This window comes from Zalophus californianus, chromosome 14 (assembly GCF_009762305.2).
Source record: "Zalophus californianus isolate mZalCal1 chromosome 14, mZalCal1.pri.v2, whole genome shotgun sequence".
In the NCBI taxonomy this organism is placed as follows: Eukaryota; Metazoa; Chordata; class Mammalia; order Carnivora; family Otariidae; genus Zalophus; species Zalophus californianus.
In genome coordinates, this window is record NC_045608.1 from 29,439,599 (window position 1) to 29,583,777 (window position 144,179).

The 144,179-nt window shown below is 45.4% G+C and overlaps 2 protein-coding genes, 1 pseudogene and 2 gene segments (V, D, J or C); 4 read left to right on the forward strand and 1 right to left on the reverse strand.

Annotated features, from left to right (window-relative positions):
* Positions 1-15,415: 15,415 nt before the first annotated feature.
* On the forward strand, positions 15,416-114,497 carry LOC118356294 (vegetative cell wall protein gp1-like). 5 transcript variants are annotated; one of them, XR_004819620.1, is made up of 5 exons: positions 15,416-15,523; positions 16,406-16,562; positions 93,212-93,361; positions 109,794-109,858; positions 111,944-112,683. XR_004819620.1 is itself a non-coding variant. In XM_035724059.1 (4 exons), the coding sequence occupies exons 1-2, from the start codon at positions 75,293-75,295 to the stop codon at positions 93,264-93,266; spliced, it is 1,050 nt and encodes a 349-aa protein (XP_035579952.1). In that variant the 5' UTR covers positions 75,273-75,292; the 3' UTR covers positions 93,267-93,361; positions 109,794-109,858; positions 113,930-114,497. The 5 variants fall into 5 exon arrangements, 3 of the variants coding, with proteins under 3 accessions (XP_035579952.1, XP_035579950.1, XP_035579951.1); XM_035724059.1 differs by lacking the exons at positions 15,416-15,523; positions 16,406-16,562; positions 111,944-112,683 and adding exons at positions 75,273-76,287; positions 113,930-114,497; XM_035724057.1 differs by lacking the exons at positions 15,416-15,523; positions 16,406-16,562 and adding an exon at positions 75,273-76,287.
* LOC113913056 lies at positions 46,652-75,133 on the reverse strand. Of its 6 annotated transcripts, none has more exons than XM_035724063.1 (18): positions 75,006-75,133; positions 74,561-74,643; positions 73,530-73,685; positions 60,604-60,735; positions 59,273-59,343; positions 58,784-58,808; positions 58,131-58,198; positions 57,258-57,471; positions 55,947-56,020; positions 55,497-55,521; positions 54,934-55,001; positions 54,474-54,498; positions 53,907-53,980; positions 53,423-53,447; positions 52,030-52,106; positions 51,563-51,648; positions 50,065-50,367; positions 46,652-47,007 (listed from the first exon to the last, which is right to left on the reverse strand). In XM_035724063.1, the coding sequence occupies exons 4-16, from the start codon at positions 60,608-60,610 to the stop codon at positions 51,568-51,570; spliced, it is 834 nt and encodes a 277-aa protein (XP_035579956.1). In that variant the 5' UTR covers positions 60,611-60,735; positions 73,530-73,685; positions 74,561-74,643; positions 75,006-75,133; the 3' UTR covers positions 46,652-47,007; positions 50,065-50,367; positions 51,563-51,567. The 6 variants fall into 6 exon arrangements, with proteins under 6 accessions (XP_035579956.1, XP_035579954.1, XP_035579959.1 ...); XM_035724061.1 differs by having other exon boundaries at positions 74,561-74,691; positions 75,006-75,105; XM_035724066.1 differs by lacking the exon at positions 74,561-74,643 and having other exon boundaries at positions 57,447-57,471; positions 75,006-75,117.
* Positions 114,498-116,341: 1,844 nt separating the features above from the next.
* LOC118356240 lies at positions 116,342-116,907 on the forward strand. The segment is given in 2 exon segments: positions 116,342-116,387; positions 116,507-116,907. Coding segments are annotated over 2 exon segments (447 nt in total).
* Positions 116,908-125,129: 8,222 nt separating this feature from the next.
* Positions 125,130-125,727, forward strand: LOC113912342 (annotated as a pseudogene).
* An 11,949-nt stretch (positions 125,728-137,676) lies between these two features.
* Positions 137,677-138,223, forward strand: LOC113933927. The segment is given in 2 exon segments: positions 137,677-137,722; positions 137,832-138,223. Coding segments are annotated over 2 exon segments (438 nt in total).
* Positions 138,224-144,179: the final 5,956 nt, after the last annotated feature.

Consider the following 144,179-nt stretch of genomic DNA (forward strand, 5'->3'; position numbering starts at 1 on the left):
TTGGGTCAGAGCTTTCTTGGGGTTGACACCAGTTTTCCTCTCCTCTGCCATGACCATCTCGGCTCTGTAGATGGGCCTGTCTGAGTTGGGAGAGGGAGCACATTCTGCCTTTAAAACTGGCCCGACACCAGAGTGGAAGCATTGCTAGGGGCAGTCAGGCACTGTTCACCCTGACCCACCCCTGGAGGCAGGTGGACAGACAGCTGTCCCTATGTCCCTGGGCAGGCGCCAGGCCGAGGACCTCTCATTCTTCAGTCTCATGGAATCTTCACTGTGACCTAGGACAGAGGCGCCTGGGCCTGCTGCCTCAGGAAATCAAACCCCAATTCACCAAGGCCCCAGGGTGCAAGAGGAGCATGCACCCCACCTCAGGGCCAGGCCCCTGGCTGCAGCCTCCGTGGCCCCCCCTTCCCAGCTGGATGCAGCATCAGCTCAGCGCTGCTGGAAAAGACCCATGCACCAGTGTTCACAGCAGCTCTCTTCACAGAACCCGGATGGCCAGGACAAGCCATGTAACCACAACAGACAGGGAGAAACACAATGTGTATGTGCACACAGTGGAATATTCCCCAGCTGAGAGAAGGAACAAGGAGCTGACACGTGCTATGAACCTAAAAAACGTTTCTGGTGAAAGAAGCTTCACCAGAAAAGGGCTTCTCTCTGGGAAGGGGGGTTCTGCCCATGCAGGGGTGATGGCCGTGCCAGAGCGTGAGTGCGCCCCGTGCCACACCGTCTGCTTCCAGGCAGTGGGGGCAGCACACTTCACACTGTGCGCATTTTGCCCCGATACACGCCAACTGACCAACGCGGCAGAGAGCACAGGGCTGGCCTGCAGGACCCTGGTGACCTGGCCGACCGACACGGCTCCCTGTGCCTGCCTGCCTCCCTCCCTGGCTCCAGTCCTTTCCTCTAAGCATCTGCCCTGGCCCCTGTGACTCAGGCTGTGCCTCCAGTGGCCCGGGTACGGGCTGCAGCCCACCCACGGGCAGTTCAGGTGCTGCGGATGGAAGCTGGCCAGCCATGCGCTCCCCTCACCTCAGCCCCCGTGGGGACCAACGTGGGCCCAGGTGCCAGATAGGACTGGAGCCCCCGCCTTCCAGACGGCGCGAGGCACTTCCCCTCCCTGCCCATGCTCCTCCTCGGGCTCGGGGGGCTCCTCTGAAATGAGTCCCATCTGCCCCAAACACTGGCTTCCCGGACCCCACCCCACCAGCCAGACTAACCCCTGGCGACAGACCTACAGAGAAGCCAACAGAACCTACACTCCAGGCATCATACTTCACTCATTCACACTTGCTGCAGAGGTTGCTTGACCATTCCAGAAAAATCCTGCTAAGTTAGGCCCCCAGTGCTATCCTTTGGTCTCTAACAGTAAGCTCTCCAAATTTTGAAAGGTCACCGGACACGATTCTGTGGGCTGGCCCAGGGGCCGAACCACCTTCTGCTGCAAGCCTGGGGCTCTGTTCTCAGAAGGAATGCCTGTTGTTCCCGGCCAGAAGCTCGGCCCTCTACCTGCCCCAGCTGACCTGTAGCCCCAGCAGAGGAAGGCGAGAGTGGACAGGGCCCTCGGGTCAGAAAGGAGCCCAATTTGCTCTCAACGCGACATGGCCTCACTCTGGGAGCTTCCACAGAAGGGACAGCCCTGGGAACAAACTCAGGGGCTCCATCTTATCTAAAAGAGGTACAAACAATGATCCACATCGCTTTCTGAGACCTGAGAAGGGGCCATGACCAGGAGGTCAGGCTGATGTGCCGGGGTCCGCCAGGACCATGGGCAACTGAGCACAGACTTCCTGGCAGAGGCCAAGGACCCACAGGCCTGGATTCCCATGGAGGCAGCAGCGTCACTCCAGGAGCACAACCTGGGATGCACGAGGAGGGCTCCGGGTGTGAAATGAACCCTCAGGTCTGAAAGCAAGACTGGACGGGTCTCTCGGGCCGCTGGGCCCGCCCAGCCCTGGCAGGTCCCGTCTCTCCCAGCAGGGACCTGGAACCTCCCGGCCGCACACCAGCACCATGTTCCTCATCACGGGCACACTGCTCGGCTCCTGAGAGCACCAGGCCAGGCCTCCCAGAAGGCGGGGGCCCCCAGAGCTTACCGGCCTCACTGACAAACTCCTCCTTGGGCACGCTGCCGGGCTCTCGCCAATGATGTTGTAGGCCGTCAGGATGACCTCAATATGCCGCTACTTCTTGAGACCTACAGGTGGAAGGAGACAGGGGTCAGCTGGCCTGGGAACACCTCCCTGCCTTGCAACCACACCCAGGGGCTGGCGGCAGGCCATGGGCATCCCCAAGGGTCTGTGGAGCGGCCTCCTCCTCCTTCCCTGGCCCTGGCACAACAGCCACCGTGCGTGTCAGCAGACCCGTCCACTCTGCGCTCAGGGTAAAGGGAGCATCAGGCCCTCTCCCAGAGGGGAGAGTGGAGGAGGCAGAACGTGAAGTGGGCTTGCCTTTGGTCCAGAATCTCTCTGTAAGAACAGATGGAGAAAGACCCCGGCGTTTAAGGGGAACATGTACTGTTTTTATATACTATTGAATATTTTAATTTTGCAATTTTCCAATTGCTTATACTTTGCTTTTCTCCTTGTAGTACTACTGAAAATGTCAAAATAATTGTTGCTCAAAGAATAGAAGTCATTCACTAGACCTACCCAGAAACGAGACCCTAAGTAACATCTAGACGTGATTTCCTCAAATCTTCCTCTTACTGAGATGCGGTCACCTAGCACGGATTATCAATAAACTAGGTAACTCCCACCTCCCAGGGGCATGATGGACTGAAGCAGGTTGCCAACCACCCAGGCAATGAAATGGGATGGCAGGAAAATACAATTTGATCATTGATGTTTTCCTGTCAGAAAGGTGTCAGAAAAAAGATGGGCTGGAATTGTGAAAGAAGATTCAAAATGAAGTAAGCTTTGCTAAGAGAGCCACTCAAACTAGAATGGAAAGGACAGTAACGAAGTAAAGCAAATGCACGTCTCCTATTTCAATTTTAAGAACACCAGGCACTTTTGACTTCTGGCACCTGTAACTGCTCAGTTGCCACTGGACCACCTCCTCCAACACATCCTTCTCCTTTGGACTGAAATAGAGACAATGTAATAACTGTTAGCTGCCTGCAATCACCATAATTCTTTCAAAACCAGTGCCTGTGCTTTTCCTTCATAAACCCGCACTCCCTGCTCAAAATTAGGGGCACATCTGATTTCTCTCCATGCTATGTCTCCCAGATGACTGTCCCTAATACCCCAAACTGAAGTTTCAGGTGTTTTCCACCATCTACTTCTTGACTGACGGGAATTATGGACAAATGCAAAGCCCACTTTAGGGTGTCTATGCATCATTGGGTTCCGGACAAACATCAGAGGAAACCTGAAAATGACAAAGTACACTTAAATTCAGATTCCTGAAATTGATTTGTTTACCATTAAATCTTTTTGGAAAATTTGTTTCACAAGAATCAGCTCTGGATGCTGTAAATAAAATTTTTATTTTGACATATGAGAAATCCATCCAGTGTCATCCATCATAGCCTATAAGGTACTCTAAACAGCTATACTAGGAATCACACCGCCAACAACAAAAAATCCTCTCAAAATCATAAATTAAAATTAGTTATCTGACATTTGCCAAAGTGACGGAGATTACTTGATATTACTCAAAAACTAAGTTCTTAAAAGTGTACATGAAATGACATAATAAAGCTTTCTAAAACTGTGCCAGAAAAATGATCTCTTTAGATATCAATTGGATAAAATGGTATGACTGTGAGGTACTTAAAGATGGCGGAGGAGTAGGAGACCTAGATTTCGTCTGGTCTCAGGAATTCAGCTGAATAGGGATCAAACCATTCTGAACACCTACGAACTCAACAGGAGACCAAACAGGAGAGTAGCAACAACTCTCTGAACAGAGAAGTGACCACTTACTGGAAGGTAGGACGTGCGGAGAAGTGAATCCGAGGCGATATTCGGGAGGATAGACGGCGGGGGAGGGGCCTCCGCCAGCCGCTTCTGGCAAGTGCTAGAGCCGCGGAGCACGAAATCGGACCTTGTAGAAGTCGGATCCGCTGAGGGACGTCGCTCCAGTGGCTAAGCGGGGGTGGAACCCTCGCGGGACAGTGGGGTCTCAGGACCCTTGGGGTCACAGAAAGACTGGGGGAGCCTGAGTGCGCCAGAGCTCCCAGGTATCGGAGCCGGGAAGCCAGCTGCAGAGACGGATCTGAGGCGCGGGCTCTCAGCTTGGGGTTGCCATAAACTGTGATCCGCGGCCCAGTCGGGCCACTGCTCCTGCAGCAGGGACCCAACAGGCGGCAGATCCGGGGAGACTCCCCTTCCTTCCCGGGGAGGAGCGGCGCGGGAACGCACCGCAGGGATCTGCTGGGTTTGGAGACTCCACACGGGGTCGGGTGCCAGAGATACAAACGCTCGGTCACGGGCCGGGTGAGCACGGAGTGCGGCCGGAGACCAGGGACAAGGGAGTGACTGCTTTTCTCTGGGGGCGCACTGAGGAGCGGGACCCCGAGTTCTCAGCTCCTCCGGGTGGAGATTGGGAGGCCATCATTTTGGCCCTGGTCCTCCAAGGCTGTACGGAGAGCTTGCAGGGAGCAAAAGCTCCTGAGATCAAACCCGAGCAGCTTGCTTAGCCCGGACCGACAAGGGCGGGGCAATTCAGCCTCCGGCAAAGACATTTGGAAACCACAGCAACAGGCCCCTCCCCAGAAGATCAGCATGAACAGCCAGCAAGCCAAGACCAAGTTTACTGATCAAGGAGAACGGGAGAACTCCAGCGCTAGGGGAATACTGCAATAGATTTCATGGCTTTTTTTTACCATGATTCATTAGTTCATCAAAGCTAATTTTTGTTAACTGTTTTTTCTTTTTCTTTTTCCCTTTTTCAACCAACATCTTATCAATCTCTTTTTTAAAAAAAAAATTTTTTTTTTATTTTTCATTTTTAGAGTCATATTTTATCCCTTCATAGTAGTTACCCTTATTTTTGGCATATATATATAAGTTGTTCTCTCTTTAAAATTTTGAGATACAGTTTCTTCTAACAGATAAAAATATACCCTAAATCACTAATGTATGGTTCTGTTCTAGTCTCCTGCCTGATCACATTCTCTCCTTTTCTTTTTTTTTTAAATCTTCTTTCTTTTTTCAAACAACTTCTTATCTTATCAAGTCCTTTTATAAAATCTTTTATAATTTTCATCTTTACAGTCATCTTCTATCCCTTCATTGTATCAACCCTTATTTTGTACATATATGTCTTTCTTCCTTTAAAATTTTAGGAGGCACTTTTTTCTAACAGACCAAAATACGCCCAAAATCTAGTGTGTGGCACTGATCTATGCACTAGCCTGATCATATTTGATCACATTCTGCTTTTTTTGTATTGTTCTGTTTTTGTTTTTATCTTTCTTTTCTTTTCTTTTTTTTTTTTCTCTTTCTTTTTTATTTCTTTCCCTTTCTTTTCCCCTGGTGTCAGGTCTTTTCTGATTTGTATACAGTATATTTGCTGGGGACGTTGTAAACCTGTTAGCATTTTGTTCTCTCATTCATCTATTCTCCTCTGGACAAAATGACAAGACGAAAAAAATCACCTCAGCGAAAAGAACAAGAGGTAGTACTGTCAGCCAGGGACCTACTCAATACAGACATTAGTACGATGTCGGACCTAGAGTTCAGAATCATGACTTTAAAGATACTAGCTGGGCTTGAAAAAAGCGTGGAAGTTATTAGAGAAACCCTTTCTGGAGAAATAAAAGAACTAAAATCTAACCAAGTCGAAATCAAAAAGGCTATTGATGAGGTGCAATCAAAAATGGGGGCACTAACTGCTAGGATAAATGAGGCAGAAGAGAGAATCAGTGATATAGAAGACCAAATGATGGAAAGTAAAGAGGCTGAGAAAAAGAGGGAGAAACAACTACAGGATAACGAGGGCAGAATTCGAGAGATAAGTGATTCGATAAGACGAAACAACATTAGAATAATTGGGATCCCAGAAGAAGAAGAAAGAGAGAGAGGGGCAGAAGGTATATTGGAGCAAATAATAGCAGAGAACTTCCCTAATGTGAGGAAGGAAACAGGCATCAAAATCCAGGAGGCACAGAGAACCCCTCTCAAAATCAATAAAAATAGGTCAACACCCCGACATCTAATAGTAAAACTTACGAGTCTCAGAGACAAAGAAAAAATCCTGAAAGCAGCTTGGGAGAAGAGATATGTAACCTACAATGGTAAAAATATTAGGTTGGCAACAGACCTATCCACAGAGACCTGGTAGGCCAGAAAGGACTGGCAAGATATCTTCAGAGCACTAAACGAGAAAAATATGCAGCCAAGAATACTATATCCAGCTAGGCTGTTATTGAAAATAGAAGGAGAGATAAAAAGCTTCCAGAACAAACAAAAACTAAAGGAATGTGCAAACATGAAACCAGCCCTCCAAGAAATATTGAAAGGGGTCCTCTAAGCAAAGAGAGAGCCTAAAAGCAGCAAAGATCAGAAAGGAACACAGACAACATACAGTAACAGTCACCTTACAGGCAATACAATGGCACTAAATTCATACCTTTCAATAGTTACCCTGAATGTAAATGGGCTAAATGCCCCAATCAAAAGACACAGGCTATCAGATTGGATTAAAAAACAAGACCCATCCATATGCTGTCTGCAAGAGACTCATTTTAGACCCAAAGACACCCCCAGATTGAAAGTGAGGAGGTGGAAAACCATTTACCATGCTAATGGACACCAAAAGAAAGCTGGGGTGGCAATCCTTATATCAGACAAACTAGATTGTAAAATAAAGACTGTAATAAGAGATGAGGAAGGACACTATATCCTACTTAAAGGGTCTATCCAACAAGAAGATCTAACAATTGTAAATATCTATGCCCCGAACATGAGAGCAGCCAATTATATAAGGCAATTAATAACAAAAGCAAAGAAACACATTGACAACAATACAGTAATAGTGGGGGACTTTAACACCCCCCTGACTGAAATGGACAGATCATCTAAGCAAAAGATCAACAAGGAAATAAAGACTTTAAATGACACACTGGACCAAATGGACTTCACAGACATATTCAGAACATTCCATCCCAAAGCAACGGAATACACATTCTTCTCTAGTGCCCATGGAACATTCTCCAGAATTGATCACATCTTAGGTCACAAATCAGGTCTCAACCGGTACCAAAAGATTGGGATCATTCCCTGCATATTTTCAGACCACAATGCTTTGAAACTAGAACTCAATCACAAGAGGAACGTCGGAAAGAACTCAAATACATGGAGGCTAAAGAGCATCCTACTAAAGAATGAATGGGTCAACCAGGAAATTAAAGAAGAATTAAAAAAATTCATGGAAACCAATGAAAATGAAAACACAACTGTCCAAAATCTTTGGGATACAGCAAAGGCAGTCCTGAGAGGAAAGTATATAGCAATACAAGCCTTTCTCAAGAAACAAGAAAGGTCTCAAATATACAACCTAACCCTACACCTAAAGGAGCTGGAGAAAGAACAGCAAATAAAGCCTAAACCCAGCAGGAGAAGAGAAATAATAAAGATCAGAGCAGAAATCAATGAAATAGAAACCAAAAGAACAGTAGAACAGATCAATGAAACTAGGAGCTGGTTCTTTGAAAGAATTAACAAGATTGATAAACCCCTGGCCAGACTGATCAAAAAGAAAAGAGAAATGACCCAAATCAACAAAATCATGAATGAGAGAGGAGAGATCACAACCAACACCAAAGAAATAGAAACAATTCTAAGAACATATTATGAGCAACTCTATGCCAGCAAATTAGATAACCTGGAAGAAATGGGTGCATTCGTAGAGATGTATCAACTACCAAAACTGAACCAGGAAGAAATAGAAAATCTGAACAGACCTATAACCACTAAGGAAATTGAAGCAGTCATCAAAAATCTCCCAAGAAACAAAAGCTCAGGGCCAGATGACTTCCCAGGGGAATTCTATCAGACATTTAAAGAAGAATTAATACCTATTCTCCTGAAACTGTTCCAAAAAATAGAAATGGAAGGAAAACTTCCAAATTCATTTTATGAGGCCACCATTACCTTGATCCCAAAACCAGACAAAGACCCCATCAAAAAGGAGAATTACACACCAATATCCTTGATGAACATGGATGCAAAAATTCTCACCAAAATACTAGCCAATAGGATCCAACAGTACATTAAAAGGATTTTTCACCACGACCAAGTGGGATTTATCCCTGGGCTGCAAGGCTGGTTCAACATCCGCAAATCAGTCAATGTGATACAATACATTAACAAAAGAAAGAACAAGAATCATATGATCCTCTCAATAGATGCAGAAAAAGCATTTGACAAAGTACAGCATCCTTTCTTGATCAAAACTCTTCAGAGTATAGGGATAGAGGGTACATACCTCAATATCATAAAAGCCATCTACGAAAAACCTACAGCGAATATCATTCTCAATGGGGAAAAGCTGAGAGCTTTTCCCCTAAGGTCAGGAACGCGGCAGGGATGTCCACTCTCACCACTGCTATTCAACATAGTATTAGAAGTCCTAGCCACAGCAATCAGACAACAAAAAGAAATCAAAGGCATCCAAATTGGCAAAGAGGAAGTCAAACTCTCACTCTTTGCAGATGATATGATACTTTATGTGGAAAACCCAAAAGACTCCACCCCAAAACTGCTAGAACTCATACAGGAATTCAGTCCAGTAGCAGGCTATAAAATCAATGCACAGAAATCAGTGGCATTCCTATACACCAACAACAAGACAGAAGAGAGACAAATCAAGGAGTCTATCCCATTCACAACTGCACCCAAAACCATAAGATACCTAGGAATAAATTTAACCAAAGAGGCAAAGGATCTGTACTCAGAAAACTATAAAATACTCAGGAAAGAAATTGAAGAAGACACAAAGAAATGGAAAAACGTTCCATGCTCATGGATTGGAAGAACAAACATTGTGAAGATGTCAATGCTACCTAGAGCAATCTACACATTCAATGCAATCCCCATCAAAATACCATCCACTTTTTTCAAAGAAATGGAACAAACAATCCTAAAATTTTTATGGAACCAGAAGAGACCCCGAATAGCCAGAGGAATATTGAAAAAGAAAAGCAAAGTTGGCGGCATCACAATTCCGGACTTCCAGCTCTATTACAAAGCTGTCATCATCAAGACAGTATGGTACTGGCACAAAAACAGACACATAGATCAATGGAACAGAATCGAGAGCCCAGAAATGGACCCTCAACTCTATGGTCAACTTATCTTCGACAAAGCAGGAAAGAATGTCCAGTGGAAAAAAGACAGTCTCTTCAACAAATGGTGTTGGGAAAATTGGACAGCCACATGCAGAAGAATGAAACTGGACCATTTCCTTACACCACACACAAAAATAGCCTCCAAATGGTTGAAAGACCTAAACGTGAGACAGGAGTCCATCCAAATCCTAAAGGAGAACACAGGTAGCAACCTCTTCGACCTCAGCCGCAGCAACTTCTTCCTAGAAACATCACCAAAGGCACAGGAAGCCAGGGCAAAAATGAACTATTGGGATTTCATCAAGATAAAAACTTTTGCACAGCAAAAGAAACAGTCCACAAAACCAAAAGACAACCGACAGAATGGGAGAAAATATTTGCAAATGACATATCAGATAAAGGGCTAGTATCCAAAATCTATAAAGAACTTATCAAACTGAACACCCAAAGAACAAATAATCCAATCAAGAAATGGGCAGAAGACATGAACAGACATTTTTCCAAAGAAGACATCCAAATGGCCAACAGGCACATGAAAAAGTGCTCAACATCACTCGGCATCAGGGAAATCCAAATCAAAACCTCCATGAGATACCACCTCACACCCGTCAGAATGGCTAAAATTAACAAGTCAGGGAACGACAGATGTTGGTGGAGATGTGGAGAAAGGGGAACCCTCGTACACTGTTGGTGGGAATGCAAGGTGGTGCAACCCCTCTGGAAAACAGTATGGAGGTTCCTCAAACAGTTGAAATTAGAGCTACCATTCGATCCAGCAATTGCACTACTGGGTATTTACCCCAAAGATACAAACGTAGGGACCCGAAGGGGTACTTGCACCCCAATGTTTATAGCAGCAATGTCCACAATAGCCAAACTGTGGAAAGAGCCAAGATGTCCATCGACAGATGAATGGATAAAGAAGAGGTGGTATATATACACAATGGAATATTATGCAGCCATCAAAAGGAATGAGATCTTGCCATTTGCAACGACGTGGATGGAACTGGAGGGTGTTATGCTGAGTGAAATAAGTCAATCAGAGAAAGACATGTATCACATGACCTCACTGATATGAGGAATTCTTAATCTCAGGAAAGAAACTGAGTGTTACTGGAATGGTTGGGGGTGGGAGGGATGGGGTGGCTGGGTGATAGACATTGGGGAGGGTATGTGCTACGGTGAGCGCTGTGAATTGTGCAAGACTGTTGAATCACAGAGCTGTACTTCCGAAACAAATAACTCAACATATTTTAAGAAAAAAGAAAAAGAAGAAGATAACAGGAGAGGAAGAAAAGGGGAGTATGTCAGAGGGGGAGACGAACCATGAGAGATGATGGACTCTGAAAAACAAACTGAGGGTTCTAGAGGGGAGGAGGGTAGGGGGATGGGTTAGCCTGGTGATGGGTATTGAGGAGGGCACGTTCTGCATGGGGCACTGGGTGTTATGAACAAACAATGAATCATGGAACACTGCACCAAAAACTAATGATGTAATATATGGTGATTAACAGAACAATAAAAAAATTAAAAAAAATCCAACTTAGCCATGTCTGAGCTTGTGCAAGCAGACACAGCTCAATTTCCTCATCTCTATAATCGGCATAAAACGAGATAATGCATACACAGTTCTCAGAAAAGGTCCTGGCCAATAGTAACTCATTATTAAATAATAGCTGTTAAATTAGAACAATAGTAATAAATTCTAAGATTCTTTCAGCTCTGAGTGTCTCTACTTGTCTTAAACATGACAAGATTCTGACACTGAGAGAGGTCAAGCCCAGACTCAGGTCACGGGAAAAGTAGCAGTGAAGGGAGACCAGTAAGGAAGAAGGGTCAGGTGCTCCTCTCTCATTTGCTCTTAGCAAAGCCTCTCGCCTGCCTGGGAAACAGAGGTGGTTGCATCCCCTTTACACAAAAGGAAATGCCGTGAGTTTAAGTGATCTGCCTACTACCACAGACTGCAACCGTGTGATCCAAAGAGCATGCACTGAGTGCCCTTTGTAGACAAGTGAGGCATGGCGGGGTAGGGCTGAGGTCCTGAGTCCTGCTGAGACCTGGGTCAACTGGCTCCATCGTCATGGGCTGTGCCCTCTTGGGCAGGATACTCTCAGTCTCAGTGCCCTCTTTGGGGCTGTGAGGATGGTGATAGCCTCATAGCATTGTTGTGTCGTAGAGATAACACTTACCAAGCCCTAAACTCTCTGCCTGCCTTTCTTGCTTTCTTTTTAAAACATGGCACTATGCTCTGTCTCAATGGTAAAGGCTTTTTTCCATTCTTGTTACAACTTCCCCAGCTATAAAACGAGAGTGTGGGCTTTGAGGTCTCTTCCATAAGACCCTCTGTGGACTATGCTGACTTCTTGGAAATAAGCTGTTCCTTCTCTTTCCACGTCCCCTCTTCATATCAACTTTAAATAGAACGTGGCCTCTCAGCCCAGGTGCTGCCAAAACATAAGGCATGCTATGCTGGTTCCAAAGTGTCCCAGAATCCTCTTCACATCACTGGATTCTGGGCGAAGGGGACGTTTCCAGGGACGAGTAGTCACATTTCCCGAGACCCTTCCTTCGACCTCATTCGGCAGCCTATGTGGACTTGGAAGAGCAGGGCGATCCTGGCAGACCAAACAGGCCACCTCTAGTGGGGTGGGCACTGCAGGGGACATGGAGGCAGGATCCCAACCTTGTTAGCATCTGCTTACCGTGTAGTGAAGTCCAGTATGGGTTTCATCTTGTTAAAAGCAAATCATACTAAAAAGAAATAATGGAGGACAACTTAAAGTAGCATAGTATCCAAACCAGATACAGAAGAAAAGATCGGACTCCCGGGTGCTTTTGTTACAACAGCAACCACATTTCCATGTTCCCTCCCTCCCATTGCCTTCCCCGCCCCACCTGTACTCTATCTGTCCTTAAATGACATCAGTGAAAAACCACCACCATTGGTTTTTGCAGTCACAAAAGCAATAGAACTAGGAGGAACTTTTGCAAGTCCATAGGCTGTCTTTAGATGGGGAAGTGACATTTATCCAATTTCAGCATAGAGGCAGCTGAGGTCCAGAGAATTCAAGGGCCTGCCCTCAGGTCTATAAGGAGGGAGCTAGCTGCCCCTCAGTCAGGACTCTCTAGGTCCACTTCTCTGTGCTGGTTTGTCCGAAAGCAGTTCACACCTGCTCAGCCTGGCTCTCCAGACTTGACTTCCTGTGCTCAGTGCCACCACATCTACAGTACCACCCCTCTGCTCTCAGCTAGCTGTATCAACACTCCAACGAATGAGGGCATGCTGCCACCCCACCCAAAGCCCCCCTCCATGACAGGTGGGCAAGGGCTGCCAGCGCACTAAATGTTGCCTATGCGGAGGATGGCTCCGAGGGCAGCTCTCATGCTGTGGTGCTCCATGGCCATGAAGACCTCGAGGGTTCTAGAGGGGAGGGGGTGGGGGATGGGTTAGCCTGGTGATGGGTATTAAAGAGGGCCGTACTGGGTGGAGTACTGGGTGTTATACGCAAACGATGGGTCATGGAACACTACATCAAAAACTAGTGATTTAATGTATGGTGATTAACGTAACAACAACAACAAAAGACTGTGGTCACCACAACGCACAATGTGATGGTGAGCTCTGCAAAGGGGTCCATCACAATCCCAAAGAGAAGCATCTTGAGCTTCACTCACATGGGGCAGCACTCCCAGATCAGATACTTCTGAGCCAAGCTGGTCAAGCAGGGCGGGCACCTCCATTCGGACTCCTCGAATTCTGTATCACAGGTGTGGTCGATGACAGCTGTCTGCCACGTATCCCCTCAGACTCCCATCCCCAGCCCATCCCCTAGACCTTGTCAATACTAATACCACTTGCAGTCTCCACCCCAGCACCCTGCTCTAATGACCATTTCCTACTTTCTGAGCTCCTTCAGTCCAGCAAGCGCAGTCCAATCTCTGTCCCCATTTAGTCCCCCAAAGCATGGACCCTACACTTTTAAATTGCCCATCACCTATGGCATGTTCTTAGTTCTCAGTTTACCTGACTTAGATTTCATGTCCGCCCCTCTGTATACCCCCTTGCAGACACCCTCAGGTCCCTTGACCTTCTCGGCTCCTCTCCTCCCCTGATGTGTCTGCACCTACACCCAATCAGGTGAATCTGGTTGTAGAAAAACTATACAACCATGCTGACTGGTCCCACTAGCAATTCACGAGTCCCAGCTTGTCACAATCCAGAAATCCTGCCATTTCCCAGACAGGCGGGGGCGGTAGGCGATCGCAGGCGGCAATGGCGGGAAGCGGCGGCAGCCAGGCGGCTGTAAGCAGCGGCTGGCAGGCTACCTGCCGCAGTGAGTGTAGGCAGCAGCGGCACATGGCAACAGGCGGTGGCGGCAGGAAGCCGCAGAAGGCAGGTTGCGGGGGCAGGTGGTGGCAGCAGGCAGCAGCGTTAGGCAGGCCGGAGTTGCAGCTGTTGGCAAGGAGCAGCAGTAGGCATGCAGTGGCCGCAGGCTCCGGTGGCGGGCAGTGGTAAGTGGCAGCAGGCGGGGGCAGGCGGCGGCGGTAAGTAAGGGGCAGCTGCCGTGGCGGGCAGTGGGCAGTGGGGGCAGGCAGGCGGTGGCAGGCAAGGGTGGCAGCGGGCTGCAGGCGGCAGCGGTAGGTAGGTGGTGGCGGCGGCGGCAGGTGGCGGTGGCAGGCAGAGGCAAGCGGCAGCAGGGGGCGGTGGCGGCAGTGGCAGTATCGATTGGCGGCGGCAGCGGGCAGTGTCAGGCAGGCGGTGTCAGGCGGTGGTGGCAGCGGGGGTAGGCAGTGGCGGCAGCAGGCAGGCGGTGGAAGGTGGCAGCGGACAGCAGCAGACGTGGCAGCGGTGACAGTACCCTTGGGTGGCATCTGCGGCTGCAGCGGCTGCAAGGGCGACAAGGGCTGCAGGGTCCCTGGCGTTGGGCAGCCCCGGGTCATTGGGCGGCAGTGTGTGGCAGCCTCAGCAGCAGGCGCCATTGGCTTCACCGAGTCACCCAGGGCGGAAGCGGCCCCCGCGGTAGGGGCGGGGTCAGCAGTAGTCGAGTCAGCGGCTGCAGCGTGGGTCAGCGCGGGGAGGGGCGCCGGGAGCGTCAGCCAGCGTCTGCGGAGTACGCGGCGGCGTCAGTCAGGGTCAGTGTTCGTCAGCCACGGAAGCCGGCGGCAACAGCAGGACCCTTAGCGGTGGGCGGCGGCAGCGGTAGGTGCCGGGTTAGTGGGCGTAAGCGTGTGGCAGCGGGTGGCAGCGGGACGTGGTGTAGGCAGGTGGCGGGCGGTAAGCGGTCGGGGCAGGGAGGTAGAGGTCGGTGGCGGCAGGCAAGGGTGATGGGCCGCGGCAGGCAGGGTTGGCCGACAGGCGCCCGGGCGGTAGGCGATTGCAGGCGGGGGCGGCGGCAGGAAACGGCTGCGGGCTGTGGTAAGCAGCGGGAGGCGGCGGCAGCAGGCAGGCAAGGGCGGCGGGCGGTGGAAGGAGGTAGCAGGCAGCTGCGTCAGGAAGCGGCGGCAGACAGCTGCAGGCAGGCTGCAGCAGTGGCGTAGGCAGCAACGGCAGATGGCGACAGGTGGTGGCGGCAAGAATCGGCGGCAGGCAGGTGGGGTCAGGGGGTGGCGGCAGGCGGTGGGGGCAGCGGGCTTCAGGGGGGCAGGGGCAGCAGGTGGCGGCAGTAGGCAGGCAGCATTGTTAGGCATCGTCAATAGGTAGCTGAGGGTGGTGGCAGCAGAGGAGGTGGCAGGCGGTAGGCTGCCGATGGCGGCGGCATGCAGCAGTAAGCAGCAGCAGGGGGTGCGGGCAGGCAGGCAGAGGCAGGGGACGCAGGCAAGGGCGGCAGGTGGCAGGCAGGTGGCTGGGGCAGCAGGCAGCGGTAACTAGCAGCAGCTGGCGGGGACAGCGGGCCCGGTGGTGGTAGGGGCAGTGTCAGCGCTGGGCAGCTAGCGCCAGCAAGCAGCGGGGGCAGAGGGTGGCAGCGTGGCGCGGCAGCAGAGGGCGGCAGCGGCGTCTGCAATGGGCAATGGGTGTCAGTGGCGGCAGCCAGGGGCAGTGACGGTAGGGCTGGGTGCAGGGGGACATGGGGGCAGCGGCGTCGTTAGAACCCTAGCATGCTGCAGTTCCGAGGAAAAGGTGCCCCTCATCCTGGTATCCACGGGGGACAGAAGGGGCAGCCCAGGACCTGGAGGCCGAGCCGACTGCCAAGTCCTGCTTCCTCCCATTGGGGAGGCCAGGTGAGTTCGGCCTCTGCCCTGGGCCTGAGCTTCAGTCTCTCAATCTGTCAAGTGGGGAGATCAGCAAACCCTTAGGGTTATGGCGCAGATTTAACGTTGGTAACGGGCCTCTTCTAGACTGGTTCAGAGTACAGGGTGTCATTCCTCTTATTGCACTTCCAGCTGCGTGACCTTGAGCAAGAGAGGTCATCGCCATGCCTCAGAATTCTCATCTGAGAGATGGACCTGCAAATAGGACCTATATAGGCTTGTTTTGGGGATTTAGTGAATTAGTCAATGGAACCCATTTCCAATGTCAATGTAAACCATGGTTCCTGGCATGGAATACGTGCAGTACGAGTCTTTGGGATTAATATCATAAAAGTATTGGTTATTGTTATTGCTAGTGCTGGGGAAGGAACACCAACGCGATTGTCATCCTCATGATTATCATCAGGAGTTGATTGAGGCGCTGCTCTGTGCCTGCTACTGGCATAAGCATTAGAGTATTCTACACCCTTTATCAGTTTGAACATCTCAGTGGACTAGGATCCTGATAGGGCTCTGAGTCTTAGAGACACAGATAATGTTTGGAACCAGATTTCAAGGCCTTGTCTTTGCGGCTCCAAAACCTGTGCTTCCAAGCTCTCCGTGATTGGGGCGTATCCGAAACCCTCATGCCTCCATGCTGGCTCTGCAACTTACAGCTCAGAACAGGGCCTAACACAGAGGAATACAGAAGAATAAGTATTCTCTATCTCTGTTACCATTGTTACCTTCATTCACTTGCAGTGCTTTACGGGCACAGATGTTACGGCGGTGGTTAGTGATTCAGATCAACAGCTGAAGGACCATCCCACCTGAGAGAAATGAGACCAATTTTCTGTGCTCCTCTCCCCCTAGAATGACGGTCAAGAGACAGTGATGACTGAGAGGTTGCCAGTGAATTAAAGAAGTTACTGCCCAGCCGAAAGAGCCTGAGTAGACAGCAGCAGCGACCTTTTGTAGGCTCTCAAAAGACACCTACGCGAAGGAACATGCCCAGGGATTTGGAAAACCGGTAAGGCACTTTCCATACACCCTGCCTTGTTCTTCTTCCTCCACTTCTTCAGTATCCTCAGGAACTCCCTGCTTCTTCCTGTACCCCTAAGTGGGATGCAGTGCCCACTGCTCTGGGTAGAGGGGAGCCCAACACTTCACATGCTGTTCTGTGCATGCACTCACCAGTGTACAAAGCTCTCCTGTGGCCTCTGTGAGGAACAGGAGGGCAGCTTCCCACACCGAATTTGGCAGTTCTGTGCACTTCCTGAGTCCCCTGAACAATGGTGTGTGGCTTATCTGTTTAAATCCAGTTTTGTCTTGGTTTGTTTTACAAAACCTTTTCCTTGGGATAACTTGTAAGATCACTCCCTTTACAACTTCCAGGCTTGCTATACCAGTGTTACTAACTATAGTCACCGTGTTGTACATTACATCCTGTGACTTACTTATTTTATACCTGTCAGTTTGAACCTTTGACCCCTTTCACCCCTTTCACACCCATCCCCCTGTCTGTCAACCACCAATCTGATTGCTGTATCTTTAAGCTCAGTTTTTTGGTGTTTTAGATTCAGTATAAAAGTGATGTCATAGAGTATTTGTCTCTGACTTCTTTCAGTTAGCATCATGCCCTCGCGGTCCATCCGTGTTGTTGCGAAAAAAAAAAAAAGATTTCGTTTTTTGTTACGGCTGAAGAGTATTGCAGTGTCTACATACACCACATCTTCTTTATCTCTTCATCCCTCCACGGACACGTAGGGTGTCCTCCTATCTTAGCTGTTATAAATAATGCTGCAGTGAACATGGGGGTTCAGATATCTTTTCAAATAGGTGTTTTTGTTTTCTTTGGCTAAATGGCCAGAAGAGAAATTGCTGGACTGTAGGGTCGTTCTAGTTTTAATGATTTGAGGAGTCCGCCTACTGTTTTCCACAGTGGATGCACCTCCCTACGTTCCCACCAACAGTGCACTGGGGTCCCCTTTCTGCCACATCCTTGCTAACATTTGTTATTTCTCATCCTTTTGATACTAAATACTCTAACCAGTGTGAGGTGCTATCCCATTGTTGTTTTGATTTGCATTTCCCTGATGATTAATGATGTTGAGCCTCTTTTCACGTACCTGTTGGCTCTCTGGATAATGTCCGTTTGGATAATCCTCCCGCTTTTTAACGACTTTGTTTTTTGTTGTAGTTATTGAGTTGTAGGAGTTCTTTATGTGTGCGGGATATTAATCTTTTAGGAGATCTTTGGATCTGCAAATCTTTTCTTCCAGGCAGTAGGTTGCCTATTTATTTTGTTGGTGATTTTCGTTGCTGGGCAGGAGCTTTTGAGTTTGATGTAGATGTGCTTATTTATTTTTGCTTTTGTTGCCTTTGCTTTTGGAGTGTGAGCCACAAAAATGACTACCAGGACCTATGTCAAGCAGCCTTCCCCTATGTTTTCTGCCCTTTGTTTTAGGGTTTCAAGTCCTACATTCAAGTCTTGAATCCATTTTGAGTTAATTTTTATGTATTTTATACGATACACAGAGTAAGTTTCATTCTTTTGCGAGGTGCTGTCCAGTTTTCCCAGCACCCTTGATTAAAGAGACTGTTCTTTCCTCCTTTTATATTCTTGGCTCCTTGGTCATAAGGTACTGCACCATAGAAGTGTGGGTATCCTCCTGGGCTCTCTCTTCTGTGCTGGTGATTTGTGTGTCTGTGTTTAAGCCAGTATGCCAGCCATCACTAGAGGTTTGTAATAGAGTTTGAGACCAGGGAGCCTGATGCCTCTAGCTTTGTTCTTTCTTAAGATTGTTTTGGTTATTTGGAGTCTTTTGTGGTTCCATACAAATTTTAAAGAGTCTTTGCCTTATGTCTGTAAAACCTGTTTCGAATTGTGATAAGAATTGCAACTGAATCTCTAGATGGTTTTGGATAGTATAGACATTTCAACACTTAATTCTTCTAATCCACGAGCATGGAATGTCTATTTACTTGTGTTGCCTTCGGTTTCTTTCCTTAACGTCTTACAGTTTTCAGTAGATAGGGTTTCACCTCCTTGGTTAAATTTATCTCAAAGTGTTTTTTGGCTTTCTTGATGCAGTTTTTAAATATGATTGTGTTTTAAATTTATTTTCCTGTTAGTTCATTATCAGTGTATAAAAATGGAACATATTTTTATGTACTTCTTATCCTGCAACTTTATTGAATTTGTTTATTTTCATAGTTTTTTTCATGTTGTTTTTAGGGTTTTTTACATATAAAATGTCATTTGAATAGAGTGACCTTAATTCTTCCTTTCCAATTTGGATGCCTTTTATTTATCTAATTTTCTTGTGTAATTGCTCTGGCTAGGATTTCCAGTAGTACAGTTGACCCTTGTTCAACGTGGGTTTGAATTGTGTGGTGCACTTAATACATTTTTTTTTCAGTAAATACAGACAGTGCTTCTAAATGTATTGTCCTTTCAGATTTTTTTTTCTTTTCAAATTTTTATTTAAATTCTAGTTACTTAACATACAGTGCAATATTGGTTTCAGGACAATTCAGTGATTCATCACTTGCTTCCAACCCCCAGTGCTCATCAAAACATGTGCCCTCCTTAATCCCATCACCCAGCTAGACCATCCCCAACCACCTCCCTTCTATCAAATCTCAGTTTGTTTTCCAGCATCAGGAGCTTTTTTTGTTTCCCTCTCTTTTCTTTGTATTCCCCGTGCCATTTGCTGATCTGTTTTGTTTCTTAAATTCCATAGGTGTGAAATCACATGGTATTTCTCTTTCTCTGACTGACTTATTTTACTTAGCATAATACACTCTAGCTTCATCAGGATTTTCTTTTTTTTTTTTTTAAAGATTTTATTTATTTTTTGACAGAGACACAGCAAGGGAGGGAACACAGGCAGGGGGAGTCAGCAAGGAAGAAGGAGGCTCCCCACAGACTTTGGAGACAATGTGGGGCTCGATCCCAGGACCCTGGGATTGTGCCTTCAACTCAGAAGGCAGACGCTGATTGACTGAGCCACCCAGGCGCCCCAAGGTGCATCAGGATTTTCTTTTTTTTTTCTTTTTATTGTTATGTTAATCACCATACATTACATCATTAGTTGTTGATGTAGTGTTCCATGATTCTTGTGCATAACACCCAGTGCTCCACGCAGAATATGCCCTCTTTAATACCCATCACCAGACTAACCCATCCCCCTACCCTCCTCCCCTCTAGAACCCTCAGTTTGTTTTTCAGGGTCCATCGTCTCTCATGGTTTGTCTCCCCCTCTGACTTACTGCCCTTCATTCTTCTCAACCTGCTATCTTCCTTTTCTTTTTTCTTAACATATGTTGCATTATTTGTTTCAGAAGTACAGATCTGTGATTCAACAGTCTTGCACAATGCACAGCGCTCACCATAGCACATACCCTCCCCAGTGTCTATCACCCAGCGACCCCATCCCTCCCACCCCCCACCACTCCAGCAACACTCAGTTTGTTTCCTGAGATTAAGAATTCCTCATATCAGTGAGGTCATATGATACATGTCTTTCTCTGATTGACTTATTTCACTCAGCATAACACCCTCCAGTTCCATTCATGTCGTTGCAAATGGCAAGATCTCATTCCTTTTGATGGCTCCATAATATTCCATTGTATATATATACCACTCTTCTTTATCCATTCATCTGTCGATGGACATCTTGGCTCTTTCCACAGTTTGGCTATTGTGGACATTGCTGCTATAAACATTGGGGTGCATGTACCCCTTCGGATCCCTACATTTGTATCTTTGGGGTAAATATCCAGTAGTGCAATTGCTGGATCGTATGGTAGCTCTATTTTCAACTGTTTGAGGAACTCCATACTGTTTTCCACAGTGGCTGCACCAGCTTGCATTCCCACCAACAGCGTAGGAGGGTTCCCCTTTCTCCGCATCCCCGCCAACATCTGTCGTTTCCTGACTTGTTAATTTTAGCCATTCTGACGGGTGTGAGGTGGTATCTCATGGAGGTTTTGATTTGGATTTCCCGGATGCCAAGCAATGTTGAGCACTTTTTCATGTGTCTGTTGGCCATTTGGATGTCGATGTCTTCTTTGGAAAAATGTCTGTTCATGTCTTCTGCCCATTTCTTCATTGGATTATTTGTTCTTTGGGTGTTGAGTTTCATAAGTTCTTTATAGATTTTGGATACTAGCCCTTTATCTGATATGTCACTTGCAAATATTTTCTCTCATTCTGTCGGTTGTCTTTTGGTTTTGTGGACTGTTTCTTTTGCTGTGCAAAAGCTTTTTATCTTGATGAAATCCCAATAGTTCATTTTTGCCCTGGCTTCCTTTGCCTTTGGGGATGTTTCTAGGAAGAATTTGCTGCGGCTGAGGTCGAAGAGGTTCCTGCCTGTGTTTTCCTTTAGGATTATTCTCTCCTCTTTCATTCATGATTTTGTTGATTTGGGTCCTTTCTCTTTTCTTTTTGATAGGTCTGGCCAGGCGTTTATCAGTCTTGTTAATTCTTTCAAAGAACCAGCTCCTAGTTTCGTTGATCTGATCTACTGTTCTTTTGGTGTCTATTTCATTGATTTCTCCTCTAATCTTTATTATTTCTCTTCTCCTGCTGGGTTTAGGCTTTATTTGCTGTTCTTTCTCCACCTCCTTTAGGTGTAGGGTTAGGTTGTATATTTGAGACCGTTTTTGTTTCTTGAGAAAGGCTTTTAGTGCCATGTACTTTCCTCTCAGGATTTCCTTTGCTGTATTCCAAAGATTTTGAACTGTTGTGTTTTCATTTTCATTGGTTTCCATGAATTTTTTTAATTCTTCTTTAATTTCCTGGTTGACCCATTCATTCTTTAGTAGGATGCTCTTTAGCCTCCATGTATTTGAGTTCTTTCCGACTTTCCTCTTGTGATTGAGTTCTAGTTTCAAAGCATTGTGGTCTGAATATATGCAGGGAATAATCCCAATCTTACGGTACCGGTTGAGACCTGATTTGTGACCTAGGATGTGATCAATTCTGGAGAATTGGGCACTAGGGAAGAATGTGTATTCCGTTGCTTTGGGATGGAATGTTCTGAATATGTCTGTGAAGCCCATTTGGTCCAGTGTGTCATTTAAAGTCTTTATTTTCTTGTTGATCTTTTGCTTAGATGATCTGTCCATTTCAGTCAGGGGGGTGTTAAAGTCCCCCACTATTATTGTATTGTTGTCAATGTGTTTCTTTGCTTTTGTTTTTAATTGCCTTATATAATTGGCTGCTCCCATGTTAAGGGCAGAGACATTTACAGTTGTTAGATCTTCTCGTTGGATAGATCCTTTAAGTAGGATATACTGTCCTTCTTCGTCTCTTATTGCAGTCTTTGCTTTAAAATCTAATTTGTCTCATATAAGAATTGTCACCCCAGCTTTCTTTTGGTGTCCATTAGCATGGTAAATGGTTTTCCACCCCGTCACTTTCAATCTGGGGGTGTCTTTGGGCCTAAAATGAGTCTCTTGCAGACAGCATATTGATGGGTCTTGTTTTTTAATCCAATCTGATAGCCTTTGTCTTTTTATTGGGGCATTTAGCCCATTTACATTCAGGGTAACTATTGAAAGGTATGAATTTAGTGCTGTTGTATTGCCTGTAAGGTGACTGTTACTGTATATTGTGTCTGTTCCTTTCTGATCTGTGCTGCTTTTAGGCTCTCTCTTTGCTTAAGGGACCCCTTTCAATATTTCTTGGAGGGCTGGATTCGTGTTTGCAAAGTCCTTTAGTTTTTGTTTGTCCTGGAAGCTTTTTATCTCTCCTTCAAATTTCAATGAGAGCCTAGCTGGATATAGTATTCTTGGCTGCATATTTTTCTCATTTAGTGGCCTGAAGATCTCATGCCAGTCCTTTCTGGCTTGCCAGGTCTCTGCGATAGGTCTCTTGCCAATCTAATATTTCTACCATTGTAGGTTACATATCTCTTCTCCTGAGCTGCTTTCAGGATTTTCTCTTCGTCTCTGAGACGTGTAAGTTTTACTATTAGATGTCGGGGTGTTGACCTATTTTTATTGATTTTGAGAGGGGTTCTCTGTGCCTCCTGGATTTTGATGCCTGTTTCCTTCCTCACATTAGGGATGTTCTCTGCTATTATTTGCTCCAATATACCTTCTGCCTCTCTCTCTCTTTCTTCTTCTTCTGGGATTCCAATTATTATAATTTTGTTTCATCTTCATATCGCTTATCTCTCGAATTCTGCCCTCGTGATCCTGTAGTTGTTTCTCCCTCTTTTTCTCAGCCTCTTTATTTTCCATCATTTGTCTTCTATATCGCTGATTCTCTCTTCTGCCTCGTTTATCCTAGCAGTTAGTGCCCCCATTTTTGATTGCACCTCATTAATAGCCTTTTTGATTTTGACTTGGTTAGATTTTAGTTCTTTTATTTCTCCAGAAAGGGTTTCTCTAATAACTTCCACGCTTTTTTCAATCCCAGCTAGTATCTTAAAAGTCGTGATTCTGAACTCTAGGTCTGACATTGTACTAATCTCCGTATCGAGTGGGTCCCTGGCTGACGGTACTACCTCTTGTTCTTTTTGCTGAGGTGATTTTTTTTTGACTTGTCATTTTGTCCAGAGGAGAACAGATGATTGAGAGAACAAAATGCTGACAGGTTAACAACGTCCCCAGCAAATATACTCTATACAAATCAGAAAAGACCTGAAATCAGGGGGAAAGAAAGGGAAAGAAAGAAAAAAGAAAGAGAAAAGAAGGAAAAAAAAAACAAAAAGAAAAAGGTAAATACAGAAACAGAACAATACGAAAAAAACCGAATATGATCAAATATGATCAGGCTATTGCATAGATCAGTGCCACACACTAGATTTTGGGCGTATTTTGGTCTGTTAGAAAAAGGTGCCTCCTAAAATTTTAAAGGAAGAAAGTCGTATATGTACAAAATAATGGTTGATACAATGAAGGGATGGAAGATGAGTGTAAAGATGAAAATTATAAAAGATTCTATAAAAATTGATATGAGAATTTGTTTGAAAAAATAAAAAAAAAAGGGAGAGAATGTGATCAGGCAGGAGAATAGAACAAAGCCATACACTAGTGATTTAGGGTATATTTTGATCTGCCAGAAGAAACTGTATCTCAAAATTTTAAACAGAGAACAACTTATATATATATGCCAAAAATAAGGGTAACTACTATAAAGGGATAGAGTATGACTCTAAAAATGAAAAATAAAAAATGTTTTTTTTTTTTAAAAGGGATTGATAAGATGTTGGTTGGAAAAGGGAAAAAGTAAAATTAAAAAGAAGTTTAAAAAATTAACTTTGAAAAACTAATGAATCATGGTAAAAAAAAAGCCATGAATTCTATGTGTAGTATTCCTCTAGTGCTGGAGTTCTCCTGTTCTCCTTGATCGGTAAACTTGGTCTTGGCTTGCTGGCTGTTCGTGCTGATATTCTGGGGGAGGGCCCTGTTGCCGTGGTTCCCAAATGTCTTGCCGGCATCGGAATTACCCCGCTCTTGTTGGTCCAGGCTAAGCAAGTTGCTCGGGTATGCTCTCAGGAGCTTTTGTTCTCTGCAAGCTCTGGTACAGCTTTGGAGGACCAGGGTGAAAATGGTGGCCTCCCATTCTCCACTCGGAGGAGCTGAGAACTCGGGGCCCTGCTCCTCACTGCATCCCCCAGAGAAAAGCAGTCACTCCCGTGTCCCCCGTCTCTGGCCGCACTGCTTGCTCACCCGGCCTGTGACCGAGTGTTTCTATCTCTGGCACCCGACCCCATGTGGAGCCTCCAAACCCAGCAGATCCCTGCGGTGCATTCCCGTGGCGCTCCTCCCCGGGGGAGGGAGGGGAGTCTCCCCGACTCTGCTGCTTTTTGGGTCCTTGCTGGAGGAGCAGTGGCCCGACTGGGCCACAGATCACAGTTTATGGCAACCCCGACCTGAGAGCTCCATCTCTGCAGCCGGCTTCCTGGCTTTGATACCTGGGAACTCTGCTGCACTCAGGCACCCCTGTTCTTTCTGTGACCGCCGAGGGTCCTGAGACCACACTGTCTTGCGACAGTTCCACCCTCCGTAGCCCCCCACCCCCACTTAGCCACTGGAGCGACGTCCCTCAGCGGAGCCGACTTCTAAAAGTTCCGATTTTGTGCTCCATGGCTCTATCACTTGCCAGAAGCGGCCAACAGAGGCCCCCTCCCCCGCCGTCTATCCTCCCGAATATCGCCTCGGATTCACTTCTCCGCACGTCCTACCTTCCAGTAAGTGTTCGCTTCTCTGTTCAGAGAGTTGTTGCTACTCTCCTATTCTGTCTCCTGTTGAGTTCGTAGGTGTTCAGAATGGTTTGATCCCTATTCAGCTGAATTCCTGAGACCAGACGAAATCCAGGTCCCCTACTCCTCTGCCATCTTGCTCTGCCTCGGATGGCCCTTCATTTTGACTTTCAGCTCCCTCCCAGCCTTTCCAAGGTCTGCAATCAACAGTCACGTGGCTCCAGGTCCTCTATCTGGGAGAAATGTGGAGACCTTGGCAGTACTTTCTTCTCAGACTTCAGAATCCAGGGTTTATGTAGGGATTAAAAGGACTTTATTCTCCTTCCCTTGCCAGTGATGCATTCTCAATCTCTTATTTTAAAATTGTCCTCCCTTTTCTCTAGAATTCTGCTGGATTTCTCTCACCGATCTTCTCGGGAATTAATATGGTTTATCTTAGGGAAAGATAGCTGTGCCCCCAGGTGACCAAATTAAAATCAAATTTCAAGCAAATAATTCAAAAAAATTTTCTCCAAGAGCAACTCTTTTGTTGTCCAATTCAGAATGTAAAATGTTGCCCGATGCCACCTTGCCAGAAGTGAAGGTGCTCCTTCCACACCCCAGTGTGTGGCTCTTGAGCTCGTGGCCCTATAAACATGAAGACTTCCGAGCCTCTCGCTGGCACAAACTCTATTCTCTAGTAACATCATTGATATAAAATCAAGTAGGCTCACCTATTGCCAAAAATGCTGATATTGGGACTGAACTATGTGGCCAGAAAATGACGTTATCATCTCTGTTGACCAAAACGATGGACAAGCACGGGTGGAGGAGGTCCGCACACATGCAGATGACTGTCTTCACTCCGTGGCTCCACGTTGCCTTCCCTCTGTGTGTGTCTGCATCCTGATGTCCTGTTCTTATAACACCGGTCAGCCTGGATTAGGGCCCAACCTGGTGACCTCGGTTTACCTTAATGACCTCTCTCACGGCCCCACCTGCAGATACAGTGCCTTCTGAGGCTACAAAGTGTCACTTCGGTGAGGGCGCCATTCAGCCCATAGGAGTTCCATCCCTCAAGCCCCTGCTAAGCCAGCCGGATTTACCATCTCCGTTCAGGATATTTCAGGATCTTAAATATTTCCTCCCTCGGAGCCACCGTGTTGAATTTATGTGTGAGTAGATAGGGCTTTCTTCTAATGAGAGCTGGGATCAGGCTACCTGGTTTGGGCCCATGATGAAGAAGAAGATACAGAGCAGAGCACATAGAGCCAACCTTCCAACAAGGTGTTGGTCACCCTGTCCCATGACTATCAGTTACTCAGGGGCTGTGGTGGGATTGGAAAATGGCTCACGCCGGTAGGAACCCTGGACCCTGAGTGTTTGGGGGCCCTGCAGGGGACTGCTGGTCAGCCTGCCGCTGCTGACCTTTATTAGCTTGATTTCCTCCCAGGAGCTTCATAACTGCGGGCAGGGGTAGGGAATGCTGTCAGCCCAGGGCAGGGACTCCGCCTGCGTAAGGCCTCTGACCATGGAGGAACAGAGGAACACACATGCTCAGGGAATGAAGTACGACTTCTGCCTTGCACTCTTGCTCCCAAATTCAACTGCCAATGGAACACCAGCTTTATGGGTTGAATTGAGCCCCTTGCCCCCAAAAGGTGCTAAAGCCCTAAACCCCAGTATATGTGACGTGACCTTACGTGGAAGTAGGGTCTTTCCAGATGATCAAGTGAAGATGAGGCCATCAGGACAGGTCCTAATCCAATATATAATATAGTATATCACATGGATTGATTTGTAGCTGTTGAACCAACCTTGCAGCCAAGTTATAAATCCCACATGGGTGTGGTACATAATCCTCTTAATGTACTGTTGGATCCTATTGACTAGTATTTTGGTAAAAATGTTTACATCCATATTCATCGGGGATATTGGTCTGTAATTCTTTTTGATAGGGTCTTTGGTTTGGGGATCAAGGTAATGCTGGCCACACAAAATGAGTTTGGAAGTTTTCCTTCCATTTCTCTTTTTTTTGGAACAGTTCTGGAAGAATAGGTATTAATTCTTCTTTACATGTTTGGTAGAATTCCCCTGGGAAGCTGTCTGGTCTGGGTCTCTTGTTAGGAGATTTTTGACTACTGCTTCCATTTACTTACTGGTTATGGGTCTGTGCAGGTTCTCTATTTCTTCCTGGTTCAGTTTTGGTAGTTTATACATCTCTAGGAATGCATCCATTTCTTCCAGATTGTCGAATTTGTTGGCCTATAGTTGCTCATAATATGTTCTCATAATTGTATTTCTTTGGGGTTGGTTGTGACCTCTTCTCTTTCATTCATGATTTTATTTATTTGGGTCCTTTCTCTTTTCTTTCTGATAAGTCTGGCCAAGGGTTTGTCAGTCTTACTAATTCTTTCAGATAACCAGCTCCTAGTTTCGTTGTTCTGTTCTCCTGTTCTTTTGGTTTCTATGTCATGGATTTCTGCTCTGATCTTTATTATTTCCCTTCTCCTGCTGGGTTTAGGCTTTATTTGCTGTTCTTTCTCCAGCTCCTTGAGGCGAAGGGTTAGGTTGTGTATTTTAGAGCTTCCTTGTTTCTTGAGAAAGGCTTGTATTCCTATATACTTTCCCATTAGGACTGCCTTAGTTACATCCCTATGATTTTGGACAGTTGTGTTTTCGTTTCCATTTGTTTCCATGAAGTTTTGTTTTGAATTCTTCTTTATTTTCCTGGTTGACCCATTGATTCTTTAGGAGGATGCTCTTTAGCCTTCATGTATTTGAGTTCTTTCCAACTCTCCTATTGTGTTTGAGTTTGAGTTTCAAAGCCTTGTGGTCCAAAAATATGCAGGGAATGTTCCCAATCCTTTGGAACCGGTTGAGACTTGATTTGTGACCCAGGATGTGATCAATTCTGGAGAATGTTCCATGGATACTAGAGAAGAATGTGTGTTCTGTTGCTTTGGGATGAAACTTTCTGAATAGATCTGTGAAGTCCCATCTGGTCCAGTGTGTCCGTTAAAGCCCTTATTTCCTTGTGGATCTTTTGCTTAGATGATCTTTCCATTTCATTGAGGCGCTGTTAAAGTCCCCTACTATCCTTGTATTGTTGGTGAGGTGTTTCTTTGATTTTGTTGTTAATTGGCTTACATAATTGGCTGCTCCCATATTCGGGGCATAACTATTTACAATTGTTAGATCTTGTTGTTGGATAGACCCTTTAAGCATGATTAGTGTCCTTCCTCATCTCTTATTACAGTCTTCGGTTTAAAATCTAATTTCCCTGATAGAAGGATTGCCACCCCAGCTTTCTTTTGAGGTCCATTAGCATGGTATATGGTTTTCCACCCCCTCACTTTATATCTGGAAGTGTCTTTGGGTCTAAAATGAGTCTTCTTGCAGACAGCATATTGAATGGTCTTGTTGATTTGTTTGTTCTTTTTTTTTTTTATCCAATCTGATAGCCTCTGTCTTTTGATTGGTGCATTTAGTCCATTTACATTCAGGGTAACTATTGAAAGATATGAATTTAGTGCCATTGTATTGCTTGTAAAGTGACTGTTACTGAATATTGTCTCTATTCCTTTCTGGGCTATGTTACTTTTAGGCTCTCTCTTTGCTTAGAGTTCCCTTTCAATATTTTTTGTAGGCCTGGCATGGTGATCACAAATTCTTTTAGTTTCTGTTTGTCCTGGAAGCTTTTGATCTCCCCTTCTATTTCCAGTGACAGCCTAGCTGGATAGAGTATTCCTGGCTGCATTTTTTTTTTTCTCATTTAGTACCCTTCCCCAAGCCTTTTTATCATTTTGGTTTCCATGAAAACACCACCCGTTCCAAGAGACCTCCCTGACAAGCACATCTAAGACAGTCACTCCCCAATCCCCAAACCTGTTCCAGCCCCTATCCTGTTTCATTTCTTGCACAGAACTACGTGTGATCTGAGATTATCTTGGGGATAAAAGACCTGAAAGGAAACAGGTTGGAATGTCATCAGTGGTTCTATCTTGGGTGAGATGATGGACAACATGATTTTAACTTTTTTAAGTTAAAAAACTTTAACTGCTGCTTTACAGAGCTTCCACAATTAGCACGTATTATTTTCTGATCAGAAAAGAGAGAACGGGTGCTCAAAATCATGGTCTACCATTTCTGGGCATCTCTGCTTTCATCACAGTGCTGTTGGCTAACAGAACATTTCCCTTCTAGATGGTTCTCCAGCAGAATCTCCTTCTGGATGATTGTGCTTGGTTGTAAAAACACTTGCTTAGAATTCTCTGACTCTGTGTCCCTCCAGCTAGAGGGAGCATGACCTTATTAGTGAGTTGTCTGTGACCAATGGGAAGAATTGGAAGTGATGCTGTGTGACTTCCAAGGTCAGATCAGAAAAAGCCCTTTCTCTTTGGGTGCTTGGACTGGAGGCTTTTGGAGAAACCAGGTACCATGTTAGAAATACATCAGCTCTGAGATCTGCATGCTGGAGAGGCCACCTGCAGGTGCTCCAGCCCCCAGCTCCAGCAACCTCCACCCTCACAAGTGAGGCTGCTCGGTATTCCATCCTGGATGCCCATCACCGCCTAGTCCTCGGACCGCTGAACATCAGCCATCATCTGGTGGCAACAGCATGAGTGACTCAAGTGAGAATTGCCTTGCCAAAACCTCCCCACTTTCTTGTCTCCCCGAATCGTGAGCAAAACAAAATGAGTGCTGTTTTCCACCCTGGAGTTTTGGGGTAGTTTGCTTTTGCAGAAACTGAAACTATTTCTCCACAGAGAAAGAGTGATTTCCTAGTCTTTTCAGAGAGCCTGGTAATGACCGGTGCTGCCGGAAGAGCAGGGTGGCACACCCAGTGGTCCCTAGACCTACCCGAACACCAGGTAGGGTAGGTCCTGCTAGATTCCCTGCCTCAGTCGAAGGTACATTCCCCACCCTCCCACGCACTTCAGACCTCCCTCACTCATGGGCAGGCTTGGACTGAATCCAGACGACTTGGGGCTGAGTGAGGCAGGAAGCACTTAGGTGACTGTCACCCAGCAAGGGGAGACTCAGCATCGTGTGTGTGGGTCTTTCAACCCAACCTTGCTGCGTGACATTGTTGCCGTGTCCCATTGGATTCTGAGAACCTACTGAGGACTCTTTTGCCAAGTAGCTAACATGGCAGAGTGGAAACCAAGAAGACAGTGGTGTCAGGCAGCCCTGAAGACAGTCCAGCTCTGCTCTGATACTTTACTAGGTGTGCATTTGGCTGCCATTACGAGAGAATGTGAACAACATGTGTTCTTAAAAGAGGATTATTTAACTCACAGAAATCTGGCGTAGGCAGTTGCTGGCATTTGTTTAGCTGCTTTAATAATGACATCAGGGACCCAGGCTGGGTTACCTCTGAGGCTTATGATTTTCCTTTTTACCTTCCTCCCTCCCTCCCTCCCTCCCTCCCTTCTTCCCTCCCTCCCTCCCTCCCTCCCTTCCTTCCTTCCTTCCTTCCTTCCTTCCTTCCTTCCTTCCTTCCTTCCTCTCTCTCCTCATGGACACAAGATGGCTGCAGCAGCACCAGATATTATATCTGCTTACAAGTCAATGAGAAGAATTGTGAGAAGTCACGTGAGCCACATTTCCTGCTCCCCCTTTTTTTCCCCAAAAAACAAAAGGCTTTTCAGAGTCACATGGAGCAGTGTTTTCATTGTTTTATGGGTCATAACTGGATCACAGGGCTCCCTCTAACTGCAGGAAAGGCTGAGGAATTGGGAAACAGCTTTGTCATAATTGTGTCTTTTTTTAAGATTTTATTATTTATTAAGAGAGGGAGAGCACATGCAGGGAGAGAGGCAGAGGGAGAGGGAGAAGCAGACTCCCCACTAATCAGGAAGCCCGAGCTGGGGACCTTGAACCCAAGACCATCCCAGGCCCCCAGGATCAGGACCTGGGCCAAAGGTGGATGCTTAACTGACTGAGCCACCCAGGTGCCCCTGTCATGATTGTCTTCATCTTAAGTCATCACTTGTGGCTGGGCACTTTGTGGCCTTAAATTCGAGTCACTGTCCGCAAGGAAAGGAAGATGAGGAGTTTTAGAGACAATGAGCCGTATCTACCCAAGCCACATGACCACTTTCATGTATTAGTGACTCTGAACAAGACGCTCAAGGCCTGTGAGTCTCAGTTATTTACCTGTAAAACGGAACTCCCACAGTCCTCAGCATCCAGCAGGGCGCCTGGCTTACTGAGGATGTCCTGAATGGAGGCATTCCTGGAATGAAGCCATGCTGCCTCATCTAAATGCATCACAAAATGTCTAGAGTTAGCCTGGCGTGGTTTACATCGTGGCAACAGAAGTGATCACAGTTTTGGCCCTGAGAGCAGCAGTCTGCTTCAGAAGGGAAACAGGACACATCTACATGCTGCGGAATAAATTTTGTGCTGCAAGCCACAGTCACGCGGAGCTGGAGTGGGCTGAAGACATCAGACTGGTGTCATTGCAGCCACGACAGTGCATCTCCCAGACCTTTGCTCTCTGCACCTCTAAGTCCCTGAGTTGCTGAGCCAAGAATGGGTCACTGAGGCCCTGGAGACCTCTCTGCATTTCCTCAGTGCTACTTACACATTCCCTTCCTGGAGCTTTTTTGTTTTTTTGTTGTTTTGTTTTGTTTTGTTGTGTTGTGTTTTTACTTTTTTTATAGGATCATTGCATATGATTCTACAAAAGGTACACCCAGACCAATTTCTGTGCTGGAAAACCAGCTCACATTTTGCCCAGAGCAATGTTACCAAGGTTGTTCTGCTTCCAACATTAACTGAGATACATTCTCCCCTCCTTGTTGGATCTTGTTGTCCTTAATCAAGTGGCTTTTCTTCCATCAGCCTAGATTGCTACTTGCTGCAGTGTCTTGGCCCCACAGAGAAATCCTTTTTACCACTGTCTCCCAAAAGGCTAAGTCCTTGACTCCTAACCAGAATAAAGTGACTCATTCAACTGGTCCATTGCCTTTCAGAATGAACATGGCAGCATGGCTTGGAATATTCTTCCTAAAATATGTCCCCTATAATACATATGCCCCCAAAATAGGGAGCAGCAGGAAGGAAAAGGCACATTGGAGTCATTCCATGATGTGCTAAACAGGTGGTTCAAATTGTCTCTAGAGTAGCTAATTATGGGGCTCTTGGTTGTAAAATCAGCATGATGAGCAGGTAAGCATGAGATTTTAGGAAGCTGTCATGGGGGGTGGGGAGATGAACCAGCAGACATAAGATCATCTAAGTTACCAGAGTTAAAAACAGTAATGAGAACAAGAACAGGGCTGGTCCTGAATCATGAGGTTAGCTTTTTACTCAGTTGTCTTCTGCTTCTCATCCTCGTTTGAAGGTCAATGTCATCCTGGGAAGAGCCAGGTGTCAGTCGTAGGAGTTGAAGTCCATTCATTTGGTTGATTCCCTCTAATTTGGTGTCCCAGGAAGTGGTTAACAGGGCCTGGTGAGGTCCCTTCCGTCCTGGTTGTGGAGAGTCTTTAATTTGTTGTCTCTTCTGATAGACAGAATCACCTGGCATCAGTCCATGCTCTTTGTTCTTCTTCAGTTGTGCTTTTGTTGAAGAAGGAGTTGGGAATTGTTACTCAGCACAGTGTTCGTGGTTCTGACAGACAGACGTCCACTCAGTAGTGCTGCCATGTTTGGAAGTACTGATCTATTGAAGTGAGATGGCTACTTTCTTGGTTACCTGTTCCTGAATGTCGCATTCAACAATTCTCAGAACACTTCATCATTATGTCTATTTGGAGTGTACAATTTGCCAGTGTCTGAGCTCCCGTCTCAATTGCACAATAAAAGGAAAATTCTTTGTGAAATATGTTCCCGGTTAGAGTTTTCTGATGTGAATGTCAGGGGAAGGATTTTCCTCCTTGCTTTGGAATCGGTGTTTCCTCAGTGTGAGGACGTCCTTGTTCCCTAAGGAAAATGGGATAAGTGAGGACTTTCCCTTCCTCATCCCACTGAGAGGATTTTATTCTGTGTGAGTCCTCCCAGGTCCTTGATGTGTTGGCTCCACGTGTAATGGGATTCCCACATTGGATTGGATTTCATTGGATTTCAGCAGCAGCAACGATCCAGGGTGTCCCCGGAGGGTTCCTGCACCTTTGCTACTCTGTCAGGGATGATGCGCACCCTGAGTTCTTGGTGTAAGCTCAGGCTGGAGCTCCACCTGAAGCTTCTCGCACTATGATCGAGCTCTAGTGTTTTCCCCCACATGAGCTTACGTGAGTTCATCACGGAGTGATGGGTATTGAGGAGGGCACGTGCTGTGATGAGCATTGGGTGTAAAATGTAACTAATGAGTCATGGAACACTACATCAAAAGTGATTGATGTACTGTACAGTGGCTAACTGAGCATCATAAAAAATAAACATAAAGTGCCTGAAAAAAAAAAGGGAGAAGAGAAAGAGGTAGAGAGGCATGAGGGGAAGGAAAATGTTGTGACAGCTGCGAGGCAAACATGAGAGGGTTAAATTTTGACCTTGATCAGAAAGAAATGAAATGAAATTGTCTACCAAGGAGCAGAAACACGTTATAGGACATTGGTGATTAGAAACTATTGACAAGGTAAAATGTGAACGAGAAAAAGTACATGAGGATGGGATGCTGGGGCGATTAAGATGGGGAAAATCAACAAAACCGAGGGCCTGAAAGAGGTGCCATTCAACAGTTTCCCACCAAGACTAACAGAAATCTCCTGTTCTCCGAGGTTATGGAAGATTAGAAATTGTTGACAAGGTAAAATGTGAGTGAGAAAAAGTACATGAGGATGGGATGCTGGGGAGATTAAGATGGGGAAAATCAACAAAAGCGAGGGACCGAAAGAGGTGCCATGTCACAGTTTCAGTCCAAGACTAACTGAAATCTCCTGTTCTCCGAGGCTACGGAATGAGCCGCAGGTTAGGTGGTTAGAGACAAATGTGTTGAAAGAAATGTGACAGTATTGCAGGGGTGTTTCCACATGAGCCTTACAAGAGGTGAGGACTGATGTAGGAAAGACGTTAGGGTTCGAGGCCAACAGGCAAGAAAGAGTTCTTGAGACGTTAGTTGCAAAAAGGTGATGCTATTACAGCACAGGGACAGCCAGGAGTGCCTGAGGATTGTCACACAAATCACATGGGAGGCGGGGCGGTATTCGGTGCCAGCTTCTGGTGAACAGTTTTGACCCTTTAATCTTGAATGTTGTTGAAGGTGGAAGGTCCCATCTTCTGTAACTTCTTCCTGCTAAAGAGGGGCATAGAGATGTTCCTACCTATGGGTCACTGTTGGTCAGTTGGGGCCTCTATATATAGTAGTTGTGAAAGAGTGAGTCCAGGGGAGAACGTTTGTGTGACTCTTCCTGAGTGGAAGGGGCCATCTGTCGTCTGGAAGTTATTGCCATGAAGGATTCTGGGCACCAAGTGGAGAGACACTGGAGAAAACAACAAAACATGTTTAGAATAACCGAAAGAAAGGGAAGCCCAATTAAGAGTCTCTTGATAGTGGATGAGAATCCTCCCCCAGCCCAAGAGTTTAGCCAATCTTTAAAGGAAAGAGAAGGATCCTTTGAAGCCCCAATTTGAGCATTCATGTCTGTCAGCCACCCAGAAATCTTTCTGTGATAATCTGGAATGGACACCCAGCATTCTGTCTTTGTAGTAGCACACGTTCCACCTTTTGCAGCAGGTAAAACATCGAATGCCATTCTATTGTGTAGAACTGCTTTACGCATTTGAGTTATTTCAGTATTTATTAGAGAAATACTGATTTGGGTATCATCTAGGGCCTTGACTGTGTACTTCTTAAGGGCTTCCACATGCCACACGACATCCTCCAGTCCCAAAGAGGGAACAGAGATGGGTGCCAGGTGGCCATCACCGTGGAACACAGAATGTGTCCACGGTTGCTTTAAATTTGGAAGGTGGCTGGGTTGGTGATGGTTTTCATAATGCGCCCATGCATCCAGGCAAAACCCAAGAGTACAGGGGCCTGTCCAGCCTGGGGGAAGCCGTGGCCACAGGTTAGAGCTGCATAGCCACTGGGTCTCAGCCGGGAGCCAGCCATCTAATACGGGGCCTCCTTGAACTGCAGTCAGGATTTCAAGGGCTACTCGGTTTTGGAGCCCTTCTTTGAATGTGCAGTCATTTCAGGCCCATATTAGATTGGGGGGTCATGGCTTGATCATAATCCCCTTTTCTTTTTTTTTTAATTTTTTTATTGTTATGTTAATCACCATATATTACATAATTTGTTTTGGTGTAGTGTTCCATGATTCATTGTTTGTTCATAACACCCAGTGCTCCATGCAGAATGTGCCCTCTTTAATACCCATCACCAGGCTAACCCATCCCCCTACCCTCCTCCCCTCTAGAAAACTCAGTTTGTTTTTCAGAGTCCATCATCTCTCCTGGTTTGTCTCCCCCTCTGACTTACTCCCCTTCATTCTTCCTCTCCTGCTATCTTCTTCTTTTTCTTTTTTCTTAAAATATGTTGCGTTATTTGTTTCAGAAGTACAGATCTGTGATTCAACAGTCTTACACAATTCACAGCGCTCACCGTAGCACATATCTTCACCAATGTCTATCACCCACCCACCCCATCCCTCCCACCCCCGACCACTCCAGCAACCCTCAGTTTGTTCCTGAGATTAAGAATTCCCCATATCAGTGAGGTCATATGATACATGTCTTTCCCTGATTGACTTATTTCACTCAGCATAACACCCTCCAGTTGCATCCACATTGTTGCAAATGGCAAGATCTCATTCCTTTTGATGGCTGCATAATATTCCATTGTGTATATATACCACCTCTTCTTTATCCATTCATCTGTCGATGGACATCTTGGCTCTTTCCACAGTTTGGTTATTGTGGACATTGCTACTATAAACATTGGGGTGCACGTACCCCTTCGGGTCCCTACATTTGTATCTTTGGGGTAAATACCCAGTAGTGCAATTGCTGGATCGAATGGTAGCTCTAATTTCAACAGTTTGAGGAACATCCATACTGTTTTCCAGAGGGGTTGCACCAGCTTGCATTCCCACCAACAGTGTAGGGGGGCTCCCCTTTCTCCACATCCCCGCCAGCATCTGTCGTTCCCTGACTTGTTCATTTTAGCTATTCTGACGGGTGTGAGGTGGTATCTCATTGAGGTTTTGATTTGGATTTCTTTGATGCCGAGCGATGTTGAGCACTTTTTCATGTGCCTGTTGGCCATTTGGATGTCTTCTTTGGAAAAATGTCTGTTCATGTCTTCTGCCCATTTCTTGTTGGGATTATTTGTTCTTTGGGTGTTGAGTTTGATAAGTTCTTTATAGATTTTGGATACTAGCCCTTTATCTGATCTGTCATTTGCAAATATTTTCTCCCATTCTGTCGGTTGTCTTTTGGTTTTGTGGACTGTTTCTTTTGCTGTGCAAAAGCTTTTTATCTTGATGAAATCCCAATAGTTCATTTTTGCCCTGGCTTCCTGTGCCTTTGGTGATGTTTCTAGGAAGAAGTTGCTGCGGCTGAGGTCAAAGAGGTTGCTACCTGTGTTCTCCTTTAGGATTTGGATGGACTCCTGTCTCACGTTTAGGTCTTTCAACCATTTGGAGTCTATTTTTGTGTGTGGTGTAAGGAAATGGTCCAGTTTCATTCTTCTGCATGTGGCTGTCCAATTTTCCCAACACCATTTTTTGAAGAGGCTGTCTTTATTCCACTGGACATTCTTTCCTGCTTTATCAAAGATGAGTTGACCATAGAGTTGAGGGTCCATTTCTGGGCTCTCGATTCTGTTCCATTGATCTATGGGTCTGTTTTTGTGCCAGTACCATACTGTCTTGATGATGACAGCTTTGTAATAGAGCTGGAAGTCCGGAATTGTGATTCCGCCAGCTTTGCTTTTCTTTTTCAATATTCCTCTGGCTATTCTGGGTCTCTTCTGATTCCATACAAATTTTAGGATTATTTGTTCCATTTCTTTGAAAAAAGTGGATGGTATTTTGATGGGGATTGCTTTGAATGTGTAGATTGCTCTAGGTAGCATTGACATCTTCACAATGTTGGTTCTCCCAATCCATGAGCATGGAAGGTTTTTCCATTTCTTTGTGTCTTCTTCAATTTCTTTCCTGAGTATTTTATAGTTTTCTGAGTACAGATCTTTTGCCTCTTTGGTTAAATTTATTCCTAGGTATCTTATGGTTTGGGGTGCAATTGTGAATGGGATCGACTCCTTGATTTGTCTCTCTTCTGTCTTGTTGTTGGTGTCTAGGAATGCCACTGATTTCTGTGCATTGATTTTATAGCCTGCTACTTGACTGAATTCCTGTATGAGTTCTAGCAGTTTTGGGGTGGAGTGTTTTGGGTTTTCCACATAAAGTACCATATCATCTGCAAAGAGTGAGAGTTTGACTTCCTCTTTGCCAATTTGGATGCCTTTGATTTCTTTTTGTTGTCTGATTGCTGTGGCTAGGACTTCTAATACTATGTTGAATAGCAGTGGTGAGAGTGGACATCCCTGCCCCATTCCTGACCTTATGGGGAAAGCTCTCAGCTTTTCCCCATTGAGAATGATATTTGCTGTAAGTTTTTCATAGATGGCTTTTATGATATTGAGGTATGTACCCTCTATCCCTATACTCTGAAGAGTTTTGATCAAGAAAGGATGCTGTACTTTGTCAAATGCTTTTTCTGCATCTATTGAGAGGATCATATGATTCTTGTTCTTTCTTTTTTAATGTATTTTATCACGTTGATTGATTTGCGGATGTTGAACCAGCCTTGCAGCCCAGGGATAAATCCCACTTGGTCGTGGTGAATAATCCTTTTAATGTACTGTTGGATCCTATTGGCTAGTATTTTGGTGAGAATTTTTGCATCCATGTTCATCAAGGATATTGGTGTGTAATTCTCCTTTTTGATGGGATCTTTGTCTGGTTTTGGGATCAAGGTAATGGTGGCCTCATAAAATGAATTTGGAAGTTTTCCTTCCATTTCTATTTTTTGGAACAGTTTCAGGAGAATAGGTATTAATTCTTCTTGAAATGTCTGATAGAATTCCCCTGGGAAGCCATCTGGCCCTGGGCTTTTGTTTCTTGGGAGATTTTTGATCACTGCTTCAATTTCCTTAGTGGTTATAGGTCTGTTCAGGCTTTCTATTTCTTCCTGGTTCAGTTTTGGTAGTTGATACATCTCTAGGAATGCACCCATTTCATCCAGGTTATCTAATTTGCTGGCATAGAGTTGCTCATAATATGTTCTTATAATTGTTTGTATTTCTTTGGTGTTGGTTGTGATCTCTCCTCTTTCATTCATGATTTTGTGGATTTGGGTCATTTCTCTTTTCTTTTTGATCAGTCTGGCCAGGGATTTATCAATCTTGTTAATTCTTTCAAAGAACCAGCTCCTAGTTTCGTTGATCTGTTCTGCTGTTCTTTTGGTTTCTAGTTCATTGATTTCTGCTCTGATCTTTATTATTTCTCTTCTCCTGCTGGGTTTAGGCTTTATTTGCTGTTCTTTCTCCACCTCCTTTAGGTGTAATGTTAGATTGTGTATTTGAGACCTTTCTTGTTTCTTGAGAAAGGCTTGTATTGCTATATACTTTCCTCTCAGGACTGCCTTTGCTGTATCCCAAAGATTTTGGACAATTGTGTTTTCATTTTCATTGGTTTCCATGAATTTTTTTAATTCTTCTTTAATTTCCTGGTTGACCCATTCATTCTTTAGTAGGATGCTCTTTAGCCTCCATGTATTTGAGTTCTTTCCGACTTTCCTCTTGTGATTGAGTTCTAGTTTCGAAGCATTGTGGTCTGAAAATATGCAGGGAATGATCCCAATCTTTTGGTACCGGTTGAAACCTGATTTGTGACCTAGGATGTGATCGATTCTGGAGAATGTTCCATGGGCACTAGAGAAGAATGTGTATTCCGTTGCTTTGGGATGGAATGTTCTGAATATGTCTGTGAAGTCCATTTGGTCCAGTGTGTCATTTAAAGTCTATATTTCCTTGTTGATCTTTTGCTTAGATGATCTATCCATTTCAGTCGGGGCGGTGTTAAAGTCCCCTGCTATTATTGTATTGTTGTCAATGTGTTTCTTTGCTTTTGTTATTAATTGCCTTATATAATTGGCTGCTCCTATGTTCGGGGCATAGATATTTACAATTGTTAGATCTTCTTGTTGGATAGACCCTTTAAGTAGGATATAGTGTCCTTCCTCATCTCTTATTACTGTCTTTGTTTTACAATCTAGTTTGTCTGATATAAGGATTGCCACCCCAGCTTTCTTTTGGTGTCCATTAGCATGGTAAATGGTTTTCCACCCCGTCACTTTTAATCTGGGGGTGTCTTTGGGTCTAAAATGAGTCTCTTGCAGACAGCATATGGATGGGTCTTGTTTTTTAATCCTATCTGATAGCCTGGGTCTTTTGATTGGGGCATTTAGCCCATTTACATTCAGGGTAACTATTGAAAGGTATGAATTTAGTGCTGTTGTATTGCCTGTAAGGTGACTGTTACTGTATGTTGTCTGTGTTCCTTTCTGATCTTTGCTGCTTTTAGGCTCTCTCTTTGCTTAGAGGACCCCTTTCAATATTTCTTGGAGGGCTGGTTTCGTGTTTGCAAATTCCTTTAGTTTTTGTTTGTTCTGGAAGCTTTTTATCTCTCCTTCTATTTTCAATGACAGCCTAGCTGGATATAGTATTCTTGGCTGCATATTTTTCTCGTTTAGTGCTCTGAAGATATCTTGCCAGTCCTTTCTGGCCTGCCAGGTCTCTGTGGATAGGTCTGTTGCCAATCTAATATTTTTACCATTGTAGGTTACATTTCTCTTCTCCCGAGCTGCTTTTAGGATTTTCTCTTTGTCTCTGAGACTCGTAAGTTTTACTATTAGATGTCGGGGTGTTGACCTATTTTTATTGATTTTGAGAGGGGTTCTCTGTGCCTCCTGGATTTTGATGCCTGTTTCCTTCCTCACATTAGGGAAGTTCTCTGCTATAATTTGCTCCAATATACCTTCTGCCCCTCTCTCTCTTTCTTCTTCTTCTGGGATCCCAATTATTCTAATGTTGTTTCGTCTTATTGAATCACTTATCTCTCGAATCCTGCCCTCGTGGTCCTGTAGTTGTTTCTCCCTCTTTTTCTCAGCCTCTTTACTTTCCATCATTTGGTCTTCTATGTCACTGATTCTCTCTTCTGCTTCATTTATCCTAGCAGTTAGTGCCCCCATTTTTGATTGCACCTCATCAATAGCCTTTTTGATTTCGACTTGGTTAGATTTTAGTTCTTTTATTTCTCCAGAAAGGGTTTCTCTAATAACTTCCACACTTTTTTCAAGCCCAGCTAGTATCTTTAAAGTCACGATTCTGAACTCTAGGTTCCACATCGTACTAATGTCCGTATTGAGTAGGTCCCTGGCTGACGGTACTACCTCTTGTTCTTTTTGCTGAGGTGATTTTTTTCGTCTTGTCATTTTGTCCAGAGGAGAATAGATGAATGAGAGAACAAAATGCTAACAGGTTTACAACGTCCCCAGCAAATATACTGTATACAAATCAGAAAAGACCTGAAACCAGGGGAAAAGAAAGGGAAAGAAAAGAAAAGAGAAAAAAAAGAAAAAAGAAAAGAAAAAAAAGATAAAAACAAAAACAGAAAAATACAAAAAAAGCAGAATGTGATCAAATATGATCAGGCTAGTGCATAGATCAGTGCCACACACTAGATTTTGGGCGTATTTTGGTCTGTTAGAAAAAAGTGCCTCCTAAAATTTTAAAGGAAGAAAGACATATATGTACAAAATAAGGGTTGATACAATGAAGGGATAGAAGATGACTGTAAAGATGAAAATTATAAAAGATTTTATAAAAGGACTTGATAAGATAAGTAGTTGTTTGAAAAAAGAAAGAAGGTTTAAAAAAAAAAAAGGGAGAGAATGTGATCAGGCAGGAGACTAGAATAGAACCATACACTAGTGATTTAGGGTATATTTTAATCTTTAGAAGAAACTGTATCTCAAAATTTTAAAGAGAGAACAACTTATACATATATATGCCAAAAGTAAGGGTAACTACTATGAAGGGATAAAATATGACTCTTAAGATGAAAAATAAAAAATGTTTTGTTTTTTTTTTAAAAAGAGATTGATAAGATGTTGGTTGAAAAAGGGAAAAAGAATAAGAAAAAAAAACAGTTAACAAAAATTAACTTTGATGAACTAATGAATCATGGTAAAAAAAAAAGCCATGAATTCTATGTGCAGTATTCCCCTACCGCTGGAGTTCTACCGTTCTCCTTGATCGGTAAACTTGGTCTTGGCTTGCTGGCTGTTCGTGCTGATCTTCTGGGGGAGGGGCCTGTTGCTGTGGTTTCCAAATGTCTTTGCCGGAGGCTGAATTGCCCCGCCCTTGTCGGTCCGGGCTAAGCAAGCTGCTCGGGTTTGATCTCAGGAGCTTTTGTTCCCTGCAAGCTCTCCGTACAGCCTTGGAGGACCAGGGCAAAAATGGTGGCCTCCCAATCTCCGCCCGGAGGAGCTGAGAACTCGGGGCCCCGCTCCTCAGTGTGCCCCCAGAGAAAAGCAGTCACTCCCTTGTCCCTGGTCTCCGGCCGCTCTCCATGCTCACCCGGCCTGTGACCGAGCGTTTGTATCTCTGGCACCCGACCCCGTGTGGAGTCTCCAAACCCAGCAGATCCCTGCGGTGCGTTCTCGCACCGCTCCTCCCCGGGAAGGAAGGGGAGTCTCCCCGGATTTGCCGCTTGCTGGGTCCCTGCTGCAGGAGCAGTGGCCTGACTGGGCTGCGGATCACAGTTTGTGGCGACCCTGAGCTGAGAGCCCGCGCCTTGGCTCCGTCTCTGCATCCGGTTTCCCCGCTCCGATACCTGGGTGCTCTGGCGCACTCAAGCTCCCCCGGTCTTTCTGTGACCCCAAGGGTCCTGAGGCCCCACTGTCCCGCGAGGGTTCCACCCCCGCTTAGCCACTGGAGCGAGTCCCTCAGCAGAGCCGACTTCTAAATGTTCCGATTTCGTGCTCCGCGGCTCTAGCACTTGCCAGAAGCGGCCGGCGGAGGCCCCTCCCCCGCTGTCTATCCTCCCGAATATCACCTCGGATTCACTTCTCCGCACGTCCTACCTTCCAGTAAGTGGTCGCTTCTCTGTTCAGAGAGTTGTTGCTACTCTCCTCTTTGATCTCCTGTTGAGTTCGTAGGTGTTCAGAATGGTTTGATCCCTATTCAGCTGAATTCCTGAGACCAGACGAAATCTAGGTCTCCTACTCCTCCGCCATCTTGCTCCGGCCCCCCAATCCCCTTTTCTTTAAATATGATTTTTTTAAATTTATTTTCCTTTTAGTTCATTATTAGAGTATAAAAATGGAACATATTCTTATATACTTTTTATCCTGCAATTTTGCTGAATTTCTTTATTTTGATAGTTTTCTTCGTGTTTTTAGGGTTTTTATTTATTTATTTATTTTTCTTGTGTAATTGCTCTGGCTGTGATTTCAAGTAATACGGTTGACCCTTGTCCAATGTGGGTTTGAATTATGTGGTCCACTTAATACATTTTTTTTCAGTAAATACAGACATGGCTGTAAATGTATTGTCCTTTAGGATTTTCTTTTCTTTTCAAATTTTTATTTAAATTCTAGTTACTTAACATGCAGTGCAATACTGGTTTCAGGAGAATTCGGTGATTCATCACTTACGTACAACACCCAGTGCTCACCATAACCTGTGTCCTCCATAATCCCCACCACCCAGCGAGTCCATCCCCCAAACACCTCCACTCCGTTGAACCGCAGTTTTTTTTCCAGCATCTAGAGTTTCTTTTATTTTCTTTCCCTCTCTGTTCTTTGTATTCCCCGTCCCATTTGTTGATCTGTTTTGTTTCTTAAATTCCACAGGAGTGAAATTTCGTGGTATTTGTCTTTCTCTGACTGACTTATTTTGCTTACTATAATACACTCTAGTTTGATCAGGATTTTCTTTTTTTTTTTTTTAAGATTTTATTAATTCACAGAGAGAGACACAGCAAGGGAGGGAACACAAGCTGGGGAAGGGGGAAAGGGAGAAGGAGGCTTCCTGCAGTGCTGGGAGCATGATGCAGGGCTCGATCCCAGGACCCTGGGATCATGACCTGAGCCAGAGGCAGACCCTTAATGACTGAGCCATGCAAGTGCCCCAAGCTCCATCAGGATTTTCTTAATCACATTCTTCTTCTCTAGCTTACTTGTTGTAGCAATACAATCTATAATACATATAACATTCAAAATATGTGTGAATCAACTCGCTGTGTTATTGATATCTTTTCTGGTCAACAGTAGGGTATTTCAGTTTTGGGGGAGTCAGAAGTATACTCTGATTTTCCACTGCACATGGGTTTGGCACCCCTAATGCCTGCTTTGTTCAAGGGCCAACTGTATGTTGAATAAAAGTGGCAAGAGTGGGCATCCTTGTCTTGTTCCTGACCTTAGGGGAGAAGCTTTCAGCTTTCACCATTGCATAGGATGTGGCTTCTCAGGTATGGCCTTTATTATGTTGAGTTACGTTCTCTGTACACCTGCTTTGTGGAGAGCTTTTATCAAAATGGGTGTTGCATTTTGTTGGATGCTTTTTCTGCATCAGTTGAGATGATCATATGATTTTTACCCTTTGTTTTCTTAATGCGGCCTATTTCTTTGATTAATTTGTGGATTTGGAACGCCCTTTGCATCCCTGAAATAAATCTGACTTGTTCGTACCTCTTCCTGTATTGTTGAATTTGGTTTGTTGTTATTTTGTTGAGGATTTTTGTATCTATGTTCATCACAGGTATTGGTCTGTTATTTTATTTTCTTGTGGTAGCTTGGTAGGGTTTGATAAGGGGAATGCTGGCCTCCTAAAAGGAGTTTGGAAGCATTCCTTCCTCCTGTTTTTGTGGAGAAGTTTGAGAAGGATTGGTATTCATTTTCTTTGAATATTGGTAGAATTCAGCAGGAAAGCCATCTGGACACCTGTTTGTTGAGAGGTTTTTAATTACTCATTTAATCTCCCTACTGGTAAGTGGTCTGTTCAGAATTTCTGTCTCTTTGTGATTCAGTCTTGGAAGGTTGTGTTTTTCTTGGAATTTATCCTTTTCTTTTGGATTGTCAAACTTGTTGGGGTGTAATTTTTCATAGTAGTCTCTTATGGGTCTTTGTCTATGGTATCAGTGGGAACATCTCTTTCATTTCTGATTATGTGTCCTCAATTTTTTTTACCTTGAGTCTAGCTGAAAATTTGTCAGCTTTTTTCTTTTCCAAGAGCCAGCTCTTTTGTTGATCTTTCTATTGTCTTTTTTTATCTTTCTATTGTCTTCAGAGTCTGTATTTGATTTATTTCTGTTCTGATATGTTACTTCCTTTCTTCAAATAAGTTTGGGCTTCCTTTGTTCTTTTTCTGTTTCTTTGAGTTGGAAAATTAGGTCACTTATTCGAGACATTTCTTGTTTCTTGATTTACGCCTGTATCACTGTAAACTTCCCTCTTAGGACCACTTTTTTTTTTTTTTTTTTTTTTTTTTTTTAAGTAAACTCCAAGGGATGCCTGAGCGGCTCATTTGGTTCAGCATCTACCTTCGGCTCAAGTCATGATGTTAGGTCCTTGGGATCCAGCCCTGCATAGGGCTCCCTGCTCAGTGGGTAGAGCATGATTCTACCTCTCCCACTGCTTGCAGCTCCCCATGCTTGTGCTCAGTCTCTATCTTTCTCTTTCTGTCAAATAAATAAATGAAATATTTAAAAAGAAATACATTGAACTCTATGCCCATTGTGGCACTCAAACTCACAAACCAGAGATCAAGAGTCACAAGGCTCCACTGTCTAAGCCAAGTGTTGCATTCTTGGAACCCCTTTGCTACATTCTGTAAATTTTGCTATGTTGTATTCTATTTTCATTTGTCTCGAAGTATTTCTTGGTTTCTCTTGTGGTTTGCTCATGGACCCACTGGTTGTTCAGTAGCATGTTATTAAATTGGCGCCTGGGTGGCTCAGTTGGTTAAGCAACTGCCTTCGGCTCAGGTCGTGATCCTGGAGTCCCGGGATCGAGTCCCACATCAGGCTCCCTGCTCAGCGGGGAGTCTGCTTCTCCCTGACCCTTCCCCCTCTCGTGCTCTCTCTCTCCCTCTCTCTCTCATTCTCTCTTTCTCAAATAAATAAATAAAATCTGTTAATAAAAAAAAAAATTGTCTCTTTAGAGTAGGTAATTATGATGCTGTTGGTGTAAAATCAGCCTGATGAGCGGGTAAGCATGAAATTTTAGGAGGCTGTCATAGGAGAGGGGGTGGAGATGAACCAGCAGACAAAGGTCATCTAAATTATCAGAGTTAAAAAGAGTAATGAGAACTAGAACAGGCCTGGTCCTGAATCATGAGGTTAGCTTTCTACTCAGTTGTCATCTGCTTCTCATCCTGGGTTGAAGGTGAATGTCATCCTGGGAAGAGCCGGGTGTCAGTCGTAGGAGTTGAAGTCCATATATTTGGTTGATTCCTTCTAATTTGGTGTCCCGGGAAGTGCCTGGTGAGGTTCCTTCTGTCCTGTTTGTGGAGAGTCTTTAATTTGGTGTCTCTTCTGATAGACAGAATCACCTGGTGTCAGTCCATACTCTTTGTTCTTCTTCATTTGGGCTTTTGTTGAAGAAGGAGTTGGGAATTCTTACTCAGCACAGTTTCGTTGTTCTGACAGACAGACGTCCACTCAGTAGCGCTGCCATGTTTGGAAGTACTGATCTATTGAAGTGAGATGGCTCCTTTCTTGGTTACCTGTTCCTGAATGTCACATTCAACAATTCTCAGAACACTTCACCATTATGTCTATTTGGAGTGTACAATTGCCAGTGTTTGAGCTCCCGTCTCAATTGCACAATAAAAGGAAAAATTCTTTGTGAATATGTTCCCGGTTAGAGTTTTTGATGTGAATGTCAGAGGAAGGATTTTCCTCCTTGCTTTGGAATCGGTGTTTCCTCAGTGTGAGGACGTCCTTGTTCCCTAAGGAAAATGGGATAAGTGAGGACTTTCCCTTCCTCATCCCACTGAGAGGATTTTATTCTGCGTGAGTCCTCCCAGGTCCTTGATGTGTTGGCTCCACGTGTAATGGGATTCCCACATTGGATTGGATTTCATTGGATTTCAACAGCAGCAACGATCCAGGGTGTCCCCGGAGGGTTCCTGCACCTTTGCTACCCTCAGTTCTTGGTGTAAGCTTAGGCTGGAGCTCCACCTGAAGCTTGTCCCACCACGATACAGCTCTAGTGTTTCCTCCCACAGGAGTTCATGTGAGTTCATCACCGAGTGATGGGTACTGAGGAGGGCACGTGCTATGACGAGCACTGGGTGTTATACGTAACTCATGAATCATTGAACACTCCATCAAACACTACTGATGTGCTGTTCAGTGGCAAACTGAGCATAAGAAAAAAAAATTTTAAAGCGCCTGAATAAAAAGGGAGAAGGGAAAGAGGTAGAGAGGCATGAGGGGAAGGAGAATGTTGTGACGGCTGTGAGGCAAACATCAGAATGTTAAAATTTCACCTCATCACAAATGAAATGGAGTTGTCTACCAATGAGCAGAAACATGTTATAGGGCATTGGTGATTAGAAATTGTTGACAAGGTAAAATGTGAGTGAGAAAAAGTACATGAGGATGGGATGCTGGGGAGATTAAGATGGGGAAAATCAACAAAAGCGAGGGACCGAAAGAGGTGCCATGTCACAGTTTCAGTCCAAGACTAACTGAAATCTCCTGTTCTCCGAGGCTACGGAATGAGCCGCAGGTTAGGTGGTTAGAGACGAATGTGTTGAAAGAAATGTGACAGAATTGCAGGGGTGTTTCCACATGGGCCTTACAAGAGGTGAGGACTGATGTAGGAAAGACGTTAGGGTTTGAGGCCGACAGTCAAGAAAGAGTTCTTGAGACGTTGGTTGCAAAAAGGTGATTTTATTACAGCACAGGGACAGCCAGGAGTGCCTGAGGATTGTCACACAAATCACGTGGGAGGCGGGGCGGTATTCGGTGCCAGCTTCTGGTGAACAGTTTTGACCCTTTAATCTTGAAGGTTGTTGAAGGTGGAAGGTCTCATCTTCTGTAACTTCTTCCTGTTGAAGAGGGGCATAGAGATGTCCCTACCTATGGGTCACTGTTGGTCAGCTGGGGGCCTATATATGTAGGAGTTGAGAACGGCAGAGGCCACTGAGTCCAGGGGAGGCCGTTTGTGTGGATCTTCCTGAGTGGTAGGGACCATCTCCCATCTGGAAGTTATTGCCATGAAGGATTCTGGGCACCAAGTGGAGAGACACTGGAGAAAACAAAACATGATTTGAATAACCAAAAGAAATGGAAGCCCAATTAAGAGTCTCTTGATAGTGGATGAGAATCCTCCCCCAGCCCAAGAGCTTAGCCAATTTTTAAAGGAAAGAGAGGGATCCTTTGAAGCACCAATTTGAGCATTCATGTCTGACAGACACCCCGAAATCTTTCTGTGATAATCTGGAATGGACACCCAGCATTCTGTCTTTGTAATAGCACACGTTCCACCTTTTGCAGCAGGTAAAACATCGAATGCCATTCTATTGTGTAGAACTGATTTACGCATTTGAGACATTTCTGTATTTGATAGAGAAATACTGTTTTGGATATCATCTAGGGCCTTGACTGTGTATTTCTTAAGGGCTTCCACGTGCCACACGACATCCTCCAGTCCCAAAGAGGGAACAGAGATGGGTGCTAGGTGGCCATAACAATGGAACACAGAATGTGTCCACGGTTGCTTTAAATTTGGAAGGTTGGCTGGGTTGGTGATGGTTTTCATAATGCACCCATGCATCCAGGCAAAACCCAAGAGTACAGTGGCCTGTCCAGCCTGGGGGAAGCCGTGGCCACAGGTTAGAGCTGCATAGCCACTGGGTCTCAGCCAGGAGCCAGCCATCTAATACGGGGCCTCCTTGAACTGCAGTCAGGATTTCAAGGGCTACTCGGTTTTGGAGGGCCCTTCTTTGAACCTGCAATCATTTCAGGCCCATATTGGATTGGGGAGTCATGGCTTGATCATAATCCCCTTTTCTTTAAATTGCTCCATGGGTATATAGGGCTAGGAAGGCATATTTGGCGTCAGCATAAATACTTTTAAGGCTTTAGCCAACTGCAGTGAACAGGTGGGCACTCTTAATTCTGCTTTGGGGGCAGACGTGTTTGCTGACAGGGCTTTGGCCTTAACAGTCTGATGTAGACTGATTAGAGCACACCCAGTTTTTCTTACCGTCTTTCCATGAAAATATTGCCATTGGTAAACCAACTGTCCTCTGCATTTTCATAGGGGCATGTTAAATCTGGTTGATTCAAAAACCTCTGAACAGCTATGCTCTGGAGAGGTATAATGGTCAGGTCCAGGCATAAGTGTAGCCGGGTTTAAAGTTGGACAGGTTTTACGTATTATTTCGGGTATATCTATAAGCATAGCCTGGTACTTAATAAGTCGGCTTCCTATCATCTGTTGGTGGTCCTTGGTCTGTAAGACACTCTAACCTGACGTGAAGCCATTCCAGTCAGGGACGGTGCCAACTTGAACTTTGAGGCTCCTTTTACCAGGAGGACTGTTGTATGCTTAGCTAAAGCCTCTGTTTGCAATTGTACCTCAATAGGGGTGGCTTCTAGCATCAGTATGACTATGAGGGGTGAAACCATGAAGAAGCGCTTTTTGTTGGAGGTCCAGCCTTAGTATGATAATTACAAGGAATCACTGGCAAGTGGGAGAAAACTAGTCCGGAGACCAGGCCATTCCCAAATGCATCATCCAGCCCAATCTTAATGAAAGTGGGGTCATCCATTATCTCCGTAAGTCCACAATTAACCCTATGGAGTGGGGTATGCTCTGGCTTTTAGCGAATGATTTCATCATCCCAGCCACATAGAATGAGTCAAGGTCTTCACTGAGTTATACAGTCGTTGGGGAATGAACCCGATTTTCCAGTTGTTCAAATAATCCTATGCCCATGGTGGTCCTGTTATTATCCCCACAGAATAGCAAGCAAGGAGATTGCCTATACATGAGATGCTATGGTAATTTTTCTGAAGTTTACCTCAAGTTGTCTAGCTTAGGTAAACAACAAATATTTAAAGACAACCAGAGTTAGAATTTAACGTCCGCAAAGGTGGGTTATTGAAACATAATTTTTCTCTCTAAAATAACCCTCATTTCCAGAGGTAGCCAAATCAGGAGTCATTTATTTGAAAAACAAGTGCAGCTTTAACAAACTTGGCCTAATAATTTACATAAGCCCAGCAAGAATAGTGATTGATCGTGCAGATCTTTTAGAATCTGCTTTGCTGGAACTTTTCTAAGGAATCTCCAGGTTGAACTTTGAGTAGTCTCTCTAGGCCAGAAGCCAAGCCAAGGGCTTGCCATCAGACATGCCTGCAACAGCTGTAGATTTGGGCCGATTCCTCTTGCTGAGGTCCCCAGTATATCCCGAGGTTCCTGCACCTGCCAGGAAGTGACATTCTTTACTCACCTGGTGAGGCCGCTGGAAACTCTGTAAGCAAGGTATCAGGCCAACATTCCCAAAGGGCTTTATGGCTCCAGGTTTCCTAAAGTCAACCTTAGTTCCTTAAAGCTGTTTGGTTAGATCTGAGTCTGTGCATGCCTCTCTCAAATAGGACATTCCAGCCAAAACCTTGGTAAAAGAACCAGTGTTTCCACAATGTCCTCTTACAAGAACAGATTCCTATTGAGCATATGCAAATGCTTACGATTGCCATGGAAGAAAGAGTTCTTACTGAGACCTTTTGAGTTTGAGGGTTCAAGGAGAGAGAAAAGTTAAATGCTTTCATTTGCTTACAAATGAATAATTTACCCCATTTCTGCAAGTCATAGATACGTGGCATCCCAGTAATTCAGGCCCAGGTTTTCCCCAAGTTGCAGGGTGATGCTTGGGGCCCCACTGTCTCTGCTGTGGTGTCTGAGTGCTCCAGAGGTAGAGCTCAGATCTGGGGCAGGCCCTCCTCCCTAAACCTGTCGCTGCTCCAGAAACACACACAGGCTGAGGTGGGCCACTGTGTTCTGTGGTGCCACTGCCAGTGTTGCGCCCAGCATCGGTGACAGACCTGTGCGTGGAAGCGACGGGGGCATTTCAGGGGCTGTGCGGCAGGGGAAGACGGCTGGGATGGCCGCTGCCCATCCAGTAGGTTCCAGGGTGGCCACGGGACCCGGGCAGTCCCGCTTCCTCCTGCATCTCTCATGCTCTGCATTGTTGCCGGGAACTGGGCAGACAGGGGGAGGGCAGCAGCCCCTGCAGCCGACGGGGGAAAAGCCTGGAAGGCTGCTGGGCCCCACAGTCCCAGGTGGGCCCATTCTCACCGGACAATGCACTGTTGAAGGCCCAGAGCGTCGCCGCCTCCTCAGAGTGTCAGTCATCAGCTCTTCGTACGGTGACCGACTCGGACAGCCTCCTTGTTTCGTCCTCAGGGGTCCCGGTGCCGTCCTCTGGTCGGCCGCACAAGTCTTTTTGGCCTGCAAAGGTCAGGTGTAGGAGAGCAGTTCCTGCAGGTATGTTTCTTCTCAAGCTGCAGATGGAGCCAGAAGTCATTCCTGGTTCCCTTTCTCTTGGACGTCTGGAGGGTCTGGAGCATCTGGGTCGTGCTCAGACTGTCCTGCTGTGCACTTGTGGGAAACAGCAGGTGGAGAGGTATGAGATCGTGAGTGGCATGTGGTTTGGGGCAGCTCTTACAAGAGGCCTACGGTTTATTGTGGGACATGTCTTCTGAGGTCTTGTGGTGCAGGGATTCCTGCAGGATCCATCTGTGGCATGAAGAAAGTGAAGCTTCCATGGGCCCCCTGGGGCTGAATGAAGGCTACATTCCCAGTGTCACGGGGGCCCTTTCCCTGACCACCCTCCTCTGTGACTGCCGGGTCCTCCTCATGCTTGCGTGTCCCTTCCTCAGCCTCTCCAAGAGCCCTCAACATGCCGTTCTCTGTGGAGGAGGCTTTGCACCCATGCGTGTTGCAGGTGGCCTGGCAGAGAGTACGTGCTCCTGACCCGCATGCGAAGTGACTGCACAGTCCACACACTGTGGGCAGGCCATGGGTGAATTGGGAAAAGCCAGGGTGGGCGTCCCCTGAGGGTCTTGTCTACAGACTGAGCAGAATCAATGGGTCCTCAAACTCACATGGAGAAATGGTGCCAAGAGGTGACTCCCTACCTCCCACAAGGCTTCTTGGAGGCTCAGGGGGCCCAAGGCATGGGGCAGCTCCCATGTGAGTGGCAGTCCTAAATGTGTCAGATGCCGGGGCCTACTATGTGCCCACAGGGATGCACCACTGGGTGAGGTGAGCTGTTCTGCTCACATTAGCTCGGGGGCTGGTCTTGTTCATTCATTCCTCAGGTGCGTGAAGTGGTGATTGGGCCACCCCACCACTATTTCATCCCATTTAATGATGTTCTGAAGGAAGCTCTCTGCTGAGTTTTGCAGGTTGGGAGGGCAGGCCTGTGTCCTGCAGAGTGAGGGGATCAAGAACTGCCAGGGCCCTTTTCCAGAAGAGCACAGTGCGTATACCTTCTGGGCTCCAGTCCTTACAGGTACCCACTGCCCTCCCTCCAAGGTCAGCAGCTGCTGGAGGGTAAAGCCCGACCAGCACAGGAAGTTGTACGGATCAGGGTCAGGTTCCCTGTGGGATGTGCTCGGGGCATCCTAGAGCCTGCAGGTACTAGGACCTTCCTCTTGTCTCCTCTTTGTGCTTAGGCGCTAGGGCAGCGTCCAGGGTTTCGTGTGGTTTCCTGAGGTGCTAACAAGTGAGTCAGGGAAGCGATGGAGAACATGTGTGCATGTGTGCCTTCCCCATTTCCTGCCAAACTCACCCCATTCATAAGTCCTTCTCTTCTGATTGAGAGATGGCTTCCTTTGTTTTTTCTTCCACGTTGATTGAAGGGAAGCATCCTGAGGGCTGCAAGGAAGAGCAGAATCAGGCATAACCCTCTTTCCAGTCAGGAAACACCCAAGTGGGGCGTTCCAGTCCCCGTCTCCCTTTCCTGAAGCCCCTCCAGCAGGGTGAGCTCTGCCCTGCGGACTCCCAGCCCAGCTCCCTACTCAGCTGTTCAGGGCTGCTTCCCAGACTCTGTGGTGAGGGGTCAGGGTGATGCTAAGAAAGGCTGAGGAGGGCTGCAGAGTGATTCCCTAGCACTGCAGATGCAAAGCCTCAGTGCCTGCAGGAGACCAGGTCCTCCAGGTGGGCCTCGTCAAACCAGGGAATGGGGAGGAGCCAGGAAGAGGAGCTCATGGACTGCAGAGAGAGGAAGGGCAAGACCTGGAGGAGGAAATGAATTACAGGCACAATGTTGCTCCTTCCATCGGAATCTTCTTCATCCGTGGAGTCCTCTTCGCGTGCGGAGAGCAGTGGTGATGCTGGGGGTGCCGTGGGAGAGGACAAAGGAGAGTTAGTGGAAGGGACAGCCTATGGCCTGTTGCTCTGGGATGCTGGGCTCTGACCTCAGTTTGATGGGTCCTCGGCTCTGCGTCCTCCCTGGCCTTGGTGCTTTTCTCTGCACAGGGTGGAAGTGGGTCACTGAGCTCCCACCTGCTTTGCCCACCTCCGGTTCTCTCCTTGACCAGGAATGAAGTCTGCGTCATCCCGTCCCTGCTGTAGGCACTCACTGTCCCCATGACTGTCTGTGCAGGACTATGCCTTCCTCCCTGCCTGCTCCTCTCCCTCCCTGCTCCCCTTCCTCCTCCTTTCCTGAGGATGCTCCTTTCCCTTCCCACCGGTTGGCCTGACTGGGGAGTGGGGAGCATGACCAGTGCTGTGAGCCCAGGGAGGGGGGGTTGGGAGAGGAGCCGTGACTCCCTGGCCCTGCTGCCCAGAGGCTCTGTCCTATGCCTAGATGACACCTGGTGACAGGTCAGCGCCGCCATGACAGCGAGTTTGTGCCGCGGGCCCAGCCGCACCTTCACACAGGCCTCTAGGCCTGGGTGTGGCACGAGGCTGCCCCAGAAGCCACCTGCAGGAGGAAGGCGTCTGTCCCCGTACTCAGTGCTTCAGATTGGGGTGGGAAGACTCACTGTGGGGCCTCCAGAGAAGAGCGTTGTGTGTGAGTGAAGTGGCAGGAGTGGGGGACCATGACCATTCATGCCATGCGGCCTGCCATGAGGTGAGAGTCACATGGAGGAACAGGGATTGTCAAACAGGAATCTGTGGTTATCCTCTTCCTAGTTGGTGATGAGATTTGTTTTCCAGGTGAATTGATGTGTATTTGCAAGTAAGGAACACATATTTAAATTGTGCATGTTGAAGTGTTTTCACGTGCATATACATTCATGATGTGACAGTGATGGGAAATTTCACTGAGAAATTGGGCACCATTAATTGCAGTGTTTAAGGAAACATACACCTAGGGAAATGCACCATTCACCAAACTAACACACACACTCACACACACACACCCTGAGAATCAAAGCACTTGGATTCACATGTAGACACACCTACTACCCCGCACACAAACCTACACCACCTAAGGGCAACACCGTAGCTTCCAGGGACAGTGCCATGTGGCCACAGGTCTTGACCCAGAAAATCCCTTTCTATTTCCATACCACCCATACTCATTCCAGCAGGACCTGGAATCAGGGTGGCTCTCAACTTTGAGCCTGCAATAAAGCCCCACCTTTCCCATTTTCCAGATTGTTCTGAACGAGTGAGTGACTCTAGAGTACAGAATACTTACCACTGTCAGGTTCCAGCAGGGCTACCTACGATTTCAGAGAAGAAAACATTATGAGCATCGAATCATGCCTTGTCCTGTTTGCACAGCTCTTTTGTTATCTTGGTGATAGAGAAAACTAGGTGGGAAAGGATGACAGAGGCCAGTGAACCCCAAAACATGAACACAGCAAACTTAGGCATGGACACAGGCATCAGATCTTCCTACGGGATGCACGTCCCGGGTCCATTTGACAAAATCATTGGTGAGGAGAAGTACTGCTACCCATGGAAAGCTTGCTAGCCTGCAGACTGTAACTAACCCTGCTGTTTTTTAAATGACTTTGGAATCAGGTATCCGTCGATAATAGACTCTCACTAAACATTTTCTGCATTGGGTAACGTGTATATAACAAGTGGGAAGTACACGCTGAGTTTTTTTGTATCTGACTTCGATTGATAGAGGAAAAAAAGAATGTTGGACCTCACACAAAGAAAGGCCGGCTTACCACCTTGGGGACTGATGGGGCCTCTCCCTCTACGCTGTCCACGGGTAGGTCCTCCAACACGGTCTCCAGGGAATCTAGGTAGATATACACAGAAACCGTCAGGACACTGGGGGGACCCCTCAGGAAGAGCTCCCGGAGCTTTTCTTGCTGTGCACACACGTACAAGTGTATGGAGACGGGCGGTGAATCAGTATGGACTGAGCTGCTGTTGGCCTTTGCTTGGTGGATGAAGATAGGTCAAGGAGAAGAGCAGCAAAGAAACACTGCCTCTGAATTTGAGCTACAGGGAATTGAGTAAGTGAAATAGTGGAGCTGAAAGGCACACCTACTGGCCCGCACACAAACCTGCACCACCTAAGGACAGCACAGTAGCTTCTGGGGACAGTGCCATGTGGACCCAGGTCTTTACCTGGAAAATCCCTTTCTATTTCCATATCACCTGTTCTCATTCCAGCAGGCCCTGGAATCAGGGTAGCTCTCAACATTGAGCCTGCCATAAAGCCCCACCCCTCCCATTTTCCAGTTGGTTCCAAACAAGTGAGTGACTCTAGAATGCAGAATACGTACCTGTCTTACTTTTCAGGAGGGCCACCTACGATTTCAGAGAAGAAAACAGTATGAGCATCGAATCATGCCTTGTCCTGTTTGCACAGCTCTTTTCTTATCTTGGTGATGGGAGAAAACCAGGTGGGAAAGGGTGACAGAGGCCAGCAAACCCCAAAACGCAAACAGAGCAAACTTAGTCATGGACAGAGGCATCAGATCTTCCTACAGGATGCACGTCCCGGGTCCACTAAGTGAGCTTTTAGTGGAAAAGCTCACTACCCTGCAGACTGTAGCTGATGCTCCTGTTTTTTTAAATGTCTTTCTTACTAGGTATCAGTGGGTAATAGACTCTCACTGAACATTTTCCCCGCCAAGTAAAGTGTATATATCAAGTGGGATGTACACGCTGAGATTTTTGCATCTGACTTTGATTGAAAGAGAAAAAAAGAATGTTGGATCTCACACAAAGAAAGGTTACCACCTTGGTGAAAAATGGGCCCTCTCCATCCATGCTGTCCAAGGAAAGGTCACATGTGCTATCCAGCGAATCTAGGTTGATTGACACAGAAACAGTCAGGACACTGGTGGGACTCCTCAGGAATTGCTCAGGGGCTTTGCTTGCTGTGCACATATGTACAACTGAATGGAGACAGGTGGTTAATCAGTATGGACTGAGCTGCCGTTGGCCTTCGTGGATGGAGAAGGTCATGGAGAGGCGCAGCAAAGTAAATAGGAATGCTGCCTCTGAATTTGAGCTACAGGGAATTGAAGAAGTGTGAAATAGTCAATCTGAAGGACACAGCTACTGCCCCGCACACAAACCTACACCACCTAAGGGCATGACAGTAGCTTCCGGGGACAGTATCATGTGGCCATAGGTCTTTACCCAGAAAATCCCTTTCTGGTACTTGGACGCTTATTCTCATTCCAGCAGGACCTGGAATTAGGGTGGCTCTCAACACTGAGCCTGCAATAAAGCCCCACCTTTCCCATTTTCCACCTTGTTCCAAACAAGGGCGTGGCTCTAGAGTCCAGAATACTTACCACTGTCAGGTTCCAGCAGGGCCACCTGCGATTTCAGAGAAGAAAACATTATGAGCATCAAATCATGCCTTGTCCTGTTTGCACAGCACTTGTGTGATCTTGGTGATGGGAAAAAACCAGGTGGGAAAGGGTGTCAGACACCAGCGAACCCCAAAGCATGAACAGAGCAAACTTAGTCATGGGCACAGGCATCAGATCTTCCTACAGGATGCATGTGCCAAATCATTGGCAAGGAGGAATACTGCTGCCCGCGGAAAAGCTCACTAGCCTGAAGACTAACTGATCCTGCTTTTTTTTCTCAGTGTCTTTGGAATCAAGTATCAGTTGAAAATAGACTGTCACTAAACATTCTCCCCACCACATAAATTGTACTTGCTGAGATTTTTGCATCTGACCTCGACTGAAAGAGAAAATATGAATGTTGTATCACACAAAGAAAGGCCAGCTTACCACTTTGGTGAAAAATGGGCCTTTTGCCTCTTCACTCTCCAAGGAAAGGTCATCCATCAGGCCATCCGGGGAAGCTAGGTAGAAACACACAGAAACTGTCAGGACACTGGTGAAGTGGCTCAGGAATTGCTTTGGGAGCTTTGCTTGGCGTGGACATGCGCACAAGAGTATGGCAAGGGTGGTTCATGAGTATGGACTGATCTGCCGCTGGATCAAGAAAGGTCAGGGAGAGGAGCAGGAAAGTAAAGAGAAACACTGCCTCTGAATTTTAGCTACAGGGAATTGAATCAGGGTGAATCCATCAATCTGAAAGAGGGTAAACACTAATATGCATGCTACGTTTTACTGACAGAATCCTATGAACCCTACTGACTCTTTGAAGTTCAGCAAAACTGAGCTTGTATTGTGGCCATTTTCAAGACTGATTCTTTGCCAGGATAAACCTACGCTGCTCCTACGCAGATATCATCTCTTCTAGAAGATTGGAATTCATTTAGAGAACACTGTGTTGCAGGGCTGCATTCAATCCTACCAAAACTACCCTCCAGTTTTATATTTGTTCACTAATCATTTATCGTGAGGAAAATCAAAGATACAAGCTTTCAACCTACTGACATGCCTGCATTTCAAAATAGCCACCATGAACGACATGCTGTTTCTTTCCAGTCTTCCATTTCTGTGCAATGTGTGTGTCCTAGAGTCAGTGGGACCCATTCTCTCCAGGAATCCGCCCCCCCCCCCCCCGCCCCAGGAAGTGGCAAGTTCATTACAGAGGAGAGGCCTGGTGAGAGCACGGACACTCTCTCACCTGGCCATGCAGGAGATTTGCAGTAAGTTTGGTCAGGCACCAACCGAATGATGAAGGTTTACTGGGAGTCCCCATTTGCCACTTACCCTTCAGCATGTGCTTTCAAGCTGTGAGCATTTTTGAAGGCTAGTGATGATTTTTTGATAGACCAAAATGTCTTCCTGATTCTTCTCTGCTTTGGTCATGGATGGGAATTATCCCCAACTATGACAGATGTTGGGCCCTTCATTTCTGCCCCATTCCCATCTGAGGAAAGGGAGCCCTAAGCAAACCTCCAGGTGTAGCTGCGGTCAGAGAGGAATGTGGTGTCCTAGGTGGTGTGCACTGTGCGGATGAGGTTTACCTTTGGAAATTTGCCACTTGTATTGATCTGTGTATGTGGGAAATGTCTTCCGGTGAAACACATGCAATCAACACACCCACATGCACAATCCCATCCCATCGACTCACAGAAACAACCCCCAACCCTCATACACACCAGCCACACCACCTAAATGACTTACTTGCTTCCAGGGACTGTAGAACAGGGTCATAAGTTTCTACAGGACAGTTTTTCTCACTCAACCCCAGCCTCCATTCCCAGCAGGAGCCCAGAATCAGCGAAGCTCTCCAGACCAAAGAGGAGGAGAAAGCCCCACTTTGTGCATCAGCTAGATTTGTCCTCAAGAAGTGACTGATCTTAGAATACGTACTTGGACCATTTCCGGTTGCCTCCTCCTACAGTTAGAAGAAAGGAAACACTGTGAGGATCACATCATCCTGTGCACACCGTTGGCACACAACTTTTGTTCTCTTGGTGATGTGAGCAAGCTAGATGGGATACATCATTGAGTTTATGATCAAAAAACTAATAAAATCACCGGCAAAAAAGGCTCCACCTTTGAATGTCAGAACTCACAAGTCCATTTTAATCAGCAAATACAAAGTTATTTTCCACAGACAAGATTGTCTCCTGGAAAATGCCCGCTAGCATACATTGTGTAACTAATTGGTGGTGAGGTTTGTTTTAATGCCCCTCTAAATACGGGTCAGTTAGTAGTATAAACTCACAGGAAACTCTCAATGCTGAGGACACTGTATATATCCTCTGGAATGTACATGCTCAGTTGTTCAAGGAAATAGAAATAAAACAATGGTTGTACTTCAGACACAGAAAATGACTTTACCATAGCACCTGAGTGTCTCAGTTGTTTAAGCGTGTGCCTTCAACTCAGGTCATGATCCCAGGGACCAGGGATGGAGCCCCAGAGACGTGGGATGGATCCCCGTGCTCAACGGGGAGCCAGCTTCTCCCTCTCCCTCTGCTACTCACCCTGCCTCCTCTCTCTCTCTCGTTCTCTCTCATAAAAATACAAACTTAAAAAAAATGACTTTACCTGAGGGAGAGTCGCAGTTTCTTCCTCTGCCTTCGAACTGGGTCTTTCCATCACGCCCTCGGGAGCAGCTAGGAGGATACAGAGGCACTGTGAGGACACTGGTGTGGCTGCTCAAGAACTAGTAAGGGAGTGTGGGTGGATGGGGACAGGAGGCGAGTGTGTGCGTGTGGTTCCCAGCTTGGCTCTCCATGGAGGAGGTCAAGGGTTTGGATCATTCATCTCCGTACCATCCCCATCTCAGGAAAGGAAATGGAAACCTCCTCTAGGTACAGCTGTGGTGACGGAGGGAATGAGTATGTAAAGTGTGCCACGGTGTTTTGAGTGTTTCAGAAGGGTGACAGTTTTATTATGATGGAAGTGTGAGAAATACCTCCTGAAATTGCACACATCTACATTAACAATCATAACACATAGACACACACACCCACAGACACACACATGCGCGTGTGCGCCCTTCAACGCACATGCACACAAGTCATACCTTCTGTATGCCATAGTTCTTCCAGGCCCTGTACAACGCGATCACAGTGCTTTATTGGACAGTCGCTCTCAATCTACCCCAACCCTCATTCCCTGGGGGATCCCCAAATCAGGTTGCAACCTTCTTTTTACCCTAGACTTCACCACAAAGAGTGATACTCTTAAATACGTACAGTTTTTGTTTCTCGCCGCATCCACCTGTGATTGGAGAAAATAAAACACTATGAGGATCACACCATCCCGTACACTGTTCTCACAGCTCTTTTGTTTGGTGCAAGGACTTCAGGTAATTGGATGGGGTACAATGGTTGAGCCAGTGTCCCCCCCCCCAAGTGAAAGAGGACATATATAGTGATGCTTGAGCTCTTCATGGCAGACCTCTGAAGTCCATTCTGGTCAACAGAGAGAAAATTCTTTTCCAAGGCAAACCATTTTCAACTGAAAAGGTGTTTAATCCCATACAGTTTGTAACAGGCTGTCCTCCTTTGTCACCCGTTTTGTGTCCACTGTCAGTTCATAACAGACTTTCACTCAGCATTCCTCCAACAAAGGAGACTGCTTTATCATCTCTAAGGTGTAGTGCCGGATTTTCATCCTGCACTGATGGAAGAGGAAATCAAGGAAGGGACGTTTCTAGCTCAGAGAAAGAGAGGTGAGCTTACATCAGGGACAGGTGTGGCCCCTTCCTCTGTCCTGTCGCTGGGAAGGTCATCGGTCTGGCACTCCTCAGGATCTAGGAGAACACAGAGTAGCTGTCAGGGTATTGGTTACACTACACAGGAATGACTCAGGGAGTTTTCCCTGATGTGGACACGGGGCCACAGTGAATGTATGTGATTGGTGACCAAGCCAGGCACATTCCCACTTCTTCCCCCGTCACGGGACCACTTCAGCTTTCATCCCGGCATTTATGCTGTGACGGGATCTGTCCTCTATTGCCTCGGAGTATTAGTTTTTTATGGGATGGAATCTATATAGTGTTTATGCTTTTATTAATAAGTGTTACTCAACAACACTATTTACATGCGTAAGGCTTTGAAGTCAGCACTACCATCTATATCCAAAGCATTTCCATCCGAAGTAACATCTGTACCCATGAAAAATGGCTGCACCCCACCCGTTCCCCCCTCTGTCCTACTTTCTACGTTCTGGGTTTACTAATTTCCCTACTATCGTTTCCTCAAAGAGTGGGATCGTGTAACACATGTCTTTCTGTGCATGCCTTCTTTCAAAAAGCATCTTAATTCTTCAAGGTCCATCCATTTCGTAGAATATTGAATACTTTAGTTTTTTCATATGGCTGAATAGCATTCCATTATGTGTACGTATTCCATTTAATGTGTCCTTCCCTCACAGGATGGATTTTTGGGTTGTGTGTGTCTATGGCTACTGGCAATACTGCTGTCTCGAACATTGGTGCACAGATTTCTTTCTGTCACCGCAACAGGAATACTTGACATTACACATTTGCCAAACGTGTAGAACGGTAAACACAAAGAATGTATTTTAATGTAAACTGTGGACTTTAGTTCTTAAAAAGTTTGAGGTTGTTTCGTTAATGGTAAGGTATATTGTACACACATGTAAGATATGGTTAATGGAGGGAAGTGGAGGGGTGGCATATGGAAACTTCCTGTCTTATTTGTTCCAATTTTTTGTTAATCTAAACCGGTTCAAAACATGGTTGCCTAGTTACCAAAAATCGAGAAACAGAGTTTCATGGAGAGATCTGTATTGACTTGTGTTCAAAAAATAGCTAAGGTCCATACATTCAGCTAGTAGACAGTTTTTTCCTATGACACATGGATCCAGTTTCAGGGAGAAATTCATCTTGACTTCTATAGTTAATGGTGATGGACTTAATATATTTACATATGTGTATATGAAATAATAAGAAAATTGTCTCAGCATTTTTATATTCTTCTGTTATGCATATGCTACTGAATGAAAGAATTATTCCTAAATCAACTTAATGAGTAAATTTCCACAGTACCTTCCATGGTGTCCGTGATATAGAAGACCTGGTTTTGGAGGGAGAAGCGGACACTTTTCTTTTTTTTTTTGGAAGACGCCGATGTGGTTGTGGAGGGCTCCACAACTTCCTTCCCTCCTTCCACACAGAGTCCTGGGAAATTCATAGAAATAGAGAGCGTTGTTGGCATCTTGCCATCGAGGCAGGAGTCATAATTTACTCCTAGTTCAACCTTCTGCTCCCCCTACTCACCAGCTGTCTAGCAGACATTTGTCCTTCAACGTTGTACTTAGGAAGATGTTGCAGGGCGGTGTGCCCTGACATCCCCCAACAGACAGGCTTTGTGGGCAACTGCTGGGACGTGAAAGAAAGGCAGCAAAAGCACAGTGACCACGCCTGATGGCCTGGATTCACATCCCATTTAGAAGGTCCCCATACCTGAGAGAGTTACCGAGAGCCCTCTGTGTCTCAGTTTCCTGCTCTGAAATGTGGAAATATTCATACCTCCTATTCATCAGTGTGCTGTTGTGAATGCTAAAAGTGATTTCCTCCAAGTAGAGCCTCGCACATAGTAAAGGACTGATGCTTCACAATTGCTCCGGAGGTATTCAAGTTCTGATTTCCTATAGAATGAGCTAGACACCTGGTAGTGGGTGAATCCAGACATATGGGACTCGGATGACTCCACTGCATGGGAAGTTGGAAGCTCAGTCTTTATCCTTCACGTGGGAATGAAGCTTTACAGCTCTCAGAAAAAGTGTATTATCCACTCTTGTTATCCCACACCAGCACCATTGGAGCGGAAGATATGGGGTGGTAACCCATATTTTATAGTGGAAGGCCCTAAAAAGGTAGGGAGATGAAGTGACTGTCTCTGGTGAGTGATGGATCCGGGACAGGAATGTAGTTGTTTCCCTGGGGAGAGAAATCCTGAGGACCTGACACTGGCCCAGGGCCCCCGAGGAAATATCCTGAACCCCTGAACCAAGAGCTGCCCTCACTTTCTCAAATCCACCTGTGCCCTGCAGGAGGTGTCTGTGCCACAAGAACAATTTCAATCCCAATTCACCTCTACGTTAGGGTTCCAGTCATGAGATATGCTGGAGGTTCTTCCAGTTGAGCCTCAGTGAAACATCAGAGAAGTGCAGTTTGGCCACTTTCCCCCATTTTTTTGCAATGTCAGCTCAGTCCCCCCAGGTTCTTCCCAAAAGGCAGTTGACCACCCACTGTGACGGGCACTTTGCTTGGCTCCCAGGATGATTCAAAATCCAGGCCATTCCAAACCACCTGTCACACTGTGACCCTACCAGGAATTTGCTTGCCTTCAGCTCACCAATCCCCAGCAGCAATTCACAGGAATTATCGTGGAAGTGGCCGTCCAGGCTGGAGATGTTTGCTTTAAGGAAGTCAATCTCTGATGCTGAATGTCTTACTGTTGATCTAAGGAATGGTCTGAGTGGCCTGGACTAAAATGAGGCTACACTGGCTGGAGTGAGTTCCTCCCTACTCCTTCCTACTTCCCCCACTTGCAGTCTCTACTCTCACGTCTCTTTGTCCTTTCTCAACAGTCTAGGGTTAGGGGACAGTCTCCTGTCTCCTCTTAGAGAGTCCCCTCCATACACACGGCCTTGAAAACCCACCCCAGGACTATCTTTGAAGGGAGACAGCCCATTACTCAGCTGCTAAGTGTTCATTCCACCTACCCGATGGCACAGTCCCTTCTCATTCTCTCCCAGGCATCATCCAGACAGCCAGTGAACCCTTCCACATCAACCCATGAAAATACCAAAAGATATTCCAGTTTCTCTCCTTCTAAAAATGTCTGGATTTAGACTGCTCACAGTTGCTTCCAGATTTTGTCGTCCACCTTGAGAAGAGGTGACTTGTAATTCCTTTCCCTATAATGTGTTACTGGATGGCATCAAGATTCTCCTGATCCAATGAGAGCAGTGTGGTGTGTTCCCTGTGTGCGTTCTCGGTATGACTATGTAGGAACCTGGCATTCAGAAATAGTACAGTTTTCTGGATTTAGAAGGTATTTAAGGAAGCCAGTTTCATTGAACAATCAAAAGTAACTAATCCGGAAAACCTAGAATATTCATCTATCAGTGTGGACAAATTGGAAGGTGGCCATGAACAGAAAAAAAAAGGAAACAAATTTCTCTAGAAGTGAGGCAGCCAACTTGAGAGAAGAGAATTCAGAAAATCCATATGAACATAGCTGTAGAACAGCAATTCAGGTCGCCCATCGTGGGAAACTTCACACCTGTTACCAAACTGCAAGGGCTCGGCTCACAGAGTGACAGTTGAAATGGAAGTTGAAATGGTTGCATCATCAGTCACCATGGCGATGGGTTGGTCATGATAGAACTTTCAGAGTGCAGACAGCTCTGCACAGTGTGGGTTGATGGAGGGAAGTGGGTCCGGGTTGGGCAGATGGACAATGGGTATAAAAGAGGGCACTTGTTGTGATCACCACTGAGTGCTATATATAAGTGATGAATCACTGAATTCTACTCCAGAAACCAATACTGCACTGTATTTTACATGAACTAAAAAAAAAAAAAAAAAAAAAAAAAAAAGGATACCCCTGGAGGGGCCACATAGAAGACTTAAATATTCATTTTATATCTGCCATTCTGTAAATCTTTTATTTAAAAAACCTTGTTTAAAAACGTCTTTCCTGGCTAGGCGGAGCAAGATGGCAGAGGAGTAGGAGACCTGGATTTCGTCTGGTCTCAGGAATTCAGCTGGATAGGATCAAACCATTCTGATCACCTACAAACTCAACAGGAGATTGAAGAAAAGAATAGTAACAACACTCTGAAAAGAAAAGCAACCACTTTCTGGAAGGTAGGACGTGTGGAGAAGTGAATCCGAGGCGATATTTGGGAGGATAGACGGCGGGGGAGGGGGCCTCTGTCAGCTGCTTCTGGCAAGTGATAGAGCCGCGGAGCACAAAATCGGAACTTTTAGAAGTCGGCTCCGCTGAGGGACGTTGCTCCAGTGACTAAGCTGGGGGTGGAACCCTCATGGGACAGTGTGGTCTCAGGACCCTCGGGGTCACAGAAAGACTGGGGGTGCCTGAGAGCGGCAGAGCTCCCAGGTATCAGAATGGGGAAGACAGCTGCAGAGACGGAGCCGAGGTGCAGGCTCTCACCTCGGGGTTGCCATAAACCGTGATCCGCAGCACATCAGGCCACTGCTCCTCCAGCAGGGAACCAACAAGTTGTAGATCCCGGGAGACTCCCCTTCCTCCCCTGGGAGGAGAAGCGCGGGCGCACACCACATGAAACTGCTGGGTTTGGAGACTCCACACCGAGTCGGGTGCCAAAGATAGAAACGCTCGGTCACAGGCTGGGTGAGCACGGAGTGCGGCCGGAGACCGGGGACACGGGAGTGACTGACTGCTTTTCTCTGGGGGCGCACTGAGGAGTGGGGCCCCGAGTTCTCAGCTCCTCCGGGCGGAGATTGGGAGGCCACCATTTTCACTCTCGTCCTCCAAAGCTGTGCAGAAAGCTTGCAGGGCACAAAAGCTCCCAAGAGCAAACGAAGAATTGCAGCCGAGAATTCTATATCCAGCTAGGCTGTCATTGAAAATTGAAGGAGAGGTAAAAGGTTCCAGGACAAACAAAAACTAAAGGAATTTGCACACACGAAACCAGCCCTACAAGAAATATTGAAAAGGGTCCTCTAAGCAAAGAGAGCCTAAAAGCAGCATAGACCAGAAAGGAACACAGACAATATACAGGAACAGTCACCTTACAGGCAATACAATGGCCCTAAATTCATATCTTTCAATAGTTACCCTGAATGTAAATGGGCTAAATGCCCCAATCAAAACACACAGCTATCAGATTGGATTAAAAAACAAGACCCATCAATATGCTGTCTGCAAGAGACTCATTTTAGACCCAAAGACACCCCCAGATTGAAACTGAGGGGGTGGAAAACCATTTCCCATGCTAATGGACACCAAAAGAAAGTTGGGGTGGCAATCCTTATATCAGACAAATTAGATTTTTTTTAAAGATTTTATTTATTTACTTGACAGAGAGAGAGACAGCGAGAGCAGGAACACAAGCAGGGGAGAGGGTCAGAGGGAGAAACAGGCTTCTCGCCGAGCAGGGAGCCCGATGTGGGACTCAATTCCAGGACCCTGGGATCATGACCTGAGGCAAAGGCAGATGCTTAACAACTGAGCCACCAGGCGCCCGACAAATTAGATTTTAAAACAAAGACTGGAATAAGAGATGAGGAAGGACATTATATCCTACTAAAATTGTCTATCCAACAAGAAGATCTAACAATTGTAAATATCTATGCCCCTAACATGGGAGCAGCCAATTATATAAGGCAATTAATAACAAAAGCAAAGAAACACATTGACAACAATACAGTAATAGTGGGGGACTTTAACAACCCCCTGACTGAAATGGACAGATCATCTAAGCAAAAGACCAACAAGGAAATAAAGACTTTAAATGACACACTGGACCAAATGGACTTCACAGACATATTCAGAACATTCCATCCCAAAGCAACGGAATACACATTCTTCTCTAGTGCCCATGGAACATTCTCCAGAATTCATCACATCCTAGGTCACAAATCAGGTGTCAACTGGTACCAAAGGATTGGGATTATTCCTTGCATATTTTCAGACCACAGTGCTTTGAAACTAGAACTCAATCACAAGAGGAAAGTCGGAAAGAACTCAAATACATGGAGGCTAAAGAGCATCCTACTAAAGAATGAATGGGTCAACCAGGAAATTAAAGAAGAATTTAAAAAATTCATGGAAACCAATGAAAATGAAAACACAAGTGTTCAAAATCTTTGGGATACAGCAAAGGCAGTCCTGAGAGGAAAGTATATAGCAATACAAGCCTTTCTCAGAAACAAGAAAGGTCTCAAATACACAACCTAACCCTACACCTAAAGGAGCTAGAGAAAAAACAGCAACTAAAGCCTAAACCCAGCAGAGGAAGAGAACTAATAAAGATCAGAGCAGAAATCAATGAAATAGAAACCAAAAGAACAGTAGAACAGATCAACGAAACTAGGAGCTGGTTCTTTGAAAGAATTCACAAGATTGATAAACCCCTGGCCAGACTTATCAAAAGAAAAGAGAAATGACCCAAATCAACAAAATCATGAATGAAAAAGGAGAGATCACAACCAACACCAAAGAAATACAAACAATTATAAGAACATATTACGAGCAACTATATGCCAGCAAATTAGATAACCTGGAAGAAATGGATGCATTCCTAGAGATGTATCAACTACCAAAATTGAACCAGGAAGAAATAGAAAACCTGAACAGACTTATAACCACTAAGGAAATTGAAGCAGTCATCAAAAATCTCCCAACGAACAAAAGCCCAGGGCCAGATGGCTTCCCAGGGTAATTCTACCAAACATTTAAAGAAGAATTAATACCTATTCTCCTGAAACTGTTGCGTAAAATAGAAATGGAAGGAAAACTTCCAAACTCATTTTATGAGGCCACAATTACCTTGATCCCAAAACCAGACAAAGACCCCATCAAAAAGAATTACAGACCGATATCCTTGATGAACATGGATGCAAAAATTCTCACCAAAATACTAGCCAATAGGGTCCAACAGTACATTAAAAGGATTATCCACAATGACCAAGTGGGATTTATCCCTGGGCTCCAGGTTGGTTCAACATCCGCAAATCAATCAACGTGATACAATACATTAACAAAAGAAAGAACAAGAATCATATGATCCTCTCAATAGATGCAGAAAAAGCATTTGACAAAGTACAGCCTCCTTTCTTGATCAAAACTCTTCAGAGTATAGGGATAGAGGGTATACACCTCAATATCATAAAAGCCATCTATGAAAAACCTACAGCGAATATCATTCTCAATGGGGAAAAGCCCCCTAAGGTCAGGAACGCGGCAGGGATGTCCACTATCAGCACTGCTATTCTACATAGTATTAGAAGTCCTAGGCACAGCAATCAGACAACAAAAAGAAATCAAAGGCATCCAAATCGGCAAAGAGGAAGTCAAACTCTAACACTTTGCAGATGATATGATACTTTATGTAGAAAACCCAAAAGACTCCACCCCAAAACTGCTAGAACTCATACAGAAATTCAGTAAAGTGGCAGGATATAAAATCAATGCACAGAAATCAGTGGCATTCCTATACACCAACAACAAGACAGAAGAGAGAAATTAAGGAGTCGATCCCATTTACAATGGCATCCAAACCCGTAAGATACCTAGGAATCAATCTAACCAAAGAGGCAAAGGATCTGTACTCAGAAAACTATAAAATACTCATGAAAGAAATTGAGGAAGACACAAAGAAATGGAAAAACGTTCCATGCTCATGGATTGGAAGAACCAACATTGTGAAGATGTCAATGCTACCTAGAGCAATCTACACATTCAATGCAATCCCCATCAAAATACCACCCACTTTTTTCAAAGAAATGGAACAAATAATCCTAAAATTTGTATGGAACCAGAAGAGACCCCGAATAGCCAGAGGAATGTTGAAAAAGAAAAGCAAACCTGGCGGCATCACAATTCCAGACTTCCAGCTCTATTACAAAGCTGTCGTCATCGAGACAGTATGGTACTGGCACAAAAACGGACACAGATCAATGGAACAGAATCGAGAGCCCAGAAATGGACCCTCAACTCTATGGTCAACTCATCTTTGACAAAGCAGGAAAGAATGTCCAATGGAAAAAAGACGTTCTCTTCAACAAATGGTGTTGGGAAAATTGGACAGCCGCATGCAGAAGAATGAAACTGGACCATTTCCTTACACCACACACAAAAATAGACTCCAAATGGTTGAAAGACCTAAACGTGAGACAAGAGTCCATCAAAATCCTAAAGGAGAACACAGGCAGCAACCTCTTCGACCTCAGCCGCGGCACCTTCTTCCTAGGAACATTGCCACAGCCAAGGGAAGCAAGGGCAAAAATGAACTATTGGGATTTCATCAAGATAAAAAGCTTTTGCACAGCAAAAGAAACAGTCCACAAAACCAAAAGACAACCGACAGAGTGGGAGAAGATATTTGCAAATGACATATCACAGAAAGGGCTAGTATCCAAAATCTGTAAAGAACATATCAAACTCAACACCCAAAGAACAAATAATCCAATCAAGAAATGGGCAGAAGACATGAACAGACATTTTTCCAAAGAAGACATCCAAATGGCCAACAGACACATGAAAAAGTGCTCAACGTCGCTCGGCATCAGGGAAATCCAAATCAAAACCTCAATGAGATAGCACCTCACACCAGTCAGAATGGCTAAAATTAACAAATCAGGAAACGACAGATGTTGGCGGGGATGCGGAGAAAGGGGTACCCACCTACCCCATTGGTGGGAATGCAAGCTGGTACAACCCGTCTGAAAAACAGTATGGAGGTTTCTCAAACTGTTGAAAATAGAGCTTCCATACAATCCAGCAATTGCACTACTGGGTATTTACCCCAAAGATACAAATGTAGGGATCCGAAGGGGTACATGCACCCCAATGTTTATAGCGGCAATGTCCCCAATAGCCAAACTTTGGAAAGAGCCAAGATGTCCATCGACAGATGAATGGATTAAGAAGATGTGGTATATATGCACAATGGACTATTATGCAGCCATCAAAAGGAATGAGATCTTGCCATTTGCAACAACATGGATGGAACTGGAGGGTGTTATGCTGAGTGAAATAAGGCAATCAGAGAAAGACATGTATCATTTGACCTCACTGATATGAGGAATTCTTAATCTCAGGGGACGAACTGAGGGTTGCTGGAGTGGTGGGTGGGTGGGAGGGATGGGGTGGCTGGGTGATAGACCTTGGGGAGGGGATGTTCTATGGTGAGCGCTGTGAAGTGTGCAAGACTGTTGAATCACAGATCTGTACTTCTGAAACAAATAATGCAACGTATGTTAAGAAAAAAGAGGATAGCAGGAAGGGAAGAATGAAGGGGAGTAAATCGGAGGGGGAGATGAACCATGAGAGAGAATGCACTCTGAAAAACAAACTGAGGGTTCTGGAGGGGAGGGGGTGGGGAATGGGTTAGCCTGGTGATGGATATTAAGGAGGGCACATTCTGCGTGGAGCACTGGGTTATTCACAAACAATGAATCATGGAACACTACATCCAAAACTAATGATGTAATGTATGGTGATTAACATAACAATAAAAAATTTAAAAAAAAGAAATACCTTGAGACAGATGAAAGTGGAATACAGCATAGCAAAATTTATGGAATGCAGCAAAAGGGGTTCCGAGAATGGGGCACCTGGCTGGCTTCGATGGTGGAGCATCATGACTCTTGAACTTGTGTTTGAGTTTTAGCCCACATTGGGCCCAGAGCTCACTTTATATTTTTTAAATATTTCATTTATATATTTGACAGAGAGAGAAAGATTGATCAGCAGCAGGGGAGCTGAAGGCAGTGGGAGAGGGAGAATCAGGTTCTGCCCGCTGAGCAGGGAGCACGATGCAGGGTTGATCCCAGGAACCTAACATCATGACATGAGCCGAAAGCAGACGCTTAACTGACTGAGCCACCCAGGCACCCCTTCAAGCTTACTTAAAAAAAAAAAAGTGGTTCAATAGGGAAGTTTATAGTGATACAGGCCTAAGTCAAGAAAAAAAAATGTCTCAAATAAGCAAACTACTTTCCACCTCAAGGAAACAGAGAAAGAACAAAGAGAAGCCCAAAGTCAGTAGAAGAAAGGAAGTAACATATCAGAATAGAAATAAACCAAATACAGATTAAAAAGACAATAGAAATATGAAGAAAAGACAATAGAAAGATTAACAAAAGCTGAAAATTTTTCAGCTAGACTCAAGGTAAAAAAAAGAATGAAGACTCACAATCAGAAATGAAAGAGATGTTCCCACTGATACCATAGATATACAAAGGCTCATAAGAGACTACTATGAACAATTACACCCCAACAAGTTAGACAAACTTGAAGAAAAGAATAAATTCCCAGAAACACACAACCTTCCAAGACTGAATCACGAAGAGACAGAAATTCTGAACAAATTACCAGTAGGGAGATTAAATAAGTAATCAGAAACCTCTCAACAAAGAGAAGTCCAAGACCCCATGGCTTTCCTGGTGAATTCTACCAAATACTCAAAGAAAAATGAATACCAATCCTTCTCAAACTTTTCCACAAAAACAAGAGGAAGGAATGTTTCCAACTCACTTTAGGAGGCCGTCATTGCCCTTATCAAACCCTACCAAGATACCACAAGAAAAGAAAATTACAGACGAGTATCTGTGATGGACAAAGATATAAAAATCCTCAACAAAATATCAGCTAACCAAATTCAACAATCCAGGAAGAGGTATGAACAAGTAAGATTTATTTCAGGGATGCAAGGGGGGGGGGTTCAACATCCACAAATCAATCCAAGTAATAGGCCACATTAACAAAACAAAGGATAAAAATCATATGATCATCCAACCGATGCAGAAAAAGCCTCTGACAAAATGCAACACCCATTTTGATAAAAGCTCTCAACAAAGCAGGTATACAGAGAACATAACTCAACATAATAAAGGCCATACCTGAGAAGCCACATCCTATGCAATGGTGAAAGCCAAAAGCTTTTCCTCTAAGTTCAGGAATGAGACAGGGATGCCCACTCTTGCCACTTTTATTCAACATACAGTTGGCCCTTGAACAATGCAGGGATTAGGGGTGCCAAACCCCTGTGCAGTGGAAAATCTGAGTGTACTTTTGACTCCCCCAAAAGTGAACCACCAGTAGCCTACTATTGACTGGAAACCTTATCTATAACACGAGTCGGTTAATACATATTGTGTATGTTATCTATATCATAGACTATACTGTTACAACAAAGTAAGCTAGAGAAAAGAAATGTGATTAAGAAAATCCTGATGGAGCTAGAGTGTATGATACTAAGCAAAATAAGTCAGTCAGAGAAAGACAGATACCATATGATTTCACTCCTGTGGAATTTAAGAAACAAAACAGATCAACAAATGGGAGGGGGGATACAAAGAACAGAGAAGGAAACAAACTATAAGACACTCTTGATGACAGAAAACAAACTGAGCATTGATAGAGGGGAGGTGGGCAGGAGATGGAATCACTCGGTGATAGGGATTAAGGAGGGCACATGTTATGATGAGCACTGGGTGTTGTCTGCAAGTGATGAATCCCTGAATTCTCCTGAAACCAGTATTGCACTGTGTGTTAAGTAACTAGAATTTATATAAAAATTTGAAAAGAAAAAAAAAGAAAATCCAAAAGGAAAATACATTTACAACAATATCTGTATTTACTGAAAATAACCCAGGTCTTAATTGGACCCACAATTCAAACCCACGTTGGCCATGGGTCAATTGTAGTACCGAAAATCCTAGTCAGAGCAATTACAGAAGAAAAAATAAATAAATAAAAGGCATCCAAATTCAAAAGGAAGAAGTAAAGGTCACTATTTTCAGATGACATGATATTGTATGTAAAATACTCTAAAGACAACACCAAAAAGTATTAAAATAAATATAGTCAGTAAAGTTGCAGGATAAAAGATACATAAAAATCTGTTGCATTATTATACACTAATAACGAATTATCAGAAAAATAAATTTAGGGTGCCTGGGTGGCTCAGTCATTAAGCAGCTGCCTTCGGCTTGGGTCATGATCCTGGAGTCCTGGATCGAGTCCCACGTTAGGCTCCCTGCTCAGCAGGAAGCCTGTTTCTCCCTCTCCCATGCCCTCTGCTTGTGTTCCTGCTCTCACTGTCTCTGTCTCTGTCAAATAAGTAAATAAATAAAATCTTTAAAAAAAGAAAACTAAATTTAAAAAACAATCAGATTAACAACTGCATCAAAAACAAAACAAAACAAAACAAAACTTAGGGATAAATTTTCCCAAGGAGGTGAAAGCTGATATACAGAAAACTGTACGACATTAAGGAAAGAAACTGAAGACAACACAACAAAATAGACATTTCATGCTCATGGATTAGAAGAATTAATAGTGTTAAAATGTCTATACTACCCAAAGCTATCTACAGATTCAGTGCAATTCTTACCAAATTTCAAACACATTTTTCAAAGACATAAGACACAGAATCTTTCATAATTGTATGGAACCACAAAATACTCTGAATAGCAAAAGCAGTCTTAAAAAAGAACAAAGCTGGAAGCATCAGACTCCCAGTTTCAAACTCTGTTACAAACCTATAGTGATTGCTGGCATACTGGCTTAAACACAGACACACAGATCACCAGCACAGAAGAGAGAGCCCAGAAGGATACCCACACATTTATGGTCCAATACATTATGACCAAGGAGCCAAGAATATACAAGGGGGAAAGAACAGTCTCTTTAATCAAGGGTGCTGGGAAAACTGGACAGCCCCATGCAAAAGAATGAAACTGCACCACTGTCTTACATTATACACAAAAATTAACTCCAAATACCTTCAAGACTTGAATATAAGACCTGAAACCCTAAAACTCTTAGCAGAAAACTAGAGGAAAAGCTGCTCGACATATATCCTGGTAGTGATTTTTGTGGTTCACACTCCAAAAGCAAAGGCGACGAAAGCAAAAATAAATAAGCACATCTACATCAAGCTCAAAAGCTCCTGCCCAGCAAAGAAAATCACCAACAAAATAAATAGGCAACTTACTGCCTGGGAGAAAAGATTTGCAGATCATAGATCTGATAAAAGTTAATATCCAATATATATAAAAAACTCCTACAACTCAGTCACAACAACAAAAACGACGTGGTTAAAAAGTGGAAGGATTATCCAAATGGCATTATCCAGAGAAGACATCCAGAGAGCCAACATGTAGATGAAAAGGTGCTCAGCATCATTAATCATCAGGGAAATGCAAATCAAAACAATGGGATACCACCTCACACTGGTTAGAAGGGTTAGTAGCAAAAAGACAAGAAATAACAAACATTAGCCAGGATGTGGGGGAAAGGGAACCCCGGTGCACTATTGGTGGGAAAGTAAGTAGATGCAAGCACTGTGGAAAACAGTACGCAGGCTCCTCAAAACATTAAAACTAGAACGACCTTACAGTCCAGCAATTTCCCTTCTAGCGATTTATCCAAAGAAAACAAAAACACCTATTTGAAAAGATGTATGAACCCCCCATGTTCACTGCAGCATTATTTATAACAGCTAAGATAGGAGGACAACCTACGTGTCCATGGGGGAATGAACTGATAAAGAAGATGTGGTGTATGTAGACACACTGCAATACTATTCAGCCATAGCAAAAAAATGAAATCTTTCCATTTGCAACAACATGGATGGACCCTGAGGGTACGATGCTAAGTGAAAGAAATCAAAGACAAATACTGTATGATCTCACTTTTATATGGAATCTAAAAAACTGAGCTTAAAGATACAGGGATCAGATTGGTGGTTGACGGGCAGGGGGATGGGTGTGAATTGGGTGATGGGTCAAAAGGTTCCAACTTACAGCTATAAAATAAGTAAGTCACAGGATGTAACATACAACATGGCGACCACAGTTAATAACACTATATTGCAAGCTTGGAAGTTGCTAAGAGAGTAATCTTACAAGTTATCCTAAGGAAAAGGTCTTGTAAAACAAACCAAGACAAAACTGGATTTAAACAGATAAGCCATACACCATTGTTCAGGGGACTCAGAAAGTGCACAGACCTGCCAAAATCTGTGTGGGAAGCTGCCCTCCTGTTCCTCGCAGAGGCTACAGGAGAGCTTTGTACACTGGTGAGTGCGTGCACAGAACAGCATGTAAAGTGCTGGGCTCCTCTCTACTCAGAGCAGTGGGCACTGCATCCCGCTTAGGGGTACAGGAAGAAGGAGGGAGTTCCTGGGGGATACTGAACAAGTGGAGGAAGAAGAACAATGCAGGGTGTATGGAAAGTGCCTTACCGGTTTTCCAAATCCCTGGGCATGTTCCATCGCGTAGGTGTCTTTTGAGAGCCTACAAAAGGTCGCTGCTGCTGTCTACTCAAGCTCTTTCGGCTGGGCAGCCAACTTCTTCAATTCACTGGTAATCTGAATCATCAGTGTCTCTTGACTGGCATTCTAGAGGGAGAGAAGCACATAAAATTGGTCTCATTTCTCTCAGTTGGGATGGTCCTTCAGCTGTTGATCTGAATCACTAACCATCACTAACCACCACCGTTACATCTGTGCCCGTAAAGCACTGCAAATGAATAAAGACAGCGATGGTAACAGAAATAAGGAACACTTATTCCTCTGTGTTAGGCCCTGTTGTGAGCTGTAAGGTGCAGAGCCAAGCATGGAGGCATGAGGGTTTGGGATACACCCCAATCATGGAGAACTTTGAAGCACAGGTTTTGGAGCCGCAAAGACAAGGGTTTGAAATCTGGTTGCAAACATTATCTGTGTCTCTAAGACTCAGAGCCCTATCAGGACCCTAGCCCACTGAGATGTTCAAACTGATAAAGGGTGTAGAATGCTTATGCCAGTGGCAGGCACAGAGCAGCTCCTCAATTAACTCACGATGATAAACAAGAGGATGACAATCACGTTGGTGTTCCTTCCCCAGTGCTAGTGATAACAATAACCAATACTTGTAGAATAGTAATCTCAAACGCTGGTACTGCACTTATCCTGTGCCAGGAACCGGGGTTTACATTGACTCTGGAAAGGGATTCCAATTACGAATTCACTAAATCCCCAAAACAAGCCTATATAGGGACTATCTCCAGGTCCATCTCTCAGATGAGAATTCTGAGGCATGGCAATGACCTCTCTTGCTCAAGGTCACGCAGCTGGAAGTGCAATAAGAGGAATGACAACTTGCACTATCAGCCAGTCTAGAAGAAGCTCATTACCTATGTTAAATCTGCACCATAACCCTAAGGTTTTGCTGTTCTGCCCAATTTACAGATGGAGAGACTGAGGCTCAGGCCCAGGGCGGAAGCCGAACTCACCTGGCCTCCCCAATGGGAGGAAGCAGGACTTGGCAGTCGGCCTTAGGCTTGGCCTCCAGGTCCTGGGCTGCCCCCTCCGTCCCCTGCGGATATCAGGCTGCAGGGCACCTTTTCCTCGGACCCGCAGCATGCTAGGGTTCCAACGGCACCACTGCCACCGGCTCCCCCCTGCTTCCACCCCTACCAGGCGCCCACTAACGCCCCTACCTCCGCCGCTGCCACCACTGACACCCGCTGCCCACCACTGACGCCACTGCCAACTGCCAACACCACTGCCCCAGCTGCCACCCGCTGCCGCCCGCTCCCTGCTGGCGATGCCTGCCCAGCGCTGACGCCCCTATCGCCATCCTGGCCTGCTGCCCCCACCAGCTGCAGCACCCCTGCCTCCACCGCCTCCTGCTGACACCCGCTGCTGCACAATGACACCCACTAACCCGGAACCTACCTCTGCTGCCACTGCCGCCCAACACTGACTCCTGCTGACGCCGCTGACAAGCCCCCTGCTGCCGCTGCTGTGGATGCTCATTGACGCTGCTGCCGCCGAGGCACACTTCTGGCTCCCCTCCCCATGCTGACCCACGCTCCCCCATGCTGCCGCTGCTCACCCAACCTACGGCTCACCCCACCTCTACCTCAGTTGCGGCCCCCTGCTTCCGCCGCTGCTGCTGCCCCGGCCGCTGACTGCGGAAGCCAACGGCGCCTGCTGCTGAGGCTGCCATACGCTGCCACCCAATGACCCGGGGCTGCCCAACACTGCCGCCCGCTGCTTCCCTCTGCCGCCCCTGCAGCCGCTGCAGCTGCCGCTGCCACCGCCTCCTCCTGCTGCCTGCCTGCCACTCGCCCAGGCCTGCCTGCCACCGCCACCTGCCCCTGCCGCCTGCCTGCTGCCACTTCCTGCAGCCATCGCCTGTCGCCACCTGCTGCTGCTGCCTACCCCCACCGCCGCCGCTGCCCACCGCCGCCTGCTGCTGCCACTTCCCACCGCGGCTGCCACAGCCACCTGCTCCCACTAGCCCGCCGCTGCCTGCCGCCTGCTTGCCGCCACTGCCTACACCCGCTGCCACCTCCGCCTGCCTGCCGCAGCCTGCCGCCTGCCACCAGCCACTGCCTGCCACCGCTGTCGCTTCCCACTGCCGCTACTGCCAACGCTGGCTGCCACCTGCCCACCCCCCGCTGCTGCCACCACCTGCCGCTGCCAACGCCACTTTCCTGTCGCCCTTCCTGCCACCTCTGCCGCTGCCGCTTCCTCCCCGCCTGCTGCCGCCTGCCTACCACAGCCAGCCAACACTGCCTACCCTTGCTGTCGCCGCCGCCTGCAGCCCGCTGCCTGCCACCGCAGCTGCCGCAGCCGCCTGCTCCCACCTGCTTGCCACCTGCCTGTTGCCGCTTCCTGCCGCTGCTGCCTGCTACTGCCTGCCTCCTGCCAGCTGCCTACCCCCGCTGCCGCCGCCGCTGCCAGCCACCACCTGTCCGCCGCCTGCCTGCCGCCATTGCCTGCCAATGATGCCTGCCAATGATACCTGCCACCGCTGCCTGCCACCCACTGCTGCCGCCTGTTCCTATTTCCGAGGCCGGCCTGTTGACACTTACCGCTGCCTGCCACTGACACCTGCGTCCCGCTGCCTGCCACCGCTTCCTGTTGCCCCTGCCTGCCGCCCCCACCTGCCGCCTTCCTGCCGCCCCCACCACCGCTGTCACCCTCTGACGTCACTGTCACGCTGCCGGAGGTAATCACCATGCCAATGCTCTGAGAATTGTAGGTGGCTGTAGGCGGTGGCGGGGTGTGATCCTGGGGCCTCTCTTCCACGTGTAGGTCCCAGCGGAGCCTCAGGCACCTGGCTGCCGCCCACACTGGAGGCCGAGCACTGAGCTTTGGGGCTACTCGGTAGTTGTGCTGTGTGGGGACACCGAGGGGCGGGACCCTGGCTGAGAGCACCTCTTGGCAGCCCATCCACCAGACATCACCAAGATTGGACACCCAGTGTTCCCTCGGCACCACCGCCATGGCCCTCTGACGTCACTGGTGGGAGGTTGGATGTGATCAGCCCGTGCCAGCGCTCTGACAATTGTAGGGAGCCATAGGCAGTGGCGGCGCCTGATCCTGGGGCTCTCTGCCCTGCCCGTAGGTCCTGGGTGGGAGCCGCTGGCTGCAGCCCACACTGCTGGCCAAGCCCCCAGCAGCTGGGCTACTCTGGCGGTTGGGCAGTGCGGGGACACCAAGGGAGGGACTCTAGCCGAGAGCCCCTCTTGGGAGCCTGTCTCTGTGTCTGACACCCCGATTGGCCCCCCCCAGGGTTCCAACAGGGCTGCTGCCATGGCCCCCTGAAGTCACTGGCGCATCCCAGACACCATCACCGTGTGCCAGCGCTCTCAGAATTAATGTAGCTTCTGGGTCACTGAACTGCCTCACCTTTGCACTCTGTTGCCATGAAACCCTGGGGGCCACCCAGAGAGGAGGTCTTATTTTCCAAAGCCTGAGGGTGGTGGGAGCCAGGGAAGAGTTCAGTGGGCAGGGCCAGGCAGGCTTTGTATGTCGGAGGGGCCCTGGTGGCCTCAGAGGGGTCAGGGGAGCCTCCCAGTCATCACGGGAGTGTCGGGAAATGCAGATGCCCAGGTCACTCCCTCCGCCAACCCCATGAGGTAGAACTGAGTGTGAGCGTTCAGGGCATGGTGGTCCCCCAGAGGAAATGCAGACCCCCAGGCAACCCCCTTCTCTTAGCAGTATGGTCTGCCCTGAGCCCCCAGCCACCCCGGGAGGAAAAGGGGGCTAGCCTTAGAGCTGGGCCTGGAGTGGGCTGCCCCTTGCCTTTCTGGTCACAGACCCTGGCCCTCAGCACGGACTCTAGAGCATGGGTGCCAGCGCACCCCCCCTACCCACCCCCAAGCCTGTGCACATCCTGCTCCCTCTGCCTCAGGTCATAGTTTACATGGCCTCCTAGAAAGGCCTGCCCTGACCCAGGGTCCCTTCCCCATGCTGCCCCTGCATCTGCCTACCTAGCACTCACCAAGCTTTGCATTTCCTCCTGGGATGTGGGGTATCTGGTCTCTGTCCTTGTTTGGGTTTGACTTCCAATAGGGCAAGGACACCCTGGCATCCTCAAGGTCCAGAAATGTGCCTGGCACACAGTAGGCACGGCATAAATCCACTCCCCGTGAATGAAGGTGTCTGCACTGGGCTTGGCACTGAGTAAGCACTCAGCGTTGGCTTTATTTCCAGGCCTGCAGGGCGGGGGTGATCATGGAAGGCCCAGCTTGTGGGGCTGGCTGTGTCTCTAGTGTCCCCTGCCTGGGATGGCCTGAGGAAGGGCAGGGTCCTCGCTCAGCCCAAGCCTAGGGTTTCCCCACCCCGCCTGGAGTTGGCCCTGGCCAGGCTCTCTGTCCTCACCCTTGATGTGCCCCAATGGGGTGGGGTGGCAGGGGAGGGGTTGGAGAGTATACAAGTGGGGGGAGGTTGGTGTCAGGGAGGCCTGGGCTGCATAGGGGGAAGAAGTTGGGGGTGATATTCATGCAGGGACGGGGTGTCAGGACTGGGGGATGGGCTGGGGGCAGTATGGGAGGGCGCATGTCACAGGAGGGGAGCCCTTACCACTCCCCACCCACCCCACTGAACCCCCTCTGAGTCTTTTCATGAGTCTTGCATAAGGGATGGAGACAAGGGAGTGTGAGTGTAGGCCGCTTTCCAGGATTTGAACCAGGTCATGTGAGACATCTGTGTATACCCTTGTAACTAACACCCACATCAAGATCTTTCCCCTACACCTTCCTGTCTCAAAATTCAGTTCGAAGGAGATCAGTTTTCTCTGTATTATATGTTTGTCATGTATGATAACACACAAGATACCACATAACATGTGTGTCTGCTAAAAGCATCCCAATAGAACAACTGTGAGTCAGCTACCCAACCCAGGAATTGCTCCAGTACCAGTGAGTCCTCTCCTTCTCTCCAAAGGCACCTGCTGTGCTGAACTGTGTGTTTCCCTGGCTTTTATATATATATATAATATCTTCTCATGTATGTAGATATGTCTACACAGTGTGTCATTTGGTTTTGCTTGTCTTTGAGTGCCGTAACAATGGCATTAGACCGTGTGTACACTTGTGGGTCTTGCCTTCTCTACTTAACGTTACTTCTGAGATTCATCAGGTTGCTGGGGTGGAGCTGGTGTTCGTTCTTTTTCACCACTGTATAATATTCCAGTTGATTTGGGCATGCTCCTATCAATGGATATTTGAATCAGTCATGTTTTTTGCTAGTAGTAGTTGTGCTTCTATGCACATTTTTGTACCTGTCCCCTGGGACCCATAGGGAAGAATTTCTCAAAGGAATATATTGGGGTGTGGACCTGGTGTAGCACCATGTAAATATTTGAGAGAATGCCAAATTGTTCATGAATTCCTACCCTCACCAGCAGTATGTGAGGACCTCTGTTGATTCACAAGTATCTAACACGTGGTCCTGACAGGATTCTTGTATTTTGCTAATCAAGTGGGTGTTAATTGATATTTCACTGTGCTTTTACTTTGTGTTTCCTTCAATACTGGGGAAGCTGTGCATCTTTTCAGATGCTTATTCACCATTGATGGTTCCGGCTCTGTGAAATGCTCGTTCATGACTTTTGCCCATTTTCCTATTGAGTTGTTTTGGTTTTCTTTTTTCTTATTGAATTGTAAGTGTCTTATTTAATTCAATTATTTTATCAAAATATGATTTGCATTTAGTATAGTGCACATATTTTAGATGTACAGGTGGACTTTTATATTCATGTTCACTCATTGTCTTGGTCTGTTCGGGCTGCTATATAACAAAATGCCATAGACTGGTCGGCTTATAAACAACAGAAATTTTTTTTAAAGATTTTATTTATTTATTTGAGAGAGGGAGAGAGAGAGCATGAGAGTGCGGAGGGCCAGAGGGAGAAGCAGACTCCCCGCTGAGCAAGGAGCCTGATAAGGGACTCAATCCTGGGACCTGGAGATCACGACCCGAGCCAGAGGCAGATGCTCAACCGACTGAGCCACCCCAGTGCCCTGAAACAACACAAATTTCTTTCTCACAGTTCTGAGACTGGAAAATTTATGATCAAAATTTATGGCCAACATGGTCACCTTCCAATGAAGGCCCCCTTCTTGGTTCATAGTTTCTACTTTCTGGCTGTGTTGTCACTTGGTGGAAGGGGCTAGAGATCTCTCTGGAGCCTCTTTTATAAGGTACTAGTCCCATTCATGAGTGCTCCTCCTTCATGACGTAAGCACCTCCCACAGATCCCACCTCCTAATACCATCACATTGGGCATATGAATTTGGAGAAACACAAACATTTAGACCATAGAACTAACTCAGATCAAGATGTACAATATTTATAGCACCCAGAAGGCTCCCTCCCAGTCAGTACCCACAAAAAGCAATTGCTATTTAAGTCAATAAACTTTAAACATTTGGAATGATCTTTTAAAAAAAAGAAAAGATTTATTTATCCATGTGAGAGAGAGAGAGCACGCAGTGGGGAGGGGCAGAGGGAGAGGGAGAGAAAGTTCCAAGCAGACTCCATACTGACCGCAGAGTCTGACCTGGGGCTTGATCTCACAACCCTGAGATCACAACCTGAGCCCAAACCAAGAGTTGATCGTTCAATCGACTGCGCCCACCCAGGTGCCCCATTGGAATGCTCTTTCGTCTATTATGTGTGTATGTGCAAATGTCTTTTCTCAGTTTTTTATAGCAAATGAGTTTGGAACTTCCTTTATGGTTGTGTTTGATGAACAGAAGTTTTAAGCTTTAATGTAATTGAGTTTATCAACCATTACTTTTATTGTTAGTGCATTTTGTGTCTTGCTTAATAAAATTTTTCCTACCCAATAGGAAAAAGGTAGGCTTCCATGTTTTCATTTAAAAACTGAAAGTGTTGCTTTTAACATGTAGTCTCATATCTGTTTAGAATTGATTTTTGTGCTTGGTGTGAGGTTGGGATTCAATCCTGTATTTTCCATTTTTTTAAAAAGATTTTATTTATTTATTTGACAGAGAGAGACACAGTGAGAGAGGGAACACAAGCAGGGGGAGTGGGAGAGGCAGTAGCAGGCTTCTGCAGAGCAGGGAGCCCGATGTGGGGCTCGATCCCAGGACCCTGGAATCATGACCTGAGCTGAAGGCAGATGCTTAACAACTGAGCCACCCAGGTACCCCATGTGTTTTCCACTTAGATAATGGATTATCCCAGTAGTGTTTATTTGATGTGCTACTTCTATTATATGTGCTTGGGTCTACTTTCAGGCTCTCTGGTTTGTTCTTTTGGTCATTTTGTCTATCCCTGCATCACTATCAGAGCGTCTTAATTATGACGCTTCTCTAAAATGTTTTGCTATCTGGTAAGACAAATCTTCCGATCTTATTTTTCTTCTTGAGTGTCTTGGTTATTCTCATCTCTTCCCTTTTTAATCACATTTTTGAGTCAGCTTATCAAGTTACACACATGGACACACACACACACACACACACACACACAGAATTTTTATTGGCATTTTTGAAGTTTTTCTTGGAATTATATTAAATCTGTAGACCAATTTGGGAAGAATTGACAACTTAATAATACCGAATCCTCCAATCCATAAACATGGTATATTATCTCTCTTACTTAGGTCTTTTAAAATATCTTTTTTTTTTTTTTAAAGTAAGCTCCACACCCAGCATGGAGCCCAGCATGGGGCTTGAACTCACAACCCTGAGATCAAGACCTGAGCTGATATCAAAAATCAGCCACTGAACCAACTAAGCCACCCAGGTGCCCCTAAATATATTTAAATAAAATTTTATAATTTTTCCATACAGGGTTTGCGTAATTTTTTTTTAAATTTTTTTATTGTTATGTTAATCACCATATATTACATCATTAGTTTTTGGTGCAGTGTTCCATGATTCATTGTTTGTTCATAACACCCAGTGCTCCATGCAGAACGTGCCCTCCTCAATACCCATCACCAGGCTAACCCATCCCCCTACCCACCTCCCCTCTAGAACCCTCAGTTTGTTTTTCAGAGTCCATCATCTCTCATGGTTCGTCTCCCCCTCTGACATACTCCCCTTTTCTTCCTCTCCTGTTATCTTCTTCTTTTTCTTTTTTCTTAAAATATGTTGCGTTATTTGTTTCAGAAGTACAGAACTGTGATTCAACAGTCTTGCACAATTCACAGCGCTCACCGTAGCACATACCCTCCCCAATGTCTATCACCCAGCCACCCCATCCCTCCCACCCCCAACCACTCCAGTAACACTCAGTTTGTTTCCTGAGATTAAGAATTCCTCATATCAGTGAGGTCATGTGATACATGTCTTTCTCTGATTGACTTATTTCACTCAGCATAACACCCTCCAGTTCCATCCACGTCGTTGCAAATGGCAAGATCTCATTCCTTTTGATGGCTGCATAATATTCCATTGTGTATATATACCACACCTTCTTTATCCATTCATCTGTCGATGGGCATCTTGGCTCTTTCCACAGTTTGGCTATTGTGGACATTGCTGCTATAAACATTGGGGTACACGTACCCCTTCGGGTCCCTACCTTTATATCTTTGTGGTAAATACCCAGTAGTGCAATTGCTGGATCGAACGGTAGCTCTAATTTCAACTGTTTGAGGAACCTCCATACTGTTTTCCAGAGTGGTTGCACCAGCTTGCATTCCCACCAACAGTGTAGGAGGGTTCCCCTTTCTCCACATCCCCGCCAACATCTGTCGTTCCCTGACTTGTTAATTTTAGCCATTCTGACTGGTGTGAGGTGGTATCTCATTGAGGTTTTGATTTGGATTTCCCTGATGCTGAGCGATGTTGAGCACTTTTTCATGTGCCTGTTGGCCATTTGGATGTCTTCTTTGGAGAAATGTCTGTTCATGTCTTCTGCCCATTTCTTGATTGGATTATTTGTTCTTTGGGTGTTGAGTTTGATAAGTTCTTTATAGATTTTGGATACTAGCCCTTTATCTGATATGTCATTTGCAAATATTTTCTCCCATTCTGTCGGTTGTCTTTTGGTTTTGTGGACTGTTTCTTTTGCTGTGCAAAAGCTTTTTATCTTGATGAAATCCCAATAGTTCATTTTTGCGTTGGCTTCCCGTGCCTTTGGCGATGTTTCTAGGAAGAAGTTGCTGCGGCTAAGGTCGAAAAGGTTGCTACCTGTGTTCTCCTTTAGGATTTGGATGGACTCCTGTCTCACGTTTAGGTCTTTCAACCATTTGGAGTCTATTTTTGTGTGTGGTGTAAGGAAATGGTCCAGTTTCATTCTTCTGCATGTGGCTGTCCAATGTTCCCAACACCATTTGTTGAAGAGACTGTCTTTTTGCCATTGGACATTCTTTCCTGCTTTGTCAAAAATAAGTTGACCATAGAGTTGAGGGTCCCTTTCTGGGCTCTCGATTCTGTTCCATTGATCTATGTGTCTGTTTTTGTGCCAGTACCATACTGTCTTGATGACGACAGCTTTGTAATAGAGCTGGAAGTCCGGAATTGTGATGCCGCCAGCTTTGCTTTTCTTTTTCAATATTCCTCTGGCTATTCTGGGTCTCTTCTGGTTCCATACAAATTTTAGGATTATTTGTTCCATTTCTTTGAAAAAAGTGGATGGTATTTTGATGGGGATTGCATTCAATGTGTAGATTGCTCTAGGTAGCATTGACATCTTCACAATGTTGATTCTCCCAATCCATGAGCATGGAACGTTTTTCCATTTCTTTGTGTCTTCTTCAATTTCTTTCCTGAGTATTTTATAGTTTTCTGAGTACAGATCCTTTGCCTCTTTGGTTAGATTTATTCCTAGGTATCTAATGGTTTTGGGTGCAATTGTGAATGGGATCGACTCCTTGATTTGTCTCTCCTCTGTCTTGTTGTTGGTGTCTAGGAATGCCACTGATTTCTGTGCATTGATTTTATAGCCTGCTACTTTACTGAATTCCTGTATGAGTTCTAGCAGTTTTGGGGTGGAGTCTTTTGGGTTTTCCACATACAGTATCATATCGTCTGCAAAGAGTGAGAGTTTGACTTCCTCTTTGCCGATTTGGATGCCTTTGATTTCTTTTGTTGTCTGATTGCTGTGGCTAGGACTTCTAATACTATGTTGAATAGCAGTGGTGAGAGTGGACATCCCTGCCGCGTTCCTGACCTTAGGGGAAAAGCTCTCAGCCTTTCCCCATTGAGAATGATATTTGCTGTAGGTTTTTCATAGATGGCTTTTTTGATATTGAGGTGTGTACCCTCTATCCCTATACTCTGAAGAGTTTTGATCAAGAAAGGATGTTGTACTTTGTCAAATGCTTTTTCTGCATCTATTGAGAGGATCATATGATTCTTGCTCTTTCTTTTGTTAATGTATTGTATCACGTTGATTGATTTGCGGATGTTGAACCAGCCTTGCAGCCCAGGGATAAATCCCACTTGGTCATGGTGAATAATCTTTTTAATGTACTGTTGGATCCTATTGGCTAGTATTTTGGTGAGAATTTTTGCATCCATGTTCATCAAGGATATTGGTCTGTAATTCTCTTTTTTGATGGGGTCTTTGTCTGGTTTTGGGATCAAGGTAATGCTGGCCTCATAAAATGAGTTTGGAAGTTTCCCTTCCATTTCTATTTTTTGGAACAGTTTCAGGAGAATAGGTATTAATTCTTCTTTAAATGTCTGATAGAATTCCCCTGGGAAGCCATCTGGCCCTGGGCTTTTGTTTCTTGGGAGATTTTTGATGACTGCTTCAATTTCCTTAGTGGTTATAGGTCTGTTCACGTTTTCTATTTCTTCCTGGTTCAGTTTTGGTAGTTGATACATCTCTAGGAATGCCCCCATTTCTTCCAGGTTATCTAATTTGCTGGCATAGAGTTGCTCATAATATGTTCTTAGAATTTGTATTTCTTTGGTGTTGGTTGTGATCTCTCCTCTTTCATTCATGATTTGTTGATTTGGGTCATTTCTCTTTTCTTTTTGATCAGTCTGGCCAGGGGTTTATCAATCTTGTTAATTCTTTCAAAGAACCAGCTCCTAGTTTCGTTGATCTGTTCTACTGTTCTTTTGGTTTCTAGTTCATTGATTTCTGCTCTGATCTTTATTATTTCTCTTCTCCTGCTGGGTTTAGGCTTTGTTTGCTGTTCTTTCTCCAGCTCCTTTAGGTGTAGGGTTAGGTTGTGTATTTGGGACCTTTCTTGTTTCTTGAGAAAGGCTTGTATTGCTATATACTTTCCTCTCAGGACTGCCTTTGCTGTATCCCAAAGATTTTGAACAGTTGTGTTTTCATTTTCATTGGTTTCCATGAATTTTTTTAATTCTTCTTTAATTTCTTGGTTGACCCATTCATTCTTTAGTAGGATGCTCTTTAGCCTCCATGTATTTGAGTTCTTTCCGACTTTCCTCTTGTGGTTGAGTTCTAGTTTCAAAGCATTGTGGTCTGAAAATATGCAGGGAATGATCCCAATCTTTTGGTACCGATTGAGACCTGATTTGTGACCTAGGATGTGATCAATTCTGGAGAATGTTCCATGGGCACTAGAGAAGAATGTGTATTCCGTTGCTTTGGGATGGAATGTTCTGAATATGTCTGTGAAGTCCATTTGGTCCAGTGTGTCATTTAAAGTCTTTATTTCCTTGTTGATCTTTTGCTTAGAGGATCTGTCCATTTCAGTCAGGGGGGTGTTAAAGTCCCCCACTATTATTGTATTGTTGTCAATGTGTTTCCTTGCTTTTGTTATTAATTGCCTTATATAATTGGCTGCTCCCATGTTCGGGCATAGATATTTACAATTGTTAGATCTTCTTGTTGGATAGACCCTTTAAGTAGGATATAGTGTCCTTCCTCATCTCTTATTACAGTCTTTGTTTTAAAATCTAGTTTGTCTGATATAAGGATTGCCACCCCAGCTTTCTTTTGGTGTCCATTAGCATGGTAAATGGTTTTCCACCCCGTCACTTTCAATCTGGGGGTGTCTTTGGGTCTAAAATGAGTCTCTTGCAGACAGCATATGGATGGGTCTTGTTTTTTAATCCAATCTGATAGCCTGTGTCTTTTGATTGGGGCATTTAGCGCATTTACATTCAGGGTAACTATTGAAAGGTATGAATTTAGTGCCATTGTATTACCTGTAAGGTGACTGTTAACTGTCTGTTGTCTGTGTTCGTTTCTGCTCTTTGTTGCTTTTAGGTTCTCTCTTTGCTTAGAGGACCCCTCTCAATATTTCTTGGAGGGCTGGTTTCGTGTTTGCAAATTCCTTTAGTTTTTGTTTGTTCTGGAAGCTTTTTATCTCTCTATTTTCAATGATAGCCTAGCTGGATATAGTATTCTTGGCTGCATATTTTTCTCGTTTAGTGCTCTGAAGATATCATGCTAGTCCTTTCTGGCCTGCCAGGTCTCTGTGGATAGGTCTGTTGCCAATCTAATGTTTCTACCATTGTAGGTTACATATCTCTTCTCCCGAGCTGCTTTCAGGATTTTCTCTTTGTCTCTGAGACTCGTAGGTTTTACTATTAGATGTCGGGGTGTTGACCTATTTTTATTGATTTTGAGAGGGGTTCTCTGTGCCTCCTGGATTTTAATGCCTGTTTCCTTCCTCACATTAGGGAAGTTCTCTGCTATAATTTGCTCCAATATACCTTCTGCCCCTCTCTCTCTTTCTTCTTCTTCTGGGATCCCAATTATTCTAATGTTGTTTCGTCTTATTGAATCACTTATCTCTCGAATTCTGCCCTCGTGATCCTGTAGTTGTTTCTCTCTCTTTTTCTCAGCCTCTTTATTTTCCATCATTTGGTCTTCTATATCGCTGATTCTCTCTTCTGCCTCATTTATCCTAGCATTTAGTGCCCCCATTTTTGATTGCACCTCATCAATAGCCTTTTTGATTTCGATGTGGTTAGATTTTAGTTCTTTTATTTCTCCAGAAAGGGTTTCTCTAATAACTTCCACGCTTTTTTCAAGCCCAGCTAGTATCTTTAAAGTCATGATTCTGAACTCTAGGTCCGACATCGTACTAATGTCCGTATTGAGTAGGTCCCTGGCTGACGGTACTACCTCTTGTTCTTTTTGCTGAGGTGATTTCTTTCATCTTGTCATTTTGTCCAGAGGAGAATAGATGAATGAGAGAACAAAATGCTAACAGGTTTACAACGTCCCCAGCAAATATACTGTATACAAATCAGAAAAGACCTGAAACTAGGGGAAAAGAAAGGGAAAGAAAGAAAAAAGAAATAGAAAAAGAAAAAAAAAAGAAGAAAAAAAAAGATAAAAACAAAAACAAAACAATACAAAAAAAGCAGAATGTGATCAAATATGATCAGGCTAGTGCATAGATCAGTGCCACACACTAGATTTTGGGCGTATTTTGGTCTGTTAGAAAAAAGTGCCTCCTAAAATTTTAAAGGAAGAAAGACATATATGTACAAAATAAGGGTTGATACAAGGAAGGGATGGAAGATGACTGTAAAGATGAAAATTATAAAAGATTTTATAAAAGGACTTGGTAAGATAAGTTGTTTGGAAAAAGAAAGAAGATTTAAGAAGAAAAAAAAAGAAAAGGAAAAAGGGAGAGAATGTGATCAGGCAGGAGACTAGAACAAAGCCATACACTAGTGATTTAGGGTATATTTTGATCTGTTAGAAGAAACTGTACCTCAAAATTTTAAAGAGAGAACAACTTATATATATATGCCAAAAATAAGGTTAACTACTATGAAGGGATAAAATATGACTCTAAAAATGAAAAATAAAAAAAAATTTTTTTTTAAAAAAGGGATTGATAAGATGTTGGTTGAAAAAGGGAAAAAGAAAAATAAAAAAAAACAGTCAACAAAAATTAACTTTGATGAAATAATGGATCATGGTAAAAAAAAAAAAAAAAGCCATGAATCTATGTGCGGTATTCCCCTAGCGCTGGAGTTCTCCCATTCTCCTTGATCGATCAACTTGGTCTTGGCTTGCTGGCTGTTTGTGCTGATCTTCTGGGGGAGGGACCTGTTGCTGTGGTTTCCAAATGTCTTTGCCGGAGGCGGAATTGCCCCGCCCTTGTCGGTCCGGGCTAAGGAAGCTGCTCCGGTTTGCTCTCAGGAGCTTTTGTTCCCTGCAAGCTCTCGGTACAGCTTTGGAGGACCAGGGCAGAAATGGTGGCCTCCCAATCTCCACCCGGAGGAGCTGAGAACTCGGGGCCCCGCTCCTCAGTGTGCCCCCAGAGAAAAGCAGTCACTTCCGTGTCCCCGGTCTCCGGCCGCACTCCGTGCTCACCCGGCCTGTGATCGAGCGTTGCTATCTCTGGCACCCGACCCCGCACGGAGTCTCCAAACCCAGCAGATCCCTGCAGTGCATTCCCGCACCGCTCCTCCCCGGGAAGGAAGGGGAGTCTCCCCGGATCTGCTGCTTGTTGGGTCCCTGCTGGGGGAGCCGTGCCCCGACTGGGCCGCAGATCACCGTTTATGGCAACCCCGAGCTGAGAGCCCGCGACTCTGCTCCGTCTCTGCAGCCAGCTTCCCCGCTCTGATACCTGGGAGCTCTGGCGCACTCAGGCACCCCTGGTCTCTCTGTGACCCCAAGGGTCCTGAGACCACACTGTCCCGGGAGGATTCCACCCCCCGCTTAGCCACTGCAGCGACGTCCCTCCGCCGAGCCAACTTCTAAAAGGTCCGATTTTGTGCTCCGCGGCTCTATCACTTGCCAGAAGCGGCCGGCGGAGGCCCCTCCCCCGCCGTCTATCCTCCCGAATATCGCCTCGGATTCACTTCTCCGCACGTCCTACCTTCCAGTAAGTGGTCGCTTCTCTGTTCAGAGAGTTGTTGCTACTCTCCTGTTCGATCTCCTGTTGAGTTCGTAGGTGTTCAGAATGGTTTGATCCCTATTCAGCTGAATTCCTGAGATCAGACGAAATCTAGGTCTCTTACTCCTCTGCCATCTTGCTCCCTTCGGGTTTGCATAATTTTGTCCAGTGTTTTAGTTATCTTTAGTTTCTGTTGTTATTGTAAATAGTGTATTTTTAAATATTTTTTACCTGCTTTATAATTAGTATATAAAACTTGGCATATTTTTATATCATGATCTTATAGCCTGCTCCCTTATTAAACTCTCCTATTACTCCTGGGAATATGTAAATTATTTTAGGTTTTGTAATGACAGTATAAAGGAGAGAAAATGGAGCTATATAAAAACAAGGTTTTTATATACGACTGAAATTAAATTGGTGCTATATGAACTAGATTGCTATAAATGAAGATTTGAACTGTAACCCCCAAGGCAATCGCTAAGAAAATAACCAAAATATATGTCGTAAAAGAAACAACAGGACATTAGAAAATATCTATTTAACATAAAAAAAGGCAATAATAGAGGAACTGAGGAGCAAATGAAGACATAAGGCATATAGAAAACAAATGGCAAAATGGCGGATATAAGTTCTTATCAGTAATTTCATTAAATATAAATGGATCAAACACTTCCATTAGAAGCAAAGATTGGTAGAATGGATTTATTTTTTTAAGATTTTATTTATTTATTTGAGAGAAAGAGAGCACACAGGCAGTGGGGAGGGCAGAGGGAGAGGCAGACTCCCTCCCTGAGCAGGGAGCCTGACATGAGGCTTGATCCCAGGACCTTGAGGTCAGGACCTGAGTGAAAGGCAGAGGTTTAACCAACTGAGCCACCCACGTGACCCAGGTAGAATGGATTTAAAAACACAATCCAACTATGAGTTGTCTATAACAGGCTCAATTTGGATACAAAGACACAAATAGGTGTGCCTGGGTGGCTCAGTTGATGGAGTGTCTGCCTTCGGCTCAGATCACGATCCCAGGGTTCTGGGATTGAGCCCCACATCAGGATCCCTGCTCAATGGGGAGCCTGCTTCTCCCTCTCCTCCCTGCTCGTGCTCTCTCTCTTGCTCTCTCTCTCGCTCTCTCAAATAAATAAAATCTTAAAAAAAAAAAAAACAACTTCTGAAGACACAAATAGGTTGCAAGGAAAAGTAGGGAAAAAAGATATTCCTTGCAAGCATATAACCAAAAGAGAGCTGAGTGGCTATACCAACATAAGCTAAAATAGACTTGAAAACAAAAATTGTTACTAGAGACAGGACATTATATAATGATAGGAGAGTCACTCCATCAAAGTGATGTAACAATTATAAACATATAGGCAACATATGTACCTAACAACAGGGCCTCAAAGTGCATGAAGCAGGGTGCCTGGGTGGCTCAGTTGGTTGAGCGACTGCCTTTGGCTCAGGTCATGATCCTGGAGTCCCGGGATCGAGTCCCGCATCGGGCTCCCTGCTCAGCGAGGAGCCTGCTTCTCCCTTGGACGCTCCCCCATCTCCTGTACTCTCTCTCTCTCATTCTTGCTCTCTCAATAAATAAATAAATAAATCTTTAAAATAAAAGTGCATGAAGCAAAAACTGAGACAGTTGAAGGGAGAAATAGACAATTCAACAATAAGACTTGGAGGCTTCAACACCCCACTTTCAATAATGGGCAGAACAACTGGACAGAAGATCAGCAATGAAATGGGAGACTTGAAGAAGACTAGAAAGCTACTAAACCTCACAGAAAACTGTAGAATGCCCCACCCAGCAACAGCAAATACATATCTTCTCATGTGGACATAGAACAGTTTCCAGGGTAGACCCATAAAACAAGGAAGACAAGGCTCCATATGTTTAAAAGAAATGAAGTAATAGAAAGTATGTTCTCTGAGCACAAAGGAATGGAATTAGAAATAACAGGAAATTGGGAAAATTCACAAATATGTGGAAACTAAGTAACAAACTCCTAAATACCCAGTTGCTCAGAGAAGAAATCACAAGAGAAATTAGAAAATATTTTGAGGTTAATTAAAATGAAAGTTTGGAATGCCTGGGTAGCTCAGCCGGTTAAGCATCTGCCTTCAGCTCAGGTCATGATACCAGGGTCCTGGGATTGAGTCCAGCATTGGGCTCCCTGCGTGGCGGGAAGCCTGCTTCTCCCTCTGTCTGCTGGTCCCCCTGCTTGTGCTCACTCTCTCTTTCTGATAAATAAATAAAATAAATAAATAAATAAAATCTTTTAAAAAATGAAAGTTCAACATACCAAGTTTTAATCGATACAGCAAAAGCACTGCCTGGAGAGAAGTTTAGAGCTATAAGCACCTACATTAAAACTGAAGAAAGCTCTTTTTTTTTTTTAAAGGAGTCTCCATGCCCAGCATGGAGCCCAGTATTGTGCCGAACTCATGGCCCTAAGATCAAGACCTGAGCTGAGATCAAGAGTTGGACGCTTAACCGACTGAGCCACCCAGGTGCTCCAAAAGCTCTTCTTTTTTAATAAGATTTTATTTTTAAGTAATCTCTACACCCAGCGTGGGGCTTGAACTTAAAACTCTAAGTTCAAGAGTCCCATGCATTACTTAAGCCCACCAGGCACCCCCTGGAAGAAGGCTCTTAAATCAACAACATAAACTTCTACCTTATGAAACTAGAGAAATAAATGCCAACTAGAACCCAACGCAGGCAAAAACAAAAAAAATACATATTAGGGTGAAAATAAATGAAATGGAAAATAGGAGAACAATAGAGAAAATAATGAAGCCAAAACTGGGGTCTTTGGAAAGATCAATAGGATCGGCTAGGAAAAAAGAAGACTCAAGTGACTAAAATCCACAAAATGAAAAAGGGCACATTAATACTGACCAATAATTAAATAACTTAAATGAAATAGACTAATTTCAACTAATTTCTAGAAAGATGCAAACTGCCAAAACTGGCTCAAGAAGAAATAGATAATCTGAATAGACCTAAAATAAGAGATTGAGTTAGTGATAAAAAAAAAACTTCCTACAGGGGCACCTGGGTGGCTCAGTCGTTAAGCACCTGCCTTCGGCTCAGGTCATGATCCCAGGGTCCTGGGATCGAGTCCCGCATCAGGCTCCCTGCTCAGCGGGAAGCCTGCTTCTCCCTCTCCCACTCCCCCCGCTTGTGTTCCTACTCTCGCTGTGTCTCTCTCTGTCAAATAAATAAATAAAATCTTAAAAAAAAACTTCTTACAAAGAGTACACTTGTCGTGATTAGCACTGAGTAATGTATAGAAATCTTGAATAATTCTATTGTACACTGAAACTAATATATGTTAATTATACTGCAATAGAAAAATTTTTAAAACTGGAGGGAAAAAAAAAAAAAACTTCCTGCAAACATAAGCCCAGGACAAGATGGTCTCACTCGTGAATTCTACCAAACATTTAAAGAATTAATACCGTCACAGACTCTTTCAAGAAATACAGGGGAGGGAAACACTTATGAACTCATTGTATGAGACCAATATCAACCTGATACCAAAGTCGTCACAAGAAAGAAAACTACAGATCAATATCTCTTATGAGTATGACAAGGGACGAGAGGAAGAGGGTACTATCTTTCCAGAATGTCTCTTAGTTGATGGAGGGAAGGAGAGATGTTAAATAGTTTAACTAGTAAGTGATTGTATTTATATTAAATAAGTATGTATGTATTATAGATTACAAGGAAATGTGTGTGATTTTAAAAGAGGCAACAACACTGGAAAGAGGTTTTGAACTTGCAGAGACACATTGCCTATGGATCCTTAGAGGCCTTTGTGCAGCTTTCTTGGACAATAGGGATAAACAAATGAGGAATCAACTTTCTCTTCTCTATCCAAAACTTGAATACTGAAACCTTAAGGCCTCTGACTCATGGTACCATATTTGGATGTCCAGAGGTCAGACTCTCCTGCTCCTTGGGACATATCCCTCTTCATTCATGTTGTAAAGGACCCAAAGGCAGAAGAATGGAGGCAGGGTCCTGGGCTCACACATGCCACCAGCCCCAACACCTAAGCCTCTTGTCTTTCCTGAGCAAAGTGTCAGGATTCCAGGCCTGATGTGATCTCCCGGTTGGAGCAAGGCTGATTGCCATGGATGGGATGAGGGATATCCTTAGGGGGCCCTCTCCAGGTGGGAGGGAGTCTTGGGTGCTCACACACAAGGCTGTCCAGCAAGCCGGTGGTTTCTAGACATGGGGCCACAGAGCCTTCTCCCAGGGGAAGTCGGGGCTGCTTCAGAAACACTGAATAGCCTCAGTCCTGCCTCTGGGTGCCACTTGTTTGAGCATGAAGCTTCTCCTGCTCCTATTTGCTCATGTTCTGCAGTGCACATCCTTCCACCGATGCTCTATAAATGGTGCCTCTTCTAGACTGCACTTGGCTTCTCTTGCATTTCTCTCGGGTGCCCGCTGTCATACGTTTGCTGACTTGCTTAACCACGCTGGCATCTCTTGGTTTTGGTGTTGAGTTGGGCTGTGCTCTTCTCTGCCTTCTCTGCACTTAGTTCCCCTTTTCAGTATCTCTTCTGTCTGTTTCCATGGCCCCAGTTGTCGCCCTTCAATCCTCCATGAAGGACCGTTTTTATTCTCTGCCCCCATCTAATATACTTCCTGGACTTTCTGTAACCACTTTTTATCCGTCTCACTCCTTATTCATATATCACAATGGCTTCCATTCTCTGTGCTCAAAATTCCATAAGTAACTCATATAGATTATTATTTGAAGGCTGACAAAGCCCATTAAACTTATTCGTGTTTCAGTTACTTTATGCTTCAGTTTCTCCATATACGTTTCTTCTCTGACAGAGATTCTGCATTTGTAATTTCTTTCAGGCCAAGAAATAAGAACTTGAGCCAAAGATTCAAATCTGAAGCAAATTATTTCTGAAGACTTTTCCCCCTGGAGTAGCAGAAAAGCTCAACTCCCCAAGTGAAGTCTCAGGTTTTGGTGACTACTTAGGGTGTCACTGGAGATCTGCCCTGGTAAGTGATTGTCATTCATAAGGAAAAGCTGTAATGAATTTGTGGGAGACTTTAGTCTGAACTCAAACCTTATTTCATGGGAGCATATTCCTGAAGGTTACACAGTGCATAACTGTAACAATGACAGCAATAACTTCACACAACCCAGAACCTAATTAATCAAAAGAGAAGCTATACAAGTGAAAAGCCTCACAAATATAGCAAATGTGGAAAACACCTCTCAGCTGCACACATATCTTACTCAAATTCAGAGACATATTGGAACTTCAGAGACATACTGTCTCATAGTGGAGACAAAGCCTACAATTGCAAAGGATGTAGGTATACATTCAGTGATAGTGCATATCTTATCTTATTGAACATCAGAGACCCTATGTATATATGTATACATATGTATATGTGTATTTTGTTATTGAAGTATAATTAACACATAGTGTTATATTGGTTTCAGATGTACAACCTACTGATTCCACAAGTCTACACATTACTCAGTGCTCACCACAATAAATGTGGTTACCATCTGTCTTAACCATATGTTATTATAATATTATTGACTATATTCTCTATGTTGTACTTTTCATCTCCATGACTTATTTATTTTACAACTGGAAGTTTGTACCTCTTAATCCCCTTCACCTATTTTGCCCATCCCCCTACCTCCCATCTCTCTAGCAACCACCAGTTTTTTTTCTGTATTTGTGAATCTGTTTCTTTTTGTTTCTTCGTTTGTTTTGTTTTTAGGTTCTATGTATAGGTGAACTCATATAGTACTTATCTCTCTTTGTCTGACTTATTTTGCTTAGCATAATACTCTCTAGGTGATCCATGTTGTCTCATATGGCAAGATCTCATTCTTTTTGATGGCTAAGTAATATTGCATTATATATATGTTTCCTTCACCATTCACCTGTCAATGGACAATTAGGTTACTTCCATGTCTTGGCTATTGTAAACAATGCTGCAGTAAACATAGGGGCAGGTACATCTTTTTGAATTACTGTTTTTTTGTTTTGTTTTAATTTTTTATTTGAGTCTAGTCAACACACAATGTTACATCAGTTTCAGGTGTAGGTGTGAAATCTTATTAGTATAATGAATGTGAGAGAGCTGTTAGGCATACCTTTACTCCTCATTAATGTCAGAGAATTTGCTTTGGAAAAAAGTTCTACAAATGCAGAAATTGTGGGAGATCTTTCATAGGATCACACCTTATACAATGCACATTCAGAGAGATACCATATGAGTATAATGTAAATGAAAATCATTCAGCTGGGACTTATCTCTCGTCCAACTTCAGAGAACATACTGGGGAGAAATCCTATGAATGTAATGAATGTGAAAAAGCTTATAGTCAAAGTACTTATATCATGTGACATCAGAATATTCACACAGAAGTGAAAGGCTATTATTATTAATTATTATTATTATTATTACTTAAGAGAGAGAGCGTGCTCACATGGGTGCTAGCTGGGGGGAGGGGCAAAGGGAGAGGGAGAGAGAAAATCTTTTTTTTTTAAAGATTTTATTTATTTATTTGAGAGAGAGAGAATGAGAGATAGAGAGCACGAGAGGAAAGAGGGTCAGAGGGAGAAGCAGACTCCCTGCTGAGCAGGGAGCCCGATGTGGGACTCGATCCCGGGACTCCAGGATCATGACCTGAGCTGAAGGCAGTCGCTTAACCAACTGAGCCACCCAGGCACCCAGGGAGAGAGAGAATCTTAAGTAGGCTTCATGCCCAGAGTGCAGCCTGACGTGGGGCTTGATCTCACAACCCTGAGATCATGACCTGAGCCACAATCAAGAGTCAGACGCTTAACCAACTGCGCCACCCAGGCACCCCAAAAGCTTATTAATATAGTCAGTGTGGGAAGGCTTTTAACTAAAGTAAATATCTTAATCTGCATCACAGAGCTCCTACTGGGGTAAAACTCTATCAATGTCCTGGATGTGGCAAAGTCTATAATCATAGGTCATCCTTTATTCAACATAAGAGGATTCATACTGGAAAAAAACATTTGAATATTAAAAATATAGGAAAGCCTTTACTCAGAGCATTAAGCTTATTTTCTATCTGAGGATAAATATGGGAGAGAAATCCTATGAATGTACTGAATGCAACTAAGTCTATAATCATAGGTCATAGGATCCTCAACGTAAGAGGATCCATGCTGGAGAAAAGCCTTTTGAATGTAATGAATGTGGGAAAATTTTCTGATGGAACACACATCTTACTCAACACCAAGAATTCATACCAAGAAAAACCTTGTAAATGCAGTATGTGGCAAATCTTTCAGGAGAGTATACACCTTAATCAACATGAGAGAACTCATACTGAAGAAAAACCCTACAAGTGTAGTGATTGGTAGTAGTCACTACCAATCCTTTGGCCAGAGCACATATGTGACTCAACACCAGAAGATGCATGCTGGGGGAAAACCCTACGAATGTATGAAATGTGGGGAAGACTTCATCATAAGTGCTACCTTATTCACCATCAAGGATTCATAAGCGGGTGGGGGGGTGGGGAAACTGGGTGATGGGCATTAAGGAGGGCATGTGATGTGATCAGCACTGGGTGTTATATGCAACTAATGAATCATTGAACACTACATCAAAATCTAATGATGTACTATATATTGGCTAATTGAATTTAAATTTAAAAAGAAAAGGAAAAAAAGGATTTATAAGAGAAAAGTCTTAATGTGCCAAACATAAAGAAATTCAGACAAGAGAAATTCAACAAATACATTTAACGTGAGAAATATTTCAGCTATAATGCAAACTTCTCAACATCAGTGAAAGATCAGTTCAAGAGAGATATTCTATGAATAATAATCATGAGAAATACTTCAGCCATAGTATATTATTTATATGACATTATCTCTTTCTAATGAAGGATTCCTATGAATATAAATTTATAAAATATTGTAGTGAATTTTTATCTCTCACTAAATATTAGGGAATAAACACTGGAAGAAAGTACAAATAACATATTTTCACCACAAAATTAGTCAATAAAGTGAGCCCTTTCTCCCAATACTAGTAATCAACTTTCTAGAAAAATGTAAAAATAATGTATTTGTATCTTAATAGCATCTAGAAACAATATTACAAATGAGGAAAGAGTTTAATGTTACAAATCTGATGCCCAACTTTTTATAGAAGTAACTTTGAATTTGGTAAATATAAAACTGGCATGTCAGAGGCCTATACAGTATCTAATATTAATCTAAAACTAATTAATCTAGGCACTACAGTGATGAATCCTATTATCTTGAATTTACCTCAAAATTACAGTGTACTACATAGGGTTTTTCTTATTTGGCAGTTCCCAAATTTTGTTGCAAAAATTAGAGAAGGGATTTTTTTTTTGAGATGATTTAACCCAGATATTTTTCTTTGAAAATTATAGTTGTTCCTTTGATACCATCTGGAATCACCTCTTCTGCTTTTCTATCTTTGCTATTATGTTTAACAAACACAGGAATTAAAAGTCAAACATCCAAGGCACCTGGATGGCTCAGTCGGTGAAGCATCTGCCTTCAGCTCAGGTCATGACCCTGGATCAAGCCCCACATCAAGCCCCACATTGGGCTCCCAGCTCAGTGAGGAGTCTGCTTCTCCCTCTGCTTCTGCCCCTCTCCCTGCTCCTTCTCTCTCTCTCTCAATCTCAAATAAATAAATAAATAAATAAATCTTTAAAAAACTTAAAACTTCCTCTTTCCAGCTGTTTGAAGGGAGGGGTTTCTGTCCTTTTTAGCCAATCAGGTTATCATTAGCAAGTGCAGTTCAAAGAGCTCAGTATGCAAATTTAATGAGACTTAATAGCTAAGATTCCTTTACTGCCCTTATTAGTTCCCTTATTATTTAATAAAATCAAAACCCTTACATCTCCTACATTCAGCAAAAACAGTTCTGTTTCTCATCACAGGACTTTTGTCTTAAAAGTAACATATTTCAACTATTTCTAGAACATGGTTGTTTTTCCTTTATCAGCTTTTAAAAATTAATCTCTATGAGTTACATTATAAGGTAAGTGAAATAGGTGAGACCAGTTTTCTTAACTTATACACTGGAGTTTATGCATCCAAATGGACTATATCCTTCCAAATAGCCAACATAAAAGGTTCTCTGCTAAATCCTGGGCTATTTCCATTGTTTGCAATGCCTGAAATTCTCTTTGTTTTGAAATGGCCCTGGAGGAGTTTTCTGACCATGCAGGCAAATTAATGTCACTTAATGCCATGGATGCCTTCCAGTGGTGCTTTCTGGTTTTGTTCTGCCTGAGTCTCTTGACACTTTAGCCACTCAGCTGAGGACACTTGAAATGTTTCATTTTGTTGGTATGAGTAACAAATGAATTCTCCCAAAGAGTTAAGCATGACCCCTGGTGAAGGCCCAGTGGAGTTGTATCAGTCATCTCGGGCTGCCCTAACAAAATAACACAGATTGTGTGGCTTAAACAACAGAAATTGCTTTTTCTTACAGATCTGGAGGCTGGAAGTCCAGGGTCAGGGTGCCAGCACAGTCAGATTCTGGTGAGAGATCTCTTCCTGGCCTGCAGACAGCGGCCTTTTTGCCATGTCCTCACATGTTGGAGAAAGAGAAAGCTCTGATGTTCCTTCCTCTTCTCATAAGGGCACTAATCCCATCATAGATTCCCACCCCATGACTTCATCTAAACCTAATTATCTCCCAACGACCCCGCTGCCAAGTGCCATCACACTGGGGGCTAGGCCTTCAACATATGACTTTTGGAGGGGACACAAGCATTCAATCCCTAGCTGGGGTGCTTCATTTTGTCCATGTCAGAGCTGATTGGCCCAGGCATATAGATTTTTACTGATTTGTTGACATCACAGACACAGGTGGCTGGGCCCTGGGGATGTGCATCACCATAAATCATATGCCATGTGCCCTGAATAAATGAATAACTAATGGACAAGATTTCACTAAACCCATGCCTTCCAGGCACTGGTTGCACATTGTCACTCCCTTTTGGCCATAAATTAAGGGATGAATATAGTCTTTCCAGACAATATGACATAGGGCTTAGCATTTTATCATGAAAGTGCTTCTAAAACTTGATGAGAAAGTAGTAAGGCGAAAATGGTGGTGGAGTAGGAGGACTCTAGGCTCACCTCATCCCACAGATACAATTGGATTACTCCCAAATCATCCTAAATATCCCAGAAATCAACCAGAAGATTGGCAGAACAAACTCCACAACTAAAGGTAGAGAAGAGGCCACATTGAAGAAGGTAGGAAATGCAGAGACATGGTTTGGGAGAGAAACAGATCATGACTCCATGGTCAGGAGGGAGCTGTGGTCATGGAGAAGGGTGGGAGACAGACTAGCACATGGGAACGCAGGGGGAAAATGAATCCCCATAACAACTGGATTGGAAAGCAAGAGAGGCTGAGTTTCACGACTTCTGGCAAGCTGTGGGACATAAAGCTTGGAGTTTTAAAGGTCAATGGGCTTGGCTGGGATATACCCCTGAAGGCATTGCGCTGCTCTTGGAGAGAAGGCAGGCAGACAACCCACAGATATACAGCGTGGAAACACCGATCTGAAGAGCGCCTGGGGCACAGGGTGGGGAGGTTAATTGCTCATCTCAGAGTGTGTCCCAGAGAGGCAGTGTTCATGGAGAGACCCCTCTGGGAACAAAAGTGTCCAGCACCATTTCCCTCCCCTGTCTCTCAGCATAAACACAGGGCCACCTGCAGGAACCAGCGCATCACCAACACTTGCTACCTAACTTACTTACACCAAGTCCCGCCCCCTCCACTCCAGTGGAATCACGCTTCCAGTCATGCTTGCCTCAGTCCCAGTTTGGTGAGCCCCCTCCCCCAGAAGACTGGCCCAAACGCCTGTTTACACCATTCCCAACCAGGGAGTTTTGTAAGGCTTTGGTTCTGGTGGAAGCGGCAACAGACCAGCACAAGCAGAGCAGAGCACACTTCGTTAAATGCACCACATCCAAGCCAGGGACCAAACACTGCCCACAATAGGCAAAGAGAACCTCTGTAGACGACTGGCCTGGAGGAAAAAGTGGCCAGGGCAAAATAGCAGACCACACACAGCACACACTGGGGACACTGCCTGAAGTGCCAGGCCCTGGAGAACAGGGGACATTACACAGCAGGGTACACAGGCCCTGTTCTTCGTAAGGACATTGCCCTCAAGAACAGGAGACACAGATGACTTTCCTAACACAGAGAAACAGGCACAGAGATTAGACAAAATGAAAAGACAGAGGAATTTGTCCCAAATGAAAAACAGGAAAGATTTTATTTATTTATTTGACAGAGAGAGAGCGCAAGCACAAGCAGAGGGAGTGGCAGGCAGAGGGAGAGGGAGAAGGAGACTCCCCGAAGAGCAGGGAGCTAGATGCAGGGCTCAATCCCAGGACCCTGGGATCATGACCTGAGCCGAAAGCAGATGGTTAACCAACTGAGCCACCCAGATGCCCCTAAATAAAATCTTTTAAAAAAATTGACTAAAGACCCAAATGTGAGGGGCATCTGGCTGGCTCAGTTAGATGAGCAGCCGACTCTTGGTTTTGGCTCAGGTGGTTATCTCAAGTTCTTGGGATTGAGCCCTGAGTCGGGCTCCGCACTCAGCCAGGAGGTCTGCTTGTGGATTCTCTCTCTCCCTCTCCCTCTGCCCCTCCCCCTGCTCTCTCTCTCTCTCTCTCTCTCTATCAATCAATCAATTTTTGGGGGGGGAAAAGCCCTAAATGTGAGACCTGAAACCATAGAAATCCTAGAAGAGAGCACAGACAGTAACTTCTCTGACATTTGCCGTAGCAACTTTCTTTCCAAATAGCTGCCCTGAGGCAAGGGAAACAAAAGCAAAAATAAACTATTAGGACTATATATATATTTAAAAAAACCAAACCAACTCTGCACAGCAAAGGAAACGATCAACAAAACTAAAAGGCAGCCTATGGAATGGGAGAGGATATTTGCAAATCACATATCTGATAAAGGGTTAGTATCCAAAATATATAGAGAGAACTTATAAAACTCAACACCCAAAAAAACAAATAATCCAATTAAAACATTGGCAGAAGACATGAACAGACATTTCTCCAAAAAAGACATACAGACAGCCAACGGACACGTGAAAAGATGCTCATCATTATTTATCATCAGGGAAATGCAAATCAAAACTACAATGAGAATATCGCCTCACACCTGTAAGAATGGCTAAAATAAAAAACTCAGGAACAAACAGGTGTTGGTGAGGATGTGGAGAAAGGAAACTGGTGCAGCCACTGTGGAGAATGGTATGAAGTTCCTCAGAAAAGTAAAAAATAGAACTACCCTATGATCCAGCAATCCTACTAGTGGGTATTTACTCAAAGAATACAAAAACATTAATTCAAAGGGATGCACATTTGCAGGTCTTCAGATCAAGAGAAGTCCCACTCAAAGTCAAACCAAGAACTGCACCTGAGGAGTTTCACCTGCACCTGTACCTGGTTTAGATACTGGATTTAGGTTCTGGACCTTGAACCTGAGCCCAGTGCCATAACAGGATAAGACTTGGGGGTGGGGCTTGCAAGGGGTGAGTGTATTTTGCATGCAGGAGGAATGAATGTAAATACTTTTTGGTCAGAGAGTAAACTGTGGTGGTTTTTAAAAATGGCCACAAACTTTCTGACAAACGTCGCACTGAGAGGTGGACTCTACGCCCCCTCCCTTTGAATCTGGCATGGTTCGTGACTGCTTTGACCGACACAATATAGTGGGAGTGATGCTGTGTGGCTCCCAAGACGAAGTCATAAAAGTCTGTGTGGCTCCTTGGGACACTTGCTCTCTTGCAGGACACTCCCCAGAACCTGGCCACCATGCTGAGAGGAGCCCACGCCACATGAAGAGACCGTGATTAGGTTCTCAGGTTGAGAGTCCAGGCTGAACCCCGTCTTTGAGTCTTCCCACCCACGTGCCAGCCATGCCAGTGATAAAGCCTCCAGATAATTCCAACCCTCAACCATGAAGTCACCTCAAACTATGACAGTCTATCTGGCTGAGACCTCAGTCTGCTCACTGTGGAGCAGAGATGAGCCCCCATGCCCCATCTTAATTCCTGGCTCACAAGAATCCATGAACACGATAAAATGGTAGTTTTACATCACTGAATTTGGGGTGGTTTTCTTATAGCAACAGAACATCCTCCTGCAGGGAGATGTAGCCTGCACATATGGAGATAGGAGGAAATGTTAGTAGCTGTCTTACTGGTAATCACCCACAGAGCTCTTTGGGTCTCAGGCTAGTTTACAACAAACACAGTTTACTGTGGGGGTTCAAGAGAAGCTCACAGAATTCAGAGGCAGGAAGTAGAGCCAAGGTTCCTGGGGGCTGGAGCTGAGAATGGAGCCTGCAGGAATTAGGGCTGTGCTGACCTGCTCTCTCTGGGACTGTGCAGGTCCTCCTCCTCCAAGTGCCCTCCTTGTGGGAGCCTCTAATGACTCCTGGCCCCACGGTCCTCCAGGACCCTCAGTCGAACTGGGCACACTGGCTGCTCCCATGAGAATTCCCAGCCCACGGGGAATTAGCTTGGGAACCAGGCCTGGCTGCCTTTGGCCCCCAAAGCCAAGGCCAGGCAAGGGGTGGTCCCCTGCAGGGCAGGCACTCTGAAGTATGTCAGTCATCCAGATGGGTGGGCATATTTTTGATCAGGAAGAAATAAAAATAGGCATTGTTGGCTGATAATCACTTTTTTGGGTCTTTCCTGTATGTCTGAAGTATCTAAACCTTATTGTCCAATCTACCTTCCTTCCTTCCTTCCTTCCTTCCTTCCTTCCTTCCTTCTTCCTTCCTTCCTTCCTTCCTTCCTTCCTTCCCTCCTTCCTTCCTTCCTTCTTCCCTTCTTCCTTCTTTCTTCCTTCCTTCCTTTTTTCTTCTTCTTCTCTCTGTCTCTGTCTCTCTCTCTCTCTCTCTTTCTTTGTTCTCAAGTTGCTCCCAGGGAGAAGGGGAGTAGAGGTTGAGCCCAGGGAGGAGCCTTCTCACCTGGGGCTTACCCCAAAGTGTTCAGATCCATAGGACTCATGGAAAAGCAGGTGAAAGCAGGAACTGCCTGGAAACCTGCCTGCCCCTCACCATCATGTCCTGGCCCTGATGCTTAAGGGACTCCAGGGAGAAAAGCAAAAACTGTGTTTCTGACACTCGCACTGAACTTCACTTGTCCTTGGTCAGCAAAGCAAGGGCCTTCGTCCCAGGTCTTTTGATTATATGGGCCCTCCTGTCCCAGGATGGCACAAGCATTTGGCTTTCTCCTTCTAGCAGGACAGCCCCTAGTGCCTGGCACACTGGCCTTGAGTCCCTACCAAGTGAGCCATAGCCAATACTGACCCCCTGGCACCCCCTACCCATGTCCTTATTTCTGTGCCCAGAGTCCCCACATCTTGACATGGCGGTTCCCAGAAAAAAACCTCAGCAGATGTCTCACTCTTTCATGTGTGTGGCAGACCCTCAGGGTGGACACGTTTCTATCCAGGAATAGGGAAGCAAGGGCAGTTATGTACATCTGCAGACTCTTCCCCTCATAACTCACCCCCACTGCCATCAGAAGAAAAGCCCAGGAGTCAAGGGCAGCAGCTGGGGTTTCCTGAGGGCACCTTCCTTCCTGTTCTGGGCGGTCCCAAGCAAAGGACCTGATTTTCTGGGCAAAGAGAAATGGACCCACTCCTACCCTTGAGGATGGGAACAAACAGTAGGTCAACAGTCAGGATCCCTCAGGACCTGGCAGGTGTCTCTGGAGTCTTATCCTTCTCACTCAGAGGTCACATGATCTGCATTTTCCAGACTCACCTGCCAAGCACACACATGTACACACACACACACACACACACACACACGCACACAGGGAGACACAAACCAGAACTGTGAGACAAGAGCCATCAGATAACACTCAGGTGCATGTGTGTACAGACCATGAAATAGAAGTCACAAGTAGAAGCACACAGAGTTACACATGGCCCAGACCTGCAGATATGATGTCACTTGTATGCAGATGCGTGCTCACACAGCTACACACACACCCCCAGACAGACCAGACTGTGAGATAGCGGCCAGCACGCAGGCCCACATTCTGTCCTGTAAATAGGGACGTGATTACAGTGTCACATGGAAGCACATGCCCCCAGAGGGAGCATGGATGAGAACTGTGAGCCACAGTGTGTATACACAATCATTCTCATAGATCTGCAAGGGTTGCAGTGGTACACAAACTCACACAGAACACAAATATATGAAGACATACAGACTATACCCACCACCCAGCATCCACAAACACACAGTCCCACTGGGAAACCCACAATCAGCCATGCATGCACACACAAACACACACACAGGTGCACACAAGGCATTCACTGGCATAGACTGGTACTCTCACAAACACAGACTTATAGATCAGCAGTTACACCAAAGGCACACACATTCACAGGTGCACACAGATTGTCACACACACAGGCACACTTCCATACTTAGACACACACACACACACACACACACCATCCAGGCAGTTGCTTCTGATTAACATTGGTCCTGCACTTGGCAGGAGTATTAATCATCTATAGCTGTGTAACAAATAACTCCAAACTTAGTGACTTAAAACAGTAACAGATATTATTTCACACAGTTTCTGTGAATCAGAAATTGGAGAGTGACTTAGGTGGGTGGTTCTAGCCTGGGGTCTCAGTCAAGATGTCAACCATGGCTGCACTCACCTGAAGGCTTGACTGGGGCTGGAGAACCCCCTTGCAAGATGGTTTGCCAATGGTTGGCAAGTCCATGCTGGCTGTTGGCAGGGAGGCTCAGTTCTTCACTGTGTCTTCTCAGTAGGGCTTCTTGAGGGTTTTCGTGACATAGCAGCTGGCTTTTGTCAGAGTGGATAATAAAAGAGAGAAATGCTGAGCTGTAATGCCTTTTATGACCTAGCTTTAAAATCTACACATTGTCATCTCTGCTACATCCTATTGGTTACAGAAGTCAGCTCTAATCAGTGTGGGAGGGGACTATACAAGGGCATGAGCACCAGGAGGTAAGGATCATAGGGGACCATCTTATAAGCTAGCAACCACAGTCCACTTCTAGTCTCTGGTGATTCACATCTCTCCCATGTGCAAAATACACTCATGCTTTCCTGAGTCTGCCAAAGTGTCATGCAATTACAGCATCTGCTCAAACTCTATAATCTTGTCATCTACGTCAGGTCCACGTGTGGATCTACATCAGTATTTTCTCAAGTTCAGCTCCATGAAGGCTGTTGCTCTTGCTCCAAAGAACTGTGAACTTACAACTGCCCTCCACTGCTCACCCAATATACATGGTGAGACAGGCATAAGATAACTGGATGTTCTTGTTCAAAAGGGGGACAGATATGGGAGATACACAGGAATCATTGGTCCACAGTAATTATGAAATCTGGAAATGCATGGCTTACGAGCTCTTTGATTAGGTCTCAGGGTCTAGGAATAATTCCTCATGGCATTTTGCTCAGCCCTCTGAGTTACTGTTCCTTTTCCATGAAAGGTTCTTGTGTTTATAACTGTGTAGTCTTATGTGTTATCAGTCTGATTCTCATCCTATAGAAAAGTTTGATCATCAGAAGGCTTCTTTTCCTTTTGTACTGTCTCTGTCCCTTTTGGTCCAAGCTGGTGGCACTTTTGCCAATATAATTTTCTTAAAAGTAGGGCAGGTCTCCTGTGAATCTTATTGGAGTTTATGCAATTAGACAAAATCCACACCCACAAATCTCTTTGAAATAAGCCCTTTTTTACTGTGGACTTACACCGAGTTGTCCAAAAGACAACATACTTATGTTTCTAAGAAGCTCTTTGGTTTGAATAGCTTTCTGAGGCACTTAGACTTTTCTCAGTTCTTAACAAATAATTCTATAATTTCTTTTTTAATTTAAAAGCTTTATTAAGATTTAACTCACAGTCCATATAATTCACCCATTTAAAATGAATAATTTGATGGGTTTTAGTATATTCACAGAGTTGTGTAACCATCACCACAGTCGGTTTCAAATATTTTCATCAACTCTCAGACAAATACCACCCCAGAATCATTAGCAATCACTGTCTATTTTCCCCAGACTCTCAGCCCTAAGTAACCACTAATCTACTTTGTCTCTATAGATTTCCCTATTCTGTCCATTTTATACAGATGAAGCCATACAACGTGTGGTCTTTTATGACTGTACTCTTTCATTTACTATAATATTTGCAAGATCCATCCATATTGTAGCATGTATCGATATTTCGAAAGATGACTAATATTCCACTGTATAGCTATTCCTCGTTTTATTTACCCATTCATCATTTGGTGGACATTTGGGTTGTTGCCACTTTTTGGCTACTATGAATAGGAGAGCTGTGAACATTCATGTACAAGTTTTTGTGTGGACATAAGTCTTCATTTATCTTAGGTATATGCCTAAGAGTGGAATTGCTGGGTTATATGGTAACTCTATTTTTAGCCTTTTGAGGTACTGCCAGACTGTTTTCCAAGGCATTTTTGTATCATTTTACATTCCCAACAGCAATGTATGAGGGTACCAATTGCTCCACATCCTTGCCACTACTTGTTACTACCTCTTTTGGATTGTGGCCATTCTGAAAGGGGTGTGAAGTGGTATCTCAGGGTAGTTTTGTGCATTTCCCTGATGGCTAATGATGTTGAGCACCTTTTCATACAGCTTCACCTTCATAGCATTTTTCCTGACTGTGCCCTAGATTTAATTTTTCCCTGCAAACCATTTCCTGATTTCAGCATCATTTGCCATCTGGAGAGCCTGGGAATTTTCAGATGCAGCAATACCTCACACCTTTTTGTTTAATAGTGAATTTCTCCCCTCTCCTATGTTCCTATGAGCAGCAAGAAGCCAGGAAGCACCGTCAACACTCTGTCTGGAAACTTCCTTAGCTAGATCACCCAGTTTATTAGGTACCTTTTCTACCTTCCATGTTACTACAGGTGACTGCATTGCTAAACTTTCTGCCACTATGCAGCAAGGACTCCCATCTCGCCAATGTCCAACATTGTCCTCCATTTCCTTTAAGCTCTCATCCAAAGTATCCTTTTAAAAAATATTTATTTAAGTAATCTCTACCCCCAACATGGGGCTCAAACTCACAACCCCAAGATCAAGAGTCACAAGATCTTCTGACTGAGCCCCCCAGGCACCCCATCATCTGAAGTATCCTTCAAGTCCATCAGACTTCTAAATAGATCCTTCAAAGGCAATTATGCTTTCATTACCACTCTTCTCAAATTCCTTTTAAATCTTCATGCTTTTTGCTGGTTCCAAAACTTCTCCCACAATCCAGTTTTTGAGGCCACAGAATCCTATTTCTAAATACTGGATTTAGTTATCTGCTTTAATTATATATACTACTTTTACCTGTACTTGTTATCTATTGCTGTACAACAAATTACCCCTGAATTAGTGATTTAAAACAATAAACTTATATTCTTGTACTTCATGTCTGGCTATTCTTGTGTTGCTCTGGCTCGAGGTCTTTTATAAGTTTGCAGTTAAATTGTCACGAGGGCTGGGGCGTCCACTTTCAAGATCAATCCTTCTGTGGGTGGCAAGTTGGTGCTGGCTATAGGCAGGTGGCCCAAGTTTCTTGCCATGTGGAACTCTCCAGATTGCTCAAGTATACTTAAGATGTGCTGTTGGCTTCCCCGAGAGTGAGTGATCCAAGACAGCAAGGCTGAAGCTTCAATCAATGTCTTTCATGTCCTAGCTTCATAATTCACACACCACGATATCCACCATATTATTTCTGTTACACAAGTCATCCCTACTCAGTTTGGGAAGTATCACACAAAGATGTGACTACCAGGAGACAAGATTTATAGCGGCCATTCTGGAGGCCAGCAACCACAGCAGGGTTGTGCTGTTGCTGGCTGGGTACAGCTTGTGGCCAAAGCTGAACCTGGGATTCAAGTCAAGAAGGGTGAAATTTTTCGAGCACTGTGTCAAGGCTGGACCAGACCCTCCTTCCCCTGCTCGTGAGGAGGGACCAGCATCAGGATCACTGGGCCTGAGAGCAGGGCTGAGGATTTCCCTACCCCTTACCCTGTCCCTCCTTGCGACCTCAGGTTAGGGGCAGCAGGGGCAGGAAGCCTGGTAAAACCCATCACCACTGGTACCCTCAGGGCATGAGGTGCATGAGCCTTTTCTGCAAAGATGGATATGGACTGGGACCCACCTGAATCCACCTGGAGACGTGGACGAACTGACAGAATCATTCCATGTTCCTGGGCACCATCTTCCGGACACCCCTGCAATTAGACACACAGGCAGCAGTCCAGCATGACACCGGAACTACACTTCCCAGAAAGCTGTGCTACAAGCTCGTCTGGGTCGGGCGGTCAGAGCATCTGGGAAATGGAGTCCGCTGTCTGCGCAGCGCAAAGGCTCCCGGGAGTTGTAGTGGGCGCCCGTCCGCGCAGGCGCACCTTCCCACAGCGGTCTTCCGGCTGCTCCTTTGTGGTTGTCGCTCGGCTTTTGTGGGAGGGCGGTCAGCCCCGGCACCTGTCTTCGAGGCCGCGCTCCGCGCCCTCTAGTTCACAGCAGCTGAGCCCAAAGCCGGCCTGAGTGTGTGGGGCCCGAGTGATGGGGTGTGGGCGCCGCCTGGGGTGTGGGGCGCTTGCTGAGCCTGCCTGACCCCGACCTTGATGGGGGGCGCAAGGGGCTCCGCGTGCGTGATTGTGCAGCCGGGACTGCGTGTGCGACCCCCCGGGGCTCCCCTGCAGGCTGTCCCTGAGCCCCAGGAGCAGGACCCGCGCCTCTGGGCCTGGCCTGGGCCCCAGGAGGCTGCAGAGCTGCCTACACCTCCGGGGAACGCTGCCGAGTGGCGCCATGGAGACCCCTGCCCCGAAGCCCCAGGAGACAGGTACAGCGTCACTCTCTGTCTGTGGATTTGTATCGGAAGAGACTGAAGGTGAAGTTTCCTGCTGTGAAATTCTATACGGAAAAGTCAGAAATGACAGCTGTATGAATGTTGATGAATCTTACCTACCCAAAGTTAAGCAGAAGAGTAACACACAAAACGATTACGTTTATACCAAGGTCAAACACTGGGAAAATAGAAACTATTGTTTATGGGTGCAAAGTTGTGGTAAAACTGTGAAGTTAAGCAAGGAAAGTATTACTGTAAAAGCCAGAAGCGTGTTTAGCTGGGGAGTGTAGGGAGGTGAGGGAGAGAGATGGTAAGAGAAATAGGGCAGGGGCTGTTTCCGGCACACCACTAGTATTTATTTCATGACCTGTGTCAAGAATTCCATGGATGTTCTCTATACAACTGTCCGCTCCAGCGTAAGGTTCTTGCACGCACTGTATGTGTGTTTCACAATCAAAATCAAGTACAATGTAAAATAGAAATGGTGAGAACAGGGGCACCTGGGTGGCTCAGTCGTTGAGCGTCTGCCTTCGGCTCAGGTCATGATCCCCGGGTCCTGAGATCGAGCCCCGCCTCGGGCTCCCTGCTCCTCGGGAAGCCTGATTCTCCCCCTCCTGCTTCCCCTGCCTGTGTTCCCTCTCTCTGTGTGTCTCTCTCTGTCAAAGAAGTAAATAAAATCTTAGAAAAAAAAAAAAGAAAGAAATGGTGAGACCAGACATCCTTGCCTAGTTCCTAATATCAGGGTTAAAACATTGAATGTGTCATTACTTATTATGATGTGAGTTGTAGGTACTTTTTGTGGATGCCATTTATCAACTGAATAAATTCATTACTGGTGCGCTAAGCATTTTAATCATGAACTAGTGTAGAATTTTATCTAATGATTTTCTGCATCTATTAAGATATGATTTTCCCCTTCATTCTCTTAATATGATTTTAATGTGATTAACTACATAAAATTCCTAATCTTAAACCGACATTTTTTTTTCTGGGATAAACTCCACTGGAAGATATACACACACCTGCACACTTACATATACATATATTTTTGATTTGCTGATATGTGGTGAGGATTTTTGTATCTATGTTCCTGATATTGGTCTTTAATTGTCTTGTCATGATTTGTCAAGTTTGAAGAGCAAGGTTGTGTTGGCCTCATGAAATGAGTTAGGAAGCATTCCCTTTTCGATTTTCTGCTGGAGTTTGTGTATTTTGCCTTTAAGTGTTCGATAGCATTCATTCATCACAGAAATGGGAGGAGCTGGTCCTGAGAGAGAAAGGATCTATGCTGTCAATGTCTCAGAGATGTCAGAAAAGACAAGGAAGCCAAGGAAAAAGCCCCACTCTTTCTCCACGGTGTAGAGCCCCAGGGGCACAAGTGGTCGTGTCCTTTGTGCCCCTGTTGGGGCGCGGGGGGAGAGGTGAGCAGTCCTCTCTGGACAGTTCTGGGCCCACAGGAGCAGGCACTCATGTGTCCTCTCTCTCTCTCTCTCTCTCTGCAGCTTTTCCTGGAAAAGAGGACATGGCCAAGGCACAGGTGACGCTGAGGACTTTGCTTTCTGTGCAGGTGGGAGTCAGGCAGCGTATGTTTATTCTTTCTGACCTTTGCGTGTTTATTTATTGGAGTCGTAATGTTTATTTAAAGCCCACTTCTGTGAATTTTTTAAGTCATTAAATTTTCAAATAAGTAATACATGTACATAATTGAGAATTCAAACATGCAAAAGGGTGAACGGAGAAGTGCAAGTCTTCTACTTCTGTCCCCAGCCCCTCAGTTGTCCTCTGCAGACAACCTCCTGTGTATTCTTTTAGGGATAATTTATACATATGCAACCATCTGAATTTGTATCCTTCATCCATTTCTTTTTCACCCAAGTGGTAGAATTCTACACACACAGGTTATCACTTTGCTTTTTTCTATTGTGGCAAGATATGTATAACATAAAATTTGCCATTTTAACCATTTTTTAGCATACCCTCCAATTACATTCACAGTATGGTACACTTGTCACCGATTATCACCACCCAGTTACCATCAAGCGAAACAGAAACTATATAAACTAAGAAATAGGGGCGCCTGGGTGGCTCAGTCTGTTAAGTGTCCAGCTCCTGGTTTTGGCTCAGGTCCTGATCTCAGGGTCATGGGATTGAGCCCTGTGTTGGGCTCCACGTTTAGGATGGAGTGTGCTTGAGATTCTCTCTCTCCCCCGCTCCCTCTGCCCCTCCCACTGCTCGCTCTAAACAAACAAATACAATCTTTCAAAAAAATAAACTAAGAGATAATTCCTCACTCTTAACATATGATATGTGTTGTAGCATGTATCAGAATTTAACTCCTTTTCATGGTGGGATAATATTTCATTGTATGCATATCCCCCATTTGTTTATCCAGTCATCTGTTAATGGACACTTGGGTTGTTTCCACTTGTTAGCTATTGGGAATAATGGTGTTGTGAACATGGGTGTACAGGTATCTATCTGAATCCCTGTTTTCCATTCTTTGAGGCATATACCTAAGAGTGGAATTGTTGGGGTATATGGTAGTTCTGTGTTTAACTTTTTGAGGAATCACCAAACTGGTTTCTACAGCAACTGTACCGTTATACATTCCCACCAGCTGTGCAGAAGTGTTTCAGTTTCTCCACGTCTCACCAACACTTGGTATTTTCCGTTGCTTTTATTACAACCATCCTGGTAGATGTGAAGTAAAATTTTATTATAGTTTTGATATGTATTTCCCTAATAACAAATGATGTTGAGCATCTTTTCATGTATTATTTGGCCATATGTATACATATACATAGATATATTCTTTGGAGAAATGTCTCTTTAAATCTTTTGTCCATTTTTATTTTTATTTAAAGATTTTATTTATTTGAGAGAGAGAGCATGAGCAGGGGGAGGGGCAGAAGGAGAGATAGAATCCCAAGCAGACTCCACGCTGAGGACCCTGAGATCATGACTTGAGTCCAAATCAAGAGTCAGATGCTTAACCGACTGAGCCACTCAGGTGCTCCCGTCCATTTTTAAGTTGGGGCTTCTTTTTTTTTTGGTGGTGGTGGTGGTTGTTAATTTGTATGTGTTCTTTATATATGGTGGATATTAAGCACTTACTGTTCTTTGGACCCAGATTTTAGACACTCATCCCCCATGAATTCCACATTAGGCCATGAGGGTTTTCATTGCAGGAGAGATGGAAGAACCCCTCAATAGAGGAGGGCTCCATTTATAGTAATGTTCTGTGTATAACAATCTTCATACTAATTAAAATTATAAAACTGATTTATTTATTTATTTTTGTTTTGTTTTTTAAAGATTTTTATTTATTTATTGAGAGAGAGAGAGAATGGTAGAGAGAGAGCATGAGAGGGAAGAAGGTCAGAGGGAGAAGCCGACTCCCTGCTGAGCAGGGAGCCCGATGCGGGACTCGATCCCGGGACTCCAGGATCATGACCTGAGCCAAAGGCAGTTGCTTAACCAACTGAGCCACCCAGGCACCCAAATTATAAAACTGATTTAAAATATATTAAGTATACAAGAGAGTCAAATATAGAAGCATTTTGCAGGCTGAATTTCAAGGAAACTTTGAACCCAGAAAAGTCAGCAGGAGCAGAGGACGCATTTCCCTGACAGCGTTCTGTTCCCATGGCAGAGACAGGCATCCAACGTCCTTGCAGTGCAGGCTGAGGGGACCTCACAGGGGAATCCAAACCCACACCAACACCAACGGTCAAACTGGAAGATGGGTCCGTGTAGAATTACTATGAGGTGTGAACCACCTTGGTACTCGGAGAACTTGAAGCCTTTTCCTTGGTTCAAGATGATGGTAGACTGGTTATGACCCCAAGCTCCTGGAAGAGGCAAACTCCAATGTCAAGTAATCCTGAGATACCTGGTAACGTAAGCAGTGTGCAATACACCACGTATTTAACCATCCGGAGGTCATTAGTGATCTGGAAAAAACCTGTCAGCCCGAACACCACAGAGGACACCTCTTCATTCTACTGCTCTGGGCAGTGATACTGGAACGATCCAATTGCTGAAGTCTGGACATCATTCCAGGAGCGCTGGGAGGTGTCAGATGGGCTGGACGACTTGGTGTCTCGGCCCAGCAGGTGGCGCTGTGGGACTGGGCCTGTGAGGACGGGCTTCTGGGTCCAGACCAGCTGGGGAACTGCTCTACTCACTCCTGCCCACTTGGCAGGGGGTGTCTTCACTGAAGTGTGGCTGCAGCACCTGTGTCCCCGAAGCTGCGTGGGGGCTCAGCTCTGACTCCCTCCCTCCTTCCTGCTTCATCCTCCACCCCATGGAGGCCTTGCCCAGGCTGGTGTTCAGACAGGGACAGACCCGCCCACACCTGGAGCGGTTCGCATCATGAAAACTAATCACGTGCCATGCTGGGGGGGGGGGGGGGGACAGGGCAAGAGACCCCTGGGGACAGGAGGAGGGGAAAGCCAACAATGTGGCCTCAGCCAGCGAGCTCTGGGGCGTCTCTGTCCTGTCCTGATTCCTCTCTGGCCTCCTCCCTCATAGACAAGGAGTTCCCTTTAGGGCTGAAGAGAAAAGCTGCTGCGGTGGGAGGGGGGAGGCATTTGCACTGCTTTGTTCCCAAACAAGTCCCATTCTTTCTGTCACCTTAGAGCCTCCAGCTTTCCTTCCAGACTGTGGCACTCTGCCATCCAAGGCATCGGGGTCCTTGTTGGGGAAAAGGAAAAAAAAGTGACATATATTATAAATTATTATAAATAAATATCACATATTATAAAATTATATAATATATACACATTATATAAACATATATTAAATGTGTACACTATATTATTGAATTATTACTTACATCATTTTATATATACTCTAGTAAATATAAATGTCATGTATTATATAAAATACCATAGATTATATATGAATATTATATCATGTGTATGTTACAAGTTGCATGCTGCATATACATATCGTATATTATAAGTTATACATTTAAGTACTATAAGCTATATATAGAGGGAGGGAGAGGAAAATGAAGTTACTGGGGTCTGGGAACTAATATGAGTTTGCTCCGTCCTGAATTAAATTTAGAGACCGAGCCAGGTGTGGAGTCACACAAAAGAATCCATATTTGCAGCAAATAAGGGGATCACAGGGAATACCTTGCAAAGTCTTGACTCCCAGAGCAGGAGTGAGTGGGTTCTTTTTATTATTTGGGATGAATATTCAGAGGGGAGCTTTGTCATCCCACGTCAAGGTGGGCGTAAGGTCGGTCAGGAGTCCCGAGAGCGCAGGCCTACGCAGGCATCCTCTGCTCTGTGAATGCGGCCAGTGCTCCTCCTAGTGCAGAGACTGTCACATTATAACGAAGCAGAGGTGGCTGTCCCACAAGGGGAAGGAGCTAGGGACCTGCTCCCAGAGCCAGCATTAACTGGAAAGGGTTTGAGCTCCTTAACTGGGGCAAGGAGGCCAAGGCCTGGTTTCCTTGGAAACAGCCCAGGGGGGTGTCTCTGATGTGCTTAGACTGTTTCCTGGATTGTTAGAGATTGTCCATTTTTGCATTCCTTTTCTCCCTTAAAATCCTTAACTACTGAAGTTTTCTTGTTTTTGTGTTTGTTTTTGTTTTGCATTTCTTCTTAATCCTGACAACTCTCAGGAAGATCTGCAAGATGTGTGCTGGGAAAGTAGAGCCACTAGGGCAGAGATCACAGGAAATAGCTGGGGGCCTAAAATGACTTCTCCTGTGCCAGGAACACTATATTCCATCTTCCCCCCACCAACCCTGGGGACCCCTAGCTTTTTCTGCTCACACACGGACCCACTGGTGGGACTCCTTGGTACTGGAGCCCCTGGTAGGCAGTGTGCATCAGCATGGTCCTTCAGAGATGAAAACACCGCCCAAAGGCAGCTCTCCCCTGGGACAAGCAGCATCTCCTTAGAGCCCCCGGGAGTTGGAGGCAAGGGAGAGGCTCTCTGCTCCTTCCAACTTTGTGAGGGGCTCCTGGGCCCACGGTTCTTCTCCCACATCCAGTTTTCCAATCCTCGTGCTCACCACTGGCTCCAGACCGTGCCAGCAGGAAAGGATTCTTCTGACCCGGGATGCCTTGAGAATGCCTGAGACAGGTTCTAGGGTGGGCTCAAGGCTCTCTTCAAGGTCAGGGAGCCTGGCTGATTACTGTGAATCCCCAGTTTATTCATGATGGAATCTACAATAAATTCATTAGTTCTCAAACTGTCATGATATTTCGTTGCTCTTCCTAAGGAATATGATATTGGTCATTTATTTCTATATTTTATGGTGACTTACAGAAGCTGACAGTGTGTTTTTCAGATATGACAATTATTCTTTCCAGTTTTTCCTTTTTCTCTTAAGTGTTAGGTCCTCCTTATCTTCAAATTTGATGCAGATAGAATTGCATACTTTTCTCCAGTGTATCAAAGAATCTTTTGATAAATGGACACAAAGTGATTGAGTAGGAACCTTTGTGCGATAGAAGTTGGACTCTCAAACACAGTGAGAAAGGCAAAGAGAAACCATGCACATTATATGAAACACACAGTGTGCTAAGAAATTCTGAAATGAATATAAAATCACATTTTACTTCACGCTATGATGAACAATGATCTGACACCTGTGGATATTCCTTAAATGTGTGTTTAAAGAGTGAATGAGTGAATGAATGAATGCATGAATGATGCAGACTAGGCCCTCAGGCGGAAGGTCACTGTAACACACACGTCCTCCCTCTGGGGGAGGGAAGGCATCCCTCGGCCCTGGTTCTCTGTGAGTGTTTCTGCACCTCTGCACAGGTCATACCATGGCCTCTGTGTGACAAGGGGACAACGGACCCATCACCAGCCCTCCGCCTGCTCTCGCACCTGACCTCACCTGTGTCCCTCCAGGCGTCCCCGTCCATCCACCTGGCACACGCTCTGGCCTACCCCTCCCTCTCCCACAGTCCAGGGCCCAGTCACTCCCTGTGTCCCACCTGGGGACACAAGCCACTTCACCCTTCCCTGTTTCCTTGGCTGTCATCTTCCTCCGGTCACCCTCCCCCCAATGGCCCCTTCTAGGTTTCCCTGTCCCAAATGCTGTCCGTGGACTGCCCATGGAGCTAATTCTCTAATGAGCAACAGTGAGGACAGGCACAGCTGGGATTAAGAATCTCACAGCAAGTGGACGAGAGGTCACAGGGTGTCCCCGCGCTGGTCGCTGCTGGACACTCAGGCCCTGCCCTGTCTCCAGACGCCCCAGGAGCCTCTTCAGGGTTCACTCTGTCCTGTCAGCCCTGCTCAGGAAAGACCCAGCATTCCCACCCTCTGCGCCCTCCTCTCTGAAGCTGTGCGTCCCCTCCACAAGCCCCTGTTCACATTCAGCACCCGGAGCCAGCCCACCCCTGAGAGCCTCCTACAGGGACAGATTCCCTCTGCTCTCTGCTCCCCGGGTCTTGCCCTCAGCTCCACGGCGGTCCACAGGCTCTCCTGGGTCAGGACTGCTCATGTACCTCCTGCTGGACCCCTGTCCACGGAGGAAGCCTGATCAGGGACAGCACACCAGGGCCTCTGTCCTTCCTTGGAGGGTCACTGTCACCTGGTGCGAACAGGAATCAGAGGAGCAGGTGAAGGAGAGGCTTGCCAGCAGTGCGAAAGAAGGACGTATTTGCCGAGAGACGAGCAGGGGTGCGGTGAGGTGGCATCTGGGTGTTCGTGCAGGCTAGGGCTCCCAGCTGGGTAGTCCTCCACCGACAGGAGGCCCTAGGGCTGGGCCCCTTGCTTTCAGTGGGAACTGGGCAGTCGTGTCCTCTCTGGACCTGGACCAGTCCCTAGACCTGGCCTGTGTGCGGTCCCAGCAGCTGCTTCCTCCAGGCCCACCAGGGAGAAACCAGTGCATCAGGAATTTACCCCGTCAAGGGGCCACAGGCCTGGGAGTGCACAGCAGGGAGAAGCGGGGGGGGGGGGGGGTCACATTTGCACGAGCAGCTGCTCTGTGCGGCCCCTGGACAGGGGATAAGACAGGCCCGGGGCAGCCCAGCCCCAGCTCCGTGGCCTAAGAAGGGGCTGTGACACCATGGCCTGGAGCCCCGTCCTCCTTGCACGCCTCTGTCACTGCACAGGTGGGGACAGGCCCCAGTGCCTGAGGGCGGCCCCCCAGCCTGAGTCCGATCCCTCTGGCTCAGCTCCTCATGCACAGGCACCCCATTCCTTTTCTTCCTTCTGATGAGTGTGTCTGCAGGCTCCCAGTCCCAGCCCCTGCGGACACGGCCGCCCTCCCTCTGGGCGTCTCCGGGAACGACGGCCAGACTCACCTGCACCCTGAGCAGGGACAGCGGTGTGGGCGGCTCTAACATCGACTGGATCCAGCAGCGGCCAGGGAGCCCTCCCCGGTGTCTGCCGAGGTTCTCCTCAGACTCCGAGAAGCACCAGGGCTCCGGGGTCCCCGGCCGCTTCTCGGGCTGCAAAGACGCCTCGGCCAAGGCGGGGCTTCTGCGCATCTCGGGGCTGCAGGCCGAGGCCGAGGCGGACTCTCCCTGGGCTACAGCTCACGGCAGTGGGCGCAGCTACCGCTCCTCACAGCCTCTCAGAGAAGGAGGAGGTGAGACGAAAACCAGAGATCTTGTCTCTGAGCCTCTTTGATTGAGAGGCTCCTGTAGGGGAGACTCCTCTGTGGGGAGACCTGTCCTTGAGGAGGAAGGACAGACACACAGATTAGGCTGTCGCCTGAGCCGGCACAGGTGTCCCAGTGACGTAAGAACGAACGTGAGGGTCGAAGCCAATGGCAAAGAAAGAATTCTTGGGCCATCTTTGGTTCAAAAAAGGTGGTTTCATTAAAGCATGGGGACGGGACCCGTGGGCAGAAGGAGCTGCACCGGGGTCGGGAGGAGCGGCCCATTACGGACTTTCAAGTCGGGAGGGGGTTAGGGATAGTGTAAGTCTCCGAGGAATTTTGGAAGCAAGGCTTCCAGGACCTTGAGTGGGCTAGCTATTGTTGGGAAAAGGTCGTGTATTACCGTCTAATAAACCCTTAGACGTGAGACCCCTCAGTTGTATATCGGTGGGCCATATGCTTGGGGGATGATTGCCAACACGTCTCTTGGGGGGGTTAGAGATAAAGTTTCCAAAGGAATTTTTATACATTAAAACAGACTTACAGGATCCTGGGGTCGGTTCAGGCTAGCATTGCCTTTTGCCCTTAGCAAAGCGCTAACATTGAAGCAGTTGAGTCCCTAGAGGAATGTCTCTCTGCCTGTTTCAAGGACTTCGGTGGGCTCTAGGTAGTAAGGAAGTTGAATAATTTTTCTTCTGCCTTTGTTTCCCACATCACTGTCACACAAAGGAAACTTGATCTGCAGCAGACGAGGAGATCAGGGGAAGAATTTCCAAAGCTGTGGCTCCCTGAGTGGGGGTGAGCGGGTGCCATTATTCAGGGTTAGGATGAATGTTCACAAAGGGGAGTTTTGTCATCCAGGGTAGAGGTGGACATAAGGTGGTGCAGGGAACTGAGAACACAAACTGTGATGTATCCTGTGGGGTGTTCCTGAAGCTTGTGCTCCTCCCAGGGCAGGGATTTAAGATTATAAGAGGCAGAGTCACACTCCATGGTCCTTCTGTGCAGGAGGAGTTGGGGATGAGCTCAAGTTGGTCCAGGCTGCCAGGCTTTTCCTGCTGTTTGCCTCTGAAATGTAAGGTTAACTTTCCTGTGAAGAAGAAGGGGTGTTCCTGGGAGTCTTGCTGGTAACAGTTTTCACCTCATTAACCCTGTGGAGCATGGTTTCAATCCTACAAAAAATGACTGGAGAACGTGCTTTAGGTGAATGTTTGCTTTTGTTAAAGCACTCAGAGTTTTCCCACTGAGTTACTGTTTCTGAGGTGGTTAGACTGTTTCCTGGCCTGGTAGGACTCTTAGGTTTTGCGTTCCCTAAAGCTGTTAAAATCCTTAACTACTGAGGTAATTACATTTCTTTGTTCTTTCCTGCCTAGGAAATTCCACAAGATGTGTGCTGAGCAGGTAGAACCTGCAGGGCATAGATCACAGAAAATAGCTGGGGGCTAAAATTACTGCTGTAGGGTCAGGGAAGCTATTCTGCTTCATCCCCCACCCACCCACCCTGGGGACCCCTAACTTTCTGCTTGCAGATGACTCAGGGTATCTCTTCGAAAAATATTACACTGATAGGATAATTCAGTAAAGTCATGAGAAATATATAAAATAAAGTTTCTATCACTTCTTTCAATAATAACTTAAATAATAATGGTACTATTTCACATGCTAAAAATAATGAAAATGATTCTCATAATATTACCAACAAAGTAAAAGTGGTAATGTTATGGGACAGAGAACCGGTTTCTGAACTTAGGTTCTGCTGTCTGCCTCCGGATAGTCAACGCTTGAGACAAGGGATGGTGGGAAAGGAACGGGTGCTTTACTCAGGAAGCCAGCAACCTGGGAAGATGGTGGACTAATGTCTCAAAGACCATCTTCCCCATCCAGGAGAAGCCCTAGAGTTTTACAGGAGAAGGTGCAGGAAACGGTGGGGGCTGTGTGCAGAAAAAGCAAGTGCACAGGCAGCTAGTCCTATGTGGACATGACCCTTAACAGACTTGCTGGCATCCTTGGTAGGGCTGTTTCAAATGTGCTCAGGCCTTCTCCCCCGGGAAAGTCTTGTCCTTCACTCCTCTGGGCCACTGGCCTGCAAATCTCAAGGAAAGTAGTTCATAGTTCATACTTCATACATAGTACATGGTTCATAGTTCTGCTATGAACCAAGGGACTTAGCTCAGCAAACAAGGAGTGCATAAGCTTGAAGCGAGTTCACCCTTAAAACCAGTGGGAGTCCTGTTACACTAAGAGGAAACATCCTCAGATGTGTGCAATCTGTATATTAATGAAATTATAAAATTCCCTGAAGAATATGCAGCACATTTGAAAAAATGGTGAACATCTTATTTTTGTCTTGAATAAGGCAGTCTTCTAGCTTCTGTTTTCCAGTTTGGAGTCTGGATAAGAAGATACACTCTAACATCAAGGAAACTGAGAAAAGTCTGACTATGTACTGCAGACGGGGGCAGATAACAAAGGATTTACAGAGACGGAAATGAGAAATGAAGGACCACAGTGTGTCTGAACTAGGGACGCCCCATAGGGGGGTCTCACACGTTCACAGGGGAGCAGTCAGCATGGCCACGTGCACCTGCAGCCACAGTCAGCTGGGGACTCGGGGGAGGGAGCAGCACGGTGGATTCCATGGAGGTAGGGTTAGTGAGGTGTGGGGACTAACCTTTGAGGAGAACATGGGATGGATTGTGATGGTGATAATGATGACCCATGATTTTTAGTAAGTGAGGAAGTACAGGGAGTATAAGGAAGTGAAGAAAGCATCAGGGTAAAGGACAGAGAAAACGTCATTTCTTCTATGTCATGAATATCTTCCCACCCACCTTCACTTTGGACCGGAAGTCCACCTTCCCACCCTGCCTCCTACCTTGCCATCTTGATACTAAAGCAGAAGTGGAAATAAATCAGTTGTGATCGTAGCCAAACTATTAGAATGACAGAGGAGACCAGGGCTCCCTCACCTTCTCAGGTAGATTTGAGTCTCTTCTACTACCTCCTCATTGATGTGGGTTTCCCAGGTCTTGTAACTCCACACGTTCTCCATCATGACTCCACTTCCCTCTTGACACATCATCCACCCCACTTGTTGAATTGCTACAAGTATTCATGGGCGGCCCTCACCTTCTATTGCCAGGTAGTGACCTGAACTATTGTTATATACACATAATTCTGAATATATGACACAGTTTTTGAAAAGGAGGGAATCAATTCTCTAAAAGTTATGAAATCAAATGACTGCATCCACCTCATCACCCAGTGTGGACTCCATATGTCATGATTACTTCTCCTTTCTCCCTCGCCCGCAGAGACCTTGCTGGTTAGCTGTCCTGGATAATCTCACTCCCGACCAGCTTTTATTCATTCTGTCTTCCTGCTCTCCCTGGGTGGCATTTCCTCCAGACTTTCATGATCCCTGTTGTCCCTCATGCCCGACCTGCTCTCCAGCCAACTCCCTGCCCTCCCTTTCTCATGGTTGCATTTCACAGACTGGTACCTTCCACCCACAGGTTCTGCCCTCCTGTGACCTTGCCCGTCATCATCCACTATGTCTCCATCCAGGATACTCCTACACCTAGATTCTTTCCAGCGCCACACCATACATTCCCACTTCTAGGAGCCTCATCCACTGCATATAGGGAACAGACATGCAGAGGATTCTCACTCAGCAAATTTGTAAAAGAGGAAAGAAATGGGAGGGGGTACCAGATATTTCTTCTGAGCATCTATTCAAATGAATTGGGTAGACGTATTACAGATTTTGAAAGATGCCCTCGTTATTTTCTTGGTAAATGTAGAACAATAACATTATGATATCATTTAATCACAGTTGTAGAAAGATGATATTTAAGAACTAGGGGAAAGCCTGAAAAGATAACAATATGAAGCTGTTTACAAGAGTTATCTGTAAAGGCAGCTGGATGGAATTAGCAAGAAATATAACTTTAAACTCTGCTTATACACCACTATAGTGTTTGGATGTACTGCTTTGTGTCATATTATGTTTATTTTTTATGTACCATTCATGTGTTCAACTAAAAAATAGGATTTATTTTCTTCACAGAGTGCCCAACATAGGGAACCCAAGGCCCAGGTTGGTTCAAGTGACTATACCACTGGAATTCAAAAACTAATTATTAAATCTGCATATTGTGAGTCCCTGATTGACTAATATATAAATCATATTATAATATCTGAAGGCATCAATTTAAATGTAAAAATATTTTATACAAAGAGAAAAATACTTTTGTAGAAATTTTAAAGATAATATCCAAATAGAAGTTTTTACAAAAAAGGATGGCAAGAACATTGAAGACAATAGTCTTGAAACACATAAGCAAATGTGTGAATTAAATATGTGGGGAAAAGGGGCACCTGGGGGGCTCCTTTGTTAAGCGTCTGCCTTCGGCTCAGGTCATGATCCCAGGGTCCTGGGATCGAGTCCCACATCAGGCTCCCTGCTCGGCGGGAAGCCTCCTTCTCCCTCTCCCACACTGCCCCCGCCCCCGCTTGTGTTCCTGCTCGTGCTGTGTCTCTCTCTGTCAAATCAATAAATAAAATCTTAAACTAACTAAATAAATAGCTGTGTGGAAAAAAGTAGAAACCTAGAAGATGGATGGCTTTTCTCATAGTAGTTTTACTTTTTAGCTTTATTGTAGCATAACGCATGCACAAATGTTGCTCATTGAACATATGCATCTTGAACATATATGCCTTGATCAGTTTGGGCATATGGGACACCTGTGATATCATCAACACAATCAAGGTACTAAACTTATTCATTCTCTCCAAATATGTTCTTGTGTTCTTGTGTCTATGTGTTTTCTTTGTTATAAGGACACATGACATGTGAACTATTTCCTTAACATATTTTAAAGTACACTATATTATATTGTTAACTAGAGACGCTATGTTGTATCACACATCTCTGGAGCTTATTTATCCTGCGTAACTGAAACTTTCTACTCACAGAGCAACAGTTTTCCATTTCCCCTCCCCCAGTCCCTGACAACCACTGTTCTATGCTTCTCTGAGTTTCCCTATTTAGAATATTCATGTGAGGGAACCACATAGGATTTGCCCATCAGTGACTGGCAGGCAGACAGAGAGAGGAAAAGAGACAGAGAGAGACAGAGAGACAGAGAGACAGAGAGAAAGACTGAGAGAGAGACTTGGATCCCTACTCTGTTTGGCCACCAACCTTCCCCCTGCTAAGTACAGCTTCCAGCTGGTAGAGGCCAGAGAGAATGTTCTCATTGGTCACAATGCCACGCTATTAGGATATAGAATGAAAAGAAAGAAAAAACCTCATTCATTCTTTTTCTGGCTGAGCCTTGGGTCTCTTGTAGCCACACTAATACCTAGGAGGGATGTGCCGTGGGGTTGGGGATTGTGTGGTGCTTTACAATGTACCTCATTGCACCAAAGTTTTCTTGAGGTTGGCAAATGACCTAGTATCAGTCTAGCGCGTTCCCTGAAAACTTAGCCCATGAACTGAGTTTTTTGAAGTGAGCATTCTAACGGCTTTTAAGTGCTTGAACTGTGCCACTAATTTTGCACTTTGGCTTCCAGGATGTCCCCTAGCAACAGCCTGTGACCCACATTAGAGCTTATCCAAACTGATCCCAGTCTGATGAGAACCTTCGACTCACCAATCTAAGGGGCCCACAGCAACAGAAGGCTTCTATGGCCTAAGTCTGCCGTCTGCCCCATGGTAAGTCCTTTTTAGGACACACGACAGTAAAGACATAAAGGAAGACAAAGATCATCTCTGGGAGGAAATGGATGAATAAATAAATATAATGAAAGGAATGGTATTCTGTATGAAGTAATAAACCATCAACATATAAAAATAAAGTCAATGCCATCTTTAATGGCATAATTATAAAATTCTTAAGGATAAATTTTAGAAAAAGTAAAAGTCCTGTACATGGAAAACTACAAAATATTGTAAGAGAAATTAATAAAAACTTGAATAAATGACTACATAATCCTTGTTGGTGGTTCAAAATACTGAATTTGGCTAAGGTAATGATTGTAAATTTTTTAGTCTATAGCTGGTATCAATAGCTCCTGGGCACAAAACAACAAACAAATGGAATATCTCTCACAAATAGAGACACAAAAATTCTAAAGAAAATTTTAGAAAACAGAAAAGTGTATATATATATATATATGTACATATATAATATTTAATATATTATTAATATATATATTAATCTCAAGAGGTACACACTATGACCAAATGGGGTGTTGTAGGAATCCAAGGCCAGATTAATATTAAAAAACAAAGCAATGTGATTGCTTATATTAACCAGGTAAAAAAGAAAAAACCCTGATCTTATCAATCAATAGGGAAAATGCATTTTACACAATTCAAAACCCATTCATGATAATGGATGAAAATAAATGAATAAATGAATAAGAATGATAAAAATTGTCACAGAATGAAAAATAGAGGAGCACATCTTCAGCTTGATAAAGAAAACTGTAAAACACATGCAGCTCACAAACACGGAGGTGAAACACTGAAAGCTTTCCACCTCAGGTAAGACCAAGGCAATCATGTCCAGTCTCAACACTGCTGCTTGACATCGGACTGGATGTTCCAGACAGAGCCACAAGGCAAGAAGAACAGTGAAAGGCATAAGACTAAGAAGAATAAGAGACAATTGTCCCTATTTTCCGGTGAGAGAATGATCTACAGGAAAAATACAAAGGAAGCTACAAATATGTATGTGAATATATAAATTCAAAGAGTAATAAGTACTTTTGGGAAGGCATAGAATACAAGATCAACATCAAAAGATCATTTAGATGGGTATATGCTAGCAGTAAACACGTGAAAAATAATTGAAAATAACACTTAAACCCACTCAACGATGAAGTATGTAGTTGAATATTTAACAAAATGTACAGGCCATGGATGCTGAAATGCTGGTACATGTAATCAAAGTGGATCTAAAACAATGGAGAGACATGTTCTATTCATGAATTAGAAGACTCAATATAATAGAGATGTCAATTCTTCCCAAATTGTATAAAACACTAGTTCAATTCCTATCACAACAAGAGACATTGGTGTGGATGGAAGATAGACACGCTGGCCCCATGTAACAGAACATAAAATGCAGCAACAGACCCACAAAAAATAGGTACGTGTTTTTGACAAAGTTGCAGAAGACTTTCAGAGGAAGAAGTATGGACTTTTGGACAAATGGCTACAGGACAATTGGATATCCATAGAGAGAAATGAATCTCACCTAAACCTCTCACTTTATTAAAAAAAATCACTGAAGGATTATAGACATGACTGTAAAACATAGAAAAGGAGAAAATCTTCAGGACCTTGGGTTTGTATGAACATGTTTAGACAAGATACCATCAGCACAATCCAGAAAAAACATTGGACTTTATCAAAGATAAATTCATTGTTTTTCCTTCATTTGTAAATTAGTGAGCCAATAAAATTAGCTTAAAAAAATAGTAGATTAGAATAAAACTCGATCTATTGGACAGTAGTTGGAATCCATTGCCATAATGCACAGGAGTTGTAAAACATTCACAAGGTAGGCATATTCTAAATTGCATATCGATGCTGTGATATGATGTCTGCAGTATCTTCTGCCAGGTGCCAACATTTACCATTTAGTTGAGGTAAACGTTTGCATCTCACATAGATCAGGACTCCTTCTGAGAGTGGAAAATGCTACAGTAATCATGGACAGCACTATGGGATCACATTATCCTTGATTCAGATCACTGATGTGTGAAGCCACAGGGATCTGGTGAACTGAGGATACAGGCTGGGCTCTCAGGGCTTAGGGCCAAGGTGAGGTGTGTGCCCTGCAGCCAGCAGGGGGCGCTGTGGGACTGCCCTGTGGTCCCTACTCAGAGGCTCAGTGAAAATCACTCATTCAAAGGAGCCTGGACCTGGAAAATGGGCCCTGAGCTCCCTGCTGGGGACTGGGATTGTGTCCTCTCAGGCCTGGCAGAGTCCCCTGAGCAGGGACCTGTGTGTGGTCTCAGCAGGTGCATCCTCCCAGGGCTCTCCCCAGGGCTGAAGCCACCTCCATCATCCTCAGTGTGTCTGTGAGCTGAGCTCCAGCACCAGGGCTCAGGAAGGGGCTTGGCAGTCACTGGGTGGACCCCGTTTGCATGGACAGCCCCTCCTGTGACAGAAGCTGGAGGAGAAAAGGAGGCCTGGGGCAGCCCAGCCCAAGTGGGGTCCAGTGTATGTGTCACCATGGCCGGGACTCCCGTCCTCCTCATGCTCCTGTCTCACTGCACAGGTAGGGACAGCCCTCAGGGACACAGCGGGCCCCAAATGACTCTTCCCATGCTCAGCTTTTTGAGATTTTTTTCCCACTTGTAGTTTCATCACCCACGAGTGAGTGTGTTTGCAGGCTCCCAGCCCGTGCTGACTCGGCCGCACCCGCACCCCTGCAGCTCCGGGAACAACGGTCAGACTCACCTGCACCCTGAGCAGGGACATCGGTGTGGGCGGCTCTAACATCTACCGGATCCAGCAGCGGCCAGGGAGCCCTCTCCGGTGTCTGCTGAGGTTCTCCTCAGACTCCGATAAGCACCAGGGCTCCGGGGTCCCCGGCCGCTTCTCGGGCTCCAAAGACGCCTCGTCCAACGCGGGGCTTCTGCGCATCTCGGGGCTGCAGGCTGAGGGCGAGATGTACTATCACTGGGCTACTTGGCAGAGTGGTGCTGGTCACAGTGACACACACAGATGGGGACGTGGGACAAATACCTCAGCCTGCTCAGACTCTTGTACTCTGACTCTCTTCCAATTTAAAATAACAAGAATTCACACTGACTGTCCTGGGAAGTAGCTTCTAGGTCACAATGTCCTTCCTCCCAGTTTCCTATGCAACCTAAGTGACCTCTCAGGGGTAAAAAAACAAGACAACAGAAACCTCATGGTAATGCAGAAACTTAGCCTGGTGATCCACGTGTAAAAATCAGAGCTTGTTGAGCTGGCATTTTTTCTCTCTTTATAAAAAAAGGCACATCAACTTTGCTTAGTTTTCTAGGTCAGAGCTTGCAGACCGTCCCAGCAGGTGGACAGTCCACAGCATGGACCCTGTTCCCCCAGGGGTCAGAGCAGAGACCCTCCTTCCCTTCAGGCTCCTGCGCTCAGGGCTGGCTGAGCAGCTCTGTGTCCCGGGACTGAGGCCCTGAGACTGGTGCTGAGTGAGGCCCCAGAACAGGAGGATTTCCGGGCACGCAGCTGGCCGGACGCACTGGCTGGGTGCCTGCTCTTCCGCTGTGGCGTCAGGAGAGAGGTAGTTCGCTCCGGGAGCAACGTTGAGTGTCGGTTTGCAAACCTCTCAGTGGGGCTCCTGAGGGTAAGGAGGACGCTCTGGCATTGCTCTAAAATGCTGAGCCCGCTGTAGGGAAGGTGGGTGACGTAGATCCCACAGATGTGAGGGACACACAGCTGACGCTGTCAGGGCCAGTGGGCACCCCTGTGGCAGATTTCCTGAGCCCACAGGCACTGAGTGTGTCCTCCTCGCCTTTCCTGCCACATCGGGGCTTGTCAGTGATGCACAGAGTAGGGGGGCTGTGGGGCACCATGAACGAGATCGCTCCCATCTGTGCACAAAGGTAGGCCACCCCATGAGCCTTTCCAGGAAGATGTCCTGCCATTTATGACAACATGGACGAACCTGCAGGACATCACCCTAAGTACAAGAAGGCCTACAGGGAAAGACAAATGCTGCTTTGATAAATGCTCTCATTTATATGTGGAGTCTACAGGAAAACAAATAAAAAAAAAATGCTGCGGGGGGGGGCGGAGCAAGATGGCGGAGGAGTAGGAGACCTAGATTTCGTCTGGTCTCAGGAATTCAGCTGAATAGGGATCAAACCATTCTGAACACCTACGAACTCAACAGGAGATCGAAGAGGAGAGTAGCAACAACTCTCTGAACAGAGAAGCGACCACTTACTGGAAGGTAGGACGTGCGGAGAAGTGAATCCGAGGCGATATTCGGGAGGATAGACGGCGGGGGAGGGGGCCTCCGTTGGCCGCTTCTGGCAAGTGCTAGAGCCGCGGAGCACAAAATCGGACCTTTTAGAAGCCGGCTCCGCTGAGGGACGTCGCTCCAGTGGCTAAGCGGGGTGAAACCCTCGTGGGACAGTGGGGTCTCAGGACCCTTGGGGTCACAGAAAGACCGGGGGAGCCTGAGTGCGCCAGAGCTCCCAGGTATCGGAGCGGGGAAGCCGGCTGCAGAGACGGAGCCAAGGCTCGGGCTCTCAGCTCGGGGTGGCCATAAACTGTGATCCGCGGCCCAGTCGGGCCACTGCTCCTGCAGCAGGGACCCAACAAGTGGCAGAGCCGGGGAGACTCCCCTTCCTTCCCGGGGAGGAGCGGCGTGGGAACGCACTGCAGGGATCTGCTGGGTTTGGAGACTCCACACGGGGTCGGGTGCCAGAGATACAAACGCTCAGTCACAGGCCGGGTGAGCACGGAGTGCGGCCGGAGACCGGGGACAAGGGAGTGACTGCTTTTCTCTGGGGGCGCACTGAGGAGCGGGGCCCCGAGTTCTCAGCTCCTCCGGGCGGAGATTGGGAGGCCACCATTTTTGCCCTGGTCCTCCAAGACTGTACGGAGAGCTTGCAGGGAACAAAAACTCCTGAGATCAAACCCGAGCAGCTTGCTTAGCCCGGACCGACAAGGGCGGGGCAATTCAGCCTCCGGCAAAGACATTTGGAAACCACAGCAACAGGCCCCTCCCCCAGAAGATCAGCACGAACAGCCAGCAAGCCAAGACCAAGTTTACCGATCAAGGAGAACGGGAGAACTCCAGCGCTAGGGGAATACTGCACATAGAATTCATGGCTTTTTTTTACCATGATTTACTAGTTCATCAAAGTTAATTTTTGTTAACTGTTTTTTTTTTCTTTTTCCCTTTTTCAATCAACATCTTATCAATCTCTTTTTTAAAAAAAAAAATTTTTTTATTTTTCATTTTTAGAGTCATATTTTATCCCTTCATAGTAGTTACCCTTATTTTTGGCATATATATATAAGTTGTTCTCTCTTTAAAATTTTGAGATACAGTTTCTTCTAACAGATAAAAATATACCCTAAATCACTAGTGGATGGTTCTGTTCTAGTCTCCTGCCTGATCACATTCTCTCCCTTTTTTCCTTTTTTTTTTTTAAATCTTCTTTCTTTTTTCAAACAACTTCTTATCTTATCAAGTCCTTTTATAAAATCTTTTATAATTTTCATCTTTACAGTCATCTTCTATCCCTTCATTGTATCAACCCTTATTTTGTACATATATGTCTTTCTTCCTTTAAAATTTTAGGAGGCATTTTTTTCTAACAGAACAAAATACGCCCAAAATCTAGTGTGTGGCACTGATCTATGCACTAGCCTGATCATATTTGATCACATTCTGCTTTTTTTGTATTGTTCTGTTTTTGTTTTTATCTTTTTTTTTCCCTCTCTTTCTTTTTTCTTTCTTTCCCTTTCTTTTCCCCTGGTTTCAGGTCTTTTCTGATTTGTATACAGTATATTTGCTGGGGACGTTGTAAACCTGTTAGCATTTTGTTCTCTCATTCATCTATTCTCCACTGGACAAAATGACAAGACGAAAAAAATCACCTCAGCAAAAAGAACAAGAGGTAGTACCGTCAGCCAGGGACCTACTCAATACGGACATTAGTACGATGTCGGACCTAGAGTTCAGAATCATGACTTTAAGGATACTAGCTGGACTTGAAAAAAGCGTGGAAGTTATTAGAGAAACCCTTCCTGGAGAAATAAAAGAACTAAAATCTAAGCAAGTCGAAATCAAAAAGGCTATTGATGAGGTGCAATCAAAAATGGGGGCACTAACTGCTAGGATAAATGAGGCAGAAGAGAAAATCAGTGATATAGAAGACCAAATGATGGAAAATAAAGAGGCTGAGAAAAAGAGAGAGAAACAACTACAGGATCACGAGGGCAGAATTCGAGAGATAAGTGATTCGATAAGATGAAACAACATTAGAATAATTGGGATCCCAGAAGAAGAAGAAAGAGAGAGAGGGGCAGAAGGTATATTGGAGCAAATAATAGCAGAGAACTTCCCTAATGTGAGGAAGGAAACAGACATCAAAATCCAGGAGGCACAGAGAACCCCTCTCAAAATCAATAAAAATAGGTCAACACCCCGACATCTAATAGTAAAACTTACGAGTCTCAGAGACAAAGAGAAAATCCTGAAAGCAGCTCGGGAGAAGAGATATGTAACCTACAAGGGTAAAAATATTAGATTGGCAACAGACCTATCCACAGAGACCTGGCAGGCCAGAAAGGACTGGCAAGATATCTTCAGAGCACTAAACGAGAAAAATATGCAGCCAAGAATACTATATCCAGCTAGCCTGTCATTGAAAATAGAAGGAGAGATAAAAAGCTTCCAGAACAAACAAAAACTAAAGGAATTTGCAAACATGAAACCAGCCCTCCAATAAATATTGAAAGGGGTCCTCTAAGCAAAGAGAGAGCCTAAAAGCAGCAAAGATCAGAAAGGAACACAGACAACATACAGTAACAGTCACCTTACAGGCAATACAATGGCACTAAATTCATACCTTTCAATAGTTACCCTAAATGTAAATGGGCTCAATGCCCCAATCAAAAGACACAGGCTATCAGATGGGATTAAAAAACAAGACCCATCCATATGCTGTCTGCAAGAGACTCATTTTAGACCCAAAGACACCCCCAGATTGAAAGTGAGGGGGTGGAAAACGATTTACCATGCTAATGGACACCAAAAGAAAGCTGGGGTGGCAATCCTTATATCAGACAAACTAGATTGTAAAACAAAGACTGTAATAAGAGATGAGGAAGGACACTATATCCTACTCAAAGGGTCTATCCAACAAGAAGATCTAACAATTGTAAATATCTATGCCCCGAACATGGGAGCAGCCAATTATATAAGGCAATTAATAACAAAAGCAAAGAAACACATTGACAACAATACAGTAATAGTGGGGGACTTTAACACCCCCCTGACTGAAATGGACAGATCATCTAAGCAAAAGATCAACAAGGAAATAAAGACTTTAAATGACACACTGGACCAAATGGACTTCACAGACATATTCAGAACATTCCATCCCAAAGCAACGGAATACACATTCTTCTCTAGTGCCCATGGAACATTCTCCAGAATTGATCACATCCTAGGTCACAAATCAGGTCTCAACCGGTACCAAAAGATTGGGATCATTCCCTGCGTATTTTCAGACCACAATGCTTTGAAACTAGAACTCAATCACAAGAGGAACGTCGGAAAGAACTCAAATACATGGAGGCTAAAGAGCATCCTACTAAAGAATGAATGGGTCAACCAGGAAATTAAAGAAGAATTAAAAAAATTCATGGAAACCAATGCAAATGAAAACACAACTGTCCAAAATCTTTGGGATACAGCAAAGGCAGTCCTGAGAGGAAAGTATATAGCAATACAAGCCTTTCTCAAGAAACAAAAAAGGTCTCAAATACACAATCTAACCCTACACCTAAAGGAGCTGGAGAAAGAACAGCAAATAAAGCCTAAACCCAGCAGGAGAAGAGAAATCCTAAAGATCAGAGCAGAAATCAATGAAACAGAAACCAAAAGAACAGTAGAACAGATCAACGAAACTAGGAGCTGGTTCTTTGAAAGAATTAACAAGATTGATAAACCCCTGGCCAGACTGATCAAAAAGAAAAGAGAAATGACCCAAATCAACAAAATCATGAATGAAAGAGGATAGATCACAACCAACACCAAAGAAATACAAACAATTATAAGAACATATTATGAGCAACTCTATGCCAGCAAATTAGATAACCTGGAAGAAATGGGTGCATTCCTAGAGATGTATCAACTACCAAAACTGAACCAGGAAGAAATAAAAAACCTGAACAGACCTATAACCACTAAAGAAATTGAAGCAGTCATCAAAAATCTCCCAAGAAACAAAAGCCCAGGGCCAGATGGCTTCCCAGGGGAATTCTATCAGACATTTCAAGAAGAATTAATACCTATTCTCCTGAAACTGTTCCAAAAAATAGAAATGGAAGGAAAACTTCCAAATTCATTTTATGAGGCCACCTTGATCCCAAAACCAGACAAAGATCCCATCAAAAAGGAGAATTACAGACCAATATCCTTGATGAACATGGATGCAAAAATTCTCACCAAAATACTAGCCAAAAGGATCCAACAGTACATTAAAAGGATTATTCACCACGACCAAGTGAGATTTATCCCTGGGCTGCAAGGCTGGTTCAACATCCGCAAATCAATCAACGTGATACAATACATTAACAAAAGAAAGAACAAGAATCATATGATCCTCTCAATAGATGCAGAAAAAGCATTTGACAAAGTACAGCATCCTTTCTTGATCAAAACTCTTCAGAGTATAGGGATAGAGGGTACATACCTCAATATCATAAAAGCCATCTACGAAAAACCTACAGCGAATATCATTCTCAATGGGGAAAAGCTGAGAGCTTTTCCCCTAAAGTCAGGAACGCAGCAGGGATGTCCACTCTCACCACTGCTATTCAACATAGTATTAGAAGTCCTAGCACAGCAATCAGACAACAAAAAGAAATCAAAGGCATCCAAATTGGCAAAAAGGAAGTCAAACTCTCACTCTTTGCAGATGATATGATACTTTATGTGGAAAACCCAAAAGACTCCACCCCAAAACTGCTAGAACTCATACAGGAATTCAGTAAAGTAGCAGGCTATAAAATCAATGCACAGAAATCAGTGGCATTCCTAGACACCAACAACAAGACAGAAGAGAGACAAATCAAGGAGTCGATCCCATTCACAATTGCACCCAAAAGCATAAGATACCTAGGAATAAATTTAACCAAAGAGGCAAAGGATCTGTACTCAGAAAACTATAAAATACTCAGGAAAGAAATTGAAGAAGACACAAAGAAATGGAAAAACATTCCATGCTCATGGATTGGAAGAACCAACATTGTGAAGATGTCAATGCTACCTAGAGCAATCTACACATTCAATGCAATCCCCATCAAAATACCAGTCACTTTTTTCAAAGAAATGGAACAAATAATCCTAAAATTTGTATGGAACCAGAAGAGACCCCGAATAGCCAGAGGAATATTGAAAAAGAAAAGCAAAGCTGGCGGCATCACAATTCCGGACTTCCAGCTCTATTACAAAGCTGTCATCATCAAGACAGTATGGTACTGGCAGAAAAACAGACACATAGATCAATGGAACAGAATCGAGAGCCCAGAAATGGACCCTCAACTCTATGGTCAACTCATCTTTGACAAAGCAGGAAAGAATGTCCAGTGGAAAAAAGGACAGTTTCTTCCACAAATCGTGTTGGGAAAATTGGACAGCCACATGCAGAAGAATGAAACTGGACCATTTCCTTACACCACACACAAAAATAGACTCCAAATGGTTGAAGGACCTAAACGTGAGACAGGAGTCCATCCAAATCCTGAAGGAGAACACAGGTAGCAACCTCTTCGACCTCAGCCGCAGCAACTTCTTCCTAGAAACATCACCAAAGGCACAGGAAGCCAGGGCAAAAATGAACTATTGGGATTTCATCAAGATAAAAAAGCTTTTGCACAGCAAAAGAAACAGTCCACAAAACCAAAAGACAACCGACAGAATGGGAGAAGATATTTGCAAATGACATATCAGATAAAGGGCTAGTATCCAAAATCTATAAAGAACTTATCAAACTGAACACCCAAAGAACAAATAATCCAATCAAGAAATGGGCAGAAGACACGAACAGACATTTTTCCAAAGAAGACATCCAAATGGCCAACAGGCACATGAAAAAGTGCTCAACATCACTCGGCATCAGGGAAATCCAAATCAAAACCTCAATGAGATACCACCTCACACCCGTCAGAATGGCTAAAATTAACAAGTCAGGGAATGACAGATGTTGGCGGGGATGTGGAGAAAGGGGAACCCTCCTACACTGTTGGTGGGAATGCAAGCTGGTGCAACCCCTCTGGAAAACAGCATGGAGGTTCCTCAAACAGTTGAAATTAGAGCTACCATTCGATCCAGCAATTGCACTACTGGGTATTTACCCCAAAGATACAAATGTAGGGACCCGAAGGGGTACGTGCACCCCAATGTTTATAGCAGCAATGTCCACAATAGCCAAACTGTGGAAAGAGCCAAGATGTCCATCGACAGATGAATGGATAAAGAAGAGGTGGTATATATACACAATGGAATATTATGCAGCCATCAAAAGGAATGAGATCTTGCCATTTGCAACGACGTGGATAGAACTGGAGGGTGTTATGCTGAGTGAAATAAGTCAATCAGAGAAAAACATGTATCATATGACCTCACTGATATGAGGAATTCTTAATCTCAGGAACAAACTGAGGGTTGCTGCAGTGGTCGGGGGTGGGAGGGATGGGGTGGCTGGGTGATGGACATTGGGGAAGATATGTGCTACGGTGAGCGCTGTGAATTGTGTAAGACTGTTGAATCACAGATGTGTACTTCTGAAACAAATAACGCAACATATGTTAAGAAAAAAGAAAAAGAAGAAGATAGCAGGAGAGGAAGAATGAAGGGGAGTAAGTCAGAGGGGGAGACGAACCAGGAGACATGATGGACTCTGAAAAACAAACTGAGGTTTCTGGAGGGGAGGAGGGTGGGGGGATGGGTTAGCCTGGTGATGGGTATTGAGGAGGGCACGTTCTGCATGGAGCACTGGGTGTTATGAACAAACAATGAATCATGGAACACTACACTAAAACAAATTTTGTAATATATGGTGATTAACATAACAATAAAAAAATTAAAAAAATGATATTTCTGTCCAGAGAAGATCCTGCATGTGAATATTTATAGAAGATTTGTTCATAATCACCATATGTGAAAGCAATCAGAACTGCACATGGATGTTTATACCTGGGTTTTAATAATCCCTAAGACTTGATGTAACAAAGATGTCCTCCAATAGGTTATACATTTGTACACTGGGATATTAGTCAGCTTTCTACCCCATGATCCAGCAATTGCACTGCTAGGTATTTACACAAAGGATATGCAAATACTGTTTCAAAGGGGTACATGCACCCAATGTTTATAGCAGCATTATCAACAATAGCCTAACTATGGAAAGAGCCCAAATGTCCAATGACTGATGAATGGATAAAGAAGATGTGGCATATATATATATATATATATATAGGATTATTGCTGAGCCATCAAAAAGAATGAAATCTTTCCATTTGCAACAATGTGAAAGGAGCTAACATGTATTATACTAAGCAAAATAAGTCAGTCAGAGAAAGACAAATTCTGTATGATTTCACTCCTAAGTGGAATTTAAGAAACAAAACAAGTGATCATATGGGAAGGAAAAAAAAAGAGAGAGGGAAGCAAACCTTAAGAGTCTCTTAAACTATAGAGAATAAGCTGAGGGTTGATGGAGGGAGGTGGGTGGGGGATGGGCTAAAGGGGTGATGGGTGTTAAGGAGGGCACTTGTTGTGATCAGCACTATGTAAATGCAAATCACTAAATTCTATACCTGAAACCAATTTTACCATATATGTTAACTAAACTTTAAATAAAAACTTGAAAAGAAAAAAAAACACAAAACAAAAACAAACAAAAATAAATGACCTATGAAGTCATAGTAGTATACATGAATTTTAAATACATATTTCTTCAGAAAGAAGAACATTTTAAAAAGATTTTATTTATTTACTTGAGAGAGAGAATGAGAGAGAGAGAGAGAGAGAGAGCATGAGAGAGAGGGTCAGAGGGAGAAGTAGACTCCCCGCTGAGCAGGGAGCCCCCTGCGAGAATCGATCCCGGGACTCCAGGATCATGACCTGAGTGGAAGGCAGTCGCCTAACCAACTGAGCCACCCAGGCGCTCAGAAAGAAGGACATGTAAAGTGCCACATTTAATATAACTATAATTGAACTACATTTTAGAAGAGGCACAAATCTAGTCAGTGGTGGAGAGCAGGTGGAGGAAGCAGCAGGAGGATGGATATGCAAGAACAGGATTTATGGTGGTGTCGCTCTTACACAGGACACTGTGAAGCAGCCGCACCACACTGCTGTGTTGTCACAGCTCAGTAAACTCTATAGCACAGTGACAACACCTTAGTGCGTGCACATAAAGTCATCTAGGAAGTCTGGGGTCCATGACGGAGTGCACAATGTGACATCATCCCATTCGCTGCTCTAAAAAGGTAGGAAGCCACCTCACTGAAAGGGTGGGGCAAAGGGCTGATGACCTGAGGATTTTGAAAAGAAGGGGAGCCTGTATGGGAAACTGTACACGAGACCCTTTCTCCATTTGATGGACTTGTGTCTGATGGCGTGGGTGATCAATAATTGTGATGTTTCTGAGCCATGCCTGAATTGAACAATGAAGTCAGTGGTCACAGACGGTGGGAGCCAGCATTCTTCCTCCAGGATCAGAAGTTCCTGTTTTGTGCAGGTCTCATCCACTCCGTAACCGATGCAGTGGTGGACCCACCTTTGTGGTTCTTATTATGACTACAAGTTATCCTTCAGCTAGAACCATAGGAATCTTTGAAAAATACAGGTTTGTTACTTACAAGACCTGGAAATTACACAGCACACCTGGGGCCACAGATCAAGGTCATGGGTTGAGAAAGAGTGAACCCATGCCCTCCCCACCAGGAATGTGGACAGAGCCTCAGCTGACAGAGGAAGGAGCTGGGGGTGGGAGACAGAGACAGAGACACACAGAAAGACAGAGACAGACCAGCTTTCTTGGGTACCAATTTGAGAGTCATGGGGGCAGAGGCACTGGGGCCTTTGTCCTTTTGCTCCTTGCACTGGAGATGGGTTCTGACACCTCACTTCACCCTGTTAGTGGAGAAGCACTGGAGAAGTGGGGACAGTTAGAGACAGTCCTCAGTGAGGAGCCACAGCAGGAAATTCTGAGTGTGGCCATGGGGCTCCAGTCTAAGGATGGCCCAAGTGTGGCCCATCCTCCATGGAGAGTGGGCAGGGGACCCACAGTGCTGGAAGCAGGGGCATCTCTGCTCTGGTCTCCTGTCCCCTCATCTCAGTCAGGGGGGATGAGAGCTGGGGTTAGCAGCGGCACTGTGGAACCTGTTCCTCGGGTCCATGGGGTGAGGGCAGCTGGGAATGCAGTGTCTGCTTGAGTCTGGGCCCAGGGCCCAGCTGCCTTGACCCCGGGAAGCTCAGAGCTCACGTGGGTCCTCCCAGTCCACTCCTCATGACAGACACCAGGAAGAGGAAGTGGAGGTAGGGGGCAGTGACCAGAATGCAGTGCTCTTCCCCACAAAGGGTGAGGGGATGAGAGAGAGCCTGCAGCTCTGCCTCCCTGTGGCTAGAGGTCCTGGGGATGTGCAGGTAGGGTGAGAAGTTTGGGTTCTTCTCCATCCCCACTTCTTCATGATGCTCACTGTCCAAGGCATTTCAGCCTGACCTTGGATGCTCCACACTCATGCATCCTCAGGACCTGTCCTGAGCTCACCCTTGAGTTTAAAGGTCTACAATCATCACCACCAACCACATCTTCACTGTCCTCAGCCCTCCCTGAACATGTGTATGAGAAAGACAGCTCACCCAGCTCACCACTCGGTATCCTGAGCGGAAGGTAGGACGTCGCTAACACACACGCTGCAGGAATGCTGAAGGGTCTGCTATGGGAGCCAGCCTGGACTGAGCGACTCTGCTTGCAGGACTCCTCTCACCCGTTCTGGACACGTGGGTGGTGTCCAGGTTTCTGTCCCAGCCTCCTGTCCCTCCCTCATGTCCACACCCGCACCAGGGACTGCTCACCACACCCGGACACCAGCCGCAGGCCGCGGTCCCTGCTTGCTGCCACTCAAGGTCAGGGTCCACCATTTCTGAGCTTGGATTTCAGGGTTTCTACTTATTTCTCAGACCTTCAACTCTTTTATGAACAGAGAAGCATCTCCTTACCTCATGCTCCGCTGCAGTGAACAGCAGTGCCGTCGGACGGGGCAGTCAGAAACCCCCAGTTCCCACAGAGTCTTCCTCCTTCTCACCCCGCATTCCTTCTGCTCCACAGCCTGCGTGTCTCCTGGGAGCACAGCCGCCTGCGTCCGCGTCTCCTCTTTCCCTGCCTCAGTTGCTCTTCCTTGACCACGTAGGCTCTTCAGTCCTGCCCTGCTGTGTCCGCCCTCTATTCCCCTGCGCACACTGTCACCAGATCATTTCGTCACTCTGTGAAATTGCGGTGTCCCTTCATGGTTTGAGCATCTTCACACCCTGTTTTGATTTTCTCTTCTATGAGCTCATATGGAGAACACGGTCACCCCTCTCCTGAGACATGCTTGAAAGTCCCCTCAGAAGAGGAGCTTCCAGAATGTCCCAAGGGGGGGGGAATAATCTCACTCTTTTCTATGAGTTATGTTTTGTAGGCATTCTCATTTCCACAGGAGTGTTTATTTCTTCACGACTTTCCTCTCTATGTTATAAGTGTCTCAAATCACAGACATGTATCCATGTTCTTTAAACCAGACCCAGCATGGGGCTTCCCACAGCTGCTCCCTCCACCCCCTCCTGGGTCCCACTCAGAGCAGGCCTTGCCCTCAGTCCCCTGTCAGGATCCCGATTCACTGATCAGGTGGAGTCTGAGCGAGTCTGAAAGGGGGTGCAAATTTGCATAAAGAGCACCCTCATTTGCATGGGGACAGTAGGGAGGATAAGGCAAGCCTGGGACAGCCCAGTTCCACTGTGGGGACCAAGGGCTGTGTCATCATGGCTTGGACTCCTCTCCTCTTCCTGTTCCTCTCTCTCTGCTCAGGTAGGGACATCATCTGACTTCTTGGGATCTTCCCAGATATTATCAGCCCCTAAGACTGAGAAGCTCCCAGTGGAAATGCCCCATCACCCATGAGTGTGTGTGTCTGCAGCCTCCCTGTCCCAGCCCGTGCTGACATGGCCACCCTCCCTCTCGGCATCTCCGGGAACAACGGCCAGACTCACCTGCACCCTGAGCAGGGACATCAGTGTTGGCGGCTACTGCACGTACTGGATCCAGCAGCGGCCAGGGAGCCCTCCCTGGTGTCTGCTGAGGTTCTCCTCAGACTCCGATAAGCACCAGGGCTCCGGGGTCCCCGGCCGCTTCTCGGGCTCCAAAGACGCCTTGGCCAATGCAGGGCTTCTGCGCATCTCGGGGCTGCAGGCGGAGGCCGAGGCAGACTATCACTGTCTTGTTGGAGACAGTGGTGCTTCTCACAGTGACACAAGCCGAAGGGGAAGTAGAAAAAAATCCCTGACCTGCTCTGAGTTATGGCTGCTGTGAGTGGGACCCAGGAGTGGGTGGATGGAGCAGCTGTGGGGACACCCACAGGACCTTGTCCAGGAGCCTCTGCCAGGAGCTAGAATCCTTCTCTGTCAAATTCCCGTCAATGAAACTTTAGTCTTAGACAAAAATGAAGGAAACAAATCAAATAAGAAACAAACAAAATCACAGCAAAACTGAACTTATACCCAGTGAAAGAAACGAGCAATGGCTACTAGCTTTCTTGGTCAGAGCAAGGCACCATCTCAGCAGGTGGGCAGTCCTGTAGACATGGCTTCTGCTCCTGAAGCCCCGGAGAGACCCTCCGTCCCGGTCCCATCTGAGAGGCTGGCGGAGGTAGACTGTGCTCCTGAAATGAGGCAGGAAGATGGCAAATGCAGGCCTGGGGGAGGTCAGGGCTCAGAGCTGGCCTGGCTCACTGCTGTGCTGTCTGTGTCTTCCACTGTCATGTCAAGGACACGGGGGTTAGGTGGGGGACATTTGCGACTGGAGGCCAGCAAACCTATTTCAGGGGCTGGGGAGGGTGAAGGGGAGAGAATCCAGCATTCCTAGGAAACCGCTGAGTCCCATATGTGACCTCCCCACAGGTGATACCGCTCACCCCTCATGAGCTCCCATGGGTGGGTTTCCAGAGCCCATGGGAAGTGATGTGTGTCCTCTTCTCCTTTTCTGCCCTGTAGGAGCTTTTATGCACGCAGGGTGTCAACCAGGGTTGTGAAGTATCAAAAACCCCCTGATATGTGCAACAACACTCCCTCTGAAGCTCTCAGTAGGGTCCCAATGATGAGTCACCTTGGTCACACGGAGTGCAGCAGACACTTTGGAGGTTATCATGATGGCTGGGAGCAAGGTGTCCCAGGCAAAGCCCCTGCGTCTGTGACCTAGGACACCAGTGATGTGTCTTCAGGAATCCCAGGCCAACATTTCTGCTCCTGGTTTATCATCATGACCTCCTTGTTCACCCCTGGCCTGCAGCCTGAGGATGAGACTGACTCCCAGCATCACAGAGCTGAGCACAGCACCTGTGCCACCAAGAGCTACCCTTCCACAGGGAAGTGAGAAAAACATCTGCCCCCCATTAAATGCTCTGACTCATCTTCCCCCATCCTTGCCTGTGACCAACAGCAGCTCTACTTCTCTGGTGTAGCTTGTGCTTCAGAAACCAGAGAACTCCACATACTTGACTCCGTCTGTCTTATGGGCTTCATGAAAATACCTTACTTTCAGGGCACCTGGATGGCTCAGCCAGTTAAGCATCTGCCTTAGGCTTAGGTCATGATCCTGGAGCCCTGGGATCAAGCCCAGCATCAGGCTCTCTGCTCAGTGGGGAGTCTGCCTCTCCCTCTCCCTCTGCACCCCCCATCATGCTCTCTCTCTTTCTGTCTCTTAAATAAAGAAAATCTTTTTTAAAAAAAGAAAATAACCTTTCTTACTGTGTCCCAGTCCAAACAAACTCACTTTGTCTCAAGAACCAAAAGTATCCCCCACACTTGTTGGGTGGGGATGGTAAGGAAAGCAATAATATGGGACTGTGGCCTGAGAGACCCAAGTCCCCTCTGCCAAGCTCCCTACATGTCCCATGGTCCTGTCCCAGGATTAGCTGATCATTTCCTGACTGTGAAACTGGCTGGTCTGTGTTTCTCTGTCTCTTCCAATGGTGCCCTGGGGATCATGGGAATGCCCTGGGGCAGGAGATGACCTCTCCCCTTTGAGGACAGGGCCCTCAGACATGCTCACTTCTCCCTGTTTAATCGAGAGTTCACATACTTTCTCTCTCAGGTTCTTTGGTTGGGATGATGTTAAATAAATCTGTTATTGCAGATCTAGATCCTGTGAACCCAAATCCCATTATCAGATAAACTTTTATTATAGGAAAATTTCTAGATAGTCTTATTTTTCTAAGTGATGGTCCATGGAGCTCTCAACAAACTTGATCAGACCCTGTGCTGCTGAGTAACAGCTCACGAGGGTCCTGCGGTTCAGAAGTGGAAGGAGGACCTCTAATTCAGAGGAGGTTCCACTATAGCAATGATTTTTTTTATACCAATTGTCTTACTAAGAACAATTACAAAACTCCACTAAAAATATGTTAAATGTATCAGAGAAGCAAAAGAAAATAAGGGATTTCCAGGTTTACAGGGCAAATGGAAACCAAGAGAGGTAGGAATGAGCAGAAGACACTTTTCCCAACAATGTTATAGTCTCATGACAGATACAGACATCAAATGTCAAGTCCTGTACAATGTGGGCTGGGGTAACCTAACAAGAGACCCTTAACACCAACAAGAACAACAGCAGAATAAGACACCCTATAAGAGGAACACATGTACAATCAATTCCAGTTATGAACACGGGGGAACTCTGGGGAAGATAAAACCTTAATCTTATGGACCAGTTCAAGCTGGTCATGGATTGGTGATGGCTCCAGTACAGGGCTGAAGAAATCCAAATGCCAGGTAATTCTGAATATCTGGTGACATAATCACTGTGCAATACATTCTGTGCTTAGCTGTCCGGAGTTCATTAGTGAACTGGAAAAAAATTAATGTCACAGTCCCAATCATGGTGTAGGAGACCTACTCATTCTATGCACCTGGGTAGTACCATCAGAAAAATCCATCTGACAGCAGGATGGTCCAGGAGAGCTGGGTGGTGTCAGGGGGGCTCTGAGCTCAGCAGGGGGCACTGCTGAGCTTGTCCAGAAGGGACAAGACTCTGGCTAAGCCAACTAGGAAAATACTCTACTGAGTGTTGCATAACTGACCAAGCAGTATCCTCAGCCAAGTGAGACTTTGTGCTTGTTGGGTCCCCAAAAACCATATGAGTACTCAGCACTGACTCACACCCCTGCATCAAATTTCATCCTCCACCATCATGAGTTGTCATCCTGGCCTACGTCCAGGCAGGGATAGATGGACAAACAGGGACAGGTTTGTATGAAGATACCTGGCCTATGAGGGCAAATGGTCATAGGATCAGTGACACCTGCGGATGGGAGTGTCAGATTTCCAAATATTTGTCCTCTGCAAGCAGAGTCTGGGGGCTTCAGCATGGCCAAGATTCCTCTGCCCTTCACAAATCTCAATCCATAAAAAGGTGTTGCATGAGGACACTAGTGGAAAGATTTTTGTTGTTGTTTTTTGGGCTTTTTAAAATTTTCTCTTCCTTATGACTTTCTTTTTCTTTTTTTAAAATTTTTATTGTTATGTTAATCAACATACATTACATCATTTGTTTTTGATGTAGTGTTCCATGATTCATTGTTTGTGCATAACACCCAGTGCTCCATGCAGAATGTGCCCTCTTTAATAGCCATCACCAGGCTAACCCATCCCCCCACCCTCCTCCACTCTAGAAACCTCAGTTTGTTTTTCAGAGTCCATCATCTCTCATAGTTCGTCTCCCCCTCCGATTTACTCCCCTTCACTCTTCCCCTCCTGCTATCTTCTTCTTTTTCTTTTTTCTTAACATATGTTGCATTATTTGTTTCAGAAGTACAGATCTGTGATTCAACAGCCTTGCACAATTCACAGAGCTCACCATAGCAAATACCCTACCCAATGTCTATCACCCAGCCACCCCATCCCTCCCACCCCCCACCACTCCAGCAACACTCAGTTTGTTTCCTGAGATTAAGAATTCCTCATATCAGTGAGGTCATATGATACATGTCTTTCTCTGATTGACTTATTGCACTCAGCATAACACCCTCCAGTTCCATCCACGTCGTTGCAAATGGCAAGATCCCATTCCTTTTGATGGCTGCATAATATTCCATTGTGTATATAACCACATCTTCTTTATCCATTCATCTGTCGATGGACATCTTGGCTCTTTCCACAGTTTGGCTATTGTGGACATTGCTGCTATATACATTGGGGTGCACGTACCCCTTCGGATCCCTACATTTGTATCTTTGTGGTAAATACCCAGTAGTGCAATTGCTGGATCGTATGGTAACTCTATTTTCAACTGTTTGAGGAACCTCCATACTGTTTTCCAGAGTGGTTGCACCAGCTTGCATTCCTAGTGGAAAGATTTTTGAGGGCATGAACCTGCAGGGACGGACAGCAGATGTGAGGTAAGTAATATGCACAGTACGTCAGCTGCCCCAGTTAGCGAGAGAGCCCCTGAGTCCTCAGCTCTGGTTCCATGAGAAAGTGGGGTGGGGGAGGGGGGGTCACCGCACACACTGCCTTGGGACTCACTGCAACCTTAGCCCAGGGCAGGAGTGGTGCATGGGCATGTCCTTCAGGGATTGAAAGCACAGCCCAAAGGCAGCACTTGGCTGTATGAAGCAGCATCACCATGGAACATCTGGACAGCTACTGTCTGTCCTTCTCATTGTGAGGGGCTCCTGGTGCCCTGGTTCTCCCTCATCCAGCTTCCCACTTCTCCCATTCAGAGCTGGCTCCTACTTGCCCCCAAGACAGTCCTCAGGGACGGTAATTCAGTAATGCGGACCCATGAGAATGACTGGGACAATCAGCAGGGTTGTCTCAAGGCTCCCTCTAGTGGTCAGGAATCCTTGTGGAAATCATGGTGTCCCTGCTCATCTTTGATGAACCACACAATACATGCAACTTCCTTATGAGCAATACCCATAGATGGTATTTATGACTGTTCTGTTTCTTCTCATTTGCTTCATCATTTTGTAGTGATGGATGAGAACAGATACATACAACTTCAGATGTTTCAATTATCCTTTCTAATTGTTCCATTTCCCCTTAATTTTTAGGTCCTCTTCATCTCAAAATTTCATAAATATAGTTACACAGTAACTACTTTTTCAGGAATAACTTTGTTTAATAAATATCATTGAATTTAATATGAATATTTATGTCTGATGTCACTTAAGTCTCTGAACACAGATGATTATAAAGGGAAAAAATGATCATGCAAATTTCATTAAAAATTTACTAACAATTCAGAAATGAGCATTCAATCACCTTTTTATTGAATAATGGGATGAACTCCAAATTTGTGGCTTCTCGTTCACCTATTACTCTGGAAATTGTATGTTGTTCCCAAATCCATCATCACATCCACAACCACCCTTCTCGTTCTTTCTGCTCCCTAGCAACTTGCACAGGGAAAGGGTATTTTATAACATTCACACAAATGTTTTCAGATAGTGTCATTCTTACTTCAGAGTATGAACCACATGCTTTTTTTCTTTATTTTTTATGTGTGTGATCTTTGGATAAATCTCCTAATTTGATGTTAGTATGGTTAATTTTCCCCTGAAAATATTCACTTACAGAGGGGAGAGGGGTGGGCGGAGGGGTGACTGGGTGATGGGTATTAAGGAGGGCACGTGTTGGGATGAACACTGGGTGTTATACGCAACTAATGAATCGTTTAACACCACAACAAAAACTTAGGATGTACTATATGGTGGCTATCTGATCATAATGAAAAAAAAAAAAAAAAGAACTTCACTTACCATGGTAGCATCAAGCTGCCAGATGTTTGAACTGTGAGTATCTGTGCTTTATGTCCATTTAATTTCTGCATCGGCTAGAAATATATTTCCTAAAGTGTCAGGAAAATCAAAGAGAGGTTATTTTTTAGGTCTGGGAATAAAAAAAAATCATATAAATTGATTGGAAATACTCCTTCACATTATGCCATGTTAAAATAAGAAAGGATTTGGAGGAATGTTCACCCGATTGCAGAAGAAACCTGTACTAGAAATCAGAACATGGATGTGTCAATACAGACAGGGACCTGGTGACCTGCAGAAACCAGCTGGGCTCTCAGGGCTTTGGGCCTTGTGAGGTGTGCGCCCTGTGACCAGCAGGGGGTGCTGTGGGCCCAGACGGTGGCTGACCCTCCCGGGAGGCTCAGGGAGGGGTTTCGCTCAATGAAGCCTGGGACGGGAGACTGGGTCTTGTGTTCCCTGATGGGGATTCAGCCGCTGTGTCTTCTCGGGTCTGGCAGAGTCCCCAGAGCA

Excerpts from the sequence above, each read along its gene's own strand:
- LOC113913056 (XM_035724063.1), bottom strand. Across the intron at positions 56,021-57,257 it reads TCTACAGTCCCTGGAAGCAA|CTTCCCCGGATGGCCTGATG; the intron begins GTAAGTCATTTA and ends GTTTCTACCTAG. Across the intron at positions 51,649-52,029 it reads GAAGGAGCAACATTGTGCCT|CCCTCAGGATGCTTCCCTTC; the intron begins GTAATTCATTTC and ends TCTTCCTTGCAG.
- LOC118356294 (XM_035724059.1), top strand. The coding sequence starts at position 75,293 with ATGACCCGGGGCTGCCCAACACTGCCGCCCGCTGCTTCCCTCTGCCGC. Across the intron at positions 76,288-93,211 it reads TCACTGTCACGCTGCCGGAG|GCCAAGAAATAAGAACTTGA; the intron begins GTAATCACCATG and ends AATTTCTTTCAG.